General features: G+C 38.0%; 6 protein-coding genes and 1 long non-coding RNA gene across 11 annotated transcripts; 2 read left to right on the forward strand and 5 right to left on the reverse strand.

Annotated features, from left to right (window-relative positions):
• Nucleotides 1–13788: 13788 nt before the first annotated feature.
• Nucleotides 13789–20900, reverse strand: CLEC12B (C-type lectin domain family 12 member B). Of its 2 annotated transcripts, none has more exons than XM_044385387.2 (6): nt 20810–20900; nt 19164–19262; nt 17415–17633; nt 16746–16900; nt 16453–16568; nt 13789–13852 (listed from the first exon to the last, which is right to left on the reverse strand). In XM_044385387.2, the coding sequence occupies exons 1-6, from the start codon at nt 20898–20900 to the stop codon at nt 13789–13791; spliced, it is 744 nt and encodes a 247-aa protein (XP_044241322.2). The 2 variants fall into 2 exon arrangements, with proteins under 2 accessions (XP_044241322.2, XP_026357373.2); XM_026501588.3 differs by having other exon boundaries at nt 13789–13939.
• Nucleotides 20901–31257: 10357 nt separating this feature from the next.
• Nucleotides 31258–39894, forward strand: CLEC1B (C-type lectin domain family 1 member B). Its single transcript, XM_026502468.4, has 6 exons — nt 31258–31445; nt 32054–32152; nt 33174–33293; nt 33448–33599; nt 36218–36324; nt 37910–39894. Exons 1-6 carry the CDS (start codon nt 31259–31261, stop codon nt 38052–38054), a joined length of 810 nt encoding a protein of 269 aa, XP_026358253.2. The 5' UTR covers nt 31258; the 3' UTR covers nt 38055–39894.
• Nucleotides 39895–39977: 83 nt separating this feature from the next.
• CLEC9A (C-type lectin domain containing 9A) lies at nt 39978–57445 on the forward strand. The gene is given in 7 exon segments (XM_026502470.4): nt 39978–42183; nt 44059–44139; nt 51602–51748; nt 54735–54886; nt 56084–56135; nt 56138–56198; nt 56892–57445. Coding segments are annotated over 7 exon segments (717 nt in total). The 5' UTR covers nt 39978–42092; the 3' UTR covers nt 57025–57445.
• A 2130-nt stretch (nt 57446–59575) lies between these two features.
• CLEC1A (C-type lectin domain family 1 member A) lies at nt 59576–82619 on the reverse strand. The gene is made up of 6 exons (XM_026502466.4): nt 82291–82619; nt 71130–71228; nt 69361–69537; nt 67330–67481; nt 65100–65218; nt 59576–63875 (listed from the first exon to the last, which is right to left on the reverse strand). Exons 1-6 carry the CDS (start codon nt 82403–82405, stop codon nt 63725–63727), a joined length of 813 nt encoding a protein of 270 aa, XP_026358251.1. The 5' UTR covers nt 82406–82619; the 3' UTR covers nt 59576–63724.
• LOC130544887 (uncharacterized) lies at nt 73310–81208 on the reverse strand. The gene is made up of 2 exons (XR_008961595.1): nt 79880–81208; nt 73310–75491 (listed from the first exon to the last, which is right to left on the reverse strand). It is a non-coding gene; the product is annotated as an uncharacterized LOC130544887 (long non-coding RNA).
• Nucleotides 82620–92537: 9918 nt separating the features above from the next.
• On the reverse strand, nt 92538–107309 carry CLEC7A (C-type lectin domain containing 7A). 4 transcript variants are annotated; one of them, XM_026502461.4, is made up of 6 exons: nt 107143–107309; nt 105317–105415; nt 103958–104095; nt 102459–102610; nt 100504–100622; nt 92538–94205 (listed from the first exon to the last, which is right to left on the reverse strand). In XM_026502461.4, the coding sequence occupies exons 1-6, from the start codon at nt 107243–107245 to the stop codon at nt 94070–94072; spliced, it is 747 nt and encodes a 248-aa protein (XP_026358246.1). In that variant the 5' UTR covers nt 107246–107309; the 3' UTR covers nt 92538–94069. The 4 variants fall into 4 exon arrangements, with proteins under 4 accessions (XP_026358246.1, XP_026358247.1, XP_026358249.1 ...); XM_026502462.4 differs by lacking the exon at nt 103958–104095; XM_026502464.4 differs by lacking the exon at nt 100504–100622.
• Nucleotides 107310–131578: 24269 nt separating this feature from the next.
• OLR1 (oxidized low density lipoprotein receptor 1) lies at nt 131579–142455 on the reverse strand. The gene is made up of 6 exons (XM_026502456.4): nt 142317–142455; nt 140324–140425; nt 138406–138651; nt 135059–135198; nt 134635–134750; nt 131579–134145 (listed from the first exon to the last, which is right to left on the reverse strand). The coding sequence occupies exons 1-6, from the start codon at nt 142402–142404 to the stop codon at nt 134001–134003; spliced, it is 837 nt and encodes a 278-aa protein (XP_026358241.1). The 5' UTR covers nt 142405–142455; the 3' UTR covers nt 131579–134000.
• Between the last annotated feature and the right edge of the window lie 1724 nt (nt 142456–144179).

Below are 144179 nucleotides of genomic sequence, written 5' to 3' on the forward strand. Positions count from 1 at the left end.
GTGCGTCATTTCTTATTTCCATGCTTCCCCCGGTTGCTATAATCTCTCACCTGGATTCTATAACTCTTGTGAAGGTGTTTTTATATGTGGATGGTTGTCAATTTAGTGTTTCTGTGAAGGGACAAAAAAAGCCTCCTATTCTGCCATCCTGCTGATGTCTCTTCCTCAATTAAATTCTTTTCTTTTAGATTTACTTATTTATTTGAAAGAGAGAGAAAGGGAGGAGGGGCAGAGAGAGAAAATCTTCAAGCAGGCTCCTCCATGCCGAGCATGGAGTCCAACACAAGACTTGATCCCACGACCCATGAAAGTGTGACCTGAGCCGAAACCAAGAGTTGGACGCTCAACCTACTGAGCCACCCAGGTGCCCCCTCAGTTAAATTCTTAAGGAAAGATTTTTTTCTAAAATATTTTAAGCTCACAAATCTTGTAGTTTGGGCACCTGTCATAGATTAACTAGTACTAACATGAAGCTGAAACTAAAAATTGCTTGCTGTGTTGTTTTTCTTTCGTTCCTTATCTCAAATAAGGGTGTTTTGGTTATGTGTCATGTCTGCTAGGTGCCAAATGGTTTAAAATGAAATATTCATGAGTTCTAAGAACATCTTTTTTTTTTCTTTTTTTGGAAATACAAGGATATAGTGAAATTAGGGATTAAATCACAAGTTGCTGTAGTAATGTTTTATAAATGTACTGGTATTCTCTTGTGGGGGATGCATTTTGTCAGTATCCTGTTTCTTTTCCTAGTAGAAGACCCACTTCTCAGCTGTTGAAGATTGATCCTATGTTCTAGATACCAACCCTTCCCTCCACCTGGATCAGGATATAGTCAAAACACAAATGAAGATATTTTTGTAGCTTTTTGGATACTTCAGTGTTTTCATAGGTCTGCAGGCTTGTTTTGATAGAGAAAGGAATTTCATACTAAATTTCAGTGTGTCATCATTTTTTTGGAACCATTTCTAATGGTGTCTTATTTGGGCCATGAAATTACTTGAGCAACTTCATTAACTCTGTTGATTTTGAATGGCCTAAGCACAGTGTTGCCTTGAAGTAAATAAATAAATAAATAAATAAATAAATAAATAAATAAAGTAATGACATGATTAATTTCAGAGGCTTCAGCACATGCATAAGTAGCATCGCACCTTAGGGGAAACTGTTTACAGAATCAGTCATGAAAAGTTTTGTGAAGGGCACCTGGGTGGCTCAGTCAGTTAAGCATCTACCTTCAGCTCAGGTCATGATCCCAGGGTCCTTGGATCAAGCCCTGCATCAGGCTCTCTGCTCAGCGGGGAGCTTACTTCTCCCTCTCCCTCTGCTGCTCTGCCTGCTTGTGCTCTCTCTCTCTCTTTCTGTCAAATAAATAAATAAATAATCTTAAAAAAAGAGAAGTTTTGTGATACTCATTAGAGGGCTATCTAATAAAATCTCAATTGGATTTTAAATGAATTATAAACAGCCTATGTTTTAATTTTTTTATTTTACTTTTTTTAAAAAACAGAAGACTCAAGGATGCATAGCTCTCTCTCTCTTTTTTTTTTTAAGATTTATTTATTCATTTGAAAGAGAGAGAGGGAAAGCACTCACGAGTGGGGGAGTGGCAGAGCTGAGCATGGAGCCACAGGTAGGGCTTGATCCCACAACCCTGAGATCATGACCTGAGCTAAATTCAAGAGTTAGAAGCTTAACCAAATGAGCCACCCAGGTGCCCCAAGAGCATAAGTTTTTAAATGAGCCTTCTTAGATTTTATTTCCAGCCCTGACACATATTATCAGTTTAGGCAAGTTAATTAATTTCTCTCTGCCTCATTTCTATCCTTATAAAATTGGGATACCAATAACTCCTGATTTGTTATTGTGAGAAAAAAATAAATCAATAAGTGTAAAGTTACTAAAATATTTTGTTGGAACAAAGTGAGTGAAAAATTAATGTTAGCTGTTACCAGGAAGAGCCATAATCTTTGTTGACTACACATATGACTTTAAAGTGACTTGAATTAACAAGACAAGGAAAGAATAGGGGGCAACTGTGGCTGTCTAGTATGATACCATATTTTTCTCCATCCCACTAAAGATGAGCTAATATATGTTGTTAACTCAAGTCCAAACCTCAACATGGTTTTAGGTGGAGAAGTGGTTGTTTTTGTTTTTGCTTCTTTTATTTCGACATGATGTGGTAATGGTTCCAGAAGTTTTCATTCACAGGTAAGTTCCCACTGTGGATTCTATATACAAAAGACAATATAAATTATTTAACTTAAAACATTTGAAAGTGTATGCTGTCTATAACAACCACATGAAAATTGAAGACTACTTTCCATGTGAGTGATTTTGTCATGTTTCACAAATTAAGTTGTAAGCTGAGGGGAAGAACCACTGACATTGTCAACATTTGGTGCTTGGCTCAGAACTAAGCCCAGAGTCTACCTGAATAAGTCATTACTAAAGTGAGTGGAATCAAAATCTCTTCCCAACCATAATCTGAATTGCTCTTTGCGAATAAGTGAATTTCTCCATTCCGGTAACTTTGAGAGGAAGTCAGAAAGGGGCAGATAATTTTGAAGGAGTGTGTGTGTGTGAATTCTAAGGGGAATAGAAATTTTCTGTTTTTATAGCTAATCTGTGGTGAAGCCGAAATGCTGTTCTGCTAAATAGGCAGTGTTTTGACCTTGTTTGAATGATTTGCAAGCATGTATAATGCATATATGCCCTGCTCTCTTGGGCCCACATGATGATAAAACCCAGAACATTCTGCTGTAGCAGTACTGTTCTGTTGCTTAACAATATCTGGGAATGTGGTCTACACAACACTGAAGTTCCCTAAATCAGTCAAGTTCTAAACTATGCAAAAGGTTGACACTGCCTGCAAAAGAAGTAAGAACAATTGGTAGCGGAAGAGAGGATATGGAAACAAAGAAGATTTTGATGCAACAGGTGATTTGGGTCTAACTCCTAAGAGCATGACTAGAGGCGAGAATGGGGAAAAGAATCCTTGAACAGGGGAGATGCTGAGCAAATTGAGAGTGATAGGGAAGTGCAAGATGACACAGGCAACGAGGAGTGATCTGGGGGGTGTAGGATGTGCAGAGAGACGGGGCAGGGAGGAGCAAGTGGAGATGAGGACAGGAGATCCTGGGATGCAGGGAAGATAAGCAAAGTGAAAGACATGAAATTATTCTAAGGCTGGTTAATGGGCCAGTGGACAGCCTCTGTAAATCATGCCAACATTCTTACTCTTGTCCATGCTGGCCTCTCAGTCCATAATGTCCTTCTTCATGTTCTCTCCATGGGTGGAGAAAGGGAAATGGAGCCAAAGGATAATCTTCAGGAGGCCCTCATGGCCATTTCTTATTCCTCTGCTCATTTCCTGTCCCCTCTGCAATGTCCTCCACCTCATGGTGAGAAAGGGACAGGTGGGGCCAGGCACGGAGAGAGAGATAGGGGGTTCCATGATCGGGTTCACAGAAATCCCCAAAAATATGGAGGTGTAAGGAAACTGGAGATAAGGGAACATCCTGCCCTAGGAGTCCACGGATGAAGTCTTATTTATGACAGTCTCCAGTGGTCAACAGAAAATAACCAGACCCTAAAAAGAAGTAAGCCATTAAAGATGTTATCACTAGTCCTACTTGCACAAAGGTGCTGCCAAGTAGAGAAGACAAAAAGACTTAAGTTCCCTGGTTAGTTTTCTATAAAAGACCAATCCTAACAGCCCTCAGTGGCAACCCTGTCAGGACCATTTCACTCATGAAAGCTTTTTCTATATCCTTGCTTAATAAACTTCTATTGCTTTACTCATTCTCCTTTGCCCGCAAGATTCATTCTTCAACTCCGTTAGACGAGAACCTAGCTCTCCTGCTTCAATAGGTTGTGACTGCCTTCTCTGCTGACCCTGCCTGGCACTGCTCATTGTGTGCATTGCTCTGGATTAACCTATACAATTAAAACTTCCCTAAGGGGCGCCTGGGTGGCTCAGGAGGTTAAGTGTCTGCCTTGGGCTCAGGTCATGATCTCAGGGTCCCTGCCTCAGGCTCCCGACTCAGTGGGGAGTGTGCCTCTCCCTTTCCCTCTACCTCCCCACCCCACCCTGGTGTGTGCTCTCTCTCTCTCTCAAATAAATAAAATCTTTAAAAAACTAAATAAAACTTCCCTAAGAAATAAAGTATTGCAATTTTTTTTTTTTAAAGTTTATTATTGCTGGCTGCTAACAGCCCTGGCCCAAGGAAATTGAAGACAGGAGATGTATCTTGTATTTTGAAATGAAGATTTCCAGTAATCAGAAATTTACCCACAAAACAAATTTTACCCCAACTTCTATAAACTTTTTAATGCATGCCCAAGAACTTATCCCAGCAGTTAGACATCAATAGATACATTCATCGGAATTGGAAATTTAATATAAAGGATACCCCAGGCAGGACCCCAGCCCTTTCCTGGCCAGGCAGTCCAGCATTCTCCAGCACTGCCCTCATGGGGAATATGCACATTTTTGTAGGTTATGGCTTAGAATTAGGTAGATGCCTTCTTCCCAAGCCTCTTGTGACCAGGCTTCTCCTGACCTTTGCCCTGTTACAGGTCCCTGGCTAAGCTAAAGTGTGCAGCATGGGCACGTGCATTAAGCACCCTTTTTGTAGCCCTTGGGCAGCTAGCTGTTGTAGGCCTATGGAGCTAAACCCTGCCCCAAACAACTGCAGACCCTTCAGGGTGCATGAGACTCCATCCCACGTGCGCCCACTTGAATATCACTCTAGGCAGCAGCTGCAAATTGGTGACAGACTCAATTTGGACTTACTGCCTGATGGGGTTCCTGGGCTTCTCCAGCAACCAGGGCTCCCAGATACCTCCTTTTCTTGTTTTCTTGTTTTCTCATTTCCTTGTTTTCTTTTTTTCTTTCTTTCTTTCTTTCTTTCTTTCTTTCTTTCTTTCTTTCTTTCTTTCTTTCTTTCTTTTTCTTTTTCTTTCTTTCTTTCTTTCTTTTTCTTTCTTCTTTCTTTCTCTCTCTCTCTCTCTCTTTTTTTTTTTTTTTTTTTTGGAAAGGTGAAATAAAATGGAGTCATTTACGTCAAGGGGTTTAAAACTGAAGCAGGAGACGGTGAAGGAGGTGGGCCTTACGCATGTCCTCACAGTTCTCTTCAAATAGAACCATGAACTTTTGAACTGGGCCAAGCTGCAAATACTTCAAGGACTCTGCACACACGTCTGCAACTTGCTACGATAATGGACTTTTGCTCAGTGGAAACCTTAGCTACCAATCATGTTCAGTCAGGGTTAGTTTTCTGCTGCCAACACCGATCAAAACTCTTTATGAACCGTGTATACAAGCATTCCTTTTTTGCCCTTAAAAACCCCAGACTTTTGCTTCCTAGTGGACACTATTTGGGTTGCTACCCAAACCTGTGTACCTTGAATTGCAATTCTTTGATACCAAATAAATACTTTTGTTTACTTATTGCCTTCTGCCAATTTTAGGTTGACAGGTGGTTATAACAGCCATCCCACCTGGCCCCTCCTTGGCAAAAGAGTTGGGTCAACTGGTGCTCTGCCTTCAGGGGGAACATTTCCCACTGGGTAGGTGAGGGCTTGGACTAGTATGCACCTCATCCCTCGAGAGCCCTCTCCTATGACCTAGTCTCCCCTGACCATTGTCTTATTCCAGGTCCCTGGCTGCACTGAATGGCACTGCACAGTAGGCGTAGGAAAGCATTGGTACCCCTTCAGTAGGCTTTGGGTAGCAGGGCCCCACCAGACTTGCAGAACTAGAGCCCAGCCACAACCAAATGCGTGGCCTCCAGGGTAAAGGGAGCCTATCCCCTGACTATTATTCTCAGCAGGCAGCTGCAAACTGGCAACGATCCATCCCCATCTGGACTTGCCCCCTGGTGGAATCTTGTGCTTCTCCAGCAATCAGGGCTCCAAGGTGCTCCTTAATTGGAGAATAATACCCCAGGCCACCCCAACCTCTACTCTGGCAGGCATCCAGCATCGCCGGCTCTGCCTTCAGGGGTGTATGTCCATCTGTGTAGGATGGGGCTTGGAATAAAGCAGATGCCTTGCTCTCCCAAGATCCTGCCTTTCCTGACCCTTGCTCTGTTCAGGGTCCGGAGAAAGAAGAGGAGAAGGAGGAGGAGGAGAGGAGGCACAGAGAGAGAGAGATAGAGAGAGAAATAAGGCCCTTTTTAAAACTGAAATACTTTAAAGGGACACAAACTTCTTGGGAACTTCCAGCCTCACAAAATATTTGTCTCTAGGTGACAAAAATAATTTATATAAATAATTCTGGGGAAAAGCTAAGTACATAAGTACTATTTGCAACTATTCATATGTGTGTGAGTGTGTGAATGGTAATTTGAGCCAATTGTGTGTGTGTGTGTATATATATATACAAATTATATATATATATATATAATATATATATATAATATATATATATATATATAATTTGTCTTGCTTGGGTCACATGTCTACCCATCAAACCAACCACTTTTTACCAAAACATAAAGTTCAGATCTGGATCTGTGGTCGTCTGTGTTGCTATGAGGGAAGGGATTCAGGGTGCCTGGAAAATAGATAAATAGAGTCCCTCAAAGACAAGAGGACATAATTTCCAAGTAAAAATAGATCAAACCCAGATGCTGAAAGGATATAATCAATACTTGTCTGTTAGGTTGTTTCTCTAATCAAACACAAACTAAACTAGAAGATGAAAAAATAATGCAGCAAAGCACATTTATATGTAAAATTTAGGTATTTTTTTAAGGCTGAGGTAAAATCCATATTTAAACAGCCAAAATTCTGAGGTACTGATGTCAAAAATTGTCTACAATTTTTCTTCAATAAAAAGAATTTTTAAAAATTTCTTTTATTTCTAAGAAAAATCTTTTATTTTAACATACTTTTTAGTTATTGCTACAGTCGTTGCAGGGTTACCTGGTTCCTGTCTCACGGAGTTGAAGAATCTCTGGGACGTAAAAGGGTGAGGTGAAGTGAAAGTTTGTTAAGCGAAGGTGAGAGCAGAAAGGAAAGAGAAAAGCTCTCTAGAGAGGGGTCCCGAATGGGTTGCCACCGTGTGTCGCGGGCAGTCTTTTATTGAGAACTGACTGGGAAGATTGTGGCCTTGAAATTCTTGTGCCGTCTTGGTTTGATCAAGGACTACTGACAACATCCTTAATGGCTCACTTCTCTGAGGTCTGGTCATTGTCTATGATTACAACCTAGCTGTCAAAACAAAACAAAACAAAACAAAACAAAACAAAACAAAACATAAAACACCAAAACAAAACAAAAAAACCTCCCTAACATCTAGCGCCAACCTTATCTCTGGTTTTGTCCACCTCAGCATTTCTCCACATTTGGAATTTGTGTGAACCTGGTCCAGTAGCCCTCTGTGTGAGTCTAGTCAGGGGAGTCAAGGGCCTCCTCTCTCCTCCTGCCTATACATTAACCCTTTCCTTACTCACAGTTATTACTTAGAAAGGAACAAAATGAAACTTTGTGACATTTGCAAATGATCAACCAGGTTTGTACATTGAGTTCATGAATTAAAATATTTTTAAATTCTATTTTTCTGAATTAAAATTGCAAAATATCATGCAAGAATTGAGTCAAAGACATGTGTTTATGTTTTCAAAGGAGTTATTGGCCTCCTTTAAAGTACCTACATTTTTTTGTATTTATGGAGAGTTATCTGATTTAGGGAGGGTAGGTTTTTTGATTATTCCACTCTAAATTACCCGATTGAATGATGAAGCCAATTGCTTAGGGAAAAATCAAACTTAGAATATTACTCCTCCAATAAAAACAATTATAAAAGACTTGAGAATCTAGGAAATAGATCAGAAACTCATGACTTGTCATCATTACCAAATGAACCCAGCAAGAATTTAGAAGTTCTTTGTATCATACCAATATAAATTGCCTTTACTCAGTACCATGAAAGTTCGAGGGTTGAGATTAAAAGCAGTGCCTAGTGTCTACAAGTTTTTCACTTGGTTGTTAGTATAATAGTCCAGAGGTGGCTGATTTTGCTATAACCTTGGTTTATGCTCTCTCTGATTATGAGGTAATTCATTCAATGTAGAGCAAACATCCAGAATGTTGAACAAAACTTTCCAAGTCCTTATTTGGCGCACACCTGCTGGTCTTACTGGTAGTCTACCGCCTCCTGCTGGTGCAGCCTAGAAGCTTCCTCGGGTCTTTCATGACTTGCATTTCTCCACCTACAAACCAAGCACCAGCACCTGCAATGCATAATCATAGAGGCTCTGGATGGGAAACGACCAAGACATCTGTCTCCCCAAGCTAGAAATAGAAGACATTCTCTCCCGGTGTGGCTTTTTAAAAATAGATGTTTGGTCTTCCAGAAACTACTTACTTTGACCCTTAAAATAGAGATTTACCTTGTCAGCTCGCTGATCTATTAAGGGACAATTTCCCATTCCAGGGGCTGGGCAGAGAAACTGGGAGATTAGGTCCACCTGTGCTGTGGACTGTTCTACCATCCATCTCTGTGCCAAAACTGGAACATTAGCCTTAATCTTCCTGTCCTCTCTCAGACTGTGTCCCCTGATTTTACAGATGGACTTTTCCTCAGAGTATTTGAATTTTTAAGTTTATTATCATTATTATTATTATATCACAATTGGTTTCACAATCATCTACACAATTCTTTTAGGAATTTTAAGAAAATGTTCGCAGTCCAAACAGATCTGGGAAGCATGATGATTAGCTACAGACTATAGTTTATTACTTGTACAGATTTGACTTATACCCATAAATGAAGTTACATCTGAGTATACAAATAGAAAATGCATCCCAACCTGAAGAAGTAATTAGAACATGAAGAAAACACAGAGCATCTTCTGGGTGAATACACCCAAAGCTGCATTATCAATCCTTCTTCAGTATTTCCACATATAGCACTCACCAGATACCTCTACTATTACACCTATGACAGTGTCTTATGGACAGCTAAGCAACTGAAAGGTCACACACCACTCTCACCTCAAACGTTGAACCTGAATGTTGAGAAAATAATTTCTCTCTATATATATATATTTATTATAGACAGTGGTTAGAGGAAAATCCCCTAGAGAAATACCAAGTTCTTCTGGTCCTCAAAATAGTCACAAATATCCTTTCATGTCAAATTTTCTCCTGAGTCTTTGGGTAGCCACAAAACAAGCAGTAATTTAGAGGTGGCCATTTAATTAGTCCAATTGCTTCAAGATCACTAGGCCCCATGACTATGAAAGCTGAAAGAAGATCATAGGTTGTTTATACAGAATAAAATTAGAAATGAACTGCTGGGCCATGGAAAATGGCTTAATGTGTGAACCAGTGTGTTTCGACCTCAGTGGGTTCTACGTTTAATCCTAGTCTTTGTAGATTATTGAAAATCATGCTAAGATTTTAAGAGTACTGAGGGGAGATGCACTTTATTACATTTATATTTTATACATCTTGAAGGAGAGAGAAAAAAACATGTTATTACTTCGTTACTTGTTCAGCAAGACTAACATACCCGAGGAATGAAGCGTTGCATTTGCTTTGGGATCGCCTTGCTAAATTTGACCATCTCTTCAATTCTCTGCTTCACATTGAATTTTCAATTTTAAAAGTTAATTGTGTCTTCTTCCTGTCCTGTTTTACTATCATTATACCTGCCCTGAGGAAAAGAGCATTAATAACATGTCCTTCACATCTTTCTCCACATATAAACAAACGTATACAGGCATGATTACACATGAACTGCTCAGGATCCAGCCTCGATTATACCATCAACCCTAGCTTCAGATCACAGTCACAATGCCCACTGTCCCAAAGCCATGAAATCATCACCAATGGGACTAGCTCACTTGCTCTTTTAATATATGATGGAGGATTGGCTATTTTACCAACACAGTAGCCCTGCACCAACATAACGGTCATTAGAATGGTCTCAGTCCAGTGGTTTTCAACCTTAGCTGAAAATTAGAATCATAATGCTAGCTTAAAATTTTTTCAATAACCTAACCACACCCTCGATCAATTAAATCAGATTCTTAAGAGGTGGGATAATCTCAGGCATCAGCGTTTCCTCAAGGCTCCTCAGTATAATTTCAGTGTACAGCTGATTTGAAAACTATTTCCACAAAGTCAGATGGATTGAATTGCAAATCACCTCTCTACCCTGACCACCCCAACCAACCTCCTCATTAAGGAGTTGTTGGACAAGGTTACAAAAATGAAATAGCTGAGGTTTATAATTACTTTTGTCCCAATTTGACCTTCTCTGAGTTAATTTGGTCTACACAAACCAAACTAATTTTGCTAACGTTGCAGAAAGAGCCATCGACTGAGATGACGGATGTGTTAACTAAACTTATTGTGGGCATCGTTTCACAATAAATACATGCATCAAATCATTGTGTTTATGACTTAAACTTATACAACGTTGTATGTCAATTATAACTCAATGAAGCTGGAAAAAAATAAAATAAAATAAAAATAAATAATTTTTTTAAGGGCAAAAAGAAAGAGCCTTCAACTTGAGGATGGTTCCACCACCTTTGCCTCTGAACATACTTGCTCAAGGAAGCTAATATTGAGGTCATTTATCCAAATATTGTCAAATACCCAGGCCAACGGACTTTGTGAAACTTGGAGTTTCTGCGGTCCTGCCGTCCAGTCACTGAGTCTACAGATCTGAGATGTGGCCCAGGAATCTGTCCTTTTAAGGGGGACTACCTGTATAAATCTTACGTGAAGACAAGTTTGGAAACCACATAACTCTTCAATGAGGGAAGGACGGTTATCCAAAATAAATACAAAACACGGCCTTTCCCCAGGAATTTTGACAGTACATTTGTTCTGTGCACGTGTGTGTGTGTGCACGTGTGTATGTAAGTGTGTGTGTGATATCTCCTAGAAATTTTGTGTAAGAGGGAGAGAGGGAGAGAAAGAACTTCCTGTCACATGCCATGTCTTATAAGCCAAGGTACCAGAAAGCAATGAGGGATAAATTATTCCAGCAAAGAGGTTAGTGAGTCCTCAAGACCTTTGGGTTTACTCAGCCACTGTAAAGGCTGCCAGGGATGACATCACGATGGCAGGAAGGCAGGGAGACGTCTATGAGCAATCAGATCTGATCAAATTCCAGAGCCACTCAGGTCAGAAACAGAAATGTTCTCTTTTACTGAGTGTGAAAGTCAGAGTGTGCATGAGAGAAGAATGAAAAGATACAAGATACCAGGGGAAAAAATGTAACCTCTTTATAGGAACAAAATAACCAACGGAGATATTTTAACTATTAATAGCAGATCTTTCTATGGTTAGAAATAGAAGAACAAAAGAAGAAATGATCTTTCCCATGGGAATAAAGAAAACCCAAATGTGTGGGGTCAGGTGCAGAATTATTGACCTTTAATGAATAATTTTATCTTTGTTGAAAATGACAATGACAGTAAGCTACTAAAGAAATGAAGGAATACAGTTGCTTTTTTAATCTGTGTATATGTAACTTGTATTTCGGTCCTGTATGATAATTAGTAAAGGCTGTTTACTTGAACTATGATGAAATTATTGTCTATGTTTTAAAATTTGTGTTTAAATATGTTTTGCTTATAATTTTCACCAAATTTTCACATTCCTTTGTTCTAGACTTTTAGTTAGTGCATATATAAAATGTCATTAGCTCACAATTTTACTTCTTTAGAGAGTAACAGGCTACTGGATGTCCATATGGTGATGCTCTTTTAAAGAACTGTCAAAATATTCTGAAATGCACCTAGCTGAGAACTTGGATCATATCAGTTTGCCCAGTAAATTCTACATCTCTGATTTAGACAAATCAGTATTACAGGTGGGTTTACTGTTTTCTTTAACCTATACATAGCTATACAATTATATGAAGAGCAAATAAAAACGATCTCCTTCATCAATATTTTTTTTTAAAGATTTTATTTATTTATTTGACAGAGAGAGAGACAGCCAGCGAGAGAGGGAACACAAGCAGGGGGAGTGGGAGAGGAAGAAGCAGGCTCCCAGCGGAGGAGCCTGATGTGGGGCTTGATCCCAGAACGCTGGGATCACGCCCTGAGCCGAAGGCAGATGCTTAACAACTGCGCCACCCAGGTGCCCCACCTTCACCAATCTTCTTAAACCAGTGATTTTGTCCCAGAAAAACTCTCAAGCTCTAGATGTACAAGGTTTGGCATCCAAAGCTCAGGGACACTGACTTACTATGTTAAAGGAAAGTTCTTAAAAATAAAATATAATGGTTCTACTATAGTCAAGAAATTTTTTAGGATTTTTCTAAAGGAAATAACATTTATGGAAAGATTATAAACTTCTATTAATAATGTCCAGATTACCCAAACAATAATCTCAAGATTGCTTAGTCTAAATAAATGAGATGTAAATATTAAATGATGTGTTATTTCTTTTTTTTTTAAAGATTTTATTTATTTATTCGACAGAGATAGAGACTGCCAGCGAGAGAGGGAACACAAGCAGGGGGAGTGGGAGAGGAAGAAGCAGGCTCCTAGCGGAGGAACCTGATGTGGGTTCGATCCCATAACGCCGGGATCATGCCCTGAGTCGAAGGCAGATGCTTAACTGCTGTGCCACCCAGGCGCCCCAATTGATGTGCTATTTCACCTGTATTACAAAGCTGGTACACGGGTACAACAAACCATTGCTAAGATACTAAGGTATTTCCAAATCACTTGGCACAGTGCTGCTGCTCTAGTCCCCAGGACGCCCAGTCCAGAATCCCCCAGACCGCTATCACAGCAGGGTCTCCTGATTATCTTTCCAGTGCTGTGTCTTGTGTCATTTCTGGGTGTTAAATATTTACATATCCCCCCTGTGGACTTGTGCATATGTAATAACAAAGCAGGAAAAGAATCTTTTATCTGAGAGAGGGAATTCAGTGAACTGATGCTCAGATAGAATAATAGGGCCATGGCAGCCATTGCACTACTGGGTGTTTACCCCAGAGATACAGACGTAGTGGAGAGAAGGGCCATATGCACCCCAATGTTCATAGCAGCAATGTCCACAATAGCTAAATCGTGGAAGGAGCCAAGACGCCCTTCAACAGATGACTGGATTAAGAAGTTGTGGTCCATATATACAATGGAATATTACTCAGCTGTCAGAAAGAACGAATTCTCAACATTTGCTGCAACATGGACGGGACTGGAGGAGATAATGCTAAGTGAAATAAGTCAAGCAGAGAAAGACAACTATCATATGATTTCTCTCATCTATGGAACATAAGAACTAGGATGATCGGTAGGGGAAGAAAGAGATAAAGAAAGGGGGGGGTAATCAGAAGGGGGAATGAAACATGAGAGACTATGGACTATGAGAAACAAACTGAGGGCCTCAGAGGGGAGGGGGGTGGGGGAATGGGATAGGCCGGTGATGGGTAGTAGGGAGGGCACGTATTGCATGGTGCACTGGGTGTTATATGCAACTAATGAATCATCGAGCCTTACATCGGAAACCAGGGATGTACTGTATGGTGACTAACATAATATAATAAAAAATCATTAAAAAAAAAAAAAGAACAATAGGGCCATAGAAGAGATATTCCCCAGGGTCCCAAGCAATAACCAGAACATCAGATCAAAAGGCATCGGACGATGAAGTGGAGAACATTCTGTGAAGTTTATTTGCCTGATAGTTTAAATACACAGTCATTTTTTCATCTGTTTTTGGCTCTAGTAGGGTAGCTTTCTCTTTCTTCACATGAATTTAACCACAAGTCCCCTAAATCTTGGTGAATTTGGAAGAAGCATATTAATCCAAATCTTCAATCTTCACCAACGCAGCTGTCTTCTCACAAATCCAAGAAATTTCAGCACTGCAGCGGGAAATATAAATATTTCCTTTTTGAAAATAAGCACATCCTTTGGATCCATTGAGCTGGGCATACTCTTTAGCGCTGAATCTGAAAATTAATCCACTTAAAATTAATTACAAATTTCATATTTGAAATTTAATCTCAATTCAGTGTTCTCAGTTAACAAAGGCTATCTATCTGAACTTTGAGAGACTTCTGTTTCCATGACATATCAAAGTTCTTAAAGCTGGCAAATCTGAGTGTTTCATTTCAAGTTAGTCATAATCCTGGGTAGAATTATTTAAGAAGGATACTTAAATTCTGGCTGAGAATTTGTATGCTCTCCATTATCACAATAGAAACTCCCCAGTGCAGATTATATTAGAAGCACTAGAATTTCTTTATTTGGAACTTCATGAAGACAAACAGACAAATAAAATCATATTCTGGCTAAAAAGTTATTACATTTCATTACGTACAAATATCATTTTGTGTTTTATATATGTATACACACATATGTGGAAGGTGAACAGAGAATAAGATAGGGGCTAGAGAGAAAATGAACGATTATATAGATGTGGTTCTGATATCGGTCTCTAGTTCCTCTGCTAAGGAATTGGTGATAACTCTTCAATAATATCATTACAGGGGTGCCTGGGTGGCTTTAGTCTGTTAAGCCACCAACTCCTGATTTCAGGTCAGGTCATGATCTCAGGGTGGTGGGATCAAGCCCTGCCTCTGGCTCAGGCTCAGCTGGAAGTCTGCTTGAGGTTCTCTCTCTTCTGTCCCTCTGCCCCTTTCCATGCTTGCCATGCACTTTCTCTCTCTCAAATAAATCTTTTTTTAAAAATGTCATTACAAAATTATGCTCATCAGATCTAAATCCCCGTGTGCCTTTTTACTCAAATGGTCTGCAATGCACTGCAGTATTCTTTTCTTGCTTCAGAGCTGGGCTTACTAAATCTTCCCCTTGGCGTATGCCCTTGCCGAGAGCAGCCTTACTCAGTAGGGAGGGTGATTCCGAACTCAGTTCCACCACCCCGAGTGTGACAGCCACAGCCTCAGGGCATCAGTGTCCACAGACTCCGAACCTTGCCATGGGGAGCCACCTCCTCTGTATTTTCACTAGGAGTGAGTGAAGGTGCCCAGGATGATGACAACTCCTTTGGGAGAGGGGACCCATCTTCTTAAAGTCCAAAGTGGAAACAGCAGCACTTACAGGGTGTCCTGGTCCTGTTCTGTAAACCCTCAGCGTAGCGGCAATACCTCAGATTAGTTTGTAATCATTTCATGCCCAGTATGGCTCCATTGAGAAGTAACTGTCATTTTTGTTTGGATGTTTATTACTTTGCACGTGCTTGTCGCCATGATTATTTTGGTGAAACCAGACTCACTGATTTAATATGACCAGTAGTGGACATTAGAAAGCGGGAAATTGGTGTGAGTAGAAAAAACCATGACAGCATTGTGGGAAATGGGTGAAGATAAAGTATATCTAGGGAGAAAAGTATAGACGTGTCCTTGCTTGTTATTCACGGAATTGGGGGAGTCATAGCTGAAGCCCAGTATCCTTGATGGAAATGAGTGATGATAACTCAGCTTCAGGAAAATTTGACAACATGTATTAAGGACTAAGACAGGAGGGAGCTGAATAGGTGAATAACTTGATGAGAAGGGAGGTGGAGAAAAGCCTACCACACCCAGAAAGGAGCCAATATATTATATTAAAAATACAAATACAACTGTGTCATTTTAATATAATTGTGATGAGCCATGTTCCTCAAAATATTGGGTTTGTAGTTGCTAAGAAAATTGTACAAGACTGTGTTTCTTTCCATATTTTTAAGATAACACCTGTTTTTCATAACTTTAAATAGTTGCAAAAACTGTAATTTTCAAAGTATCATATATCCTGTATATACTTTAAATATTCTTCAAAATCTTGAAGTGGCAGATTTAGCTCATTTTAAGTCATGGAAAACATTTGCCATATAATCTAATTGGTAAATCCCCATCACAAAACTCTAATTGTTAAGCTAATCTATCAATTCACTTACTTGCTGCTAGAAAATGGCTGACAATTATTGAATTTAAATAAATGTGTTAATGTATGTTCTTCTGATAAACACCACCCTCGGGACTGTCAGTGTGGGAGAGCCAGGGGAGTTGAGAGATCGCGCTCATGGTCACAGAAGCCCTCAGTCCTGATCTTACCCTTCAGGAGGCAGTGACTTTGGGCAGGTTATTTAATTTCTCTATGACAATTGTTTCGTCCATAAAATAGGAATACAACAGCGCTTTTATCACAGAGCTAATATTTATATACCGCTTCAAACAAAATTAAGTGTAAGTATTATTTGTTTGTTAAATTAAAAAAAATAAATTTAAACTAATAGATAAGCTTCAGTTTCTTGCCATGAGTTTGTCACATACACGAAATTAAGTACTCTTGCTTTCATTATTTCTTACTGAAGCTCTCTTTTCTTTGTATGTTGTACTCTTTTTTTGTATCTAGATTTATAATTCTTATGATTAGCGATGCTTTTCTTAGTATTCCATTTTTTAGTATTCTTAGCTTACTGCCCGCCCCCCTCCACCACGCCCAACAGTTAGAGACTTACAAGGATGGAGAGGGACCAGAACCATCCTCCCAGAGCCAGCTCCTTCCAGATGGGTCCCATGATAAGCCCAACCAGAAGAAAGAGAATGTGGGTAATGGCTGTGACTTCAGAAAATCCTGAGAGGGAGAACGGGAACAACGTCATGTGTGAACCACGTTCTGGAGTGCAGAAGTAAGATGTTAATTCCCATTCAAAATGCAGTGAATTCCTACTATGTAAGTCACACATTCCACTTGTTTTACTTTCTATGACAAGAATAATTTCTCTAAACAGGGAAGGAGAGTCAACCAGACCTTTTCCTCCAAGCTATCTATCTTCACCAAGGTGGAGTTCCTGTCCATGCAGTTTTTCCTACTGTTAGTCCAGGTCTTCTCCTCATCGGTTGCAAAATAATAGCAGCTGTTTTGGTACCATTGCCACATCTTAGGACAAGGATTACATCTGTGGTCTGAAAAAGAAATTACACCCATTAGTACAAATTAAATAATGCTGGAGTGACTGGGGAAGGTTTTAGAAACTAAATAATTGAACTTGACGAGCGGGTCTGAGACCCAGCGTTCTGGAACCCTACCGCTTTAAGAGCCTGTGAAAACGAAGTCACTCCCAATTATGGGCTGGAGCAACAGTGATTGAAATTCTCACTTCAGGGCCCAGTCTCCTGGCCTCAGAATTACAAGCTATACTGTTAGCTTCTTAAAACATCAGGATCACCCAAAAATAGTTCACAAAAGGAGAAGCTGAAGTATCCGGGTTGGTATCGTTTCAAGAAGCTTCCCAAATTCACCTCTGTGTTTTCAAAAATATTAAAAAGATTGATATCTTTCCTTGCCTTCTATAAATTTAGTGTGATATCATTAGAAGTCATTGGAGAACACAACTTTCTCACGCAATGAGGTGGTGCACGTGATCAATGCAAATTGGGGCAAAGGATTGGACCTGACTGGCCAGTAGGCCCCAGTTACCTGAAGTGTGAATGATTAGCTCCTGGCAGAGTTTGATGGCCATTTGTCCCTGCCTCTTCAATAGACCGGCGATCTGTGATTTGAGAAACTCCTCCTCGGTGGGAAAGTTTCTGTAGATGCTCAGCTGCTCAGATAAATTATCCTGCTGGTGGTGGATGATTTTTTGAAGTTGACTTAATTTCTCTGAATCTGAGTTAATTTCATTAGATGTCTGCAAAACTCCAAGACATAACAGGAGACAAGTTCATATATCCTCCCATTCTCAACCTAGCCATAGATAATTCTTAACACAGAAATATTTCTCAAGTTGTTTAATATTTATCGGTAGCTCCCAATAATTGAGGTATCATGGAAGAAACACACCAGATGCCTTTTTATTACAAATTGCTTGGAGATCATCCTCATAATTTTATGGAGATTTTAAATATGATTATTCTTGTATTAAAATAATGAATTAATAATTATATATCTTTGACATTTAATCTAAGGCAGTGCTGGGCGTTTTGCCATTCATTTACTGGAAATACTTTTTTCATGGAATGAAAGTTGGTTCATGGAATTGTTGTTTTAATAGGAACATAATCCTTTAAGGCATCTCTCATCTTCATTTTTAAAATATACATCATTGTAGAAGATCAACTGCTAATCTTCATAATGATTGGCTATTGAACATCTGTTACTGTTGCTAGAACATCATATTTCTTTCTAAAAGAACAAGCTACAGGATGCCTGGGTGGCTCAGTCAGTTAAGCGTCTGCCTTCAGCTCAGGTCATGATCCCAGGGTCCTGAGATCGAGTCCCCGCATCAGGCTCCCTGCTCAACGGGAAGTCTGCTTCTCCCTCTCTCCCTCCCCCCACTTGTGCTCTTTCTCTGACAAATAAATAAATAAATAAAATCTTTAAAATAAAATAAAACAGCAAGCTACATCATTAGGCCCTATTTATATGTCCAAATCGGTAGGTCTAAATTCTAATTATCGAAGAAATCTTACATATGTAAAAATAAATGAAAGTAGCATGGAAGATGCTAGTATCATTCAGAAAATAAACTTTGATGACTGGTAGTCTCCGAAAGGGAATACTACACCAACTCACTACTCTGCCCATCATATCCTTAACAATATCCTACAGAGTACAGATTCTCAGGATATTCTGCCACTTATTATAAGCTCAGGACTCCCTATCCTGATGGCTCAATGATGGGTCAGAACCAAGGGAATAGTCTTTTTTTGGCTATTGTGTTTGGGAGTGGAGCTTCCATTGTTACGTGGAGGTTCAACTTTCTGTTTAGAGAGTAAGGTATCTCAAGCAACTATTCCTCCGTATTTGTATCTCCTTTTCCTTTATAGCAGGCAAACTATTTCTAGACTAGAACAGTCTTGAGTGAGTAGGTTAAGCCAGTCTCGTACTAAGTCTTCAGGGTGAATGAAACAGCATGTTCTTCCTTCCCTTGGCTCCCTATTTCTTACCATTGGGATAATAAGTGGATATGTTTCTATGCAGAAAAGAACCTCCTTCTTCCAACCAATGAAGAGAAATATAAAAGTTATCTTCATAATCCAGTCTAGCTTATCAAGAGAAAACAATGGATTTAGGGCAAGATCCTCATCATAATTCCGTCCCCTGCTTATCTTAGAGACTTGGAGAATGAAGGATCTATGATCACTTAATATAATCAAACCGGAATTTACATAGTTTACACATGTGTTTCCTAATTACTTTTCTTGGGTTTGATGAAAATATACTTACACATAATCCCCAAGGTCACCAGCCCAATCAACAGCATCAGACAAAGAGTTAACAGACTCAGGGCAGCCTGACGCCAGGTGGGGGAAGATGCTGGATACCCTGAAGAAAGCCAACAGAGGAATTGTGGCTACGAATGAGTTGTTTATTTCTCCCTTACCTCTTCAATGTTCCATCTGGAAAATACCTAAAATGATGGGTGGTAGGGGCTCACCATCAGTTCTCCTCCACTTCTCTTCCCCACCATTCTCCTTTCCCTTAAGAGTGTCTCCTAATTTTCAGGTTTTTGTTTTACATCATCACACACCCTTCTTCTTTAAGTTTACTAAATACATGTATGAGATGTGGAAACTGATTTTCTGGATGATCCTGACAGTAGGAGAGACCTCAAGTTTCTGAGATTACAAACCGCCACAAGGCAAGTGTTATTGTGGATTTTATTTTTATCTATTATCCAGTCTATTTATCATCTCATAGATAACAAATGAGTATGGAATGAAAGACAAAATGAATGTGCAGTCTAACCTACAATATTTCTTAACTCAGAATCTCACGGCATCTAGCCCCGTATTTCAGACAGATGGATTGCAAATTTCCAGGTGTGCTAGCACATACATCACACCCACAACTCCTTTTCTCTCAAGGATTACGGCTATAATTGAAACAAACAAACAAAAATGCATAACAGCTGTTACTAGTCTCAAAACAAGCCTATTCCAATTCTCTTGGTATATCACCCCAAACCACCACACATGTGCATACGTACGCACACACTTAAAGTAAAAATAAATCTAAGAGAAGAAGAAAGTACTTCCCATATTTTAGATGATTTGGGGAAACAGCCTGAACTGTCAACAGATTCTTGAAAATAAGGGATATAGTCTGATATACTAAACTGGATTCCTGACCACAGAGATTAATATTTCTTCCAACAGGGGATAAGGGAATGAGCTAAAGACTAGCCCTGAGTTTGGGCTTTTACCAGTTGTAGGAACTTGGTTAAATCATTTAATTTTTTTTTCAGACTCAGTTTTGCTAATGTTATTCCATTTACTTCACAATTATATTTTGATAGAAATATGATATAATGCACATAAAATACTAGATGGATATTGTTATTATTGATTCAACACTACTAATTATACTAGAAATTTCCACTCCCTAAAAAAAAATGTTAACCTACTTACAAAACAGAAACTATCTCTTGTCTATTTCTGACTCTCCTGTCCTCCTATTTCTCTCTTCAGTTATTTATACCTTTGAAAAGAAAAATTTCCTCTGCTTTCTCTATTTTAGTGACCTCCAATCTGGTCACTAAAAGAATATTTGCCTGGCATCTCTCACAAAGTATAAATACCAAGGATTTCATTTGTAAAAAGAATTCTAGTAGCCCCCAAACTCAATTTCCGTCACGTCCAATGTTTCGCTATAACACAGAGCTTCGAGATGCCTCGTGATACCACACAATTTAAAGAGGTCTTGGAAGCCACATGTTTTCTGGCCAAAATTGGGGACACTCATTCTACGAGTGTATTCCACAGCTCTTCTCCATTTTAAAGATTCCACACCACACCTCTCTTTAGCATCGAACCAAAGCATTTATCACCTGCGCATTCCCCAAGGTCACGTCGTGCTGTCTGAACTCCTACCTCTTTTCCTTAGGTCATTTCTTTCGCGGTTATTTCTCTCTCCAACAGAATCCTGAAACATGAGTGTCGCGTAAGTCGCTTCTTCAGACATTGTAGAAGAAAACACTACTATAAATTATGTAATTAATGTTTCAATATCTTCAGGCCCAGGAACAGGATGTTCTTCTCAAGGCTGGGAATTTTTATAAACACACTCAACTGACCCAAGACACACCCCACTGCCCCTCTGTAAAGATAGTATGACAATCAGGGTTTTTTTTTTTGCGGAGAAAGTGAGAGAAGTCAAATATTCTCTTTAGAAATCAGAATATCATAGATCTCAATGTGTCTGCTCTTCCGACATTGTTTCTTGTGAAGCAAAAGGGGTCCTTGGAAGCAGAGAGGGAACGGTGGTTTCATGGGGAGTCCCCATGATCTTCAGGGTAGAGGCTGTTCTGAATTATTCAATAAAGGGTCCGGTTGTCATTTTTACGTGTGTCAAAGGCCAGCTAATCCTGTATGAAGACATTGGATCTGGTTTATACTCACTCATATCAGAGAGATACGCATACAACAGAAAGAAACTGTGTAAAGACCACCCACACCTGGCCGCTGTTTTAAGAAATACAAGCGTGTGTGTGTGAGACAGACAGAGACAGAGAGAGGCAGGGAGGGAGGGAGAGAGACTGTGTTGGTAATGGGGCATAGAGAAGAAATTGATACCTGTTAAAACTGGGCATGAATGGGAGCTCCCTCTGGCAGGGTTAAATCCCTAAAAGAATAATTGCCCTGCAAATAACAACTAGCACGTGGTATGGTGCATTTGCTTTTTTTTTTTTTTTTTAATTTGTTTGTTGAGTTGGTGTTTAACCTGAGGGCAGCCAACAGTCATTGTTATGCAGCTAAAATTCCTATAGAAAACATGCAATCTTTCAGGTTCTAAAAATCGGAAGATGGAGTTTGGGGCAACCGCAAGAACAAACAGTGCTGGATATTCACATGGACCCCTGGATGTGGGGAATCCCTAGAGCATCCTTAAGCCTTGAAGCCTCTTTGAGCTAGAGGTTATATACATTTCATTTTTAAAATAATCTTATGGGGCGGGGGCGCCTGGGTGGCTCAGTGTTAAGCATCGGCCTTTGCTCAGGTCAGGATCCTGGAGTCCTGCTTGGTGGTGGTGGGGGGGGGGGGTTGGTCCCTGCTCAGCAGGGAGTCTGCTTCTCCCTCTGACCCTCATCCTGCTTGTGCACTCTCTTTCTCAAACAAATAAATAAATAAAAATCTTTTTAAAAAAAAAGTCTTATAGGGGCACCTGGGTGGCTCAGTCCATTAAGCATCGGACACTCGGTTTCAGCTCAGGTCATGATCTCAATGTCCTGGGATTGAGCCCCTTGGCGAGCTCCCTGCCTAGCGGGGAGTCTTCTTGTCCTTCTCCCTCTGCTCCTCCCCATGCTCTCACGCGTGCTCTCTCTCTCTAAAATGAATAAATCTTACAAAAATTTTCAAAATATAAAATATTTTTATTTTATAAAATATTATAAAATAATCAATCTCTATTTTTCCTTTCTTGGACCAAAAAAATGCCCTGAAAAGGTGTTTCCAATGAAACTGAAGCAAACTTGCTGCAGAAGGATTTAACTGTGATACTTTGTTTCAACAACATCAGCGTCACATGAGCAGTAAAAAGCAGACAATTTACATAGAAAGCATTCTGGCTATTATTTGGAAGAACACAAGGGAAAAACAGCACATCACACATGTGGTTGGTCATTTAGTCAGTTGGTGTCAGACTCTCCAAGGACTCATTTACTTCTAATCCCAGCATCACTTCTTGTAAAATTTACTAATTTCTATAAGAAAATTCATTGCTGTTGAGAACCCGTGAAAGGCAGAGTAACAGTCCCCCAACGGTGTGCATGGTCTAATCCCCAGGACCTCTCCATCTGGTAGTTTACATGGCAAAAGGGATTGCAGATGGGAAGAAGGTGGTGGACCTTGAGATGAAGAAATTATCCTGCATTATCTGGCGGACCCAATTTAATCATGAGTCCTTAAATGTGGAGAAACTTTCCTAGATTTGGTCAGAGAGACAGAACATTGCTGGCTGAAGGTGAAAGAAGAGGGCCTGGAACCAAAGAATGTGTGCTGGAAGCCGCAAAGGCAGGGATGGGGGCTCCCACAGAGCACTCAGAAAGGAACACCCCCCCCCCACAGCCTTGGTTTACCCCTGTGATTTACTTCTCACCCACAGAACTCTGGGACCATAAATGTGTGTGGTTTAAGCTGCTATATTTGTGGGATTTGCTAAAGGAGCAATAGAAAACTAACACAGAACTCAAAAAAATATTTGGGGACCATATGTGAGCAAGAGAACTAAGGAATCTTTTCTAAAGTTTCCTTTAGGGTAAGAAGGAGATTGCATAACTACCCTGGGGGAAGATTTGGTGTAGGTTTTTGTTTTCAGACAGCAAAATGACTGATCTGAAACCACCCAAACTCCACCTCTGGGTAAAGATTATTTTAGTCAAAGTTCCCCAGAATAAATTGCACCTGTCTCAGAGGTGTGAATGAATATCCAATAGATTGCAGAAAGACAATGTAAAAATAATAGTTCTTCAATAATATTTATGTACGATTGCTAAACACATAAATGTACATGTATTTCTCGTTCCTTTTTTTTTTTCAAACTGAGGCATGTTCAATCAAAAAAAAAGAAAAATGTTTGGAGGCTCTGAGTCATAATCAGTTAAACTCCCTGCCAAAGATGTGGAAGTAATTAATAAATCTATGTTCATGTTTACTATTCTACATAACTTAGGTAAAGGCAGAGACCATCAATATGAGGAAAAGTTAAATTGAATACGTGATTACGAAAATGAGAACTCAGGACGTTTTTCTGTCTCGTCGCTCACTTTCACCAAATTTTGCAAGGACTGAGTTTTCATTTTCATTGCCCTGATTCTTTCACACCTTCAAGTTCCCTAAGAAAGCCTTTAACCTCTTACAATCTTGTACAAAAGCATACTTGGGCAAAACCGTGATGAGGAATCTCACCTGGTTGCTAACAATTGCTATAAGAAAAAGGACTGGTCATACTTTCTACACACTTTCTGTTGTTATGATTCTTTTTTTTTTTTAAAGATTTTATTTTTATTTATGTGACAGAGAGACAGCCAGCGAGAGAGGGAACACAAGCAGGGGGAGTGGGAGAGGAAGAAGCAGGCTCCCAGCGGAGGAGCCCGATGTGGGACTCGATTCCGGAACACCGGGATCACGCCCTGAGCCGAAGGCAGACACTTAACGACTGCGCTACCCAGGCGCCCCTGTTGTTATGATTCTGAAAGTGTTTTTATCTATTACTAGCTTATAATTTTATCAATTTAGAAATCGCTGCTTATACTGTCTCCCTTAAAAATTCCCAGCATCTCCATAGCTCATTTTACCAGATTACACTATGAAATATCACACCATGTTGTAATCGTCTACCAAATTCTAGCACATTTCTCCTAAGTCACTGTTAATCTCCACATTAACGCATCCAATGGCTCTTTCTCCAGATTCATTTTACTCAGCCTATAAGCAGCATGTAATATAATTGATTATTTCCTTTAACTTAAAATTCTTCTCCAAAATACTCTATTCTACAGGACACCGTTATCTTGTTTTTCTTTCTACTTCACTACCTAATCCTCCCTCAGATTTGCTGGTTCCTCTCTATCTGACTTCAAAATGCTGTTGTGGCCCTGAGTTGAGTTCCTGGACCTTGCCCTGTTCGTGCCCATCCCTGGATGAGCTCTTCCAGATCTATGGCTTGGAGGGATGGCCCTGCACAGGTGATCTCCAAACGTCTATCTTCATGCCCAGGATTTGATCACCAGGTCCAGATATCTGACCGGAGACTTGGCATATTTATTTACATGTGCTATAGGATTTTTTAATGTAACACATCAAAATAAATAAATAAATAAACAAACAACTCTTTCCCTGTGGTTTCACTCTATGCTTCTTCATTCCAGTAAATGAAAACTTACACAGTTCCTAAACCCAAAACTCAAATCAGCTTTGACTTTTCATACTGGTCTCGCATGAATTAAATCCACCAGAAAATACGGTTCATTGTGGAAAATAAGGGAATGTAGGTATTAAATATGGAGGTTTCATTGGTCTGGGATACATTAAAAGAAATACTGGGTTTACACAATAAGAAGTTATCCTCTCTCTCCGCTCTTCCATGATTGTTCCATTCCCACATAGTATATGCCTATTTCAGAGAACACTTTTAAAGAGGGGTCTCTATTGGATAGTACCTAGCGACTGGGCAGAATGGAAATTAATTCAAAACTATTTACAGAAAGGAACGGACGAGATGAAGATTAGATCCAGAGGGATCGAAGACCTAAAGATAAAAGCAGGAAAAAAAATGAACACAAGGTGGAGCTAGAGGATAAATACAGGATAGAATTTATTTTGGGTATTTCTTGTTTTTTGGGGTTTTTTTCAGAATTTATTTTGAAATGTATATTCATCCAATCAGGATAATCAAATACCCTGATTAAAATAAAGGGCTATGCAGTTAGATTGATTACCTTAAAGCTCAGATCAACATTTACTTGTCCAGAGAAATGAACACAACCAGGGCCTGCCCAGAGCTTCGCCAGTAAAGCTCTATTATTCAATTTTTTTCATAGTCCTTATCATGATCTGAAATTATTTTGCTTTTTTCTTTCTTTGCTTCTTTGCTCTCTATGTTCACCGCCCTCCACTAAAACATAAGCTCAACAAGAGCACAACTTGATATGTTTGGTTCACCATGTTATCCCAGAAAATAGAATAGTGCTTGAGACACATACAGCGATCAAAAAATGTTTGCTCAGGGGCGCCTGGGTAGCACAGTCGTTAAAGCGTCTGCCTTCGGCTCAGGGCGTGATCCTGGCATTATGGGATCGAGTCCCACATCGGGCTCCTCCACTGTGGGCCTGCTTCTTTCTCTCCCACTCCCCCTGCTTGTGTTCCCTCTCTCGCTGGCTGTCTCTCTGTCACATAAATAAATAAAATCTTTAAAAAAAAATGTTTGCTCAAATAATGGATTAATTAATGGTCCCTACAATGTACGTCTCATAGTGATTTTAACAGGATATTTTATATCCCAATATATTGTGACATGAATCCTCAGTTCAAACGTGCTTGCTCACTTTGTTTTCCTTGATCACCCCATACTCATTCCTGCGTCCATAGCTTTGTTTAAATGTATGCCCTGCCTGATAAAAAAGTATTCCTTTCCTCTCTGTTCTGTAATCTTTGCCTTTCCTTCAAATCTTAACTCAAGGCTTATACATTCTGTTTGATTATATTTACCTTTACAGATATTTTGTAAGCATGTGCATGATAAAGTTCTCAGTGTGGCAGATGCTGCCTGACACATTTTCCCCTTAATTTTCTCTACTCTGTAACAAAATGCTCTGCCACAGCTGTTGTCTGATAGTCATTCAGTGTTTAGCTCATTACCATTTAATAAAACATGCCACTTTTCAGTCCACATGTTTAAACTTTCTGGAAATGAAAGAGAAAATATTAATTATGCTTTTTTCATGACAGGAAATTCTAGCTTTTTTCAAAGATAAACGGTATTTGGTATGTGTGTAGAAGGCTAGTAAGTCAGAGGTGAACCAACAATATTAACGCAGGGGACTGAGAGGGAACAGAGTAACACCGATAAATGCCCCTAAGTGTTAGCATAAAGGTAATATGTCTTAAAAAGTCTGAGACTCTTAACTGTAGGAAACAAAAGGAGGGTTTTGGTCGGGAAGTGGGTGGAGGGATGGGGTAACTGGGGGATGGGCATTAAGGAGGGCACTTGACGTAATGAGCACCGAGTGTTATATGCAACTGATGAATCACTGAATCCTAGCTCTGAAACAAACAAACAAAAACGTTTGTAAAAAAAAATATCACCAGCTACAAAATTTTCTCTTCCTTTATATATATATTTTTCAGTTTAGAGACATTATTACAGCTTTCATAGTAGTCAACATCATTTTCCTTTGGTCTTTCTCTTTTACACATCCACTAGCCCTCAGTATATATTGAACAGTCTTATCCACAATGTTATGAATTCCACTGGTTTCTTATTGAATCCATACCTTGTCATTGTGAGTCTAGTGTCTTTTACTCATCATTCAGCTATAAACATAGATAATGGGGTCCGGACAATCCTCAAATTTGAGACTTTATAATGTAGTGGAAAGAACTTGGAAACTAGGTAGATGGTACTGCTTTTTACAAGTAGTATGATCATAGAAACATCTCCACATTCCTTAACCTTCCCTTTCTACATGTGTAATACAAGGAAGATGATGCCCTTTGTATATATATATTCATTCATTCATGAAATATCTACTGGATGGTAATTGTATGTCGGTCACTATTTTAGACCATGGAATATATTCTTTGGGGCTACATGACAAAAATACCCGTGTGTAGTGTGTGATCGGTAAGTGTAATGGGAAAAGAGTGAAACAAGAAAGAGGGACAGGAGGGGCGCATGGGTGGCTCAGTTGGTTAAGCCTCGGACTCTTGATTTTGACTCAGGTCATGATCTCAGGGTCCTGAGATCAAGCCCCAGGTAGGGCTCTGTGCTCAGTGCAGAGTCTTCTGGGATTCTCTCTCCTTCTCCCTCCCCCTATGCCCCTCTCCCTGCTCCTATGCAAGGGCTCTCTATTTCTCATAAATAAATAAATAGGGACAGGAATGTGGGCTGGCATATGGTGGGATTTGGGAAGTTGTTCTAAACAAGAACAAATAAAGATTGGAGAGCTAAAATCTAAGACTGCTCCATAAAGCCTAGTACCATGACTTTTTGCATGAATACTCACTGCTAATTTCAGCGTCTGAAATAGTTAAATTAATATGTATTTGCTTTAAAATTAAAGAGACAGCTTATGTAAAAGTGTCTCTTAATCTCTAAAATATTAAACAAAGATTTTTATTCCAAATTCAAACTCGTCAGAATATTTGCAATAAAGTACTTTTTCTGTTATACTTTACTAAGCCAAGAAAAGAGGGACAATAAAATATACAAGCATACCGATGACAGACCTTGTAGGGTGATTAAGAGATACCTGACAAAGGGGCACCTGGCTGGGTCAGCTGGTAGAGCATGTAACTCTTGATCTTGAGATTGTGAGTTTGAGCCCCACGTTGTGGGTAGAACTTTCTTTAAAAAAAAAAAAAAGTGATATCTAGCAAAGCCTCTGGATTTTGGAAAAGGAAAAAGGAAAGTTTGTAATCTCTATCTCTTTTTCCTGCAGTTCTCTGCTTAATTTTTGCTGAGTAACTCAGCTTGTATTTATAGCGTATGTAGAGGAAGAAAACAGAATGAAGACTAACGTTATCAGGGGCTCCTTTGACCCTGAGAGACCCTGTACTCACCCAGCATATTTCCTAACACCTCCAAGCCATGCCGGGGGGGGGGGGGGTGTTACAAATAAAAGCAAATATATTTTTATGGAACATAGATCTGCACAGCCTGAAGCTAGCTCTATCAAAGATCAAAACCTAGTGATGCATTGCAATCACTGGAAAAAAACAAAAGTCCAGAAGCTGAGCTCTAGGTAGGAAAGGAACATCATCTGAGGCTTAGGTTTCAGCTTTACCTACATCTGGTGTCTAACATTCAGTTTTAAGCTTTCACGAATCAAGTAAGTCCAGTATTTTCTTGGCGATTTGCAAGAAGAATAAATGCGGGGGGGCGCCTGGGTGGCACAGTGGTTAAGCGGTTAAGTGTCTGCCTTCGGCTCAGGGCGTGATCCCGGCGTTATGGGATCGAGCCCCACATCAGGCTCCTCCGCTATGAGCCTGCTTCTTCCTCTCCCACTCCCCCTGCTTGTGTTCCCTCTCTCGCTGGCTGTCTCTCTCTCTGTCAAATAAATAAATAAAATCTTTAAAAAAAAAAAAAAAGAAGAAATGTGATATTTTTATAACTCAACCAATTGTCCCAAACCTAGAAAATGTGGAAACCACAACAAAGCAAGCTAACTATGTTTCATACCTCCTGAAAGTTTCTGCTGACTGAACACGAAAATGTTTACAATAATTATGAAGGCTTCCGAATGTCCATGGAACTTGCACTTACATATTTGATTTAATATAATTACAATATATTTATAATATTTATATTATATTATATATAAATATATATTTATAATACATAATATATAAACATTTATAGTATATATAATTATATTATATAAACATTTATATTATATGTAATTATAATATGTTTATATATTATATATTTATATATTATATTTATATGAATATATATAACATAATTACATAATGTCTTATATCTTATATTATAATATATATTTTATAATATAATTAATAAATTTTCAGAAGTTACATATTTGGTTACTAAGAGAAAAAGGTTGATTAAAAAAGTGTCACTTGAACTAAACCCTCCACATTCTTATCTGTCACTAAGTCACAATTGTTTTTTCAGGATTTCTGTATATTTTAAGGGGAAAAAAGCTGATGTAAGACAGTGACGGAAAGAACATGGAACAGAGGACTAAAGGTGGAAGAAAAGCCTCAGGACTTGGTGTATGAATGAAGGTGGCCAGAAAGGGAGGGTTGCGGTAATTCGCAGGCTGTGCTGGGAGATGGGGGTCAGCATGCTCTGCTAGGAAGAGCGAACAGTCCACTTTGATTGAATCAGAAATTACGCAGACGGAAGCAGAGGTAGATTAATGGTAGAAAAACGATCTGAATTTACCCTGCTTATGACTGGGAACCTCAGACTATTTTACCTGAGATACAAAGCCCAGTGACAAAAATGGGTGTGGGGTTTAAGAAATTTGATTATTCGATTTTTAGTACTTTTATTAGATTTGACATTTATTAAAAGTGGGGTTTTTGAGCAATGATTGGTTTTTGGTGAAAATATTTAAATCACGCTAAGTTTGGGTTCTTTAAATCAGGCAAGGCCTTCCTCCAGGCAAGGTTTGTTTGTTTATTCTTTACTTCATTTTAAAAATTATTTGAGGTGTGTAGGGCAAGAAATTTTAAGATGAAAGATTATTTTAAGTGAATCGACAAAGAATTCAGAGTGAAGGAGATAACGGAAAGGAAGAACAAATATGTACAAGATGTACCAAAGGGAAAATTAATAAACAAAATACCTGCCATGAGATCTTATGTAATTACTATATTGAGAAGTAAAGTCTAACACACTACTAACTAAAGAAAAAAATAAAAATAAGATTATTTATAAGATGAATGCCTAGAAGTTACTTAGAAGAAGGGAAGCTTTTCTGGCAGTGAAGGTTTAACACTAAATAAAAAACATATATCTGCTATAAAACTATATAAAAGCTACCCTAACGACGGAACAGATAGCACCTTCCCTAATATCCTACATCAGTACAGCGGCTAGCCTTCTCTAGCTATTATTCTAACTCCTTTCAACGTGAGCCACAATAACAATTCGAAAACACGTTTTATAATTTAACAGTGGAATACAAATTACACTCTGATGTGAAGGGTGCTAGGACCCTGTTCCTTCCAGAAACAGTCTTCATTCAAGCACCACTATACTTGAAATTACACAATTTCACTTAATTAAGATTTTTCCCTTCCTGGTAGTTCACTTTGAAATGAAAACGTTATTGAGAGACAGTAATCACTAACTCTGTATTATTTCCCTTTATTTGATTGTTTTTTCTTTAATGCCTAACCCTAAGCAATATGAAGCCTGCCTCCTGCAGAGTCCTCAAAGTTTTGAAAAGTGTGATTTGTGAAAGATGCCAGAATTTGGACGAATTCTAGGTCATAAGTAGGAATGGCGCCTTCTAACACAAGACGCTGAAGGATCTAGTCTAGCCCATATTAGATCAAATTATATTAGACTCTCTTCTCACAATGGAATAGACTATCTATCTGCTAGTGTTTTATCCACGAATTTTCATCAGAAAGCATTTCATTTAAACAAAACGATTTAGACTCCACTACGGTTAAGATGACGCATAAACTTTTGGGTGCCTGGGTGGCTCAGTCGTTAAGCGTCTGCCTTCGGCTCAGGTCATGATCCCAGTGTTCTGGGATCGAGCCCCACATAGGGCTCCCTGCTCAGCGGGAAGCCTGCTTCTCTCTCTCCCCCTGCTTGTGTTCCCTCTCTCTCTGCCTCTCTTTCTGTCAAATAAATAAATAAAATCTTTAAAAAAAAAAAAAAGATGAAGCATGAACTTTTGTTCTTTGAAAGGATATAATAATGAGACTTTTCCTTCATTCAGTGTTGAAGATAAGAAAACAGGAAACAAATGCCATATCTACTCCTTTACTGCAAGTTATTATTTTTATATTTTTATGTCCAAGGTCCATGTATCTCTGAACAGCTATGAAAGGGCTTCCTGGAAGAAAAAAAAAATCCAAAATCAAAAACAAACAAAACAAAAAACATGTGCCCCCATTCATATGGCTCCTCCTTACCAGAGAGAGGGGGGTCACGGACGGGCAGACATTGAAATCTATAAGAGTGGACGCTACAATTTTGCGAAGTCATTGAACCCTGAGCTCACTTGCAGTCCAAGGGGAGCCATGCTGGACGAAGATGGATATATCACCTTAAATGTTAAAAATCGAAAGCCAGCTCTCACCTCAGGTAAGGATACCCAGAGCCAGGGGTTTGGAAGTTAATTATTGAAACAGGTCAACCCTACTTTCCTTTCTCTACTAGTGATAGCACGTGTAGTTTTGTTTTATTTTCCTGATGACCTTCCTGCTCTACAGAATTTGAGCAATATCTACTTAGGCTCAGACAGACTTATTTAGAATATAAGCAACAAAAGATAAAAGCAGGGAACATTACATTAAGCCTTCTACAGTTCAATGCTGGACAGAATAGAAACCAAGAGAATAAGAAGAAAGAATGTTTTACCACCTCATTTTCTAAGCTGTCAGCAAATGGGTATGATTCTTCAGTTGTTGCTTATCAAAGCAATTATTTATGGGGGTGGGCACGAAACAAGACACATAGAACCTTAGCAGTTATATTTTGACTCAGAGAAAAGTCCATTGGAAAAGGACGGATGTGTGGAACGGGAATGGGTTGTACTTGCTATTGATGATAACCAAAGGAACACCAGCGAGATCTGACAATGAAGCTGTTGTATCGCTCAGAAAGCCTTGAGAGGGCAGGGGGAGGGGTGATGCTGCCCCACAGCTATGCCATACTGCCTGCCCCCTAACATCTGTATTCTATGTCTGCAGTTGACCCTGCTTCCTCGCCTCTGTGGCGTGTGACGGCTTTGATTCTGCTGATCTTGTGCACGGGCTTAGTTGTTGGGCTGGTGGCTCTGGGGGTCATGTGTAAGTATTGACTCACTGCAAAAGATTTGTCCTGAGAGAGCAATACCTAAAGGTCCTGGTGTATGTCCTAGGCTTGACTGTCACTGTGTGTTTCTTTATTGCTACGTCCATCATTTTACATATGGCTGCCAAGACATTCTCAATACAGGAGAACTCTGACTTTTCTCTTCTGTTTCAAATCACTTTAACTAAATTATTTTCAAGAATTTTAAACCGGTCTTTAAGATCCCTCTTAGTCTAAAGCCACACTATCTTTTCAATTTTTTTCTGCGTAGCCTGCATATCTTCAGTTTCAGCCAACATGGACTTTTCTCAGTTTCACAAATAAATTCTCTTTCCCTGCCGGAAATTTCTCTCCATTGTATTCCCTCTTCCTAAAATGCCCTCCTTCCCACTTTGTTTAATGAATGTGTTTACTTTCACTCAGAAGAAATTCATATCCCACCTAATTTATATATTTTTTCTTTTTATAAACCGAAAAGCCCTCCAATGTGACATTACCCTCCGTGTAGCTGTTGCCTGTTTGTGTGCTTGTTTATTTGGTCACAAGATATTTTAGAATCTTTCGTTCTCCATCACCTGAATATCCTAATATTTTGAACACAACAAGGAATCAATATATATATTTTTTTAAATAAATGGCTATTTTGATATTACATGAAAAAACAAAGTTACAGAGGTCTTTCACCTCTGAAATCTGCTTAGAAGTCTGTATTCAAAGAAATACCAAAACATTCACTCTGGGGACGCAATTTGATCATGGCATTTTCTTATTTGTGATTGTCTCCTTCATATAGTTCACTTCTTCTTTTGCATAACCATCAGGAGTCAGTTTTGCATAGTTCTTAATTTGTTCTTTTTACCCCCCCTTGCCCAGACCCCTTTGCAGTACCCATTTACACATGTGTAGCTAGCAAACACTTCACAGACTGACAGTTCTACTGAAATAAAACTCATCGAGAGGTCTCTGCGTCACCCTTATGATCCTGATTACAAATTATTATCTAATTTTTACATCTAGCCGTCACAGAGCAAAACTACCAACAAGTAGAGAATAAAAATGCCTCAGGAACTCTGCACCAATTGGCAAAGAAGTTCTGCCAATATTTAATAAAACAGTTGGAACAAAAGAACATTGTCAGTAAGTATGGTTTTGTAACCTCTTCATCTCCCCTCCCCCTGGAGTATTTCTGTGATGTTATCTGTAGGGAATCTGGAGTTCTACAGAAAACACCGAATCTGGGGAAAAAGTGAAAGTAAAAAGTACGGATTCCTATGCTTGGTTTCACCTTAAGGCCATAAATGCAGCCCATGTGACAGAAATTGGAGATATTATGGCGATAGTTGCTATGGATTCTTCAGGCGCAACTTGACGTGGGAAGAGAGCAAGCAGTTCTGTATTAGCATGAACTCTACTTTGCTGAAGATCGCCAGCCAGAGCGTTCTGGTAAGGAGATTCTTACGTCAAATATTTTGGGGTCAAAAGAAGAATCTTAAGTGAAACATTTGACTTAAAAAAAGATATATACGTATTTTCTCATGTCTTCCAGTCTGTGCTAATCTGAGAACCTTATCAAGCCCAGTAGAAACGACCACATTTAAGAGTAGAAAGGGGTAAAAGGAACTGATGAGACTGAGAGTTCTGGTGTTACCTCTGTGACAAGTCATTTCACTTCTCTCAGCTTCCTTGATTGCATTTACTAATCCATAAAAGAATCTGAAAGTATAAAGAAACTTAATATCATTGTAAAATATAAATAGAAGTGTCATCCCCATATTACATGAGTCCTTCGTTTCTGCTAAATTGTTGAACGATTGAACTTGAACAAACCATGATGCAGACTTCACCCTCTCATAGGCTCTTCTGTAGTTTTGGGAACAATCTCATTTGTGAAACACGCAGGATTTCAGTTGAAATTTTTCTTCTAAACATGTCTCCTCTTTCACATTTTCCTCTGACAGCTTCTAACAAAAGCCCTATTTTGAAGCAAAATATGTTCACATCCACTCATACACTCTCCCTTTGTTATTTAATGTAGATTTCTCTTTTTTTGTGAATTCTGGGAGCGAACCAGAAACCAAGTCTTGGGCATCTCCCTTTTGCCAAATGATAGATTTATTAAAGCATTTTTCGAAAGGCAGAAATTCTCTATGGTGTGTAACCTACAACTTCCAATATGATAATTATTCACATTCTGTATATTAAAAACAAAAGCAAGTAGAAGATCTGGATTTGGGCTGTATGCAGAGATTAAACCAAACTCAAATAGTTAAGCTAGTCATATTCTACAGAACTGCTATAATTGATCAGCAAAATTGACTTATATTTTCCTGAGCTGAAGTCCATAGTAATGGACCAGACATGAGCAGATCATTCCAGTGAAACTCATGATCATTTGTGTGCCTTGTTATTCTAACTGCTGTACCATCCACTAACTCTTTTTGTGGATTCAAACTCACAGAGATGATATTCAGGTAAGTAAATTAACTTTCTTTCCAATTGGGCAAAATAAGACAGCGCTCCCAAAATCTCAACTTCAATAACAAGAGATGAATTGGAGACGTACAAACATGTCTTGAATCTTGCTACTCTAAACTGATGCCACGTTGGAGATTTATAAATGAAAGAGGAAGCAATGTCATTTTTGAGAAACAAAAAATAGTTGAATTTCAGGCAGAGTATACTTCGTATGGTGAAGTATATAACGTGGATGTATTTTAAAGAATAGAACAGGAGTTGACAGAAAGGTGAGGGACAGCTCAAGTTTTACAAAATAAGCAGTCAGGATGCTTGGGGGGCTCAGTCAGTTAGGCACCTGACTCTTGGTTTTGGCTCAGGTTGTGGTCTCAGGGTCCTGGGATCGAGCCCCATGTTGGGCTCCGTGCTCAGTGGGGAGTCTGCTTGAGATTCTTTCCCTCTGCCCCACCCCCCACTCACACTCTCTCTCTTAATCTAAAATAGATACATCTTTAAAAAAATAAATAACTAAGGGGCACCTGGGTGGCTCAGTCAGTTAAGTGTCTGCGTTTAGCCCAGGTCATGACCCCAGGGTCCTGAAATAAAGCCCCATGTCAGGCTCCCTGCTCAGTGGGGAGTCTGCTTCTCCCTCTGCCCCTCTCCCCTGCATGTGCTCTCTCTTACTATCTCTCTCTCTCTCAAATAAATAAATTAAATCTTTAAAAAATAACGATAAATAAATAAGCAGTCAAAAGTGACTATCACACAGCATTTCTTATGGAATGCCATTCTGTGTCTCACTTCTGTTAAGAAGCTTGAGTCATTTTTTATTTGCTAAGAATGCATTCTCACCTACCTGTTTTTCTGGGAGGTATGAGAGTATTTGAATATTTGACTCTTTTTAACTTGGTTACCCATGGATTGATTGATTGACTGGCTGATTTATCCGTTAATTTTGCAAATATGCACTGGAACTATTGCAGAATCTGAACCCATGCAGGTAATAAAACATACAGAAGTCCCTAACCTCAGGGAGCCACTGTGTTTCAGTTGGAGCAAGAGGCAATAAACAAAACAAATAAGTATAGTGTATCATACAGTAAATAGTGATAATTCCTCGGTAGATAAAGGTAAATTACAAAGAGCAAATGCTGTTTGTGATCCCTTTGAGAAAGACATCGCATAATTCCTTTTACTCAATCAACTAAAACAAATTAATGCTTCCAATGTAAATATTGTAGGCTAATACGAAACTAAGCTAGCAATGAAACCAAAGCAAGTAGAAGTCAAATGTAGGGAATAATGAAAATTCACCAACAATATATTTCTTTTTTTATTTTCCTTCTCTAGTTGTGTACCATTATCTTATTTAATAGCCATATTTGGTACTCTATTTGAAACTCTCGTCTTCAATCACCAGAAGATAAACATGTAGAAAGGTTAGAATATCTGCCTTCTGTGAAAATTTTTTTCCTATATTCTACAAGCAATTTTTTATTCTAAAACAAATGAAGTTGGCACAATTCTAAATATCAAATATAATTAATTAACACTAACATAGACATACAATCTAACTCGGCCATTATATTTATCTGTGTTTGCAATAGGAATACATGAAGTCCAGGACTGGATTAATTCGTTGGGTTGGATTGTCACGCAAGAACCCTAATGAGATCTGGATGTGGGAAGATGGCTCCGTGCCCTCCAAAAATGTGTAAGTCAATGGACTTACAGAATACAAGGCACAAAGAGCAAATTTTATTCTTGAGATCCTCCATCTTCTAGGAGGCACGTGACTTAAAAGTTGACAGGTGACTCTCGGACCTACTGTGTGCTGCTATGGAAGCACCAGCACACTCACTGACACCCTACTCCTAATAAGTGAACACTGCTAATAGGACAATTCTGCTTTACTTACTTTCCCATTCCTGTGCTCTTTATCTAAGTCACAATCCACCTTACTCCTGATATTTTTCCCTATTCATTTCTACCCTCAAATTTACCATTGGAATGTGTGTGTGTGTGTGTGTGTGTGTGTGTGTGTGTGTGTTTCCAATCTCCAATCTCAAGACCTTTGCTCATCTTGCATATCAAAACTGTAAGGTCTCTCCAGTTAAAGTTAAAACTGATAACCACAACTTGTACAATCTGATCATTACTTATATTTTCAATTCATTTATTCAACAAATACTAAGTATTTATTATGGGTAGAAGCAAAGGACACTGCAAGTACAAGTAAACTTCTTCATAGATCTTGAGCTTTATCTCCTATCATTTGCTGCCTCATTCACAATATCGCAGGGAAACTGGTGAAAACTCTGTGCTTTCAACAAATAAAACTTGTTTTGCTGTCTTAGGGCTTTTGTACTTACTGTTTTCTTCTAGAATGCTCTACCTCCAGATATCCATGATGGGCTCCCTTTTGTGACTAACATGTCTGATAAAACATCACTTCCTCAATGAGGTCAATCTTAATTACCCAAACTAAATTACCCTCCTCCCACCCACATCTACTCAAGTCCATTATCACACGATTTCATTTTTTCCTAACTCTTACCACTCTCTGAAATTTTCTATTTGCTGCCTTCTTACCAATATCCTCTAACTATAGTATAAATTCTCCAGTAGAAGGGACCCTGTCCCTGTTTACTCTATCAATATCAGAACACAAAACAACTTTGGCACATAGTTAGGTATCCCATAGATATTTGGCAAATAAATTCGATCTATACATTCTTTGTTCTCTTGTTACAAGCAGCCCGGAAAGGAATACAGACAAGTTAACAGGCAATTACAATACTGTGTGCTGCCTTATTTCTACTACCCTACAACATAAATCCTCATTTCAAAAATATTTAATCGACTTGCTTTTCCTTGAGCTCATTCCCACTCTGTGCAGCTACTTGCCCTACAGGACTCTCCCCTCTCCTCTGTGTTTATCTAAATCCTACCCTTCTTTCAAGACATAACTAAAGTGTGACCTTCTATGAAAAGATGAAAAGATAAAGCCTTTCCTATCATTTCAGATCCCATCCATCTCTTTTTCTGTCACTATCGTGCCTACTGTTCATTTGGGGCTTAGTCAATGCTGTACTAAATTGCTGTTGACTTACCCAGATGTACGTAGTCTATACTTCCAAGCAAATTGAAAAGTTCTCAATGATCTGAGTGTTGTTTTTTACTTTTATCCCCATACTTTTTGTTTTCATTTTGTGAGACAGAATACTTTCATGCGGAGTTTAATTGTTGACTACTTATATAATTTTCGAAGGAACTCATTCTACCTTTTCCATTCACAGGTTTGAGCTTTCTGGAAATGAAAGAGAAAATATGAATTGTGCTTATTTTTATGATGGGAAAATTTACCCTACTTTCTGTAAGAACAAGCATCATTTGACCTGTGAGAGGAAGGCAGGCATGGTAAATGTGGACACACTACTTTAATGCCAAGAGATGGGCAGGATGTCACAGACAAGTGCTTGATTATACAATGAAAGATGTGGATGAAGGACTCACTAGCCACAGAATTGCTTATTTTTCCCTTTATGCCCCTTGGAGGCATCTTTGCATTATCTTTTCTACCAATACCACCTCGTCCTTTCTTTATATATCCCCTTATACTAAGGGGTGACTTCGTGCCTTCTTTATACATCTAGAATCCTGTCTGTGAGTTGATCCTTTGTTCTCAATTGTTATGTTTCCATGAATTTTCTTTCTTCTTGTCTTCCATTCCTAATTATCTCAACATGGTATGATTCACCACATCTTCATACATAAACATATACACTTTAAATTGAAATAAGAAAGGTTGGGATTTTATTGACTTAAGCTGTACAAAATATCTAAGTCTGAAAGACAGCTTAAGGTAGTGGAAAGCATACTAACCTTGGAATCAGTAGAACAATCTAGATGGTGTGATTACTTAATTTAAGTACCACCGTGGACCAACTAGTCATATAGCCTCTTTACTATTCATTTTCTCATATTTCAAATAGAATAACACCCATTACTTCACAGCTGTACAACCTAATAAAGCATCAGAGTACTACCTATACCGGAAATTCCATAAAGGCCAACACCATGACCTTCCCATTTGTTGTTGTATGCCTGGGACCAAGCACAGTTCCTGGCTCACTGGAAAGAGAAAAATAATTGCTTCTCATCGTGTGAGAGGCACCACAATCTGTAAAACACGACACAATTATAATCTGGATTCCAAGTCCACTTTTGGTCAGATTCAACAGCAAGGAAATTAAAGCTTCCTTCTACGCAAGGAAAATAAAATTTCTGTGCAGGGAACTTGATGGCGTTTGAAAATAAAAACATACTTCCTAATAAGGCCTATAGGCAAGTAGACAAAACAGCAAGTACAAATGTTTTATCTTTTCCTGACAGTTCTATGCTTGGTTTTTGCTGAGTAACTCATGAAGTATTTATAGAATTGTGGAGAGGCACCCTTTCACAGGATAATAGGCAAATTGCATTTCTTTCCCGCAGCGTCCCTGAAGCTACTTTTTCTTCTTACATTGGTAGTAATAAAATTTAAATATGATTCTCAAACATCTCAGCTGAGATGTTTGTTAAGACCTGCAGATGTTCAAACACAAGTACTTCAGGTTCTCAGTTGGAAGGCTGAGGAAACACTGAAGTCTGTACTTTCAATAAGCTCTCCTACTTGATCCTGATATGAGTAGTTTTTAACACATTTTGAGAAAAATTACATTAGAACTTACTCCCTGTGTGGCTTTTGCTAAGTTACTCTGTTTCCTCATTTATGAAATGGGCTTAATATTATTACTTTACTCACAGGTAATAGGGAGGATCACTTAATATGATATATAAAGCATTGAAGAGAGTATCAAGCATGCAATAAATACTCAATAAATATGTATTATTTTATACCTTTGAGCACTAACACTCAAAGACACTTGAATCTGTGTGTTGTTTTAGACTATCGAGAAGCAAGCAGATTTGGGAGTCACTGAGGAAATAGAATACAAATACCTCAGATTCTGTTTCTACTTTAAATGTCTTGAGATCTTGGCTTTGAGGGGACAGTATCATTATTATACTATTTTTTATTTGTAGATTTAGAGAAGTGGAATAGGAACTAATAATTCAGAAAATCATCCAAAAAACAACCAACCATGTCTCTGGACTTGAGTGTTTTATTAGACACAAATGGAAAAACATATATTTATATATTACTATGGAACAAGAAAATTTCAAGGAATAGTATCTTGATTCATGGCAAAAATGCAATTAAAAATATAAACCAATCAAACTGTGCTTACAAAGATTCTTTTTTCTGGTACTCATATCAAAATCATCTTACACGTGAAATCAGAATATCACAGATTTTAATAACACAGGCTCCATGATCAGACCACCTAGTTTCAAATACTAACTCTTCCACTTATCACCCGAGTGAACTTCGGTAAATAATTTGACTTCTCAGTGCTTCAATGTGCAATTAAGTTGCAATGTATTCATAATAGTGCTTATTTCACAGAGCTATTTGGAGAATCAAAGTAATTCGTGTAAAAACCCTTTGAAACAGTACTGGGAATGCAATGAATAATAAGTAACAGGTAGTATGATTTAAAACATAAGCAAAACAAGTAACAGTCCTTTATTGGGAGAGCCCAGTGTTTCCCCCAAAGAAATTTGTCAGAGAATATACCGTATTAGAGAAAACTAGACCTTTCTGAGCTTGCTATTTAGCACTGATAAAATTCGAGAGCACCTGGAAATTAATGACAACTTATTGATTGCTCCGACATTAGTCTTAATGCATACTTGGTATGCTTATGGTTTCTTCCTCTTTTTTCTCCTCAAGATAGAAATCATTACATTATGAAGGCTACAGAGAGTTAAGTCACATTATTTTTCAGGTCAGAATCTCAGACCATATGAAAATCATTTGAAATATTTGGAGAATTTGCTGGATATTCTCCATTTACCTCTTGAGATCCTCTCAGCCCCACCCCATGCCTTGGGAGGAAGACCTCAAACGAACAGGACTATTGGGGGCAGCTTTCCCCTGGCTTCCAGTTAATTTAGCTATTGAGAAGTACTTGCAGTAATCAAAGGGTGAAAGGAGAGAGTGGTCAGGGTACTACTATTTCCCTTGGCCCCCTCCCTACCATGCCACGTTTGGCGAAGGCTTCACGCTCTTTCGTGTATCTTAGGCCATGGCCCCTATCAGACACCTTCCCCTTAACTCCTTGGGCCTAGGGGGTGAAAACATTGTCTCAGTGCATAATTCACCACCTCTTTTTGTTCCCATTAATCTTTCCCTAAACTTCACGTGTCTTTATTCAATGCCCTGAGATTCCTCCTTGAGTATGTTGTTTGTTTTCCTTTGTTATAGAGATCAATGATTGATCCAGGGAAATACTGAAACAAAAGAGAACATTGCGATTTTGCAGATTGTTGAGATTTGCAAACTATAAATTACCAAGACACGACCTTTGGCCATAAGAACAAATGGCCAATATGTGAATGATGATTGAAATATCAAGTTTCGTCTTACCAATGCTATAGTCACAGGATGTGGCAGAAATGGCCATCTATGCACTAAATAATTCATGCTTCCCATTTAGAGTAAAGCTGTTCTCAAAAGTTCGCTAGCCAGGCAAAAACTACATGTACCAGGCCCAGCCTTTTAGCTCCAAACACGGGCATTACATTAGTGGATGTGGACGTGATACATGCTGCTTCTAGGTGATGGCTTTCAAGAAGCAGGTGTGGATTTGGCATCTTCTCTTGTCCTTCCTAAGGGACTCCAGTGTCTCACAAGATAGAAGGAGCTTGCATCCCATTTGGACGAAATCTCTCCACTAACCAGGATTACTGGAGCTAATTGTTATGTGAACAAGAAATGATCTTTATTGTGTTAAACAACTGATTTTTTTTTTGAGACTTACTTGTCCCAGAAACTACATTACCATAACAAATACAGTGGGTAAATTTATTTTAGGGATGAAATCCCTTCCTAGAAGCTTTTTTGTTTAAGGGTACACAGTGATCTACAGCTTCTTCACCCTGTCTCGTCCGATGTGAGCTAACCGCAGGTCTTTGCTATCTAGGTCGTCCACATGCTTCATGTCCTGTACCAAAATATAAGTGCATTGTTGGCACATCTATTCTTTTCATCTTGATAATAACCCAGTGTTGTCACTTTCAGCATCTGCCGCACTCCAGAACCCAGAGCAATAACCTAGTCTACTTGAGGCCATTTCAAGTTCAGTTTCTTTTCTCATTTCCTTCTTTAACAAGTTGTACATTGGCCTAAACTTCATAAACTTCTACTTTCTAGATGAAGATGCATCTATTGTATCCCTTAAACCCAAACGTAGTTTCCCACTGTTGGGAGAAGTAGCTGATTTCAGTTCTTTCACGAACCTGTTCCCACCACAAGAGGAGTGATTTGTCTTAGCTACTCGTGTGGACTGCCTTACCTCTCACAGCATCTCAGACATGCAGGAGGAAGAAACATACGCCTCTCTTCAGTGGGATAATCCAACACCAAGCCCTTACCAGAAATATCTGTCTTCCACCAAGTTTTCAGGTAACCAGTTCTGATTATTTAGTCCAAGACTTTGCAGTTTATGCTTTGTTTCCTGTTCTGTGATGAGCCCAAGGTGATTTTTCTAATGAGATAACCCACATATGCATCTGATAACGTGCATGATACACTAACATTAAAAGATGAAGTGATGTGGAAGAGTAAGTACAGGTGCAAAAGGAAAAGAGTGATGGATTTGACAAATATATAGTACCTTTTCCCTCTCTCTTGCTGGAAAGACAAAGAATTCCGGGATTTGGAAGATAAATGAAAGAAATCACATATTTTTTATTATTTTAGTTCCTGCATAAAACGCCCTGAAAATTACCTGACAAAGACTAGGAAATAAAGAGAAAACATAGGCTGAAAAACTGGCAAAACTCGCCAGCCTGGAGCTGTGTGCTATGGTGACCGGTTCTGGTGATCTTAACATTTGTATTAGCTTCCTGTTATTTTGATAATAAATTACCACAGACCAAAGGGGTTAATAATACAATGCAAATTTATCGTCTTGCAGTTCTAAAGATCAGAAGTCCGAAACAGGTTTCACTGGGCAAGCTGTTGTCAGGGCTGCTCTCCTTCAAGAGGCTCTAGCTAGGGGAGAATCTATTCGTTTGTGTTTTCCAGTTTCTAGAGCTGCACTTCTTGCTTCACTTGGCTCATGGCCCCTTCTTCCATCTTCAAAGCCAGCAGCGCTGTGCCTTCAAATTTCTTTCTGCTTCCATCATCATATAGCACCCCGACCACTGACCTCTCACTTATAAAGGCCCAGATAAAACAGGATAATGTCTCCATCCCAAGATCCTTAACTTAATTACATTTTAAAGTCTCCTTTGCCATACAAGGTAATATTCACAGGTTCCAGGGAGTAGGACATGGGCATTTGGGGCAGGGGCATTATTCAGCCTACCACATAATCCAAAGATAACTTTTATTTTATTCTCTGATTATCGTTAAGAATATAACAAATCACACATTCTTCATTTTTCTTTCCGGAATAGATGCAAAATTACTTGGAAAAAAAGTGTTCCTCATCCAAAATTGTATGTTCAAAAGAAATATCTCTAAACCAATCATTTAAGTAGTACTGAAAAGAGATGAGGAAATGCATCACAGCATTTCTGCTTTCAAAAAATGAAAGCCTGGGGCGCCTGGGTGGCACAGCGGTTAAGCGTCTGCCTTCGGCTTAGGGCGTGATCCCGGCGTTATGGGATCGAGCCCCACATCAGGCTCCTCCACTATGAGCCTGCTTCTTCCTCTCCCACTCCCCCTGCTTGTGTTCCCTCTCTCGTTGGCTGTCTCTATCTCTGTCGAATAAATAAATAAAATCTTAAAAAAAAAAATGAAAGCCTGCTATCTGGTTTGCTATAGTGTCTAAAAGATTGTTGGAAAAGAATACATGTAACTAGTTGGTAAGGTTGGGGCATCATATAAGGATAAGAGGAGTATGTTACTTAACCTATTGAATTTGATATCTTTCAAAATCCAGAGTGTTCTGGGGTGCCTGGGTGGCTCAGTCAGTTAAGCATCTGCCTTCGCCTCAGGTCATGATTCTCAGGTCATGATCCCATGATAGAGCCCACTCAGCAGGGAGTCTGCTTCTCCTTCTGCACTTTTCCCTCCCCCTGCTTGTGCACTCTCTCTCTTTCTCTCAAATAAATAAAATCTTAAAAAAAAAAAAAAAAAAAGGTGTTCCAAGTTACAACTTGCATTTCAAAAAGTTGGAGTTCTTTTTTCCTGTTATCACAGTTCCCATGGCCTCAAGGATTCTCTAGTAAGAATGCTTATTTTATCTCTCACTTAGTCTATTCTCGCCCTGGCCCATCTCTTTCATCTACTTTTTCTAACTCAGTGTCATTGCCCCTATGCCTTGTTCAGGATCATGGTGTCTGGTGATGGTGATTTCATGTATTCTCTGCGTGGGCTCAGTAACAACCTCCATTTTCTTGGGGATCAAGTGTAAGTACAAAAGGATATCTTCGAAATAACCTATATACATATATCTCATATACTTTATACACAATTATACATTACAAACATACATATACACTGCATGTAGCTTTATATACAATTCTGTATGTGTATATCATTATAAATAAAATGTCATCATTTATAAATAGATAAATCAATCAGAAACATGTAAATGCATATAACTGATACAAAATAATGGCTTCCTTTTTTTTTTTTTTTATTTGACAGGGGTGGGGAGAATGAGTAGGGGGAGAGATAGAGAGAAAGGGAGAAGGAGAAGCAGACTCCCCACTTAGCAGGGAACCCCACTCCGGGCTCCATCCCAGGACCCTGAGATCATGACCTGAGCCAAAGGCAGACGCTTAACTGACTGAGCTACCCAGGCATCCCTTTAGTCACATTTCTTTATTTCCTTTAGTCTAAATTTAAGACATGTTTTCATATCCGGCAAGTGAAATTTTTATAAAATATAATTACAGGGCTGTGATTCCAAAAATCAAACAAACAAAAACTAATAACCTGCATTATCATTCATGCTAATACTAAGAAATGTGCTTAGAAAGACAGAGATGGGGGTGCCTGGGTGGCACAGCGGTTAAGCATCTGCCTTCGGCTCAGGGCGTGATCCTGGCGTTATGGGATCGAGCCCCATGTCAGGCTCCTCCGCTATGAGCCTGCTTCTTCCTCTCCCACTCCCCCTGCTTGTGTTCCCTCTCTCGCTGGCTGTCTCTATCTCTGTCGAATGAATAAATAAATAAAATCTTAAAAAAAAAAAAAAGAAAGAAAGAAAGAGATAAAGGTTATTGTCCAGATAATTCTTCCTTTTTATATGCTCTGGCAAATCATTTCTTTATGTAGGAGACTTTAGCTGTTGAGGGAGAATTATGAGTTCTACAATGAGGAAGTGTTCAGATTTGTTTCCACAAAGTACAAGAAACTTAATCTTGTTCATGTTAGCTATGAGCTTATTTTCCTGATTGTTCTTAGAAAATTGTGTTAAAGATGACTGGATTAAGAAGTTGTGGTCCATATATACAATGGAATATTACTCAGCTATCAGAAAGAACGAGTTCTCAACATTTGCTACAACATGGACAGCACTGGAGGAGATAATGCTAAGTGAAATAAGTCAAGCAGAGAAAGACAACTATCATATGATTTCTGTCATCTATGGAACATAAGAACTAGGATGATCGGTAGGGGAAGAAAGGGATAAAGAAAGGGGGGGTAATCAGAAGGGGGAATGAAACATGAGAGACTATGGACTATGAGAAACAAACTGAGGGCCTCAGAGGGGAGGGGGGTGGGGGAATGGGATAGACCGGTGATGGGTAGTAAGGAGGGCACGTATTGCATGGTGCACTGGGTGTTATACGCAACTAATGAATCATCGAGCCTTACATCGGAAACCGGGGATGTACTGTATGGTGACTAACATAATATAACAAAAAATCATTAAAAAAAAAAAAAAAGAAAATTGTGTTAAGAATTACTAGAAACTCAATAAATAATTTTTACATTGTCTATCACCTGAAAAGAAATATCACCACTCACAGCAAATGTTAGCACTTCCAGAAAGTTTTCCTTATCTCACCCTCTGTGCTTCATATGAAAATGCATTATTTAAACCAAATGCAAGTCCATTTTTTTAAAAGAAACTCATGTTTAAATATCTATTTATCAAACAGACACACTGGAAATAGATTGCAGAGTTGAAAGACAACTAACAGATAAGTAATTAACATCCAATAATTCAGTTTTTTTCTCTAAAACTTGGGCACTTTGAAAGAAATATTGCTGGGCTCCATTCTAATGACAGTACAAGAATTCATATTTAATTGGCATTGCAAGTATCAAAAGATGTGGTTTAAATATCACACCTATATGATAAATCTCAATGTTGCTTTGTAAATAGGTACTGTCTGGGGTAAGAAGATTAAACAAATGAAGTATAAAGAACACTTTCAATTAAAAACAAGAGAACTGAAGATGCAATACTTAAAGCAATATTATTAAGTGATTGGGATATAGAGTTTGTCTATATATAAAAATGAACTTGTGGTCTCCAGTCACCAACTATTACAAAGCCAAAAGCACACAGTACATACTAAGGATGTTCGTAAAAACATACTCCACATTTTTTCCACACCCTCAAAAAACTTGCTGTCCGATATACATTCACTTTCATCTTTCTCTCTCTGTAGTTCATGAAATCTGTTTAGATAAATTATGATAATCATGTTCCTAACAAACTCTGGGTCATGTAAAATTGTACTAACTTTGACCCACAAATCCCACTTTTGGAAACTTTTTCTATAGATAAACTTGCATGGATAGCAATGGGATAAAAGAAAAAAAAAAAAGATTGGGAAAACTCAAATGCCCATCATTAAGGGATCATTTACATTAACAATAGTACACCCCCACCATGGAATGCCATGAAACAAGGAAGAGAAAGAGAAGGAGAAGGAGAAACAGAAGGAGGAAAAGAAAAAGGAGAAGGAAGGGCAGGAGGAAGAAGAAGAAGTAGAAATGGAGACGAGGGGGAGGGGAGGCAGGGGGAGAACAACAGCAGTAAGAGCAGCTGCTCTCTACGGACTGATGTAAATGTCTTCATGACACATCCTCAAGTGAAAAAAGCAACTTTTAAAGTAATGTATACACTACCCCACCATTTGATTGACAACAGATATTTTCATCATATGCCAAGTGACACTGGAAGGATATATAAGAAGTAACTAAAAATGGGGTCAGGAGAGGAGGATAGATGGTGACAATGTCAGTGTTTATTTATTTATTTTTTTGTTATTTTTTTTAATGTTGCAATTCCATGGTTGTAGTCTGTATTAAACAATTTTTTTTTAACTCCCAAAACAAAAATCGGGTGAACAAAAGGTTCTGATGAGGATAAAGGAAAGCTAACCAGAAAATAAAGTATTTAAAACTTTCAGTGATTTCTGGAAAATGCTCATAAGTAAAAGTTTTGGCTTTCTTTTGTGTTAATAGTTATAAATACTTTTAAAAGTTTTAAATATTACCACGCAAATGTGAAATGTTTTTACCATTGGCTTTTGTTCAAGTATAGTGACTTTCGCTTTTTTGCTACCAATACGGTCATTTGCAAAGGTGATCTTACACATTCTCGAAACAGTCTTAGGGCTGTTGAATGTTTTCTCCATGAAAATGTTCAATGCAAGAGAAAGGTCAATACTAATATTTAAATTATAAATATAAGCAAATATGATGTATGTAATTTAACATACATAGTAAAAACAAGGACATGTTTCTGACAAAGAGAAATGGATGAAATCTATATCCTGTTTAAAGTATCATGATATTAATCAATGGTCAGTTACAAATTATTCTTATATACCATCAAAAGTGCATCCATAGATGTCTGCCAATAAAATAACGGGTAAAAATTAGTCATGCTACATTGATATTAAAGAATACTCTGCAGTAATTTAAAGAAGTCTTCTAGAACTATTGTTACTAACATGGAGATGTGGTTATGCAATATTTTCCCATGAAATAACAGATAAAAAATTCAGTTATGGAAAAATATAGTTTTATAAAAATTTTATGTAAAATAGATGTATTTTTTACGTACAAATATGGAAAAAAGTTTCAATAGATATAAACTAAATGTTAACAACTGTTATTTGAATGGTAGGTTTAAATGTAAGAAGTAATGTCTTGCTTTCTTCCTACTATTTTGTATGTTCTGTTTTTTCCAACCATATGACTTAAGCTAATTACTTACTATTTAAAAAACTCTGTAGGGCAAAATATTTTCTAAAAAATCAGATTTTTCCATTTGTTTTTACTATTCTTTTTCATTTTCTTAATTCATCAATTAGATATATCATATAACACCATATAATAAACACTTTTATTTGGGAGGGCTTTAAAAACATTTGTCTTACATTCCCTTAAGTAAATATATTGTTTAATCTTTATTCCTCACTTGTTGCAAATTGATTACAAGCCCAACACCAATAAAGGTACAGTACATTGCTTCCCAGATAGGGAGAAACTAAAGAGAAGTCTCGTTTCCCTTTCTCCAGTTTTGTTACAGTTTTATGTAGTACGACCTTTTCAGATAGTAATAAACAAAACAGCAATAACCTCGAGAATATAGTTAATCTAGAAAAAGTTCATCAAAATTCAAAATTTGGGAATAATACTTCAAATTCCTAAAAGGAAATCTCCAAACATGCCAAGTTATAAATAGAATAAAATATAGAACATCACTCTCTTTCTTACTCCCCACTCTGGTTACACCCAACCTTTTGTTAAGAAGAAGGAACATAGTCCACTAGCTAGCGGGATTACTTGAACCATCCACAGATGGATAAGGCATAGCCACCCATTGTCCATAGCTCTTGAGCAAAACATAGAAAAGAAGGTGAGTCCTAGAGCATATTGAGAAAGATTAGTATATGTGTAATAGTAGACCCAAAGTACAAGACAGAGAGAGTTAGACAAAAGTAATATTATTTTAAGACTTACTGGATGAAGATTTTCCAAAACTGATTAAAAACATGAACCCATAGGTTCAAGGGATTCTATAAAAACAAGCAGCGTAAAGAAAATTAATATCCATGCTCAAAAACTATTCAGTAAAATAGGAATGGATACTCTATAAAATGGTTTTTAAAAAGAACTGACTTGGGGCCCCTGGGTGGCTCAGCCAGTTAAGCATCTGCCTTCTGCTCAGGTCCTGATCCCAGGGTCCTGGGATAGAGCCCTACATCGGGCTCCCTACTCAGCGGGAAGCCTTCTTCTTCCTCTCCCTCTGCTTGTACTCTCTCTCTCTGTCAAAGAAATTAATTTTTCTAAAAATCTTTAAAAAAGAACTGACTTAAAAGCTAGGAAAGAACTACAAAAAATACAAAAATAATATGAAAATGGGAGGACTGGCCCTGCCAAATACTGAAATAAATTATAAATCTACAATAATGAAGGCTGTGTGGTACTGACCTATGAGTAGATAAGCAGGTGGATTGAATATCATTAAAACAATAGAAATATATCAAAGTGGTTTATTGGAAATTACAGTAAGCTAAAGATTAAAAGAGGGTAAGGAGGGGGTTAGTCAACAAATGATATGAGACCACAAAGTTGCCATCTGGGGGAAAAAATTTGGAAATCATACCTCATAAATTTCAACCAAATAAATTCCAGCTACATGAAAATATGAAAGTGAAATATACTTGTAAAAAATATAATCTCAGGTGTAAGACTTCTACTCAAAATGACTCAAAAAGCATCTGATGTATGTAGGGTGAACTACCACAAGCAAAGTCAAGAGATACACTGGGAAACTCGTGGCTCATATCGTGCACAAGCTGAGTTTACCCAAATGTAAGTGCAGTAACACAATCAGCTAAACAGGATTGGTTGCTAAAGGAGAGTCACAGGACCTAAAATGACAATGGTTACAAATCTATAGTTTATTACGAGAGAAGAATGCAGTTTAAGAACAGCATTCAGGGGCGCCTGGGTAGCGCAGTTGTTAAGCGTCTGCCTTCGGCTCAGGGCGTGATCCCGGCGTTATGGGATCGAGCCCCACATCAGGCTCCTCCGCTGGAAGCCTGCTTCTTCCTCTCCCACTCCCCCTGCTTGTGTTCCCTCTCTCGCTGGCTGTCTCTGTTGAGTAAATAAATAAAATCTTTAAAAAAAAAAAAAGAACCGCATTCAAGTCAGGATATGGTCTGGAGAGGCCAGGTACAGACAAGTACGTTGTCCTCCCTCTATAACTATCTTCTCAGGACACAATTTCTCCCTTGAGTCAGGAACCACTGATGTGTGTGTCCACAAAACACTTGGGTAGCAGGGAGCACAAAATGGAGTCTTGCCTGGTAATTTTTATATTATGCTGATCACATAGGCATATTTCTTTCTTTCTTTTTTTTTTTTTTTTTAAAGATTTTACTTATTGGTCAGAGAGAGAAAGAGCACAAGCAGGGGGGAATGGCAGGCAGGCAGAGGGAGAAGCAGGCTCTCTGCTGAGCAAGGAGCCTGATGTGGACCTGATCCCAGGACTTTGGGATCATGATCTGAGCCGAGGGCAGATACGTAACCGACTGAGCCACCCAGGTGTCCCCACATAGGCAATTCCTTCCAGGTAACCGGCTTCGACAGCAAAGTCTGCTCAGGGTCTCATTGTAACCAGGGGCAAATCATCAGTCATATGGCATCAGTAAACAATGCTGACGAGCTAGTATCATCTGACCAAAAAATCCTCAGACTGATGGTTACAAAGCTACACTATTAATGAGTATGTCTCATACCTTGTCCAAAGGTCAGGGCCAGGCAGGAACTTTAAAACACAGTTCAGGCTGATCCCAGGCCTGTTTGAATGAATTCTCACAACGCAGTAAAGACCTCATGTAAAACAATAAGGAAAAGACTAGAAACCCAATGAAAAAAAATTTAATATATAATTATATAATTACACTCTCCATAGAAAAGGAAATGCAACTGACATTTATATGTACGAGAAAAACTTTCAACACCAAGCATAAAAAGGGAAATGTAAATTCAAATGGTAATGAAATACTATTTGCAACAGCTTGTGTGAGGGTAATTTGGAAATATCTAGTACAATTTACATGCACATAAACTTTGACCTAGCAATTTTTCTCAAAAATACACTTGCATATGTGTGAACTTATGTATGACTAGGGTTCTTTATTATGGTATATATTTCTGGAATACCAAAATATTACAAATAGTCTAAAAGTCAGTAGGGAAAGACTAACATAAATCATGATATATTCATACGATGGAATTTTGATACAGTTATAATGAAAGAATGAGAAAGCTCTTTAAATACTGATAGGGAATTATGTCCAAAATATATTTTAAGTGGTAAAATATGAAATATGAAAAACCATATAAATAGATCATTACTGTTTGTATAAAAAGGGGGTATTTTATATTCATTTACTTGTCAAATTCAAAATACGTGTGGAAGAATAAAAAAGAAATTTGTAAACTAATTCCTCTGGGGGAGTGGAGTTGGGTGCATCTGGGTGGCAAAGGGGTTTTTTGCTCTGTATCCTTTGAAGGTTTTGATTCTTTTTAAAAATTTTTTTAAAGATTTTATTTATTTATTTGAGAGAGAGAGAGCATAAGCAGGGAGGAGGGGCAGAGGAAAAAGGAGAAGCAAGCTCCCTGCTGAGCAGGGAACCAGCCACAAGGCTGCATCCCAAGTCCCAGGATCACAACCTGAGCAGAAGGCAGACACTTAATACACTGAGCCACCCAGGCTCCTCAAAGTTTTTGATTCTTGAACAGTGTAAATTTTAAGCAAAACCTTAATGCAAATTAAAGTCACAAAAATAATCAGTAATTTGTAGTTGTCCTTAGTCTGTATGGAGAATTACTTTGTTCTAATTTGTCAATATTTTTAATTAAGAATGATTGTTATTTATTGTTTAAGTGTTCCAGGTGTCCACTATTGCAATAAAGCAGCAAGAAAAACTCATCCATCAGGACAGAGCACTATCGAATTTCACACGATGGAAGAAAAACCATAACCTTCAGATGAAATATTGCCAAACCTTGATGCAAAACTCTTTCAGTTCAGGTAATTGATGTAAAATCAGTTTCCACTGTGCAGATACAAATACAGGCACCAATTCCTCAAAAGAAACAGTGACATTCATTTTACTGTCTGCAAAATTGCAGACAGAATTTTAAAATTAGGAGGGACTTAATTTTGATCCACACTCCAGTTCAATGTTTTTTATATATTTATATATTTCAATAGTATGTGGAAAATACTGAGGTCTCAAGAAATGCAGATTTAAAAAACACACAGTCAAATTTCAAAGGGAAATGGGTAGGATTAGCAGATCGGATTTTTTTTTTCAGAAACTATTTATTTTATTTTATTTTATTTTTTTAAATTTTTTTATTATATTATGTTAGTCACCATACAGTACATCCCTGGTTTCTGACGCAAAGTTTGATGATTCATTAGTAGCGTATAACACCCAGTGCACCATGCAATATGTGCCCTTCTTACTACCCATCACCAGTCTATCCCATTCCCCCACCCCTTTCCGCTCTGAAGCCCTCAGACACATGAAAAATGTTCAAAATCATTAGCCATCAGGGAAATTCAAATCAAAACCACACTAAGATACCACCTTATGCCAGTTAAAATGGCAAAAATTAACAAGGTAGGAAACACCAATTGCTGGAGAGGATGTGGAGAAAGGGGATCCCTCCTACATTGTTGGTGGGAATGCAGGTTGGTGCAGTCACTCTGGAAAACAATGTGGAGGTCCCTTAAAAAGTTAAAAATTGAGCTACCCTATGACCCAGCCATTGCACTACTGGGTATTTACCCACAGATACAGATGTAGTGAAGAGAAGGGCCATATGCACCCCAATATTCATAGCAGCATTGTCCACAATAGCTAAATCATGGAAGGAACGAGATGCCCTTCAACAGATGACTGGATTAAGAAGTTGTGGTCCATATATACAATGGAATATTACTCAGCTATCAGAAAGAACGAGTTCTCAACATTTGCTGCAACATGGATGGCACTGGAGGAGATAATGCTAAGTGAAATAAGTCAAGCAGAGAAAGACAATTATCATATGATTTCTCTCATCTATGGAACATAAGAACTAGGAAGATCGGTAGGAGAAGAAAGGGATAAAGAAAGGGGGGGTAATCAGAAGGGGGAATTAATCATGAGAGACTATGGACTCTGAGATCGGATTTTTTTTTAAAGCAGCATTTTATGTTTTATCCAATCACTCAAATTAATAGGTGTATCTTTAATTATAGTTCTAAATTCTTCAATATACTTAGTTTAAATAAACACTGCTTTAGATTTAAATTTAGATATCTCTTTGAGCAGAAAAATCATTTTAAAAATCAGAGTATTTATCATAAAATTATAACAATGCAGGGTTCAACTCTTTTTAAAAATTCAATGAAGTTACTTCCGTTTTATTTTTTACATCTCCTAGTAGAATCTTGAACTTAAAACAGCCTTATTTCTATGTGTGGTATAGTTTGTCAAGTATTCTATGGCTACTTAATTGACATTAATTTTTTTAATTGACATTAATTATCCCTGTAGTGGATATCATTTAAATAATCACCAATGAGAGAGGTCAAAACCCTACCTTCTGGTTGAAATTTAGTCAAATAATGTTTACAGAATCACTGGGTGCCCAACAGTGTTTATAAATATAACAAGCTTTTGCAAACATGAATTAGCCCTACCTCTGAGCCATTAACCTTGAGACAATAGCGATATCCATTTTGGAGACTTACAAATCTGATATGTCCTCCAACCTTTCAGCTGCCTTTGTCAATACCAGTCTTGCCGTAACAATAGTTAAGACACTGATTAGCAGAGATTCCAAACAAAAGATATTGAAAAGCTTTAAATAACTCAACATCCAGGCCCTGGACACTGATAATGAACTATTTGTGACCCTAAATAGAAGGCCTCTCTCTAGAAACCAGAGTTCTGGAAATTTCAGTGTCTTTCCCTCTGTGCAAGAAACATGTGGTCAAGTTCTTGCTTTTTGGTCCATCTTTTACAGTCTTGAGCACAATTCTTTTGTGAATATATTCTTTCTTAAGATGGGTTTCATAAAACTGATTAAATAATATGGCTTACTTCTAAGTCCTGAAATAAGCTAATTGGTAACTTATGTTTTCCTTTTTTTTTTTTTTATAATTTTTATTTTGTTGCATTAGTCACCATACAGTACATCCCCAGTTTTTGATGCAATGTTCCATGATTCATTATTTGCGTATAACACCCAGTGCACCATGCAATATGTGCCCTCCTTAATACCCATCACAGGCCTATCCCAATCCCCCACCCCCTCCCCTCTGAAGCCCTCAGTTTGTTTCCCTGAGTCCATAATCTGTCATGGTTCATTCCCCGTTCTGTTTACCCCCCGTTCATTCTTCCCTTCCTTCTTCTACCAATCTTCCTATTTCTTATGTTCCATAAATGAGTGAAACCATATGATAATTGTCTTTCTCTGCTTGACTTATTTTACTTACTTATGTTTTTCTTCAATTTTCCTCACCCACATATTTTCAACTCAGTCTTCAAAGTGCCCTGTTTATTCTGTCCATGCTCTAGGAAACATTTCATGTTTAACTCTCAGAATTTGCACATCAACTTGAAACTTACTATCAGCTTGCGTAATGGTCCAGTATGTATTCCAACTAAATCGGGCCAGTGAGATTAATAGACATGAAACAATAAGCAAACAATAAAGACTATACATGATGTAAGCTTAAAGATGGTAAAGATTTATAAAAATAGAATAATCAGCTCAATTGTTATTAGGAGAGGAACAATTTGGAAAAAGATATTCTGAAATTAATTTTATCTTAAACTAATTCTTCTAGACCTATTGCAGTTGGAAATTTATAAATCTTTCTGTGGTAAGGACCAGCTCATCTGAACCATTTGGTTACAATGTTCTGCTTCACCGGGGGTGAGACAAAGATTTCTTTTGAGGAGATGTGCCACTAATATTTTTATAATAACTTTAACAAAGTAAAATGTTTCTATTCAAAGTCCATAACTGCAACCCTTGTCCAGACAACTGGATTCAGAACGGAGGAAGTTGTTATCGTGTCTTTGAAAACTGGAAATTTTGGAACACCAGTAAAGAGGACTGTTTGAAGGAGGGTTCTAATCTTCTACAAATAGACAGCAAAGAAGAAATGGTAAACACCTTCTCATGGTTTTGTATCACTCTGAAAATACTCTGATACACGTGAACGGAAAGGACTGATTCTAATTAGGATTTCTTAATATTCTATAACACAAGTATATTTATTATATTTAATAAGGATTCAAAAGAGACAAAGTAGGAATTACCAAGGTTTGTTTTCCTATTAATGGGACAAAAAACCAAACAGGAAGCTATCCAGAAATCAAGAGGAATATGTTAGTGGTATGTCCTTTGTTAATCAAAAAGCAGAGGAGGTAAGGGAAATACCGTTTTGTCACTTGTTAATCCACTCCAAGATATACATATATTATAATTTTGAATATGTTTCAAATCTGTTATTTTCAAAGCTGTAGGGAAGTGTAACAACCAATAAAAATTTTATAATTAAAAGAAAAAGCCAAAGTATAAAAAGGGAAGTGATGTCACGAAATGGCGAGGTCTATAAAAATAAGCATTTGCTAAATGAAATGTTTAATTGACGTTAAGTCTACTTTACTAACATCTTAACAAGCAGTGTTTCTCTGAAATCATTTTACCCATAAATGTGTGTGAAGTAGAATACACAGTTACACATTTCTGATCTTATTAAAAATGTTTGTTTGCTATAGTCAATAATTAGTTAAAGTTCATTTTTCCAAGAACAATTAAAGAACAATTTAAGGATATGTTAAGGATATGCAGTAAACTGAGGCAACTTGGACTTAACAATTATAGGTTTACACCTTTTTTTTCTGTGCAAATTTGGTTATCTAAGTCAATAATGTTTTTTCTAACAAATATGCCTACAGTTAATTTGCCTCTGGAATCTCCTAAACTATTTCTCATATTGAAGTATACTGGGAAAGAATGCTCTATGTGGTCTATGATGTCAAGGATGTTTTTACTTTTTCTGATACTGAAGGTTCAGTATGACACCTTGTTTTGACATATAGTATCTGGCAAACTCTGAATCTGTTAAGATTATTTTAATACCAGATGCCTATTTTCCCCATAGTCCTTAACACCCCATCTATCACATGGCAATAAAAAAAATCTATAAAATGTATCCCTTCTTTAAAACCCTCTGTCTTGTTCTCTAACTCTCAAGTTCCCATTAACGTCTGTCTAGGCAAAATGCCACACTTTATATTTCATGATAGTTTGTTGTTGTTTTCCCCTCAGTTCACTGTTCGGGTCTTGTTTCTTCTAGGAATTTATCACTGGCATCCTGAGGAAGGTCCGAAGAGGCTATGATTACTGGGTGGACAGGATGGACTCAGCAGACCTTGGCTTTGGGAAGATGGCTCCTCTCCTTCCCCTGACCTGTAAGTGTCTGAGAGAACTGTTACAAGAAAAAGTAGAAACATGAGGGAATTCCAAAGTTCATTTTATTTTAGACCTCAGATTTTCTCCAGAAGACATAGCCAGCTTGATAATTTCACAGGCTTTTGACTGGACTCAAAGCTGAGGTAATTTAAGAGCAGCTTCGTGGCTTCCAAGTCTTCCTACTTTTCAGCCCCGTTGCCATTACACTCTAGCACATTCGCATCAATTTGAGAATCTGAATGAACAATATAATTAGTACGGATGTTCCCTGTGTATCATTTAATGGCTAGTGAGTGCTAAGGGAAAGAAATTATAGTACTATTAAGAGAATTCCCTATTAAGCTTTTTACTTTTATTTATTTTTCCCTGTTATACTCTTTAGATAGAACTAGGGAGATTGGTGAACAGGATTAAGTGCTTTAGTATTTTGAGAATGAAGAGTCAGGAAAGAGATCCTAAGTTAGGGCCTATTTTTGTGTACCTATTTCCTTTAATATGAGGTTTTTTGATGTTATGTTAACATATTTTTATTGAGAGAAAACACCTCTATTACGGAAGAAGGAGGGTGCCACAGGAGGGCACCATATTAAAACAAAACAAAACAAAAAGCTACCCACCTCTCATCAGTGACCCACAAGAACATCTCTGTAAGCCCCACACCTAATGTCAGATTCACTGACTTCCTTCTCCAGATTGCCAATACAGACATTCCAATCAACCGACCAGCTCTGTGGATATCTCAACGACAAGCTCCTTTCTTCTGCTAACTGCAACATTTGGAAATATTTTATCTGTGAGAAGTATGCATTAAAATCCTCTATCTGATAGCAATTGTACCGGAAGAGATCTATTATGATAGTATGTTGAACAGGACATTGGAAACCCTGCCACAAATTTCCAAAGAGCAAGAGCAGAAGTAAACCTATGTGTGGCCTATGAAACTACCTACCAGGGACTCAAAACCTATCTCTACATTTGCACTTGGCAATCTTCTTCAATACTTTCCAGACCTTCATTTGACATTGTTTAAATTGCCAAGAATAGAAATGATTTATGGATACAGTGGACGAAAGCTGAAAGGTTGAGAACAAACAATAAGAATCCTTTCTTTGTGCTTTTTTTTTTTTCTCCTAGTCTAGAGTGACTATAAACTCTGTGCAAAAATCTATAAGCCACTGGGGGGAGATGATGCATTTCTAGCTGACTGATTTTTTAAAAATAAATAAATAAATGTGGCCTTTTAAAATCTCTACTTGCCGGATTTTTCTATGCATTTTCTGCTATCGAACCAGTAGGACGGTCAGACAGAGATATGGATTTTCAAATTAGAAGGAAGACAGGGAGCTATCTGCCGCCAGTAAGACAATAGCCTTTTAGGAAATTCTAGTGGACACGTTCACTTCATATAAGCAGAAGGAAGAGTCAGGCTGCCAATACCAGTGCATCTCCAGTAAAGGACAGTTGTGAACTTCCTTCCTCCCTCTCACCGCTTCTCCCCACCACTCACAAATCAAAGGGCTCAGGTGGGGACTCTCAAGGTTAACACTCCAGCCCTTTTTTTTTTCTTTTTTTTTTTATTTTAATTCCAGGTAGTTAACATACAATGTAATATTAGTTTCAGGTGTACAATATCGTGATTCAACAATTCCATGCATCACCCAGTGCTCATCACAAAAGTGCACTCCTTAATTCCCATCACCTATTTTACCCGCCCCCCCCAATTCACCTCCCCTCTGGTAACCATCAGTTTGTTCTCTATGGTTAAGTCTGTTTCTTGGCTTGTCTCTCTTTTTGTTTTTTCCTTTGCTCATTTGTTTTGTTCCTGAAATTCCACATATGAGTGAGATCATATGGTATTTTTCTTTCTCTGACTTATTTCACTTAGCTTTATACTCTTTAGCTCCATCCATGTCATTACAAATGGCAAGATTTCATTCTTTTTTATGGCTGAATAATATTCCAGAGTGTGTGTGTGTATCACTTCTACATCCATTCATCACTGACGGACACTTGGGCTGCTTCAATATCTTGGCTAGAGTAAATAATGCCGCAGTAAATAGGGGTGCATGTAACCCTTTGAATTAGTGTTTTAGTATTTTAGGGGTAAATATCCAGTACTGTGATTCCTGGGTTCATAGGGTAGTTCCATTTTTAACTTTCTGAGGAACCTCCATACTGTTGTCCACAGTGGCTGCTCCAGTTTGCATTCTCACCAACGGCACGCAAGGGTTCCTTTTTCTCCACATCCTCACTAATGCTTGTTGTTTCTTGAGTCTTTGATTTTAGCCATTCCGACAGGTGTGAGGTGACATCTCATTGTGGTTTGGTTTGCATTTCCCTGATGAGGAGTGATGGTGAGCATCTATCTTTCCATGTGTCTGTTGGCCGTCTGGATGGCTTTTTTAGAGCAGTAAGTCTCCAGCACTTTCAACTGCATCTGTGCCTCAATTTCTTCATTGTAAAATAATAATAGAATTTATTTCAAAATACCATTTGAAGATTAAAGTATGAATATATGTTAATTGCTAAAAATAGTGCCTTTCTGGGGCACAGGGGTGGTTCAGATGGTTAAGTATCTGCCCTCAGCTCAGGTCATGATCCCAGGGCTTTGAGATCAAGCCCCGAGTCGGGCTCCCTGCTCCACGGGATCCTGCTTCTCCCTCTCCCCTGCTGTTCCCCCTGCTTGTGCTCTCTCGCTCTCTCTGCCAAATAAATAACAAAATCTTTTTTAAAAAAATAGTGCCTTTCTTAGAGCTTGACACTATACCGATGCTTGCTACTGTTATCTGGAGTAAATCATCAGTCATCTTTAGGCATCTAGAGATGTAGACCACATAAAAATGACCTTTTTTCCTGCTCATGTTACAGGAATATTGAGAAGATAAGGTTTCTATGTAAAATGTCAGCAACTGTCTAGACAGAATATCTGTTGTAAAGTTAATGAATCTCCTCAAATAAATCTATAGACAATCTGTATCCTAGGTCTGGAGGCTCCTTGGACATAGATTAGTTTGTTCCCAAGAGACAGGAGATATGAAAGTATCTTACAATCTATAGGAAGGAAAAATTCACCAATTATTATTATATTACTTTTCTACCACTTATCATCCTTAGAATAACTTACTACACAATAAATTCTCATCAAATACCCACTAAATTCAATATAATTTTATTTAATCTTTCATTTTTCACAAAGAGTAGTTGAGCCACATTAGATTCTCATCTTTCCTTATAATAAAGGCCCCTCTAAAATAAAGTAAAATAAAGCCCAATTCACTGAGGCAGTGGAAATCATTTAAATGAACCTAGAAGCCGATTATAAAAGGTGACCTCTGAAGGATAAGGTCTTTTAGGACGGGAAGGGCATGTTTTCATGTTTTTTGTTCTGTTTCGTTTTAATTTACCCTTGACCTGGAGTTTAAATGGTGGGCTTTTCAGTAAAATGGATTTTTCTAATTTTCTGCTGAACCGAGAGAAAGAAAATAGCACGGAAAACACAGTATAAGTTGAGTCCTGTGTTTGGTTTTCACAGCTGACAGCTGGCAGCTGGCAGCTGAATATAATAACTTGGAATGAAGGGGAAACAATAACAATTTTTAGTAGTAAAGACTGTTTGTCTTCAAGATTTTTCAGAGTATTGTCAGGGGACTATGTTTAGAGAAAGGATAGGAAGCATTTAATAACTCTTTTAAAAAAAAAGTACCATGAAACAAAAGGCAAACATCCTTCGGCTGATGTCATCCCATCAATGTGTGATGTGGTCTTTGCAAGTCAGAATCTTATCGACAGTGCAGCTGGCATAAGCTTCTACAAATTTCCTCAGTGGCAATACTGCTTTTCAGATAGATATTATGGGTGGAAGATTTTTTCCTACAGGTTGCTTTTGGTCCAAAATATCAAGATCTGTTTCCAGGCACCGGTAAGAGATTGGGCCTTGGCACTGGGATAACAAGTTTTAGATCTTGGTCTCACCAGTAGTAAATTGGATATCTTTGATCGATCTCATTGAGATCCAAGTTAGATTTAAAAAGGGGAATGGGGGGAAAGGAAACAGAAAACTCTGTCCTACAAACGTAAAGAAGCTTTGTTTACACTATGGGTAAAATGCATTAAGTGTGTAAAAAAGAAAAACATTAGAATAGTGATACAGATAGAATAATAATATTATTAGATCCTAAAAATCTATTCATCCAATGAACCTTGTAAAAAAGTTATATACAATTTAAATCATTATGAGGTTTTTTTGTATTCTTCGAGAATGACAAGAATCTCTTTACAAAGTATTTGACCCTCCAAATATTAAGGCCGAAACTGAGGCAATCTACTAGACTCTTCTACTTATTTGATAATTGCTTCTGTCCCCAAAGTAAAATCTCCCCTTATACTTCTCACTCTTCCTGCTATTGCAGGACTCATGACCTGTTTCCTGTTGATAAGTTTTAAGAGCTGGTTCAATATCCTCAGGAAAAGAAATAGCTCATTGTGTACTCTAGGGAACTCAGATCTACCAGGAAAGGCTATGTTCCTCATTTGACTTTTCCTGAAATTTCTCCAGAATTACCTAAACACACAAGATCCTGGAAGAGAAAAATTCTTCTCAAGTCAAAAATTAATTCACGGAATACTACTCTTTCTGATTCTCCATGGAAAAATGTTCTCAGAAAATTATGTCATGATTATTTCCTACTCTTAAATTTTAAAAAAGTTTGTGGAGAAACCTTTGTGCCATACTATTCTTCTGTTCTTTGAAATATTTGCTCATATTGTGATTAGTGTTGTGAGTTTTGTTATACAGATGATGGGACTGAGGACAACAATGGAGAGAAATATGGTCATGAATAGTAAAAATGTCAGATAGATGCTATTTTTTCCCTCTTCACTATCTAAAGTGACACTTTCCAGGTTACAGATTTGAAGGGACTACTTCAAATACTATTCAACACCCACTCCCCAGGCAGCTAGACTCTTTAAAGCAATGGCATTTTAAGCGATACTTGTCATGCAACCCTGCACTAGACTCCAGTTATGTGGATGCCAGGGGTCAACACAATGTGTATCATGTCCCTATTTACAACTTAGTCCACAAAGTCATTTCTCTCTCCTCAGGTTAACCACATTTTCTTCCTGTAGTAATAAGACTTAAATTACATGTAACTGCTTAGCTGAAGTCCTCATCCACATTTCTTATTACATGCTTATCCTATTAACTTGCATCCATTAAATATCTGCACTCAGCACAGAAAATATTTGGTATTATCCACAGCTTCCCAATGTAAGTGTCTCTCTACAATTTACTAAAGAATACAGGTCTCCAAAAAGGGTTGTTTATGGTTGTGTGTGTTCCCCTATTTAAAAAAAATTACTAATTTTTTTTTACATATTTTTAATACTGTTTACATTTTATATTGCAATTTGGATTATAAAACTAATTTCACATTTACTTCATTTCAGCTAACAACAGCACCATGAGAAAATTATAAACATTTGCACTTTTTACTTACTGAAATAAGCTTAGTGAAGTAGTGATTCGCCCAATAATCGATCAGAATAAGAGATCTGAAACTCTCATTTTATGACCACAAATACTGTTCTTTTTACATGACACAATAAATCAACCAAAAATTTGTTCAACACTGAAGAAATTTCACAATCAACAGGAAAGTGAAAGGAAAACTCATAAGGAAGAAATCCATAAGCAGTGATTGCTAAGTAAAACAGTCTCATGAAAATGAATACACAAATGTTCTCCTTATCATATGTTGGCTAATTTGATGTCATTTCATCATGCGATAGATGTTTACTGAAAATAAAACTGAAGCACTCTAGTTTTCACTGCTGAAAAATAAAGATTTGTAATAGATTATCTTCATGAGCATTAAACCCCTAAAATTAATTTCTCTATAAATCAACAAAGTCACTGGTTGTGATGATGTTCTTTGCAGTGGCCCCTGTTACGATTGTGCATCTTGGCATCCTGAGAAAGGGGACACCTACACAAGAAGCCAGTGACGTGTGCAGACGTCACAATCTCTCTTCCGCTTTCCATGACCTGATTGGATAATTCGCCCTATTAAGATTTTATTTACTCATCTTTAGCCATGTGTGGATGAAAAGCTTGCCTCAAAGGATTTCACCTCAGGAAAGTGTTAAAATCATCTTCTTGAAGACAGCATGCTTCTCAAAGACTTATCTTCCTCAAATAATCAAATAATACTCTTAAAGTCCCTACAAACTCTCTGTAAGGCACCAACAGTCAAAACACAGATTGCTAACATATTTTGAAGAGCATCTCCACACTAAAATTTTCCCCAAGTCACAAATCTGTTCTCCAATCACACATATTTCACATTATTTATGTTTATTATTATTAAATTTTCAGTACCAGAAAGGCATAAACATGAATCAAATGGAAGAAAATAGGAGCTGAAACTAAACTATTATAGACCCATGTAAAGAGAATGACTTTGGCTCTGGTCGTCAATCCTTCTGAAGGGAGCATCAATTTGGATATGGAACTGAGCTGAGAATATTTATTTAATGAAAGAAATTCCTAGGGAAAGGACACAATCATTGGAGTTGTTATTATTGTTGTTGTTGTTTTTAGAGAGAAGGAGAGAGAGATCGTGAGTTGGGAGGGGAAGAAGGAAAGGGAGAGAAAGAATCTTAAGCAGGTTCCACTCAGCACAGGACCCTCAGATCATGACCTGAGCTGAAATCAAGAGTCAGATGCCTAGCTGACTGAGCCACCCAGGTGCCCCAATTGTTGGGAGTCTTCAATGGATATGGGGAGATAGGTTCTTAAGAAGTTAAGATTCTAATAAAGAGAAGTATCCCAGTGGGAAGCAGGCCATAGACATGGCAGACAGGGGCTTTATTGAGAGACTAGGAAGGGAAAAGTATGGGGTGAAGCAAACAGAAAGAATTACTTATGTATTTAGGAGCACAGTATAGGAAATGATTGCTATTTCTCATAGACTACTTGACCTTTAGGGCAAAGAATGTCATGCACATTTATTTCGTCTACTTCATTAAGTTTCTCACTTCTCCAAATATGAAGGAAGACATGGAAACAAGGAGATGATACTAGATGCTGAGAAGGAAGAACACTAGAAAGTGATCTCTAAGTCAAGAAGATGGATTACAACTTTATGAGATTCTGGGACTGTTTGTTGGTACATGTGATTTCTTTGCAACTGGTAAATATATGCATGAACCTAAGCTCAGAAGTGCTGCGGATCTTGAACAGGAAACATGAAAATCCTTCTTGCACCAGTCAGAAAAATTGCCTTTCCTAATTTTTTTTCCATATTCCAATGTCTCAAATATCTTTTGCATTGACTTTACCTGGCTCAAAGTTTTTGCTGAATTGTTGTATAAATATAGATCACATGGGAGAAAAAAGGAACTGAAACCAAACTCTTACAGCTGCACATGAAGAGACTGACTTCTGTTCTGCTCTTCAATCTCCCTGAAGGGAGCTTGATGGTGGGAGAGTCCATCACCTGCGTGTAATGGCTCAGAGAAGCTAATGGAGGCTCTCAGGCTTCACTGTGGCCGCCCTTCTTTCACATGCACACCGCCTCAACTCTTTACAGTCCTTCGAGAAAGCCTTTCCATTGAGGATGGTCACACAGTCCCTGCTTCGTAGGCTGGTAAAATCTATTACAATCTCAAACCTTAAAGAAAAAAAAAAGTTTATTGAATCATAGTTTACTTTAAAATGAAATGTTAAATAACCAAAAAGTACATAGGGAATACTCCTAGCTCAATAAAATTATAGATAGATATGCAGAATGAATTTACTGGAGAGATGGGGTTACCAAGCTCTTTCTTTTCAGTCCCTCAATATCCATACTTGTTCCTAGAAGCATTAGTTCATCTAAAACAACAAAAACTGTTTGTAACTCAAACTAAGAGGCATGTTATAATCCAAGTTCACCATATTTTGCCCTCATCTGAAAAATCATCTACCTTCTCTGTGATTCATTTTAATTAACTATAAAAATGGTTACATGGAGTAGGTCTTACCTCCTGGGAGAATAAATCCCATATGATACACAGAGAAGAAAGGTGTCTGTCCAAACATGGCTTCAAATCGTAATATATTTTAGTATAGATCCTATTTCAAAAGATAGCATGTGCAATCTTATCTAAATGCTCACATAAGTAAAACCAATTTTTAATAATATTGTTCCTGATAACATCAGTAAATCTATTCTCAGAGACTGTACTTTTTAAAGATTTTCTTTATTCATTTATTTGAGAGACAGAGAGGGAGCATAAGTGGGGGGAGGAGCAGAGGGAGAGCGACAAGGAGACTCCGCACTGAGCACAGGACCCTGAGATCATAACCTGAGCCAAAACCAAGAGTCAGATGCTTAACCAACTGCGCCACTCAGATGCCCCTCAGAAACTGTACTTCTAAAGATATGCACCCTATTACACTGCACAGAAAGCCAAGAAATCTGAGTTCTTACGTTATCTCTGCGTATTGATAAGTTGTGAAGTTGTGTGGTCTTAGACAAGCTACCATCACGATCTGGGTTTCAGTTTATTCACCCATAAAAGATCTCTTCCTTTCCTCCTCCTCTTCCTCCTCTTCCTTCTTTTCTCTCTCTCTCTCTGTCTCTGTCTCCCCCACTCAGCAAATTCCAAATACTTAATAATGCTCCAAGGGACTTCAGACCCTGAAATAAAAACTCCGAGAGCATCCAGAGAACCGTCCCTACTAAAGGAAGCACTATGCTTTACTTTTACACATCTGTGTGCAGCCTCCTACAAACATAGTATTCAAGACAAAGTGAAGGTTTGATGCTTATCGAAGCAAGTTGCTGAACTCAGTCACCCAAGCACAAGCTCCCTACTAAATGCCTTTCCCACAGAATGTTCTGAAGGCTTACAGTTCAGAGGAGTAAGGGGCTCCGTCGGTCCACAGCCAGGCTTTGCCACTGCCGTTGCGAGATAGCCCTGTCCAATAAGAGTAGAAAAACTCAGAGTAGCTCTGAGGCATGGCAAACTCCTGTGAAAGGCACACAAGAAGATCTTTAGCTTTAGAGATGTTATACTCTGTGTACACAGAGATGCGTAGGGCCAGCCGCACTTTTAACACGAAAACAGCACGTGAGTCCTGCCCCACACAGGTGATAGTACATTTGAGAGAAAAAGTGTCCGTGCTGCGGTCAGTTTGTCCAAGTTAAAGAACTTATCTTGTCTTAATAAGTTTGAATATATACTGATATTCCAAAACCAAGAATCACATCAACCAAGATTTATAAATGACCCATTATTTTCAAGTCACAGAGTAAACACTAAGATTTATATAAAAAATAGGGGGGGGGCGATTTACAAAGAAAGTAATCTTTATAAATACATACAAAGGGACTGACCAGGAAGGAGAAGAGAATAATGAGTATACTTTAATGCAAAAAGAGGTAAGAGAAAATTTGGAAGGATGATTTACATCTCAGGCAAAGAAGAGGAGAAAGAGAAATTTTTCATATATATGTGTGCATGTGTGTTTATATTTTTGTATGGTATTTATATACACATATATAATTCCTTCTCTAATATCTATATTGAATTTTTAAAGATTTTATTTATTTATTTATTTATTTATTTCTCTATTTATTTGAAGTGGGTGGAAGAGCAGAGGGACAGGGTCAAGCAGACTCCATGCTGAGCAGGGAGCCTGACTTGGGGCTTGAACTCACAACCCTGAGATCATGACCTGAGCTTAAATAAAAAATGAGACAACCGACTGAGTGAACCAGGAGCCCCTCTGTATTGAAATTTTTTAAAGTTACCTACTTCCTTCTATCTTGTCTTACTCTTTAACATAAATTATTTAAATTTATTATAATTATCAATTTTTATGTCCTTCCTTTCCACTGTACTATGAGTTCCTTAAGGATACATACTTTGTTTTATAACCTCAACCCTTCTTATAATTAATGCCATACATTGGTTCAATGAAAGATTATTGGAAATAGATATGTAATTATCACTAAGCAATAGTCACCTAATAGGCATATCAAAGGAAGTGTAGTTGAAAATACTTCCAATTTATGGTAGACACCTCAAATTAAAAGTTCTAAGAATAAGTCATATGAAAATGACTTAAACATATACAAATCTTTGAAGTGCATGAGATAAAATCACTATATAACTTTAACAATATTTCCTACCATTATATATAATACAATTCAATTATAATATACCTGAGTCAATATGTGCTAGAGGTGGAGGAAACAAAGAGAATAAGAAAAATTAGGTGGGCTTATGGTAGAACATATTGTCTCAGTCAAATAAATTACCTCCCTTTCTGCCTAAATTGAGCCATTGAGAAAGGTTAAAAAATATTATTTTAGTAGATGAGAGACATTGCAGAGTAGCATTCATCACAGATTTCAGAAAAGTGGGTAGGAATTATGATGTAACTAGAAGGATGTTAAGAGTTTGCATAGCGAGCTGGGCATTTATTTCAATTAAATAATCCTTTGTTGATAAACTACTCTGTACCAAGACTTCTGCTAAAACAAGGATCAATAAATAATGGTCACACTGCTTAAGGGATTAAATCCAAAAGTAATAATAAATATTTTTTAAAAGTGTGGGAACAATTACACAATTCTAAAAGTTTATCTTAATTGCATACACTTAAAATATGTCAATTTATAGTTTTATATTTGTGTCGACTGCCTATGTTAGGTCATAAACTTCTGGAGGACAAGATATTTATCTGGAGGTTATACTAATGATTTGATTAAATATTTTTCAATTAAAAGCTTTGTCCTTTTATAATGGAAGAACAGGAAATACTATTTTCATCTTTCTGACATTGCCTGAATATATGCCCTTCCTGCCCAAATCAAAAGAGGTATGAAATTAAGGAATTTTTTATTTGATTCCTGACTGATGGGGATTTTGAAGAGCTTCCTCTTTTTTTTTTTTTTTTTTGGTGGAGAGCAGAACAGCTTTTCCATACTCAGGGAATCACTCAAAATAATAGGAGTAAGACCTTGATTGTGGTAAGTGCGAAAGTCTGGGGACATTGACTCCTTAGACTCTTCTTATCTAGCTCTTTTAAGGACCTCTTTTTGAGAATAATTCAAACACTGACCAGGATCTTACCAGCACTTCTTGTGTGTTTATCTTCAGCATGGTCGCATTCTCAGCAATGCAGAAATACTCACAGCCCTGCCAACTCTTGCTCTCTTTACAGAATCGGTAGCATTTGTCCCCATGCCACTTCCATTCTTCTGGACAAGGGCTGCATCTGTGCTCTTGGAGAGAAACCAAACTTAATGCTATTTTCTATACAGGTCTCCCATCTTTCCTTTCCTGAAATTATAAAGTACTTGATGACTTAAGTACTCTTAGTATTTAAAGTACTTTCTTTTCGATATTTAATTGCACAGGAATGATAACTATGAAAGTTTACCAAACACTCTCTATATGTCAGAAATTGTAATTGATACTGAGTATACAGTAAAAATCAAAACAGACACTGCCTGCTTTCATGGAGTTTGGAATCTAGCAATGAATGATTAGAACTTCCTTGCTTCTTGCCCTGTATAATTCAGCACACAGAGGATATTTAATGTCATAAAGAACTTTTCATATGTTCAAAAACTCATTATGCCTTGTATTTAAGAAACAACTGAAGCTTCCACAATTTTCTTCCTCAAAATCCTCTTATATAATTATAAAAGGATTTTTAATGCACTGTATACCAATAAGAGATGGACTCTCTTCTTATTCTAAACACAAGTAAATAAAATTTTAGAAAAAAAGACATAAATACTAAGCAAGGTATGATTTAGAATGGTAAGTCTCCATGTGTCAGAAACTTGGATTACCTTTTGATGACATGGCACCCAACAAAGAAAATATACAGTGGGTTGTCAGAAACACAAGAAGAAAAAACAAAACTATATGAAGTGGTAGATGTATTAATTATCTTGACCTTGATAATCATTGTATAATGTATGTGTATATCAAATCATCACATTGTACACTTTAAACATATACAATTCCATGTATCAATTATTCCTCAATAAAGTAAAAAAAAAAAAAAAAGAAAGAAAGAAAGAAAATTGTGACCAGTGAGATCATTCATCATGTGGGGAAGAATCACTTAGAGAAGTGGAAATGTGCCTGTGGGTGTTATTTTACTGGGTAACCACACAATCTGGCCTTCTGGTTAGTGTGGGAAGTGGAAGAGGAAGATTCATCCTAATTTTAAGTCCCTGAAAGAAAAAATGTGGCAACTTAGAATGTATGTTGCTTCCTATGCATGCAAGATGAGCAGAACAGAAGGGAGGGCTAACATGAATAGAGTTAGGCACTAAGAAACGCAAAAACGACAGGAGGAAAAGGCACAGAAATGCAGTGATGCTTCTGGTCTTGTCCAGCCATGGTTATCAAAGCATGGTTCATCTCCCACTGGCATTGCCATCATTATTGAAATGCTGATTTACGGTACCCAGACAAGGCACAGTGGATTTAAAAACCTGTAATTTGATTTCGTTCATCAGCATTTTTAACCTGATCCCATATGATTCTTAAAATGTGAGAACTTTTATGAGCTCATTAACTTCTTAAGGAGAAAAAAATTTATGAACGCCTTGGAAAAATATATACTACTGTTAGGTTTTTATGTGCCGAGGTAAATTGAGAAATAACCCTGTTTTTTATTTATTTGCAGTATTATTTTGGTTATTCGAAGTTAATTGCTTTTATTATTTAAAATGTCTGAATTTGGGGGTGCCTGGGTGGCACAGCAGTTAAGCATCTGCCTTCGGCTCAGGGCGTGATCCCGGCGTTATGGGATCGAGCCCCACATCAGGCTCCTCTGCTGTGAGCCTGCTTCTTCCTCTCCCACTCCCCCTGCTTGTGTTCCCTCTCTCGCTGGCTGTCTCTATCCTGTCGAATAAATACATAAAATCTTTAAAAAAAAATGTCTGAATTTGAAGAATCCCTTTATATATTACAACACAGACGTATCCGAACTAAATGACCTCAATAACTGGGGATGACCTGGGTGCCCAAATTCTTCGTGAAGTTTGCCTGACAACTAACTCACTAACTTGTGACTCCCAGGCACCCGGATGGGAAAGCCAGCTCTATACTGACAGCTAGCCTGAGGGCAGAGGGACTCACCTCCACTTTTGTTATAGAGTTCACGACACAGGTTTTCAGCCACGCGCTGCAGGGTTTCCGCAAGCTTCCTGTGCTTGGTTTGGAGAGATTGCAGCTGTCGGGAGAGATTCCCCAATCTTTCTTCCTTGTGAGAAATGCTGTCTTGCTGAGTATTGGAAAGCTGGTAGAACTGAAAAACTAACCCAGGTTACCAAGTCAGACTGGCCAGCTGATTTCTTCATTTCTATTTCTACTTTTTACATATGGGGAAGACAAAACATTGTATTGTTTAAGATCTCATCCTCTGAGATTTCAAATTGCCTGTGTTCAAATTTGAACTGAAGCACATAATAAATTGCATTGTCTCGGGCAAATTAATGTCACTAAGTCTGTCTTTTTATCTGAAAATGTAGAATCGTAGTCACAGCTTCTAATTTCAGGACTAAATTCCTTAACCATATTTACTGCTCAATAACGATTTTGTGTATACTCCTAAACCACTGCTTAACCTAAAACCACAAATCCATTTATCTATTGATTATTATATTGAGTATTGACGATGTACCATATATTGTTATCTCATTCATTCATTAAAATAGTTATATTATCATTTCCATAGTTTTATAACTTCTAATTGGGCTCAGTGAAAACAAGCAAATTCCTTAGTATCACTTGGCTAGAAAATGTCAACAATTAGGTTTAAGCTCCAGATTTCTAAGTCTAAGTAGAGAAATCTTTCATGAATCATGAAAGTTGCTTTATATCCCTAAAAAGAATGGTGGTTGTGAAACAAATTATATCAAAATGAAGTAAAAATTGGGGGGGCCATGGTGGAAACACTAAGAAATCTATCTTTTTAATTTTAAAAAGTTACAATAACAAAGGAAAGTTCTAACATTTCCTAGAAAAACCAAATGTTTGACCTGCTCTTCAATGCAACCTTTTACCTTGAGCCACCTTCTTCAACTGCTCAGGAAACATTACTGCAGGGTCTCAATCTCATGAAGCAAATTCACCCACTTCCTTTTTTTTTAGTTTTTGAATATGTCTACTGGTTTGAAGTTTAAAGACTTTTCCACAGGCATTTTTTCTTGTTTGGTTTTCACAAGATTCTGCAAAATGATTCTATAATTTCCTGTACTCTTTGAAACATACTGTAGAAATTAAGGACCTAGTCCATTCTCCTTATATTGACGGAGTAGATATAAATGAAATCTCTTCACTCTGTATTAGCTGCTGAGCCATGCATACTAAGAGCAAAAGCCATAGCCTGTACTCTTTTGTAAAATGAAAGAGGGCTAAATCATGCATTCATTAAAAATTGCTAATTTTAGGGGCTCAGTTGGTTGAGCATTGGACTCTTGATTTCAGCTCAGGTCATGATCTCAGGGTCTTCAGATGGAGACCCTAGTGCTGCTCTATACTCAGCGTGGATCCTGCTTAAGATTCTCTCTCTCCGGCTCCCTCTGCCCCTCCCCCTCCACAAACCCTCTGGCTGCCCTCCTCAAAAAAAAAATTTTTTTTAATTGCTGATTTTAAATATTGACATGTAAACAAACAAAACCTGCTTATCTCAAACAGAATGTAAAAGTCTAGCTGGCAAGTGATTGCTGTATTTTAATGCTTCTTTCACTGCTCGTCATTTCAATGAGTACTTTAGAGTAAGGAACACTGAATTATCCACAGGCTCCAGAATTAAAGTAAAAAAAAAAAAAATCTATAGCAAGTATTTCTCATCCTAGATAAACCTTAGAACCAGTGTCCTCCCCCAAGTCAGAGCGCGGACTTACACACAAGCCCCAGGGCTAACAGGCCAATCAGCAGCACCAAACACAAAGTCAGCAGGGTCAGGGCCACTGGACGCCAAACTGAAGAGGGAGGCCGGCGCCCTGCAGGGAACAAAGAGAAAAAGGCAAGATTTCCCTTTTTCTTTCTCATGGATCCATTCCACCAGCAAGTCAGAAGAGCTGGTTCTGGGAAAGAACAACAAACAGTAAGCAGGGGCTAGAGAGCACTCCCTCTGTCCTCACAGACGCTGTCAAAAGGCTCAATGCCAAGCCTCCCTTCCACAGCGGGATTCCCTCGCAAGCCCCGCCCATTTCCATAGCCCTGACCCTCAGTTCTATTTAGCACCTAATCAAGTTATGCATTGCCCTTATATTTATAAGATTGTTTGCATAACCTCCTTTCTGTCAAAATTCAGGTTATGAAAGACATGGAAATGCCCGAACGGGGAACAATTTTTCACATCATCAGGGAAGAGATGAAATTAATTTGTTGTTAACTTTTGCAAAACACCTCCCCACCGCGTTCCGTATGTGCTTCTTCTGAAAAGAAAATTGCGTATCAGTAATGAGGAATGATCGTTTCACTGTTTCCTTGTTGGGATTTCTTTGTTGAAAGTCCCTCTTTTATAAGGATTTTGCCCATTCATTTGTTTTCAATCTCTGCAAAAATGGATTATAAAGAGACATGATCATCGATTTCTGGAGGATGGATCTAAGCTATCTCAATTTTGAACAGTTAAATAAATGCCACACCCCCACGAGTTTGCCTTGTGCTAATTGCAGAGGCTCTATGGAGTCAACAGTGAACCCATCACCTAGTGAAGTTAGCTGTCAACCTAAAAGACCTGTGACATTAGACTAGGAAGACCCTCCCTCCCCCCCCCCCAACCCCTCAGGTGCATGTAGCATGTAGCATTGTGATCAAAATGAAACAAAGGGAGAGCAACACCCTCAAAAAAACTGAAGTCTCCAAGACCTGTGTTTCACTTCATTGGGAATTGAAGTCATGTTCTAACACAAAATGATTAAAGATAATATAAATTCATTTCCTCTTTAGCAAAGTCCTCTCTATAATGTAGTCTAGGTATAGAAATTTGTGTTACGCATTATTTCCAAGTGAGGAATGATAAGTGGGAAAGACAGTATAGAAATGGAAAATGTGATTGCTCTCCTTTGTAATTTATAATCTAGTAGGAAAATAAGGAAAAATCATGGAGCAGACATTGACAACAATATATTTTAAAATGTGAATCTTGGGGCGCCTGGGTGGCTCAGTCGTTAAGTGTCTGCCTTTGGCTCGGGGCGTGATCCCCGCGTTCTGGGATCAAGCCCCACATCGGGCTCCTCTGCTGGGAGCCTGCTTCTTCCTCTCCCACTCCCCCTGCTTGTGTTCCCTCTCTCGCTGGCTGTCTCTCTCTCTGTCAAATAAATAAATAAAATCTTTTTTAAAAAATTTAAAAAAAAATAAAATGTGAATTTTATTTTCTCTTAATAATCATCTCTGTTAAAAACTTTCAATGGATTGCATTACAGTTAGAATAAAATCCAAATCACTCTTTGTGAAGATTGAAGTTTCTCTTTTTAACAAATTTGAAATTTGGTTATGTTATTTCCCAACTTAAAAACTTCCAATAGCTTTTTTGCACTTAAAATTCTACAAGAGTCTTTTTCCTCTAGACCCAACCTAGTTCTTTCACGCTTTTCTGAACTACTTCCCCCCACACACACACACTCAAATGTTCCACGCACAGTGGCTGGCCTCTGTTTATCCTTGAAACAAACAAGCTTGTCTCAATCCTAGTAACTGTTAGTTCTGCCTCTGCCCTGCGTTAATTAATTAATCCTCAGAGCAGTTGTTGGTAGGCTACTCCCTGTTACTCAGCTTTCCGTTTAAATATGCATCCTTGGGAGAGTTCCATGAGTTCATTTCTAATACATAACCCCATTTTCATGGCTTTCATTTGTTTGTTTTCATCTATTGCAAGTACATTCCATGAAAACAGCGATCTTGTCTACCTTGTTCACCAGTGTATTTCCAGTATTGAAAGTAGTGCCCTGCACATAAGGGCTGAATACATATTTGAATGAGTAAATGAATGAAGAATGAAATTGTGAAAACTTAATATGACTTAAACTATGTCATTTTTACAGAGGATTATCTAAAGTTAAACTTTGTTGATTGGTTTTTGTTTTTTTTTTTTAATCTATTGAACTTTCAGCAGTATTTCTGAGAGCAGAAGGTGGACTCGGCTAAATTCATCTTCTAGCCATAATGGTCTCTAGTCACTGACTTGTATGACATTCTGAATCATGAACAGATATTGGAGAGATTTGCTCTCTCCGCTGTTTCCTTCAGTGAGCTGGCCTATGAGGTTTGGTCTAAATTTTCCTGGAAATTGTTGGCTTCTCAAGTCATTGACCTTAAGAGTATCTCAAATCAGCAGAACATAAAATAACAAGATCAGAGGGCAGAATACAGCTTAAGCTAAACACTCGCTCCAAACCCTGAGTCTCTTGAAAGTTCTATGTAGCCCAAGAAACTTAAATAGGTGGATGGTTCTAGATTCCAGAAGTACAAATGCATATGTGGACCCATATGTGGCTTTATTTTTCTCCATATGTCTTATTATGATCAAATATATTATATGTCTTGCTCATTTCTTTTGGTTTATAGCTGTCTTACCCCAGTAGAAAGTAAGCTCCTTTTAAAGAAGGTTATTATAGTCTGTTCGGTCACTAGAAAAACATCAATTCTAGCACCTAGAACATCGGATGGAAGAAGCTCAATTAACGTTGAATGAATATGTCAACCATATGTAAATATCTGTATGACTATCTACCCCTGCTCAAAACTATTTATACTAGTATACATCCGAAAGGCATAAACTATTTTTTTAAATATTTTATTTATTTATTTGAGAGAGAGAGAGAGCAAGCACAAGCAGGAGGGACAAAGGGAGAGAGAGAGAGAGAATCTTGAGCAGACTCTGTGCTGAGCAGAGCCAGATGCTGGGCTCGATCTCATGACCTTGAGATCATGACCTGAGCCGAAACCAGGAGTCGGATGCTTAATCAACTGAGCCACGTGGGTACCAGGCAAAACTATTTTTAAAATGTTGTTCCTTTTTATAATTGATATTTCCCTGGTCAAAATTATAAATAATAAGACGGTAGAGGAAAAGAACAACCATGGAAATCAACCAAATTATCCCTTAAGAAATCTGCTTTTCCTCATGTAATACTGGGGCAAGAGAGGTGCTGATCTTCTGCGCAAAGGATCAAAAAAAATAATCTTAAATTCTTACTGTAGAATGAAGACACGGACTTAAGGAATTAGAATATTACTTAATAATAATTATATCCATGTAAACAATAAATACATCATCCTTCCTAAAGTTGTCTCTAGGACAGAAGATGAAAGAAGTACAAGATATTTTCTGCTAAGGAACACAGTTTTAAAAATTCCCTTCTATGGAATCATCTTTCCTTGGTCATTTGGAAATTTTTCTACTCTGACTCTCTTCTCTCTGTCTCCTTCTCTTCCCTCCTCCCTCCTTCCCATTCTCCCTCCCTGACTCCCTCTCTCAATATTCACAATCTTTCTGTTTTATCTCAGGACCCAGAAAAACACAACCCTAGAGTTTCCATAGTAGATATGGTCATTTCCTAGGAACCCTGGCTTCCATGATGGAAAGACCATAGACATGAAAGTTTCACTTAAAAAAAAAAAAAAAAACTATAGAAAAAAACTGAGGCTTGTTGGAGGGGAGAAGATTGGGGGGGGTAAGTGGGTGATGGGAATTAAGGAGGGCACTTGTGATGAGCAGTGGGTGGTGTATGGAAGTGATGCATCAGTAAATTCTATACTTGAAACAAGAAAAAAGAAAAAGTGAAACTTTTTTTTTTTGATGCTGTTTTTCTAACTATAGGTTTAGTATCCCTAAGTTTTACTCCAAGTGCCTTGATCATAATGAGGTCTCTCTCTAGGGACCACCCCCACCCTAAAATAAGAAAAATAAGCTGCCTGGGAGGTGTTTCAGTTTGGCTTGGCTTTATTGTGGTTTTATTTTTTGGAAGAGAACTCCTTTTCTGTCTCCTGAGGCATGTTCAGAAAAAGGTGTGGACAGGGCAAGGAATGACATAAACATCCTTAGGAATAATAAGATACATATAGAAAAAAAAAAACATTCCTGTATCCTTTTACTATAACTATATTATAAAAGGCTCCAGCGCTAAGGTCAAGTTTTGAACACAAATTCCTTTGTAGGTATAAGAAACTTTGCAGATGAAGAGTTGTCGTAGTTGACCAGTTACTCTTCATCAGGCATCAGAGACGGGAAATTTGTACACCTCTATTTCCAGAGCCTAGGAGAAATGAAACATATTTTACCAGATGTAGTCTATTAATATGACTCTGAAATAGAAAGCATAATAGAAGCTGGAAAAGACACAGAGACTTCATTTTTTTTTTTAAGATTTTATTTATTTATTTGAGAGAGAGAGAGAGCCCGAGCAGGGGGAGGGAGCAGAGGGAGAGCGAGAGAAGAAGACTCCAGCTGAGCAGGGAGCTCCCTGCAGGACTTAATCCCAACACCCCAGGATCATGACCTGAGCCACTCAGGTGCCCCGAAAAGGACACAGAGACTTTAAATAATTTGCACAAAGCCACGTCACAAACTAGGGGCAGAGCCAGGATTAAATTGTCATGTTTAACCCCACACTTTGTATACTTCCTCTTGACTAGGACTCACAGACAAATGGGGACTAAACTGTGACAAAGTGCATAATATTTCAGAAATTACTTTTAGTATTTTTTAATCATGAGATATTGCTGATTGGATATCTGACTTTGGGTATATTTTAAAATTTTAAATGTTGTCTTTTTAGCAACTTCTCTTTGTTTCCTTAATCCTCACATAAGGCACATAATAAATCTTCTCCTAGGAGAATATTCAAGGTTCCATGAGTTGAGAGTATTTTTCAGTGTTTGTGAAAATGCAGGTTTTCTTTATCTTATGAGTGTATTTTAAATATTTGATATTTTCATTCTCTCTAAAAGTAAATGGGTGTTATTCTTCCTATAATTACAAAGGAATATACATCCAAAAATGTATAAGCTATTTCCAGACTATCATCAAGTTTTCAATTCACAGCACTTAGAAAGTCAAATATAGGGGTGCCTGGGTGGCTCAGTCATTAAGCGTCTGCCTTCGGCTCAGGGCGTGATCCCGGCGTTCTGGGACCAAGCCCCACATCAGGCTCCTCCGCTGGGAGCCTGCTTCTTCCTCTCCCACTCCCCCTGCTTGTGTTCCCTCTCTCGCTGGCTGGCTCTCTGTCAAATAAATAAATAAAATATTTTTTAAAAAGTTAAATATATATATATATATAATTTTTTATATTTAAAAGTCAAATATATATATATGTATGTATGTATATAAATTTAGCTGAGTCCCAATTAAGGAGTTTCATTTACATCCCAGTTAAGGAGTTTCATTTATGAAATATAATTTAAAAATAGCATCACTATTAATAATGATTGCTAACACTCCTTGAGTTATTAAGATAAATGCCTTATCTGCATTATCTCATATTGTACCACACCTTAGTTGCTTCTGTGGTCTCCTACATATACCCAATAGCACTACATAACATTTTCTTATAATTGATTCAAATTATTCCTTCCACCTCTTTAAGCACCTAAAAATAGGGTCTCCCCATAAATACAGAAAACAAATGGATGGTTACAAGAAAGGAGGCAGGTGGGAGGATGGACAAAATGAGTGAAGGGGAGTGGGAGGCACAGGCTTCTAGTTATGGAATGAGTAAGTCAAGGGATAGAAGGAACAGTGTAGGGGGCGCCTGGGTGGTAGAGCGGTTAAGTGTCTGCCTTCGGCTCAGGGCGTGATCCCGGCGTTATGGGATCGAGCCCCACATCAGGCTCCTCCACTAGGAGCCTGCTTCTTCCTCTCCCACTCCCCCTGCTTGTGTTCTCTCTCTCGCTGGCTATATCTCTGTCGAATAAATAAATAAAATCTTAAATAAAAAAAAAGAAATTTATAAATATAAAAAAAAAGAAGGAACAGCGTAGGAAATATAATGGATGGTATTGTAAGAGTGTTGTAGGGTGGTAGATGGTAGCTACACTTGTGAGCACAGTATAATGTATAGACTTGTCAAGTCACTATGTTGCATAACTGAAACTAATGTAACATTTTGTGTCAACTATACTTCAACAAAAAAAAGGGTCTCCTATGCCTACCATGCCACTTGATATTAAGTAGGTATGCACTAAAGATTTGTTGAATCAATTTATGCTATGACACTTCAATGAAGGGTTTATGCTTTAGCTGAGGAAATGAAACTAAAAAGCTAGAAAAATTTGAGAATATTGTAATTAATGTAAATAGGGGGAAAGTAGAACTTGAATTTATCATCAAAGGGCTTTTCTTTTTTTTCTTAAATCCAAATAGATTTTCATATTCTTTTGATAGGTTTATATTTAGATTTTGGTAGGAATTTTAGCTTATGAGTGATTTTATTCTTTCTCTCCCTGGTATATTATTATTGGGATGTGTTTTTGTTGCACTTCTTTTCAAGCTATAATTAAGTTAGAATCTCACATCTTAAAAAAATAATTTTAAAATGTATTCATGGAAACTCATAATACCTCAGATGTAACACTTTATCTTTTCTTTTTATAGCTGGCTTCTCAAAAAGAGAGAAATTAAAAAAAAAAAAGAAAGTGACAAAGTATTTATTTTCCTATATAACTATGGGCCTCTCAAATCCCTGCTATTAAAAATTACCAGTAATCTATTTTTCTCCTTATTGCTAAAGCAATAAATTGTTTTAACCTTCCTGTTACTTGAACTTTCTGCAGTATTTATTGGTTATTATTTTAAAAATTCACTATTTATTACCACTGACTTTTCCGTCTCACATGAAGTTATTGTTTCTTGGGTTCCTTAATGACTCTCTCTCCTGGTCCACTTCTACCACTGTCTACCATTCATTCTTAGTAGCTTTTATTGAAATCTCTCAGTCATCCCTCCCTTCAGTTGGTATATTGCCTAAGATTCTCTCCTTGGGACTCTATTCCTTTGGGCTTTTTGTCTTTTCATTTTATGTTCTCATCTTCAGTGATCTTGCTCATTCTCAGAAAATTTAATTCCTACCAAAATGTCAACAATCCTCACATACAAATGTAGCTCAGAATCCTTACTTGCTCCCCACATGCAGCACATACAAGTGTCTTTGGGCAACTCCAACTGCACCTTCCTTCTCTCCCAGGCATCTCAAACTCAAACTGGACTCATGCTCATTCCTATCCCTCCTGTAGCCCCTATATCAGTTATCGGCAGCACCATCTACATAACACCCGATGGAACCTTGTCAACCTATGTTCTTTCTTTCCGTGTTTTCCCACTTGTAACCAGCCACCAGTTCTTTAATCTACCTCCTCAGCATCTGATTCCTCCTCCTCATTCCCATACTACTTCAGTTCAGATTCCTCTAAGCTCATGCTTAGATTAGGGCAAAATAACTAGCTATTAGCTCATCCAGTTTCCTACTTCTTCAACTCATCCTCCTCATTGAAGCCAAGATGGTCTTCCAAAAACACAAAATTCATTATGTTACTCCCTGTTTAAATTCTTCTGTGAGGGGCGCCTGGGTGGCACAGCGGTTAAGCGTCTGCCTTCGGCTCAGGGCGTGATCCCGGCATTATGGGATCGAGCCCCACATCAGGCTCTTCTGTTATGAGCCTGCTTCTTCCTCTCCCACTCCCCCTGCTTGTGTTCCCTCTCTCGCTGGCTGTCTCTATCTCTGTTGAATAAATAAATAAAATCTTAAAAAAAAAATAAATTCTTCTGTGAGCTCATTTTACAGACTTAGAATCAAAATACCTGAGTATGATATAATAGGCCCTTTAAAACTTTCCATACTTCTCGTCAGCTTCCTCCCTCTCCAACTCCACACATCAGCCAGAACACATTGCTTATTGTTCTCCAAAAACACAAAGTTACTTAAGACCTCCATGGCTTTTCTCTCATGTATCTATCTGACTCTGCCAGGCCAGCCCCTTAAACCCTCCCATTTTTGCTTTCATATAATGTGGAACATCTTCAAGTCAACTCAACTCCATGGCCTCCCTCAAACCTTTCCTGATCTCCTCCACCCCTACCAGATAGAAGTGACCAAGCTCTCCATTGTATCATGTATATACTTTCCATCGTGGCACCTTATCATACTTACTGCATAGCTAAGAGTTGTATGAGACTTTAAAGTTTCCTTATAAACAGGAATCATATTATATTTGGCATTAGACCCTTGGTTTACAACGCACCTGGCATAACATGAACCTGAGCATAACATGAACATGAATATTTCTTTGGAAAGAAGGTATGAGGACGTTGTCTTTCACTTTTCCTTTTTATCTTCTGAATTGTTTAACATTTTTAAAGATGAATGTAACTTTTATATTGAAAAATGAAAATCTAGAAAATAAATGAGCGTACGTAATTTATTTCTATTAATTCTAAAGAAAAAAATTAACTTTCCAGTCATAATGGTGCCACAATATTACGTAGAATTTAAATCTTCTGCATTGCCAAAATATTCGTGCAGTGAGTCTTGCTCTGTTATTCTTAATAGCAAAATTATATCAAATCATTTTTCTAAGAAATGACTAAACTTCTGTACTGACATCCCTCTACATATTTGTGTTATCACAAGATGAAAAGAAGGTATCATACCTGTAGGGTAAAATAACTATTTTCAGAGGTTTGCCTTCAAGACACTTCTTTGTAACCTCTACTCCTGCTGTTCCAGTTTCCACTTCTTACGGAAAGATTGCCAGATGTTTTGGTAAGTATTTTATCCTGCCCCGCCTACCTCTCTGCCCTTGAGCTCAGTAAAACTTATTTGTACACTCTGTCCCTGATTACGTTGACCACCAAACCTTGTGAGAGTTCCTGGCTCTAGTCAAAGGTGAAAAATGAAGTTATACACAAGCCACTTAAAACCACAGCCCTGAGAGCTGATTCTTCAAAGGATTTGTTGGAGGAAAACATAACGTATCTTATTACACATATCCGGTGACTACAGAAACTGACGTCCCAAAGTTGACATTTGCTTCACACGAAGGAGACTGGAAGTCCCCAGTATCTTTTTACAGCTTAATAGTTTGGTAAAAAGAAAAAACAAAATAAAATAAAGTCACATCAGTGAGTCTCAGGTGGTGATCACTCAGTGAATAGAAAGGGAATGGAAAGGTTTAACAGGGGAAAAGGAACAAAACCTAAAAGCTATATGATAAAGAAGAAGTGGAAGAGAACCGTGAAAAGGTATGTGCCCAGATTTATAGAGGTGAAGAAAACCTGTGCGTGGTCAAAAGAGAAAGGGCATAATAAGATATAGTCGAATGAGAATCTCTCTGATGCTGACTGACACAAAAACAGAACACTTAGGAATTCTCGAAGAGTGGAATATTGAAAGAAAATGCACATTTCTGGTATGTCTGCAATACGCCAAGGACTTTACAAACTTATACGCCAACCACCTTATAAGAGAGGTGTTTGAATTGAATTATAAAAATATTTAATTTGTTACGTTTAGCTTCCACTCATACTTTCATTTCCAATAATTCACCTTCTGACACAGTAATAAAATTTTTTTTTTCAGTCCCTACAAGAGAGAATTCACATCCATAGAGAAGTATCTTATTTCCTGGGCACCTCAGCCAATGTAGGGCAGAAATGTGCCTTGAGTTCTAGTGGAAAGACCTCGCAGTAGAACACAAACAGGACTAGGTTCTAACCCCAGGTGTGCTGCTTACACACTGTGATACTGGGGACGGCTGGGTGGCTCAGTCTGTTAAGCAACTGCCTTCAGCTCAGTTCATGATCCCAGGGCCCTGGGATCGAGTCCCTCATCAAGGCTCCCTGCTCAGTGGGGAGCCTGCTTCTGCTTCTGCCTGCTGCTCCCCCTACTTGTGCTCTCTCTCTCTCTGACAAATAAATAAAATCTTAAAAAAAAAAAAACTGTGATATTGGACAAGTTACTTAAATATTCTGGGGCCTCAGTGTCTTCATTTATAAAATGTTACTGATAATAAACATGTATATAGTAAGTATTATGTGCCTAGAATTATTTTAAGCCCTTGTATATATAAAGTGCCTCTCATAAGATAGAGTGTAAGGTTAATAAGTTATGTTTTTTTTTAAGATTTTATTTATTTATTCGACAGAGATAGAGACAGCCAGCGAGAGAGGGAACACAAGCAGGGGGAGTGGGAGAGGAAGAAGCAGGCTCATAGCGGAGGAGCCTGATGTGGGGCTCGATCCCATAATGCTGGGATCACACCCTGAGCTGAAGGCAGACGCTTAACCGCTGTGCCACCAAGATGCCCCAATAAGTTGTTTTATATATATATGCTGAGTTGCCCAGGAAATAAGATCCTTCTCTATGTATGTGAATTCTCTCTTCTGTGGACTGAAAAATAATAAAAGGGAATGGGATGGGATATAATTGCATCTGAGACCACTATTTAGATCATCAAATCACAGAATTTTAGAGTTAAAGGACCTACGAAAGCATGTCCTTTAATCCCGCCCCCCATTTCACAGATGATAAAACCCAACACGACTCTCTTAAAGCATCACAACTTCAAGATGCATGATCATGACCGCAAAATACCAGGGTTGGTGTATCTGCTTGGAAACCTCCCTCTAAAACATGAGTTCAAAACTAGCAAAAAGATAGCCTTTATAAATCCAAGTTTCCAGATCAGATCACAGCTGATAAATAAAAGAGCATTGGATCTGGCCTTCACAGGAAGCCAGGAAGAAGCAGGAACACTGCTTTAATTCTATATACAGTCTCACTTTAGTATACTATACCGACTTGGTAAAACAACACACCCTCGACTGCAAACCACTGTGCCAACAACAAAATCTTAGAAAAACAAACATCTGTGTATATACTGAGCTTAATTTTTCAGATGTTCCTATACATGGCACACGAGTTGTGGAAAATGCAGTTACACATAAGTGTAAGTCATGAAAACACTTTCTCTTTCCCTCACTTTGCACATTCCTCAGAGAGAGAATTCATCTCAGATATTGCTCAAGAGACTGACCAACTTAGACTGCCAGAGACAGAGTACCTGTGTGCCCAGCCTCTGGCCGCTGGGTTGTAGAGGAGGTTCGAGACTGCACACTCCTGAGGGTGTCCCCATCGAAGTCCAGCATGTCCCTTGTGCTGCTGTACTTGGCCTGCATCCGGACTCCTGCAGGGGTGCGGTTGAGCTGCAGTTTGATTGCCCCCAAGCTGCGTAGCTACTGTGAGACAGCGTAGGAACCGCGGCGCTGAAAGTCATTCCTAATGTTCTTCTCTCCCAGCGAGTAACGGGGGAAGCCTCTGACTCCAGTTCCTGCTTGGAGAGGCCCAGCCCCTCTCCTGGGAACTTGTGCTCTGAAGGCCAAATCGGTGAGGCAGAGGGGAAATAGCATGTGTTTTCTATTTGGGCGGTCTCTGTCTGAACAATTACTGAAGGGTTGTCCTTCTCAGATCTCTTTTGTTCATTCGTTTGTGATTCCTGTGCAAGTACAATGTAAAAAAGGCAAGACCCTATAATCATACAGAGATTCCTTCAGACTCTGCGAAGCAATAATAAAGCAAAGGGATACATATCACCTAGGCTCTTATATACCAGACACTCATTGGTCACTTGGGTGAGGTTAAACTTCTGAAAAGAGAAGAGATCATAGGACGAGCCTCTTCCTTTCTCCAAGGGCACAGTATAAAGCATCATATACATGGAAGTCAGCACAGAGTCTTTTTGAGAATATCTATTAATTCTACTTTTTCATTTTACAAAAAGGAGATTGAAGCCCAGTTAGATGAAGTTTTTTGTTTTTTTTTAAGTCACATAGCTGCTTAGTGACAGTGTTAGCTTCAAAAGTGTTCTTCTGTTGGACTTCTCCAGGAACAAAGGAGCTGTCAGGTGCCATTTCCCTCCCCTGACCCTCAGCGTAAACAACCACCCCCTGCAGGAACCAGTGTGGTGCCTAATTTGCTAACATACACACCCCTAACTCCCCACCCCCCACCCCCCACACACTGCATCAGAAGATTGCCCCTTTCTAGTTATGCTTGCCTCAGTCTCAGCACTGCAGGTGCCCTTCCCCAGAAGACCAGCACAAACCTGGCCAACACCCAGTCTCCTGGCCCCACACACTTTGCAGGGCCCTGGGCCAGCTTTTGTAGTGACGGTGGTAGCAGTGGGTCCCACAGAAGACAAATTGCTAAAACCATGTGCCCTGCCCATGCATTCTTTACGGATCTGCCCTAGTCAAGGCAATGGTGGTGGCTGGTCTCACTTTGCAAGCAGACCAGGATGCATCGTGTTAAAACTGTGGACCCGGCTCTGGCCAGTGCCAGAGGCAGTGGTATATCTGCTCCAATACACTCTTGCGCAGAACCAATTCAAACTAGAGCCACAAGGCTGGCAGTGTGTAAGCAGCCCGAGCAGGGGCCAGCATCACTCCAAAGTGACACCTGCCCTGCCATGGGCTGGGGCAGGCAGTGGGTTTGATTGTAGGCCCCACTCACCAAGAAAACTTCTCAGGGTACAAGACAGAGAAGTACCCCGCAATTTGCTGCTACTGCATTTCTGACAAATGTCTGGTCTGACTCAGCTCAAGCCCAAAGCAGCCCCAGACTGGTCCACCAACACCGCAGGGACCAAACACTGCCCACAACAGGGAAAGAGAGCCCGATGACTGGACTGAAGGAAAAGCAGTCAAGACTCAAAAGCAAGGCCCACACAACACACACAGGAGACACCCCCAAAACACCAGGCCATACTTTCAAGAGCGGGAGGTGTAGTTGACTTAAGGACTTAATAGACTTAAGGAACTCAGTAACTCTATCAAGTGTAATAATATTACACTATAATTCACATTATAGGGAGCCCAGAACAAGAAGAGAGAAAAGGAGACAGAAAACTTATTTGAAGACATAATAGCTGAAAACTTCCTAAACCTGTGGAAGGAAACAGCTACCCAAATCCAAGAGGCAGAGAGAACCTCCAACAAAATCAACCCAAGGAGGTCCAAGACACATAGTAATTAAAATGGTAAAAAGTAGTGGAAGAGAGAATTTTAAGTGCAGAAAGAGAAAAGAAGACACATAAAAGGGAAACCCCATAAGACTATCACTGGAATCTTCATCAGAAAATTTGCAGGCCATGGGGGCGCCTGGGTGGCACAGCGGTTAAGCATCTGCCTTCAGCTCAGGGCGTGATCCCGGCGTTGTAGGATCGAGCCCCACATCAGGCTCCTCTGCTATGAGCCTGCTTCTTCCTCTCCCACTCCCCCTGCTTGTGTTCCCTCTCTCGCTGGCTGTCTCTATCTCTGTCGAATAAATAAATAAATAAAATCTTTAAAAAAAAAAAAAAAAGAAGAAAATTTGCAGGCCAGGGTCGCCTGGGTGGCTCAGTCATTAAGTGTCTGCCTTTGGCTCGGGTCATGATCCCAGGGGTCTGGAATCAAGCCCCACATCAGCTCCCTGCTCAACAGGAAGCCTGCTTCTCTCTCTCCCGCTCCCCCTGCTTGTTTTCCCTCTCTTGCTGCCTCTCTCTGTCTGTCAAATAAATAAATTAAAAAAAAGAAAAAAGAAAAAGAAATTTGCAGGCCAGAAGGGAGCGGGATGATATATTCAAAGTGCTGAAAGGGGGAAAAAAATTAGCCAAGAATCTTCCATCCAAAAAGGCTATTATTCAGAATAGAAGGAGAGGGTTACTTGGGTGGCTCAGTTGGTTAAGCATCTGCCTTCGGCTCAGGTCATGATCCCAGGGATCTGGGACTGAGTCCTGCGTAGAGCTCCTTGCTCAGCAAGGAACCTGCTTCTTCCTCTGCCTGTCACTGCCCCTGCTTGTGCTTTCTCTCTATCTCTCTGACAAATAAATAAATAAAACCAATAAAGAAAAAAAAGAAAGAAAGAAAGAAAAGAAAAGAAATAGAAGGAGAGGTAGAGTTTCCCAGACAAGCAAAAGCTAAAGGAGTTCATGACCACTAAACCAGCCATACAGGAAATTTTGAAGGGGACTCTTTGAGTGGATAGGAAAGACCACAAGTAAGAGCAAGAAAAGTAGGAAGCACAGAGGCAGTAAAAATAAGTATATCTGTAAAATGCAGTTGAATGACTCACAAAATAAAAGGACATAAGGTACGACACTATATACCTAAAATGTGGAAAGGAGATGAGTAAAGAATGGGTTCAAACTTAAATGACCATCAACTTAATACAGACTGCTATATGCCGAAGATGTTATTTACAAACCTAATGGTAACCACAAATAAAAAACCGGTAATAGCTATGCAAAAAACAAAGAGAAAGGAATCTGAGTATATCACTAAAGAAAATGAACAAACTGTGAGAAGAGAGCAAGAGAATTAAAAATTAGAGAAGCACTACAAAAACAACCACAAAACAAGTAACAAAATGGCAATAAATGCATATTGATCAATAATTACTTTGAATGTAAATGGACTAAATGCTCCAATCAAAAGACATACGGTGATGGAATGGATAAAAACACAAGACCGACCTATTCATATGCTGCCTGTAAGAGATAGATTTCAGATGTAAAGACTACCTGCAGATTGAAAGTGCAGGGATGGAGAAACATTGATCACGGAAATGGATGTGTAAAGAAAGCTAGAAATACGTTTATCAGATAAAATGCTTTAAAACAGAGACTGTTGGGGCGCCTGGGTGGCACAGCGGTTAAGCGTCTGCCTTCGGCTCAGGGCGTGATCCCGGCGTTATGGGATCGAGCCCCAATCAGGCTCTTCCGCTGGGAGCCTGCTTCTTCCTCTCCCACTCCCCCTGCTTGTGTTCCCTCTCTCGCTGGCTGTCTCTATCCTGTCGAATAAATAAATAAAATCTTAAAAACAAAACAAAACAAAACAAAAACAAAAAAAAATAATAAAACAGAGACTGTAACAAGAGACAAAGAAGAACATTATATAACCATTAAGGGGACAATCCAACAAGAAGATAAAACAGTTGTAAATATTTATGCATCCACCATGGGAGCACCCAAATACATAAAACAGTTAATAACAAACATAAAGGAACTAATTTATAGAAATATAATAATAGTAGGGGACTTTAAGGCCCCACTTACATCAATGGACAGATAATCTAAACAGAAAATCCACAAGAAAACATTGGCTTTGAATGACACGCTGGACCAGAAGGATTTACCAGATATATTCAAAATATTTCATCTGAAACAAAATTGATAAACCTCTAGCCAGACTCCAAAAAATAAATAAATAAATAAATAAATAAATAAATAAATAAGGAGGGAGAGAGAGGTTTCAAATAACCAAAATCAGAAATGAAAGAAGAGAAATAACAAGTGACACCACAGAAATACAAAGGATTGTAAAAGTAAAAGAACACTTTGATAAATTATATACCAACAAATTTGACAACTTAGAAGAAATGGATAAATTTCTAGAAACATATAACCTTCCAAAAATGAAGCAGGAAGAAATAGAAAATTGGAACAGACCACTCACTAGCAATAAAATTGAATCGGTAATAAAAAAAAAAGCACCCAACAAACAAAAGTTCAGGACCACTTGGCTTCGCAGGTGAATTCTACTGAACATTTAAATAGTTAATACCTATTCTTCTCAAACTTTTCCTAGAAATAGAAGAGGAAGGAAAACTCCCATATTCATTCTATGAGGCCAACATTACCCTGATACCAAAACCTGATAAGGACACCACTAAAAAAGAGAACTACAGGTCAATATCTCTGATGAACGTAGATTCAAAAATCTACAACACAATATTAGCAAACTAAATCCAACAATGCATTAAAAAAATTATTCACCATGATAAAGCGGGATTTTTTTTTCCTGGGATGCAAGGGTGGTTCAATATTTGCAAATTAATTAGCATGATACATCACATCAATAAGAGAAAGGATAAAAAGCATCTGATTATTTTGATAGATGTAGAAAAAACATTTGACAAAGTACAGCATCCATTCATGATAAAAACCCTCAACAAAGGCACCTGAGTGGCTCAGTAGGTTAAGGGTCTGACTCTTGGTTTCAGCTCAGGTCATCATCTCATGGCTCATGGGATTGAGCCCTGCGTCCAGCTCCATGCTCAGTGGGGAGTCTGCTTGAAAGATTCCTGCTCTCCTCTCTCTCTCTCTCTCAAAATGAATAAATAAATCTTAAAAAAAAATAAATAAATAAACCTCAACAAAGTGGGTTTAAAGGGAACACACCCCAACATAAAAAAGGCCTTATATGAAAAACCCATAGCAAACATCGTACTCAATGGTGAAAAACAGAACTTTTCTCCCAGGGTCAGGACCAGACAAGGATGTTGGCTTTTATTACTTTTACTCATCATAGTACTGGAAGTCCTAGCCACAGCAATCAAACAGAAAAAAATACAAGGCATTCAAACTGGTGAGGAAGAAGTAACACTTTCACTATTTAGAGATGACATGATACTACATATAGAAAACCCTAAAGACTCCACCAAAAAACTACTAGGACTGATAAATGAATTCAGTAGTTGCCGGATACAAAATCAACATACAGATATCTGCTGCATTTCTACACATTAAATGAAGTAGCAGAAAGATAAATTTAAATTCTCATTTTCAATTGCACCAAAAATAATAAAACACCTAGGAATAAACTAACCAAAGAGGTGAAAGCCCTGTGCTCTGAAAACTATAAAACACTGATGAAAACAATTGAAGACAACAAAAATAAATGGAAAGATATTCCGTGCTCATACATTGGAAGAACAAACATTGTTAAAATGTGTATACTGCCCAAAGCAATCTACAGATTTAATACAATCCCTATCAAAATGCCAACAGCATTTTTCACAGAACTAGAACAAAAAATTCTAAAATTTATATGGAGCCACAAAAGACACCAAATACTCAAAGCAAACTTGAAAAAGAACAACAAAACTGTGGGTATCAAAATCCCAGACTTCGAGTTATACTATAAAGCTGTGATCAAAACAGTATGGTACTGACACAAAAATAGACACATAGATCAATAGATTAGAAAAGAAAGCCCAGAAATGAACTGATACTTATATGGTCAATGAATCTTTGACAGAGGCAAGAATACACAATGGGAAAAAGTCTCTTCAACAAACGGTGTTGGGAAAACTGGACAGCAACATGCAAAAGAATGAAACTAGACCACTTTCTTACACCATACACAAAAATAAACTAAAAACGGATTAAGGACCTAAATGTGAAATCTGAAACCGTAAAAATCCTAGAAGAAATCACAGGCAGTAATTTCTCTGACATTGGCCATAACAACGTCTTTCTAAATATGTCTCTTAAAAAGGAGGAAACAAAAATAAATTACTGGGACTATATCAAATAAAAAACTTCTGCACTGAAAAGGAAACAACCAATAAAACTGAAAAACAACATACTGAATGGGAGAAGATATTTGCAAATGGCATATCCAACAAAAGGTTAGTATCCAAAATATAGAAAGAAATTATACAACTCAACAAAAAACCCACAAAAATTCCAATTAAAAATCGGGCAGAAGACATTGAATAGACATTTCTCCAAAGAAGACATCCAGACGGGCAACAGACACATGAAAAGATGTTCAACATCACTCATCATCAGGAAAATGCAAATCAAAACCACAGTGAGATATCACCTCACGCCTGTCAGAATGGCTAAAATAAAAAACTCAAACAAGTGTTGGCAAGGATGTGGAGAAAAAGGAACCTTCTTACACTGTTGGTGGGAATGCAATCAGTGCAACCACTGTGTAAGATAATATGGAGGTTCCTCAAAAAATTAAAAAATAGAACATATGATCCAGTGAATTCACTACTAAGTATTTACCTAAAGAATACAAAACAGTAATTCAAAGGGATACATGCTCCCCTATGTTCATTGCAGCTTTATTTACAATAGCCAAGATACGGTAACAGCCCAAGTGCCCACCGATAGATGAATAGATGAAGAAGATGTGATGTGATGTGTGTGTGTGTGTGTGTGTGTATAAAATATAGGAATATTATTCAGCCATTAAAAAAGAATGAAATCTCACTAGTTGCAATGACAGGGATAGAGCTAGAGAGTGTAATGCTAAGTGAAATAAACCAGTCAGAGAAAGACAAATACTATATGATTTCATTCATATGTGGAATTTAAGGTAGAAAACAATGAACAAAGGAAAAAAGAGACAAACCAGATATAGACTCTTAACTACAGAGAACAAACAGTTATCAGACGGGAGGTGGGTGGGGGATGGGTGATAAGTGAATGGGATTAAGAGTTCACTTATCTGATGAACACTGAGTAATACATGGAAGTGTACAATCATTGTATTGTACATCTGAAACTGATGTAACAGTGTATGTTAACTATACACTAAATTATTTTTAGAAGTGTCCTCTTGTCAATTCAATGATCTTTCTTCTTACGGTATATGAACTCAATAACATTTTATAGCACATTTGGTAGACCATGATCATGAACAATTACACATTTAACTGCAAGTCAGGACTTTTAGAATTATTGCTAACTACATGTGACTTTACATGTGACTCCAGGAAGCCAGGTAATAATTATTACTTAAATTTCCTAAGCTGAGAAGAAAATGAAAAGACTATTTAAGATAATGTCCAAAAATTCTTTTTTTTTTTAAATTGATTTATTTATTTTGACAGAGAGACAGCCAGCGAGAGAGGGAACACAGCAGGGGAGTGGGAGAGGAAGAAGCAGGCTTCCAGCGGAGGAGCCTGATGTGGGGCTCAATCCCAGAATGCCGGGATCACGCCCTGAGCCAAAGGCAGACGCTTAATGACTGAGCCACCCAGGCGCCCCCTGTCCAAAAATCCTTCTTGAATCAATAAAATATAACTATTATTTTACCAATACTTTTCTATGTTTTGGTTATTAGCTAAACCAAGCATACCAAATATAAAGAAATGGAGAGGATGCTTGGGTGGGGACAGGCAGGCCCTATGAGGGGTAGATTGGGAAGCACATATTGTAGATTTATTATGTGTCTCAAACTATGTATTGTTCATCAGGTTATTCTAAATAAAACAAACATGAAGAAACCTCTCTTTTGCATCATGCCTTGTAAAAAGTAGTATGTAAAAATTATTTGGTTATTTAGATTGGATTAATGTATTAGAAAATGTTACAGGAGATAAGGCAGTAAAAAAACTTGAAGGAAGAAGTAAGTGAAACACATAGGAGAAAGGAGCAGGAAGATCAAATATTAGAAATTGGAATAGCTGGGGCCTGAAAGAATACATTTAGAAGGTGCTAATAATTACGATTCTCATGAAAAGCAATTAAAACTATTCTCCAAACTTCATTGATTCAAGTAGATCCTTGATACTTTTCACCAAACAACCTGTATTAATATTTTTCCTACTTGTCCTCACTTATTTTCTCAACAATGACAAAAATATTTTTTGAACACCTACTTTATTTCAGGTGCTATTCTCAGATTTAGTGCTAGGACTCATCAGTGTAAAACAAAACTCTCTGTCCTTTGGAGCCCGTGTTTTATGGAAGAAGGCAGATAACATAAGAGAAAGATAGTAAGTAAATAATAGAGTATGTTAGACTATAATAAGATGTATGAAAATATGTGGAAGGTAAGGGAGATAAGAATATACAAAGAGGACAGGTGTCTGGGTGGCTCAGTTGGTTGGGTGACTGACTCTTGATTTCAGCTCGGGTCACGATCTCATGGTTGTGAGATTGAGCCCTGCATCAGGCTCCATGCTTAGCAGGAAGTCTGCTTGAGATTCTCTCTTTCCCCCTCTGCCCCCATCCTCTCTGTCTCTAAAATAAATAAATAAATAAATAAATAAATAAATAAATAAATAAATAAATGTAAATCTTAAAAAAAAGAGAGAATATGCAAAAAGGAGTGTTGATAATTTTAAGTATGGCAGTCAGAGTCAGCCTCATTAAGAAAGTGATATTTGTGGGGCGCCTGGGTGGCACAGCAGTTAAGCGTCTGCCTTCGGTTCAGGGCGTGATCCCAGCATTATGGGATCGAGGCCCACATCAGGCTCCTCCGCTGGGAGCCTGCTTCTTCCTCTCCCACTCCCCCTGCTTGTGTTCCCTCTCTCGCTGGCTGTCTCTATCTCTGTCGAATAAATACATAAAATCTTAAAAAAAAAAAAAAAAAAGAAAGTGATATTTGTGCAGAGACTTTAAAGAAGTACGAGAGTAGGTCCTGCAATATCTAGGGTAAGAAACATTCAGGTAAAGAGAACAGAAAGCTCAAAGGCCCTGAGGTGGAAGCATGCCAGTTATTATGAAACAAGAGAGAAACCAGTGTCCTAAATGGAATGAGTGAAGAGGAAAGCAGATTAGGTCAAAGGAGGAGAGTGGCTCAGACAATTGAAAAGGTCTTTTCTTTTTCATTTCAACTTATCTATATTTATTTTTACTCTGAGGTACATAGGAAGTCAAGGGGATTGTGAGTAGAGGTCTGACATGATTTGTTTTAAAATTAAAAGAATCACTATGTTTGAAAAAGGAGCTTAGATGGACAAATGCAGACACTGGGAGATTACTTTGAAAATTACTGCAATAATTCAGGCCAGAGAAGATGGTGGTCCTCTAGCAGGTAAGTGTTTCCTCTAGCATGATCATTACTCTTCTTGAATTTACTCTTTAGACAGAAGTTCAGCTAGTAGTTATTTACCCTTTTCCGTCTCTTGGAAAAAATGTGTTTCCTGTTCATTCCCACGTACATGTCCGTGTAAACTGGTATAAACGTGTATTAACAAGTTAGGTATGGTATGCTTGGACAACCTAGAGCATCTTACTTTTTACCATCATTTTGTTATCGTCACACTTTATCTTTAAATCATAAACTACCCATTTACATAATAAATATTGTTGTTTGCTCTAAGTACAGCTGGACATTCCACATCCGGAATTATTTTTGATGATTATGACTCCTCAAATCATCCACTCCATCCTCAGGACCCAGGAGGAACTGATCAAACCAAAACCAAAGTTAAGACATTGTATCTCTTCAAAATCTCATCTTGTGCCTTAATTTAACTCTCAAATTATCTTTGCCCTTTCCAAATTTCTTTTCATTCCGTGACAATACAAGTTTGTATACTAAAAGGCATTAGGAAACTTCACCAAAAATTTCTATATCTTCTTCTTTTCAATTTTTAAACACTGAAGATCCCAAATTATATTCTTTACCATAGAACTACTACTATATACTACCTCTGCCGAAGTGCCAAATTCATGATCATTTTCTGATAGGGAGAGGGCATATTGTGATAATGTTTACTACACACGGCATTTGGAGGCCAAAGTTCTTTGATTATAATTTTTTTATTACAATGAAATTCACATAACATAAAATTAATCATTTTAAAGCGAAAAATCCAATGAACTTGACGCAATTTCTCTTCACATGTTAATAACCATGGGAAGGCTATAACACCCTCTCCAATAATATGGAAGTCCCCTTTGGAAATAAAAACAGCACTGGGGGAAAATGTAAGAGAAAATAAGAGACAAATCATCCTATGAGGAAATGTTCCAATAATACCTTTTAACGGTAATTATTGAAAAATTGCTAAAAACTGCAAAACAGTAAGCATAAAAAATAGTAAGACATGTTTTGCCTTCCAGAATGTTAATACCTCAGTGACAGGATTGTTTTTTGGTTTTTGTTTAAGATTTTATTTATTTATTTATTTAGAGAACATGCATGCACAGGGGGAGGGGCAGTGGGTGGGGGAGAGGAAGAACCCCAGCAGACTCCACGCTGAGCATGGAGCCTGACATGGGGCTCAATCTCAGGATCCTGAGATCATCACCCCAACCAAAATTAAGAATTGGATACTCAGGGCGCCTGGGTAGCGCAGTCATTAAGCGTCTGCCTTCGGCTCAGGGCATGATCCTGGCATTATGGGATTGAGTCCCACATCGGGCTCCTCCGCTGGGAGCCTGCCTCTTCCTCTCCCACTCCCCCTGCTCGTGTTCCCTCTCTCGCTAGCTGTCTCTCTCTCTGTGTCAAATAAATAAATAAAATCTTTAAAAAAAAAAAAAAAAAGAATTGGATACTCAACCAACTTCGCCACCCAGGCCCCCTGGATTGTTTTGCTTTGTTGTTGGTTTTTTTTTTTTTTTCTATATTCATTACCAGATCTTTTTTGATTAATAGTATTTAAAAAGGAGAACACTTTCTTATAAGAGCAGTTACGATACTATTCCACATTATACAAGATCTTATTTGTCACAGATGTGGCAGACATATTCTCTGGGCTATTTAACTGAGGGGGGGGGAAGAAAGAGATGGAGTTGCTGCTTTTTCATTATTTTTTTTTTATCATAACCATATTGGTGAACAAAATACTAAAATAGCTCTGATCGTAGTGAAGATATTTTTTTCATTTCCTCATTTTGCCTTCCACCTGTGTCTGATACACTATTAGATATGGAGCAACACATCATGGAAACACATCATGTGTACTCCGGGAGCATTTTTTAAGGACAAAAAGCAATTCTAGTAGACCCAAAAATAAAGATCTTCTTGAAACACCAAGGTTTTATGGCTAATTCCATGTTAATATTAAGTCAGTGGTAGAATGAAAATTTAAGTTCAGCTGACCTGAGTCCATTTTTAGGGCTCTATTAACTAGAACCTAATACTGGCCTGCCCATTCAGTTGGTAAGTGCAGAATCATAGCTTCTCCATTTTCAAATAAGATTAAAGTTGGCTGAGCTCTCTTGATATTTTCAACAGTTATTTTGACCTCAAAGAGCTCTCTTTTCTGTTTTGTTTTCTGCCCTTCTTACTTTACGTACTTCCCTCTGCTCTTCCACACCAACATCTCCATCATTTTATTGACAATTTCTTCTCACAAATACTGTATGAGGGCACACTACAAAGTTGGTCATAAATTATTGACAGGTGAATCCACACACAATTGTGAGATGAGTTTTCTTGGGCTTCTGTGCTTCTGATTTGAAACCTGTTAAAATATAATGAGGCAATTAAAACAAATGTAAGAAATACTGTCCACTGTCTACATAATGCTAAAATAAATTGGCAAAGATATTGGTAAGGGTTTGGTGAGAAGAGTTTCTAAGTGGTTATGTTATTGGAAAAGGAAATTTGAATTTAGATTGCGTTAGTTCTCAAATGGTAACAAAAGGGCCTTCATAATTAAGGCATAAAAATGACTCAAAAATTTTTAAAGAAAAATACTACTAGTCACATAAAATTAAATAAAGTTCCTAACAAATAAGAAAAATCATATAGTATTCTATAGACAGTTCTTTACTTATCTTTCAACCTCTTACCTAGAAGTATATTTATCAATAAAACAACAGGCTAGTGAAATTATCTTTGTGTATATTTAGTGAGTAGACCAAGCAGATGAGTTATTATTGAAAAGTATCTAGAACTAACTAAAGAATCATAGGGGCACCTGGGTGTCTCAGTCAGTTAAGCATCTGCCTTTGGCTCAGGTCATGATCCCAGGGTCTTGGCATTGAGTCCTGCATCAGTTCCCCTCCTCAGCAGGGAGTTTGCTTCTCCCTCTCACTCTCCCTCAGTGCTCTCCCTCTCTTTCTCTCTCTCTCAAATAAATAAATAAATAAATAAATAAATAAATAAATAAAATCTTTTAAAAAAATAAATGAAGAATCATAGATATCAAGGCCATTTAAAGGCAGGGAAAATAGCATTATATATTTTGATGCATTCTGAAGACAGAATTTATTACAATACAGTGATAGACAATTATGATAATTATAATGGGTAAGTGGGAGTAGGGCTCTGTTCTATTTGCTCTTCAGCATCCTGAAGGAGCAGTGTTAATTAGTCAAGCTTAAAAGGCAACACTGATCTTCACTGTAAAGGCTATGGACTGGTACTCTTCATCTTGTGTGACTAGGCTAAAAGCATAAAACAACTTTGATTCAGGCCTCAGGGAGAATTCTGACAGATGTTCTCTAAAAGTTTTCCTTGATGTTCAAGAGTTTTTTTGGGTATGGACAGAGCCACATTAAATTACTGCCACCCAGGAAACCAAGGCCTACTAACATCAAAATGTCAATTTGGGCCCACTTTTGTGATTTTAGAAAGAGTCCACTAGTCATATATTTGTTTAAATAGCGAAAGAAAACTCAAGATAAACAAGTGCTATAAAAAAGTAGGACATATATTTTGTCAAAATTGTTAACAAATTCACTATGCTTGGGCTGGTGGAAGTGAAATAAGTGGTGTTTTAAATCAAAATGTGATCTTGCTCAGAAGTTTATATTATTCACACCCAAATAATGCCTATCAGAAGCAAATAAAAATCCACTCTGTAAATTTCAAATTAATTCTACAAACATTTAACATAATAATGTTAAGCACACTATCAAAAATAATCAGGCATAAAAAACAAATTATCTGATTAAAAATTGGGCACGGAGACATGAACGGACATTTCTCCAACGAAGACATCCAGATGGCCAACAGACACATGAAAAGATGTTCAATAACACTCATCATCAGGGAAATGCAAATCAAAACCACAGTGAGATATCACCTCACACCTATCAGAGTGGCTAAAATCAAAAATTCAAGAAACAAGTGTTGAAGATGTGGGGGGAAAAAGGAAACTTCTTACACTATTGGTGGGAATGTAACTGGTGCAGCCACATGGAAAACGGTATGGAGTTCCTCAAAAAATAAGAAATAGAACTACCCTAGTATCTAGTAATCACACTACTGGGTATTTAACTAAAGAATATGAAAGCACTAACTTAAAGAGATATATGCACCCCTATGTTTATTGCAGTTTTATTTACAGTAGCCAAATTATGGAAGCAGCCTAAGTGACCAACGATAGATGAATGGATAACGAAGAGGGGGTATATATATATACAATGGAATATTATTCAGCTTTAAAAAAAAGAATGAAATCTTACCATTTGCAATAACATGGAGCTAGAGAGTATAATGTCAAGTGAAATGAGTGAATCAGAGAAAGACAAATACGATATGATTTCACTCATGTGAAATTTAAGGGGAAAAAAAACAAATGAACAAAGGAAAAAAGAGACAAACCAAAAAACAGACTCTTAAGTATAGAGCACAAACAAATGGTTACCAAAGAGAAGGTGGGTGGGGAAATGGGTGAAATAGGTGATGGGGATTAAAGAGTATATTTATCATGAGGAACATTGAGTAAGATAGAATTAATGAATCACAACATTGCACACCTGAAACGAATAAAATGCTGTATGTTAATTATACTGGAAGTAAAATGTTAAAAAATAATAACAAAATAATCAGACATATAAGAAAATCAACATGAATGAGTAATAGGAGAAAAACATAATAGAAACAGACATACATGAGTATAAGACATTGGAATTATCAAACAAATGTTATAACAACTATATTCAGCATAATCTAGAAATTAAAAGATAAATTTGAAAATGTTGGAAGAAAGCTAACAATTATAAATAGTGACAGAGTAGATTTGACAAAGAACCAAATTGAAATTATAGAACTGAAAAATTCACTAAACAAAATTAAAAACTTAATGGAGGCTTTTAACACCACATTAGCCACAGATGAGAAAAAAAAACAACAACAACAGTGAAATGGAAGATAGATGAGAAGTAAACATATAAAGAAAAAAGGATAAAGGATTAAAAAAACAAAACATATAGAGTGCTGTGAATGGGTCTATAATGTATATAACTGGAATCCCAGAAGAAGGGAAGAAAGATAGGGTGGAAACAACATTTGAAGCAAGTTAGCTGAGAATTTTCCGAAGCTGAAAAAAGGCACCAGATTTAAAACATATATTACCTTCAAACAGCTGACCTTTCAAAAACAGTAATAAAAATATGAAAACATTGTAACAATATCTTTGAGTGGCTGAGAGAAACAAACTACACATTTCTAATTTTATACTCAAAGAAAATATTCTTTTAGAAAAGTTGAAATAAAAACAGTTTTAGACACAGAGAATTAAACTCTAAACTTTCCACTCTAAAGCAAATAGTAGAGTATTGTTCAGGTTTAAGGAAAATGGTTGAAGTGGAAGGTAGGAGAGGCAGAAATAAATCAGAAGCAACGCAAACCATAAACACTTGGAAAAGTCTAAATGAATTCTATATAAATCTACACATCTACTGTTTTCTAGGGCTAGATTTTTTACTGAATCTGAGATGCCAACAATTGTTGAGAGACTATTTATTTAACTAACACTGTGAAATAAATTCATCTAAGATGGGAATTTAGTAGAAAACCCTGCAGAAGCTGGAGAACAAAGGACTCTTCTGGTGTAGGAATAAATGAAAACTAAAACTACACCCAGAAAGAGTAACAGTGAGAAGTGCATGTCTCAATCTTGCCACCAAGTGGAAGATGACAGGAAAAAATTACATCCCCTGAGAAGTTGAACCACGGGCTGGGAGTTACACAGTTCTTCCATCTGAATCTATAATATCAGGGTATTTAAAAAAACAAAACAAAACAAAAAAACAAGCGGAGTGTTTTAGTAATCTCAGGTTTGTGGTGCCTCTCTTTGACTGGCAGAAGCAAACACTAATCCTTCGTGACAGGGCTCAACTTCAGTTCAGACCTACAGTGATTATAAAAGGCCAGCAGTTGTAAGACAGGTGCCAATTGTAGAGATTTAAAATGTGGGAAAAGATGTGAGAGCATTAAAGTGCACAAAAATAATAGCATGCATATTGGAGAGGGAGTACACAGAGTAAAGAAATATTCTAGGGGCGCCTGGGTGGCACAGCGGTTGAGCGTCTGCCTTCGGCTCAGGGCGTGATCCCGGCGTTATGGGATCGAGCCCCGCATCAGGCTCCTCCGCTATGAGCCTGCTTCTTCCTCTCCCACTTCCTCTGCTTGTGTTCCCTCTCTCACTGGCTATCTCTATCTCTGTCGAATAAATAAATTTAAAAAATCTTAAAAAAAAAAAAGAAATATTCTAATATATTTTTATATTGCCCAGGAAGAACATTATAAAACAATTAATACTAGACTTTGATGAGTGAAGAATACGTGTTGTAATCTTTAGAGCAACTACAAAAAAATTAGTAAGAGTAAATTCTAAATTAAAATAAGAAAAAATGGAATCATAGAATTATTAAACAGTTCAAAAAGAGGAAAGACAAAAAAGAAAAAGTAATTTGAATGGGCTGTGCACCTGTACAGTATAAAAATTCTAAATCTATATATGCCTAGTAATACGGCATCAGCACATCAAAATAGTTACAGAATTGTAAGTAGAATCACAGTGGGAGATTTTAGTATACTTTTCTCAGTAGGGGAAGAAGAAACAGATAAAAGTCAAAGAACTGCAATCACATGGAATATGTTCTCTGACCACAATGAAATTAAGCTGAAACCTAAAGCAAAGGTATAATTATAAATACAGAGATATTTATAAATTAAGAAATGAAATGCATTTCTAAGTAACTCATAGGTCAAAGAACAACTCAAAATGGAAATTAGAATATATTTTGAACTGAATGACAATAAAAATAGTTTAAAATTATAGTCTTTTTCTTTTTTAAGATTTTATTTATTTATTTGACAGAGAGAGAGACAGCCGGCGAGAGAGGGAACACAAGCAGGGGGAGTGGGAGAGAAAGAAGCAGGCTCATAGCGGAGGAGCCTGATGTGGGGCTCGATCCCAGAACGCCGGGATCACGCCCTGAGCCGAAGGCAGACGCTTAACGACTGAGCCACCCAGGCGGCCCCTAAAATTATAGTCTTAAATGAACATATTTGATGAAAAGAAAGGGGAATTTCAGGAGTCAAATGTTCATACAAGAAATCAGAGAGAGAATAGCAAAGTCAACACAAAGAAATTAAATGGAAAAAAGTAATAAAGATGAGAACTGAAATAAATAAAAAATTAAAAAAAAAAAAAAGGACACAGAGGAAAGAGAGAGAGAATCCACAATGCCTAAAAGTTCTTTCTTTGAAGAGAGAAATTGAATCGGAAAACACACCTACTGAGAATAATGGGAAAACAAACAAACAAACAAAAAAACAGACACTTGCACATATGTACACACAGTAATAATAGAAACTTAGGAGAATATAATTTCATATTTTTCAGATATGAAAAAGAAAATAAATGACAATTACAATGAGGAAGACTTCAACACTTTGTGATGGTTCATTTTATGTGTTGACTTGACCAGCCACACCCAGATTCAACATTATTTTTAATTATATCTTGAGGGTGTTTCTGGGTAAAATTAGCATTTGTATCAGTAGACACAGGAAAGTAGATTGCCCACCCCAATGGGGGTGGGCGTCATCCAATCCACTGAAGGCTTAAATAGAACAAAAAGACCTCAGAAGGAGGACTTTGCCTTTTCCTGCCTCACTTTGTGAGCTGAGACATCTCAGTGTAGTTCATCTTCTTCTACCTGAACCCTGGCTTTTATACCATTAGCTCCCCTGTTTCCCAGCCCTTCGTACTTGAAGGGAATTTAGAACCCCAGGTGGGGACCGCAGGCCTCCATAATCATGTGAGCCAATTCCTCACAATAAGTCTCCATGTATCAATTATTCCTCATTGTGTGTGATCAGTCAGGGTTCTTCAGAACCAATAGGAGATCTATACAGATCTTCTTCCCTAAAGAACCCTAGCTGCTGATCCACACACAATAAGGGAACATTTATAATTATGCAAATAAGAAATATGTTTAAAAGTACTTTATAAAGTGTGAAATGTGGTTGCTTTCAAAATTAACAATAGCATGTGTCACACATTTACTAAGTGCAGGAGACTATGCTAAGTGATTTTGGCTTTTATCTCCTTTCTCTTAAAATCCCAACAGATAGATATTATTTTTATTTTCATTTACAGATGAGGAAAGAGGTGCTCAGGTAGGTTGAACAACTTATCCAATTTCACACAGGGAGTGGGCCAATCATTGTCTCAAGCTGAGAACTGACTCCAAAGCCCATGCTCTTCACCACAGTTTTACAGTAACAGGGATGACTCCTAACTGGACTGCTTCCAACAGGTGCCAGGTGTTCTCCTGGTAAGAAAGCTGAGGAACATTTGTGTTGACAGCACTAGATGACCACTCAGCTCCTTTTGACCGTAAAGTTCTTCTCTACCCTCTTTTCTTTTTTTCCTGATTCACTCTTTTTCTCTTTCCTTCACCATTTCTCTTTCTCTCATTCTCATAAATGGCCCACAAATCAGATTCTTAACGGCTTGGCACGCTCTTATCTTTCTGAGAAAGGGTGTGAAGTTTTTTGTCTTTCCAGATACTTACAAGTTAGAGGAGAACACTGAGCCATCCTCCCAGAGCCATGGTCCTTCAGTCTGCTGGCGAGAAAGTCCTATCCAGAATGAATTATCAGGTCGAGAAGACATTTGCCTTACTATAAAGTCCTGTAGAAAAGCATAAAAACAAATGCATGTCAAAGAGTCACAGAGAGTGAGGCAGAGATGATAGAGATAAAAAGATGGAGAGAGTCTTACAGACATTGAGAAAGGGACAACATATTGAATCACCTTGGTGAAGAACGCATGCGTATACTGGCATCAACCTAGAGACGAGTGCCAATTACTGAATGCCATTGAGCGTCTCAAAAAGGATATTTCATTTCTTCAGAGTCTTTATTGTTTAATTTTCCAATAAAGAATAGATCCATAATGTCAAAATTATAATGCCTCCATGCAACTGGCCTGACAAGATCCAAGAATGACAGAGCCCCAGGGCAATTTTCATGGACAACAGGCCACTATCTTCTCAAATTGAATATATGAATTTATAACACTTTTGTCAAGAAATGCTTTGCAGAGTTAGATAAAAATATAAAAATAACTTAGTTCCACTTCATGTTTAATGAATAAGTAATTTGAGGTTTAATGACGACATTTGACAAATGACAGGAACATCAGAAAGCCAGACAGACTTCCATTGTCATTCCCTTTCTTTGCCACAATCTACTTCCCGTTCATTTTCATGCAAACTACAACTGTAGGGTAAGGCAGGACAGAAACACAAAAGTTGAAAGGAAGTGAAAGTAAATGTAGGAGTTACAGATTGTTTAGATTTATAGTGTAAAGTGTTTCCTGACTATTAATCCCTTCTTATAGACCAACTGAGTTCTACCCTTCATTCATGATGCATTATAACTCCCACTTTTTCTGTAAAACTTTATATATGTTTCCTGACTATTAATCCCTTCTTATAGACCAACTGAGTTCTACCCTTCATTCATGATGCATTATAACTCCCACTTTTTCTGTAAAACTTTATATATCCAGGGATCTCTCTTTAAATTCGTATGTCATTGATTGCCAATACCAGATATTTAACTTTTAGCAGCCGTTTCTTTCTTCTTACAAACTATATAAGCATTGAAATAGCAAGGTTACTTTTTAAACCTCTTTGCCTTTCCCAGTATCTTGCAAGGAGTAGATGATTTATAAATGTATATTATTACTGCTATTTTCCTTGATGATAATGATGACAAGGTGGAGAATTTTCTATTTTACTCTATCAGATTTAAGAATTGAAATCCAAACCCACAAAAATGAGTAGTGGCCTGATTGTTATAGTCATGCAAACTTAGAGTGTATTTGAATAGATTTGCTTTAAAGTAAAACACACCGGGTGGTGCAGATGGTTAAGCATCTGACTCTTGGTTTTGGCTCAGGTCCAGATCTCAAGGTCATGAGATTGAGACCTGCATCAGGCTCTGCACTCAGTGCAGAGTCTTCCTGAGATTCGATCTATCCCTCTGTCCCCCTCCCCGCCTCATGTACACACTCTCTCTATATATAAAATAAAATAAATAAAATCTTTAAAAAAATAAACTGAAAATATTTATTTTTTGAATTAATTAAAAGCATATTTTACTCAATACAAGCTGTTATTATAATTATGGAGACTACTAAATATGACTTTCTCTTAGGGAAAATTTTTTATAAGATTTTATTTATCTATTTGAGAGAGACAGAGGGAGAGTGTGTTAGAGAGAGAGAGAGAGAGCACGAACAGGGGGATGGGCAGTGGGAAGAGGATAACTCCTCTCTGAGTAGGGAGCCCGATGGGGGGCCCCATCCCAGGACCGTGGGATCATGAGCCTAAGGCAGACACTTAACCGACTGAGCCACCCAGGTGCCCTCTCTTAGAGAAAATTGTCATTACCTGGAATCTACCTCTATGTTTCTGCTCAATATAGACCACAGGTAATTATAACTGGAGTCTACACTTACCAGTTCTTCTGCACTGTCTATCTTCAGGAGGTTAGAGTGCAGTTGAGAGCATTGTCTTTTACTTCTATTCCAGGAAGCTAATGATGTGCTAAATAGATAACAGTTGTTCTTATGTATGATCCAATTAGGAGGACAAGAGCTGGAAAAAGCTCCTGGAAATGAAAGGTAAATACAATGAGGTTCATAACATACCGATTTGCTCTTTCAGTGCAAACACCATTCATCCCAATAATACTTAATAATCAATGAACTGCAAGTAATATATTCCATTTTCTGTTCAAATAATAGGGAATGATTTTTATAGAAGAGACCACTTTGAAATCCCTTCATTCATTTAAAATTTAAGAATGAATTAGCTATAAACAGTGTTTTAGATAGTCAACCTCTTTTACTTCTTAACCTGTCTTCTATGCTTTCACCTTTAGTCCAGAACTCCCTTTCTTCATGATAATTCTTAAAATAAATGAACTCAAAATCAATCTTCAAGATATACAGTAATTTCATGTTAACTTATTTTAAAATTTGAGATCCATTTAAGAATGCAACTTTCCTAATGAGAAACATATAAGAGCAATTATTCACATTATAGAGTATTGCTGCTTTGTGTCTTTAGCTACTTGATACAAATAGTGAGAAGATATGGGTCCAGAGATGGAAAATTGAAGTCAAAATATTATCATAGTCAATTATGATACAATGAAAAATAAAGGTCAAGTGTATATAAAATTGTAATAAAAGTAATGATATTGTATGATTAAAGAAAAACAAATAAAACCAGAGTTTTCAGGAATGTATCTATTAGGTCTATGTCTTTTGTATATATTTAGTTCACATGCAATTCTTAATTCTTAGCACATTTTCCCTTCCTTTTCTCTCCCTTTCTTCCTTTCTGACACCCAGTTTCCTATTCTATCTATGGTACTTTAAAATGTCAATTCTCAAAGGTGGGAGAACACATTTCTTTGCTCTGCATCAAATTATACAATCTCCTACAGAGGTAGGAGAGTAGTGATCAATCCCGTAGAAAGTGATCTATTCGGGGGCACCTGGGTGGCTCAGCCATTAAGCTTCTGCCTTTGGCTCAGGTCATGATCCCAGGGTCCTGGAATCGAGCCCCGCATCAGGCTCTCTGATCTGCGGAAAGCATGCTTCTCCCTCTCCCACTCCCCTTGCTTGTGTTCCCTCTCTCGCTCTCTCTCTCTGTCAAGTAAATAAATAAAATCTTTAAAAAAAAAGAGAAAGTGACCAATTCATTAGTGATTTGAAGAAAAAAAATCTAACTTAGAAATGGTTGCCCAAATGCATGGGATGTTTATATCACTTTATTGTATATATGACAGGGGCATATTTTACTGAGATAATACTGATGTGTTCATTCCTTGAATGCATAATCCTTGTATGTAAAAGTACTATCTTTACCCACCCTACTCCAGGCCTTAGCCCCAGTAATTAACTTTCCTGGGTAAAGGGTTCCATTCATCTTTTAATCCTGCCCTTGCCTGTGGTTGTGGGAGCCTTGGTAGGAGCCACATGGTCTTCTAAAGATGATTGTGTGGGTTGACTGTGGTTCTCTTTATTTCTTGATGGAAAGTTGTCATTCTTCAATGGGTTGCTCCCTGAATTGGATCTCCAAATGGCTTCATATACCAACAACAATTATAGTGACAGAAAAAAAAGTCATTCTACTATATTTAAAATTATAATTCCAAAATCCATATTTTTGTTGGAATACAAAGGGATATATTTTTCATTAATGATAAATAGATAACACATTGCTAATTGAGAGGTAGAAATAGATGAGAGATAGATAGATGATATATGATAGAATAGATGATAGATAAATAGATGGAAAGAAATTATTACTTCCATGAAGGTGTAGTAAAAAGGAGAAAAACAAAGCAGATAGAGAACAAAGAGTATGGAAGAGAAAGCAAGAGGCACATGTAATACCATCAATTGGAGCCATGATAGATTTGAAATAGTAATAAATATTCTATCTTTCTTCTGTTATTTAAAAATGAGAGCTCCTTGAGAAGACTCTGAAGGCAAATAATACCTTATTGACAATAGAACGTGTGAGATACAAAATCTAAAGGAATTCATTCACCCAACACAAAATGTCTACTTAGTAAGTACCTCAGTTAATCCCTGATATTATTCAGAAGAGTTTAGATTAAAGATCAATTTCCTTAAATCATGAGATTCATAACAATAGTTCATAGTCTTTTTAGAGAATTTATTTCATTAGGAAGATAAACACCATATTATACTTTCTTCTTCACCTCCACTGGTTTCCTTCCTTTAATGTATCTTGGGAATTTCACAGCTTTAAAATCAGCTATTCAAGGAAGATAGAGCAATATAGTTAAGAGTATGCATTTTTTAGAAGCGCCTGAGTGACTTAGTCAGTTAAGCCTCTGACTCCTGATTTCAGCTCAGGTCATGATCTACGGGTCATGAGATGGAGCCCCATGTCCGGCTGTGTGCTAAGTGTGGAGCCTGCTTAAGAATCTCTCCCTCTGCCTCTCCCCCACTTTCACGGGCTCTCTCTCCCTCTCTAAAAAAAAAGAGAGAGAGAGAGTATGCATTTTTTCAGTAAGATTGCCTAAATTTCTAATCATGGCCTTACCACTAACTAGTTTATGGCCCTAGAAAATCAAATACACCTCCCCACCTCTCACTTCTCTTACAAGTAAAATGAGTATTAATAGCACTGATTCAATGGGGTTAATATACCGATTCAATTAGATTATGCATGTCAAGCTCTTTAAAGAGTGCTTGGCACATAAGAAATGCTTATCAAATGCCTGTTGTTGTTGTTGTTGTTGTTGTTGTTGATCTCCTCCACCAATACTCACCCATGGTACCCAGGACCACAGCTATCACCAGTATTAACAAGCATAGGATTCCCAAAGTCACAGCAATGGGACGCCAACGAGGAGATGTAGCCCAAGTTACTAGGAAGCCAGAGGGAACAGAAATTAAAATGAAGAAATATGATAAATCACAGAGCACTTCAGTTATACAGTTCATCAAAAGCTGGAAAATTCTAAAGTGAACCATTAATCACTGATATGCAGATAATCTAGTCATCTAGGATTATCTGAATTTTCCCTCACATTTAGCATACCTCTTTAAGGTTCTGGAACTATAATTTCAGCACAGTGCCCTGATATCTGTACACTCCTAATTTCAGTTTCACACTGATGGTCCTGACATTACCAGAGTTTCTGAAATCCCACTCATTTTTATAGAAGACAGCTCACTTTAGGGGAAATAGCCCCGGTTACTGAGGACAACCTTCTCTTTTCACTTATTTGTTGCATAGCCTTGGGTGAATTACTCCCTCTGTTTATTCATTTCTCTTTGTGGAAAATTGGGGTAATAATACCTCAGAGGATCATTGTGGGAACTAAATGAGCTAACACATAAAAGCATCTACTCTAGAGGCTACTAGCACGATATACGTAACTCACTGTTTGTCAACAAATACGTAGAAACATACACCTGCCTCCCTACATCTTGCATCATCCAATTTTTCTAGACCTCCTCAACTGGTTGAGCAAGAAAAGAATTGCATAAGTGTTAAAGGGAAAATAGTTGTGCAATATGAGTTTCCATAAAGCAGAAGAGACCAAATTCTCATGTCAAAACTTATGAATAATCTTTCTCTTGATAACAAGAAACTCATTTTATGTTAATACCACTGCACCAAGGATATAGTTCTGTCTTTGAGGAAACGCATTACAGAGAATTGCCAAATAGGAGAAGCATAGAGGAAACTACATGACTCATTCTATTAAGGGAGAGAGCTTGCAATGCCTTTCTCTAGATTTTACTCCTTTTCTATTATATTTAAGACTCCTGTTCCGCAAATGGAATCTTTTCATCTAGCACATATTTTTTTCTTTCACTAGTATACAAAAGAGTCCCATTTGATTAAAAAAAAATCCAAATCAATGTCTTACCCCAAAAAACACATTAGATTCATGATTCCAAACCCCATGACTTTGGAAGTCCCTTTGGCCTCTACCACAAAAATCACAAATTTGTTTTTTCCCTCACCTATCTTCTCTCTTTTCATTCTTCTCTTTCTTATCTCCAACATCCTGATGTTGTTCGTATATATTTAAGTTTCCATGACTTCCATTCTATGATTTACTCTTTTCTACTAAGCAAGCAAGTCACTCCTACTGAAATTCTTACATCTTTGCATTTCATCACACTTATTTACAGTTTCTTACTGCTGGAGTGTCTATTTCTACAGAACAGAGAAATTGTATTTTCTTTTTTTTTTTAAAGATTTTATTTATTCATGAGAGACAGAGAGAGAAAGAGGCAGAGGCAGAGGGAGAAGCAGGCTCCCCACTGAGCAGGGAGCCCAATGCAGGACTCGATCCCAGGACCCTAGGATCATGACCTGAGCCAAAGGCAGAAACTTAACTGACTGAGCCACCCAGGTGCCCAAGAAATTGTATTTTCTGCCATTATAATAATTAAATTAAATACTAATAATTAGTCACCAAATGCTTGCAATGAGGAAAGATATTTCAAAATATCTTCAGTGACTTCTGAAAATCTTTTAAAAGGTTTTCAGCTTACAAATCATAAATCTCTCAAATTTTCTCCAAAGAAGTGTTTTAGTTGATGAGAACAAGAACATTGAAGCAGAAAGAAAAGATACCTTTCTTTACGATCACAGGTCTCCCAGTGATGCCTTGAGAGTGGAAGTCTAATTGAGTATAACCATCTTCATCCAAATTTTCTACCTCAGAACGGGATTCCATTGTTCTACTGAGTTCCTGACTGACACAGCATTTGAGAGCTCTTCCCTCTCTTTTCTTAAGACAACTGCCTGTGGACAAAAGAGGATGTATGAGTCAAATCATGTGGGGTAGTCATTTACTGAGTTTTAACAAGTCGAGCTTAAGTAACTAGTCCAACCAGATATAGCCAAAGGCAGGAAATGAAAACCATGCTGTGGTAAGTTCCCATTTGTACCTTTAGATCCTGTTTCTAAGACTGATGAGTTTTAAGAAAAGCATAAGGCAGCACAATAGAGAGATCTTTGTTTCAGACCAAATATAAGAAAATATAAGAAAGAATTCATGAAACGTGAATTCATACATGCATTCATTTATTCGTGTACTTGCTCATTCACTGAACATGTATCAAATGCTCATCTTTTCAAATGGCAGGAACTGAGGATATAGGGATAAAAGATACCTGTGAAGAAGCTCATTACCTAATAGAGGAAAACTACAGACAGGTATGTGAAGGATGCCATAAGGAGGTGTTGTAACAACAGAGAGGAGAAACAAATCTCTTTAGGATTTGTCAGGGATTGATAATTCAAAGTAGTAATTATTTATTGAACAATTACTCTGAGCTAGGTACCAGCTATTGCACATGTTTTCTCATTCAATCTCAATGTTCCAACAAGTCCATATGGTATATATTTATTTTATTTTTTTAAAGATTTTATTTATTTCTATTTTGAGAGAGAGTGAGAGAGATCACAGAGGGAGAGGGAGAAGTAGATTCACCACTGAGCCTGATGCGGGGCTCAATCCCAGGACCTCAAGATCATGACCTGAGCCAAAGGCAGAAGCTTAACTGACTGAGCCACCCAGTCAGTTTATTTATTCAATTTTCAAAAAAATGAGATATAGAAATTTTAGTCCCTTAGCCAGTTTTAAGAAGCTAATAAAAATATTGAAGCAAAGAATCAAACCAAAGTGTACTTTTGCTGCAAAATGCATGATCTTTTCATATACTTATACTATAAGTACGTAGTCCCCCCTATATTTGTGGTTTTGCTTTCCATGGTTTCAGTTACCCCCAGGTAACTGTGGTCAGGAAGCAGATGATTCTCCTGATGTATCATCAGAAAGTCAATAGTAGCCTAACCCTACTTCACAAGGCCTATCTCATAGGTATGCATGCATAGGAAGAAGAAAAAAACAGTGTGTGTGTGTGTGTGTGTGTGTGTGTGTATGGTTCAGCACTATCCTTGGGGCAAGCATCCACTGGGCATCTTGGAACATATCCCCGAGATGAGAAGAAACTAGTGTGACAACTTATGGAGAATTCTGGGACTGAAATATTATGCAAAATGCCCAAATTAATGAGATATGGAAAACACTTATCATTACTGGAAACCAGAAAGGTACCCAACCCACTTACAAGACTATGAAGCAAGCAGAATGAACGAGACATCTGAAAGAAAGCCAGACACTCATTAAAGCAGTGAGGACAGATTTCTTTCAGTAATACTATTATAGTGGAAAAGAGGGACCAGCATGAAGGAACTCAGTGTCCCCAAAACAAAATACTAAAGACTTTTTAAAGGTATGCTAAGGGAAAGACACTGAGTGGTATTAAGGGGTGTTAATCCACGTGAAGATTTGTTTGTTGGTGCTTATCGAGGAGAGAAATAAAATTCTCCTGTCTTTATGATGGTGGCAGCCATACATGTTAAAGCAAGATTGTGCCCCCGCTGAAGTTAGACTCTTACCCTCCCTCAGGGACTGGGAGAGTGAGCGTTATCTCTCTTAATTCCCTGAATGTTTGCCCTTTGGAGAGATGGCTCTCAGGTACTTGAAGAAATACTTTCAAGTGGTAGGTTTACTTTTCAAAGGTCAGAGAAAGGAATTATAATTGCAAGCTTTCTAAGGTAACTGCTATCACCAAGTTTTGACCGGAACAACAATAAATTTTCCTGGAAGCACTAAGCTTTCTCAGGCAGGCATTTCCAGAGGGGGTGGGTGAGTTCAATATCATCCCAGGGACATTAAAGTGCCAGATGATGTCAAGTCTCTTAGTGCAGAAGTTTGGATGGAGATAGTGTAGCCAAGAGCTCTGCGGTTCTTACTAACACATATCAAAATGGAAGAGTCAACAGAGAGTAAATAAGAGAGTTTCTCCCTCTCACTTAGCCTGCCATGGAAGTTCTGCTAACTTTCTGTAGACACGTTGCAAAGTAGTCACGTGGATCTTAATCTCAAAGTCCATCAGCATCCCAGTTCTATAACTCGGTCTTTGGAAAACGGGATTTTTTCACAGATTGTGTATCTGGTTCAAGGAAGAAAGGTCAGCCTGCTAACAGAACAGTAATGAGGCGAGCACCTCCCAGGCAATAATAAAATGCTGGTTTTTTCCTGTCAATCCAGGCCCCCCTATGGGAGAATTTTGTGTAATAACTTTTATTTTCTAGGAATCTCTTCCTCTAATCACAATCCTAGAAAAACAATTGGCTCTCTAAGCTGTCAAAGAGATTTTCAATAAATGTAAACTTTAGTCTTTTCTTTTTGTCTAGAATTAAAACAATTGAACAGTAATTATACAAATCACTGACAAAGTGGAAAAAAAATCTCTCAGTATTTCAAGGGGCAGGAGGGGATCGGGGGAACAATCCATGTATTCAGAGAAAAATACCCCTGGTTAAACATTAATGTAAGAAACAGGCGAAAAACAAACCAATCGATTCAAAACAAACAACAACAAACACAGCAAACAACAATTATCTAATTCATATTCTCAGGGAAATTAAATTTGATGAAAAATTGCATTCATACAAGTTTGTCTTAAAAGAAAACTGAAGGGGCGCCTGGGTGGCACAGCAGTTAAGCGTCTGCCTTCGGCTCAGGGCGTGATCCCGGCGATCTGGGATCGAGCCCCACATCAGGCTCTTCTGCTGTGAGCCTGCTTCTTCCTCTCCCACTCCCCCTGCTTGTGTTCCCTCTCTCACTGGCTGTCTCTATCTCTGTCAAATAAATAAATAAAATCTTTAAAAAAAAAAAAAAACTGAAGAATCTGAGAAGAGTTCTTAAAAATGAAAAACACATTTTATAAACTAAAAATACAATTAATTGTATCAAGAGTCGGATTAAATGTTACATCAATAAGGCAGCACATTCAGAATAGCTGAATCAGTCCAGTCATGTTTTCATTTCTATATATATTTAGCTGCTGTCAACAGTAGCATTTGCTCCCGGAATTAAAGCTCAAAAAATAATATCTTTCCTACACAAATATCTGTTTCATTAGGTTTACTAGAATAAGGGTTAAACCAGCAAAAGAAAACACAAGAGAGCCTGAGGCATGTTCAGGGTGATTTTTTGGAAAACTTACGTAAATAAGTGAATAAAAATAAATAAATAGATACAAATAAATGAATAAATGAATTAAATAGAAAGTAAGATTATTAAAAAACAAATTAGCATTCACTTAAAACTGTAGGAAAAAAATATTGCGTCTTCAGGAGATAGCAACCTTCCAAAGTATCTTCCCCATTAATGTTCACAAATCTCCAAAAAAGTCCTCAAATTTCATCTCTAATTTGAAGGCTAACTTGGATCTCCTTCATCCCTTCTTCTCTCCCTCCCTCCCTTTCTCTCCCCCCTTCTATCCATTAAGCAATTAAACATCTATTAAACACTTACCGTATTCTCAGAAGACTGGATACAAAGAAGAATGAGACCCAATCCCCATCCTAATTGGTTTCACATTACATCTGGAGGAGAAAAACAAAACAAAAACAAAAACAAAAAAACCTTAAACTGTTTAAGTACCTCCGGTTTGGACAGACCACAAAAATTACTTAGCTTTGTTCACAACACTCTTTCCAGTTTTAATTTAATGCTTATAACAAATGAGGTAATTGACATGGAATTCTTTCTTAAGGTTTACGATTTTTTAAATAAACCAAAGGCTGTCTTTATAATCAATAAATCCTTCATAGTTAAAATGTGCCTTCATGGGGCGCCTGGGTGGTGCAGTCGTTAAGCGTCTGCCTTGGGCTCAGGGCGTGATCCCGGCATTCTGGGATGGAGCCCCACATCAGGCTCCTCTGCTAGGAGCCTGCTTCCTCTTCCACTCCCCCTGCTTGTGTTCCCTCTCTCGCGGACTATCTCTCTCTGTCAAATAAATAAATAAAATCTTTAAAAAACTAAAATAAAATAAAATGTGCCTTCAACCATCTTTTCCCAATCCACTTTCTCTTTTCTGAATCTGTTTATGCTCCTGCTACCCTTTTGGTCCAGTAGCTTCATGGTTTCAGTTTGCCACATTGTTCACATTTCACATATAACTTCTACTACCCCTTCCACCTTGTGCCTCTTTTCTTCCATTTTAATGGGGGAGAAGTATATATAGGGTATACATCACTCTCTTACGGCACTTGTATTTGACATTTCCCAATCTCCCCTAAGAAGAGATGAATTTATGTGTCATTTTCTTTTTTTTTTTTTTTTTGAGATTTTTAAAATTTATTTATTTGACAGAGAGAGACAGCCAGCTAGAGAGGGAACACAAGCAGGGGGAGCAGGAGAGGAAGAAGCAGGCTCATAGCGGAGGAGCCTGACGTGGGGCTCGATCCCATAACGCCGGGATCACACCCTGAGCTGAAGGCAGACGCTTATCCGCTGTGCCACCCAGGCGCCCCTATGTGTCATTTTCTTATTGATAGATGCTTATAACTGTTTTCCTCACTAATCCTTGAGTTCTTTTTTTAATAATTTTTATTTTGTTATATTAGTTAATCCTTGAGTTCTTAAGCAGCGATGTACCTAGCATATTTAACACCCTGACTATTATTTTTGTTTTGTTTTATTTTTGATTTTTACTTTCCTCTCCTTTACACAACGAAATAGTTTTCAGTAATGCTCATGAAATGGAATGAATGAATAATAATGGTCAAAAAACACATGTAGGTAGTGAATTTTTTTTGTTGAAAGTTGTATATTAGATAGGGGTGTCTGGTGGCTTTTTCAGTTAGGTGACCAACTCTTGGTTTCGGCTCAGGTCATGATCTCTAGATCATGGGATCAAGCGCCATGTGGCGTTCTGCACTTGCAGGAGTCTTCTTGGGATTCTCTGCCTCTCCCTCTCCCTTCGCCCCTCCCCCAGCTCGCGCATGCACTCTCTCCCTCAAATAAATAAATAAAATATTTTTTAAGGTCGTATATAAAATAATGCCGATAAAAATTAAAATGTGTGAATAAACATGTATATTAAAATAAAAATAAACATTGTACAAAATACTCCTAATTAAATGGATAAAATCTTTTCATTTACATTAATGCCCTTATTTTTTTGGAAAGGGAGAGGAATTTATACTTATATATAGGTATGTCACCGTAATCAATAATATTACAATTTCTGTTTGTGTCCCTTACCTTCTCCAAATTTGTCAATGATATTGTCAAAATTAATCATTTTTACATGTTCGCGTTTAGACTGTGTATCTAGACACATCAATTCATCTTTGCTCAAAATTGACTTACAACCATTTTTTTGTTCATATTCATTTTGAAAAAATTTCTTTCACTGAAGCAACAGATATATAAATAGGAAGAAGACTTATACATAGAATATGTGTGGAAAAATTTATAAAAATCCTATTTCACAGTGATTCCAGAAATTGCAATATTGTTCACGTCTTTGTTTTCTTAGGATACGTTTTAGAAACTTTCAAATTTCTCTGCAGGTTGAAAAACTGTATAAAGACAAACGATAATTGCAAATTGTCACATAGAATGAATAGAAGTAGCTCAAACTCGGTCTTTTGGACTTTATAATCACTGGGCAATGCTGGCTGTTGATTTTTCAAATCTACACTTTCAACACAAAAATATTCCTTAATGAGTAATTGCAAGCAATGTGAACCAAGTAGTACTCTGAGTGAACTTGAGCAATTCCAAACCATCCCAAATTGTTCCGCAACCACAACTAGTTCTGTGAATTAACTTTCATGTAGAACACAATATATACTAAAGGAAAAGACATAAAACTGCTAATTTGAAGCCTATGTAGATATAAATATAGATCTATATACACAGATAAGTTGATCCTTGTTGTTCATGGATTCCAGAATTACAAATTTGCCTACTTGCTAAAATTTCATTGTAATCCCAAATCAGTAATCAGGGCTCTTTCATGATCATTCACAGGCACGCACAGAATAGTGGAAAGTTTGATCCTCGCTGTCGGGGAGGAAGACCTTCCTCTGCCCTGTGGTCCTTCTAGTTGGACTTACAATCAAACTACAGGAGACAAAGTAACAGGAGAAAATCAAACGTAATAGGCGTAGGGAGCGGACAGAGATTCCAAAGACGAGGAGACAAGAGGAAGCTTATACGAGCTAAGGAGATGGGGAGGATCTGAGGACACAAAAGGGAGGAAGGCCATTAGCAGGAAGGTGAAAAGAGATGTTTGGAAAAACAAGGTTGTCCTATTTTTTTTAAAAAAGACTTTATTTATTTATTTATTTATTTATTTATTTATTTATTTATTTGACAGCCAGCCAGCAAGAGTGTGGGACTCAATTCCGGAACGCAGGGATCACGCCCTAAGCCAAAGGCAGACGCTTAACGACTGCGCTACCCAGGCGCCCCAACAAGGTTGTCCTATTATGCAGGTAAGTTCCTTCAGTAAAGAGGAGTCTCTGTTCACAGCCCTTTGCCAGTTTCAGGCTTGCCTTTCCAACGTAAATTCAGGCAGCTGTAGGGGAAGCAGAGAGGTTTCCTGCATCTGCTGGGTTTCGATTTACTTTTTTTTTTTTAATCTTTTTCTTTTTCTTTAAAGTTTTTATTTATTCATGAGAGAGAGAGTGCAAGCAGGAGGAGCAGCAGGCAGCGGGAGAAGTGGGCTCCCTGCTCAGCTCAGCAGGGAGCCCCATGTGGGACTGATCCCAGCACCCCGGGATCATGACCTGAGCTGAAGGCAGACCACCAACTAACTGAGCCACCCAGGCGTCCCTTAGATTTACTTTTAACTGAAAATACTCGCTATGCCAAAGTGGCCCATCTTGGGGCAGCCTGCCCTGGGCCCCTACAATGCAACATGCCTGATTCCAGATGAGTTTGAACAAAACAACACCGCCTTCTAGTTCCAACTATCATACTATGAAAGAGTGTCCTTTTCACGGTCTATTTAGTGCCTTTTTTTTTTTCATTCTTTGTAGGTAACTGCACTGCTTAAAATGCTCTCAAACATCGTGCTGAAATGCAGTGTGGCGTTCTAAGCTCAAGAAGGCTGTGATGCGCCTTACAGAGAAAATATGTGTGTGAGGTAAGCTTTATGCAGTCCTGAGTTACAGTGCTGTTGGCTACGAGTTCAATGTTAATGAAACAACATTGTATATTTGCTAAGGTGTCTTTAAAAAGAAACAGATCTAAAACAAGCGTATGTATTAATCTGTTGACAGAAACTGTTGTGACCAGATGTTACAGAAATGTAACCCTGTTATTTCGCCCAGAAGCAATAGTTATTCAGTGTTCGCTGTCACGTCATAGATCATAACTACCGTGAATAACGAGAACTGAGTGTGGAGATGAATAAACAGAGTTTTAAAACTAAACAATAGCTACAAAAATTGTTCAAAACTTTGGGCAGCAAAATACATTTTCAGCGAGTATTTTATCATTGGCATTTTAAGTATTGTTGGTGATGAAAAGCGGACTGAATTTTAATAAATTTTGTTATGTTTTAAATTCTCTGCAGATAGTTCACTACCCTCACATCGCCTGCTTGACTATACCTCTCAGCCCCACTGGCCGCCTTTTTATCACACAAACACACCGATTTGCTCCTGTCTGAGAGACTTCGCACTTATACTTTGGCTACACGCTTTGCCTTCAGAACTTTGCATGCAGGATTTTTCCGGATAATCAGTTCTCAGTGCAAACATCACTCTTTCTGGGCAGTCCCCCCTGATTCCTCAGTCTGAAGCAGAACACATCAAGCGTGCTTTCCCATCATTCTGAATCACACCATTCTTTATTTTTTTCTTCAAAGCACTTCGTATTATTTGAAAATCACTCATCTGTTTATAATTAGACTCCCCCTGTTCACAGGTTTGTAAGCTCCATCAGTTAAGAATTTTGCTTGTCTTGGGGTGCCTGGGTGGCACAGCGGTTAAAGCGTCTGCCTTCGGCTCAGGGCGTGATCCCGGCGTTATGGGATCGAGCCCCACATCAGGCTCTTCTGCTGTGAGCCTGCTTCTTCCTCTCCCACTCCCCCTGCTTGTGTTCCCTCTCTCGCTGGCTGTCTCTATCTCTGTCGAATAAATAAATAAAATCTTAAAAAAAAAAAAAAAGAAAGAAATCCTACTGCCTCAAAGGGGCTTTAAAAAAAAAAAAAGAATTTCGTTTGTCTTATTCAGTGAAATATCCCAAGAACCTATGCTAGCTTCTGATTCATGTCACATTTGCAATAAATACACGTTGGATCAATGTATAAATGAGTTAAAAAACCTTTAAAAGTAATAATATATGTGTAAAATATATACATTTGCCTTCCTATATTAAAGCCTAAAATTATCCAATTCTACTCTCTGATCCAGTTTAAAAACTCCAAAAAGACAAGAATTCTGTCTCTATGGGTATTCTATGTCCAATGTCTAGTACAGTGTCTCCAGAACTGTGTTTAATTGGGGGTGCAGGGGGAAGAAAACAAGCAATTATACACCTTACGAAAGAACCGAACTATTGGCAATTCGAATTGATCACAATTAGATCACAATCTAATTAATCAAGTGATCTAACTGATTAATCACAACCAAGTTGTCCTTAAATTTCCTTTGGGGAGCAAAGGAAAACAAAGGGCAGTGGGTATCATTTTCAAGTGGGAAGTGTTTTTTGTGCATTTATTCGTGTAAAGTTACCTGTGGCATTGTCCCTCTCTCTTCCACCGACGGTGGCTCTTCTTTCTCCATCGTGTTTACTTTTGTGGCTACATTGGGCATTCACATTTTAGTCAAACATGACTGCATCGACTGTATTTTCATTTTCTCCTGTACCTTTGAACTCAGAATCATCTTTAATGGGAAGAAAGATACAACAAAATGTGATACAGGACAGAACAAACAGGGAAATCTCTAGACTGCCCTGGCAGTGATACAACTAGAGCATCTCTGATTTTGCTTGTGGTTTTTGTTGTTGTTGTTGAAGTAGGGGCCATGGGGCTTGAACTCGGGACCCTAAGCTCAAGAGTCACATGGTCTACTGCCTGAGCCAGCCAGGCACCCTGGATTTTGCTTGTTTTATATGTAGGAATTTCACATATAATTTCACTTAGAAGAAAAGCAATTGAACCCACAAAATAGTTGGAAGCTATTCACCTGGTATATCCCATTCTTTTTTTTTTTTTTTTTTTTTGATAGAGAAAGCAACCCAAGATGAGGGACTTAAATTGCACAGGGGGAAAAATACCTCTCAGAACTTCTTATTGGCAGAACTTCTATATTCAAGGTCCATGTTCTATTAAATGCATCATGTTGCCTGGCTGCTCCTGATTCTGTCACTGATTGACTTTATATATGTTGTTTAATTTTTTTTTTTTTTATCTGCTTGTTTCTTCACCAGTAAAATGGGGATGATGGGTCTCAAATCTCTATTGGGAAACTTGGATGGAGAATATGAGAGGTACAGGATAACTAAAAAACTGAAAACAGATTCCATAGAGTGTGTGATCTGAGTGAAGTCAGGAAAAATTAACCAAAAACAGTTAGCAAAATTTGGCTGGTGTGAACGAGGTGATGGTGCCATCTGCTGCTTTGTATTAGGAATTTCAAGACAAATTAGAGGAAATGAAATCTATTTTATTCATTTGTGAGTAAAACTGAAGAATTTCTGCAGGCTGGACCTGATTCATGATAAAAAATGTGACTTCCACTCTGCTTAAAGGCATCTATATTATTGCCATGTATGTTTATTTAATTTTTATTTTTTTTAAGATTTTATTTATTTATTGTTTAGAGAGAGAGAGAGCACACAAAAGCATGGAAGGTGGGGGTGAGCAGAGGGAGAGAATCTTCAAGCAGCCTCCCAGCTGAGCAAGGAGCCCAACTCTCATGACCCATGAGCTCATGACCTGAGCTGAAACCAATAGTGGGATGCTTAACTGACTGAGCTACCCAGGCACCCCTAATTTTTAAATAAATGAATAAAATTGTATACATGTAGCTATTTTTAATTCAATTGTTGTCTTTCTTCCCCCCACACTACATTGTAAGCAGCATGAGAATAGGCTCTATATATATTCATTACTCTCTGCCCTGTTAGTATCAAAGAAAGAAGGCCCTCAAAAGACCTGTTAAATGAATGAATAACCAAAACAAAAAAAAAAAAAAGTAAATGACAAAAACATTTAATCCACATCTCTCTGTGAATTAGAATAACTTGGAGAAAACAAAACATTCTGATACTATTATTTTGGTATTTAAGTTACTGAAATATATAATCAGCTATTTTAAAGTTATATAGTAGGTATCTTACATTCTTTCCAAAATGAAACACATGTGCTTAATTTGATGGTTATAATATTTGGAAAAATTGCTCCTTTAAATGTTTTTGTTAATGTTTGAGATTTGTTGCAAACAAACAAAAGGCTTGGTCCTATACAAGCATATCTCAGAAAACGAACTAATAGCATAAATAGCTAACATTTCTTGAACTCTTGACAAATCTTAGGCACTACGTGAGCTATTATATAAATATGATCCCATTAAATTCTCTATCTATGAGCTACTAGATGTGATATGAGGATCTATGAGCTACTAACATGACTTGTATCTTTCAATTAAGGAAATCAAGGTAGTAAGACATCCATTAAAGACTTCACTTAAGGAAATCAAGGTAATAAGATACCAAGTAACTTACCTTAGACAACAGAGATAGTAATAGACTAGGATTTGAACTCATGTAGTCCAAATTCAGGGTCTCTGTGCACATCTTTAATGAGAAATAAACACGGCATAAACATTAAGTTATTTATATCAGGAATTAGCAAACTTTTATATACAAAGAATGAGAGTAAATATTTTAGACTTTGTGGACCACTTACAGTCTCTGCTGCATATTTTTTTAAAATAATGCTTTAAAAATGTAAAACTCAGCCTTTGCTTTCAGGGTATACGTAAATAGGGTACAGACCAAAAGCAGTAGTGGCTTAACAATAACTTCATTGTTTAAAGCGATTTAAACCAATCAATAAACAGTCACCTAAGCTAAGAAAGAGAGGGAGAGAGATCCCAAAATTGATCAAATTAGGTCCATTGCCTCTGAATCTAAGGTTTAGGAAGACGAGCCACCAATGTCTGTAAGAACTAGAGACAGAAATAGGAAGTGTGACGACTGGACAGTGACTCACAGGCACTGTCAGCTTGGCTTACAAAGACAGCTTTGTCATCAGCTTTGAAATAGAAACTATTCTAGACACAGAGGCAAGAAATTCATGTTCTAGTCTTGGACAAGAATTTTTTTTTTCCGGGATTCTTTCAGCCCAACCTATCTTTGTTCAGAGACATCAGTAGCTCCAACAGAAAGAAAAGTGTAAGTACTGAATTATGAAATCCTTCTCTTGGACTTTTGCTTAAAGCCAAGATGGATTTACCTTTTAACTTGAAACAAACAAAAGCAAGCAAATCATAAAGCAGCAGTTTTCAAAACATTGATTATCAGACAACAAGGGGCCATGATTCATGGGAGATGGAAAACAAACAAGGTGAGCTCTAGGATTGCCCCAGCCTGTCATGTTTACAGTTCGCAGGCCACACACAGGGAAGGGGAACTGAGGAAGTTACTAGAAAACACCTGAATTGAGAAAGACAAAGGCAGCAGGAATTTGGAGAAAAATGCAAGAGAAACAGCTACTCAGAGAGAGAAGGCATTTGCAGAGGGTCCACCATGAGCAATCAGCAGGGGACAGATCAGAGCATGAGTGTGAGGAAACTGCCAGAAAACCAGGAAAAAGAACTCTCCAAGAAGAACAGGGGAAATACCATGCAGTGTTCACTCAGGGCAGGCAATACTGCCCTTTTCTCAACAGCAAGGATGGAAAAGAGCACAATTCATAGACCACTGAGAAGAATCCTCAGAAAATCTTCCCTTGGTTACAGAGAACGGTTAACCCTGGGGTGAGAACTTCCTTGGTACTGCCCAACAATCACAAAAGGAATAACCAGGAACACTGCACTGTTTCTATATAATTCAAATGCATCTCACAATAAAATGTAGGAATATTTAAAGGAACATAAAAATATCTAGCATTGACTTAGGTAAAATTAACTATGCCTGGCTTTCAATTGAAGATTAACAGTCATGCCAAGAATCAGAAAAACATGACCCTTATGGGAGATGAGGTCATGAGGAGAAAAAAAAACAGCTCAGAGGTTAGAATTAAAAGGTACGGGGGCGCCTGGGTGGCACAGCAGTTAAGCGTCTGCCTTCGGCTCAGGGTGTGATTCCGGCGTTATGGGATCGAGCCCCACATCAGGCTCCTCTGCTATGAGCCTGCTTCTTCCTCTCCCACTCCCCCTGCTTGTGTTCCCTCTCTCGCTGGCTGTCTCTCTCCCTGTCGAATAAATAAATAAAATCTTAAAAAAAATAATAATAAATAAAAAAATAAAAAATAAATAAAAGGTACAGAAATTAAAATAGTTAGAATTAAAAGGTGCAGACATTAAAATACTTCATAAGTTCTTAATATGAACATATGCATAAACTGCATAAAGACATGGAAGATATTTTTAAAAACAGTAGGGGGCCTGGTGGGCTCAGTGGATAGAGCATGCGGCTCTTGATCTCTGGGTTGTGAGTTTGAGCCTCATATTGGGTGTGGAGATGACTTAAAAATAAAATCTTTAAAAACAACAACAACAACAAACAGCAATAAATCACACGTCTAGAAATGAAAACTATGAAGAGTAAGTTGAAAACCACAGGAAGATATTAATGACAGACACTCAGCAAAAGAGATCAATGAACTTGAAGATATAACAATAGAAACTATCAATCGTGAAACATGAGAGAAATAACTTTAAAAGGGAAATAAGGAAGGGAGGGGAGAGAGGGGAGGGAAAAGGAAAGAAAAAAGCTTAGGGTACTGTGGAATAACTTCTGGCTACCTAATATGCATGTGATTGGCATCCCTGAAGAGTGTGTGTGGCAGGGGAGAGGGGTTCAGAATAAATATTTGAATAGATAATAGCTTAGTAGCTTAAATTTTGCCAAACTTGGTCAAAAAGCAGAATTCTTCACAAACAGACCTTCTCAACAGGAAATGATAAAGGAAGTCCTTTAAGACAAGTGAAAATATCACATGATGATAATGCAGATCTAGGGGGAAAAAATGAAGAGCATCAGAAATCGTAACTACATGGGTAAATACATAGGTTTCTTAAATTATTATTTAAATGTCTTTAAAAGATGATTTATTCTTGGGGCACCTGGGTGGCTCAGTCAGTTGAGCAGCCAACTCTTGATTTTGGCTCAGATCATGATCTCAGAGTTGTGGGATCAAGCCCTGCCTCTGCTGGGGATTCTCTCTCCTTCTCCCCTCCCTTCCCCAGAGCATGTGCTCTCTCTCTCATAAATAAATAAAATCTTAAAAAAAAAAAGAGGATTTACTCTTTAAGCAAAAATAATAACTATGTGTTTTGGTGTTTATAATATATATAAAAATGAAATGTATGGTACCATTAGTATGACAGCTGGGAGAAGAGAAATGGAAGTATCCTGCTGTAAGGTTCTCTTCCTATACTTGAAGTTGCATATCACTTCAATAAGTTATGATGTATATTATAAATCCTGAAATAAGTATAAAAAAAACCATAATGAAGAGAAATAGCTGATAAGTCAACAGGGAGATAAAATGGGATAGTTAATTAATACAAAAGTGGGCAGGAAGGGACACCTGGATGGCTCATCAGTTAAGCATTTGACCTCGATTCAGGTCATGATCTCAGGATCCTGGGATCGAGCCCCACATTGCGCTCCTCACTCTGAGTTCAACAGGGAATCTGCTTCTTGCCCCCCCTTCTGCCCCTTCCCCTACTCATGTCAATGCACACTCTCTCTCTCTCAAATAAATGAATAAAATCTTTTTTGAAAAAAGGAGGCAGGAAAAGGAAAAAGGAACAAAGGTAAGTTGAGACAGATGGAAAATAAATATCAGAAAGATTCTAAATCTAATTATATAAAAATCAGATTAAATGTAAATGGTGTAAACACCCAAAGGACAGAAATTGTCGAATTATATAAAATAGCAAGACTCAACTATATGTCACCTAAAAGAAACACATTCGAAGTGTAAAGAGAAAAAAATATGTTAAAGGTGAAAGGACTAGGGCGCCTTAGTTGCTTAGTCGGTTAAGCGTCTCTGCCTTAGGCTCAGGTCATGATCCCCGGGTCCTGGCACCAAGTCCTGCATCAGGCTCTCTGTTCAGCAGAGAGTCTGCTTCTCCCTCTCCCTCTGTGCTCTCTCTCTCACTCTTGCTCACTCTCAAGTAAATAAATAAAATCTTAAAAAAAAAAAAAGGTAAAAGGACTGAAAAGAATATACCATGTTAACATTACTTAGAGAAAACCAGGAGTGGCTATATGGGTACATTAGTTTTAGACAGATAGATACATAGCAAACATTATTAACAGAGATGAAGAAGTTCATTTCATGATGATACCCCTGTATTCCTCAAGAGAGAATAACAATCCACAATATTTATGCCTCTATTGACAGAGCTTTAAAATATATGAAGCAAAAACTGATAGAACTACAAGAGAAACAGATAAAACTATAACTATAGTCAGAGGTTTAGATATTTCTCTTTCAATAATTGATAGGGTAATAGACTCCAAAAAATCATCAAGGATATAGTAGACTTGAACTAATTCATCAACCACTTTCATCTGATGTACATTTTTAGAACACTCCACTTAACAGCAGCAGAATACACATTCTCCTTAAGGATACAAGAAAAATTTAACAACAGGTCTCACTAAATTTAAAAGATAAAGTCATAGAAAGTTTGTTCTCTGCCTAGAACAGAATTAAATTGAAAACCTATAGCACAATGATATCTGGAAAATCCCCAAATATTTGGAAACGGAATAACACATTTCTAAATAACCAATTGATCAAAGAAGTTGTTGGAGAAGGTTATTGAAAAAAAAAAAATGTAATTGCTAATTGGCCTATGAGCTAACCCCTGGGAGGTTCCTCACCTCCTCCTCTGCTTTTGGATATGATTCCTCTTGCTTTTCCCACTCCCAGGGGCTGCTTCTAGGACATAGGCTTGAGAGAGTGATGAGTGGTGCTGAGAACACCCGCATAGTGTAAGTGATTGGACCTAATTAAGGTCTCTACGTAAACTTTTAAATTGATGGGTGTGGGGATTCACTGTCTCATGACTGCCCAAGACAAGCTTTGTATGTAAGTTTCCTTTGCTTATTAAACCTGCCACCTACCAATCTGGAAAGGCCTGCCTCTTTCCTTCATCTCTCTCTGCCCTTGGTGAATACGGGGCTAGTTTCAGACTACGTGGAGGGAACTCCCAACAGGGTTACGAACCAGCAAGTGGTGAGCCAGCCAGGACACTGGAAAGAGGGATCTTCAGGGGATCCATTGACTTTTATGTGGGGAGGGGTGGTCCATATGTCAAATGCTTGTGGACCACTGCATGACTCCAGGGACACCCCGAAAGCACTGGCTGCTGTAATGTGCTTATTGGAGAAACTGAGGACAGCACAATGTGGCAGAGAAGGGAAGCGTATGGTTGCTGCATCAGCTGGCCACCGATGCCCAACTAGAGGCTGAAGGTTGGGTTAGAAAGCTAGAAGAGCCCTCCTTAATACACTGGGTGTTATACGCAAATAATGAATCATGGAACACTGTATCAAAAACTGGGGATGTACTGTATGGTGACTAATACAACAAAATAAAAATTATTTAAAAAAAAAAAAAAAAAGAAAGAAAGTTAGAAGAGCTTACCTTAGAGCCGGATGTGTGGGTCCTGTAGTCCTGTAGCTTTGGGACTGACTGCCCTGGTGGGAGAGCAGGATAATCAGCTGGAGTGCTTAGCGTGCTGTTTTGCAAAGCTAGGAGGATGCAAGTTGCCACTGATTAAGACCCAGGCGTTGGTGACAAAGCCCAATTAAGAAGTGGAATTTCTGGGAAAGATGAAAATGAAGAGGAGGCTATTATGGTGATTGATGAGGGAACAGACAAAATACCCCATGACTTGGGATATTTTATACAAAGAAAATTTTAAACAGCAATTACCCCAAAACTCCCAAGAGAAAACTTACATTCTTTCTGTGTCCTTTTGAGTTATAAATTTCACCATGTCTTTGAAATGTAAACACCCTATAGATAACCTTTGCCCGCAGGGACTGAAGGAAAAAAAAGGGGGAGAAAGTCTTTTTAAAATACACAGTGCTGTAGAAGTCCCCTTGCCCCAAAACTAGTCTACAGCCGCCAAAAGATCACAAATATCAGTGAAAAGCTTAAGCCATGGGAGTGGGTACCCGATTCACGGCCGGAATTTTGGGATGTCAGATGAATGGGTTTAGAAGTTGCGGGAGGTTTGTCGAAAAGGAATACTGAGAAAAGAATTTTACCTGTAGTCAAGCTAAGATTAGAATTGATTTATGTAGGGTTTTTGGTTGTTTGTTTTAGAGAAGAGTTTTAATTTCAATGTATACCATAGCAAAATGAAAATTTGGTTTTCTCTCTGTTAGGGCGACAAAGTTTTGTAGATTATGGGTCTACTCTTAATAAGAAATTATAAACAAAGGTTTTCCTTTACTTTTAATGTAATCTGCCTAGAAAATATTCATGTTTTGTCTTTACCAGGTTTTTTATTAGTTAGGAAACCAATTCTTGTCTATTAAAAGAGCTAAGGTTTGGGGCACCTGGGTGGCACAGCGGTTAAGTGTCTGCCTTCGGCTCAGGGCGTGATCCCAGCGTTATGGGATCGAGCCCCACATCAGGCTCCTCTGCTAGGAGCCTGCTTCTTCCTCTCCCACTCCCCCTGCTTGTGTTCCCTCTCTCGCTGGCTGTCTCTATCTCTATCAAATAAATAAATAAAATATTAAATAAATAAATAAATAAATAAATAAATAAAAGCGCTAAGGTTTTGTTGTTTTTGTTGTTTTTCACAACTATGCAATTTTTTTGTCTATGTTAAATTTCATGAGAAGCATTGCCAAATCAGAAGTGATGCTGAACTTTCTTTAGGGTGTATTTGTATAAAATTTCTAATATCTGATATGTCCTGGTATAATGTTACTGATGAAGTTGGGGAACATCAGTGAGGTTCAGTGGGGTGGAGTCCGGAGCCGACGACCAAGAAAGAATTCTTGAGGCGTCTTTGGTGCAAAATGGTGGTTTATTAGAGCACGGGGACAGGACCCGTGGGCAGAAAGGGCTGCTGCACCGGGGTTGTGAGGAATGGCCCATTATATACCCTCAAGTTGGGAAGGGGTTAGGGATAGCGTAAGTCTCTAAGGAATTTTGGAAGCAAGGTTTCCAGGATCTTGAGGGGACTAGCTGCTGTTGGGAAAAGGTCATTTATTACCGTCTAATAAAACCTTAGTCATGAGACCCTTCAGATATATATTGGTGGGCCAGATGCTTGGGGGATGATAGCCAACACGTATCTTGGGGGGTTAGAGATAAAGGAAGTTTCCAAAGGAATTTTTATACGTTAAAGTAGACTTACAGGATCGTGGTGGAGGGGAGGGGGTCAGGCTAGGACTGCCTTTTGCCCTTAGCAAAGTGTTAACATCGAGGCAGCTGAGTTCCTAGAGGAATGTCACCATGCCTATTTCAAGGACTTGTCAATGGGCTGTAGGTAGTAAGGACTGTTTCTTTGTCCTTTAGGGCAGCCAGGAGTGCCTGAGGAATGTTGCATACATCCCATGGGGGGGAGGGGGCTGCAGGGTGTCAGCTTCTGCTTTGTCTTCAGCTTGCCTTCCGCTCCCTCATCATTACCAATCGCAATTTTTTAAAGATTTTATTTATTTATTTGAGAGAAAGAGAGAGAGGGGGAGAGCACTGAGGGAGAGTGAGAGGGAGAAGCACACTCCCTGCTGAGCAGAGCCTGATGTGGCACTGGATCCCAGGATCCTGAGATCATGACCTGATCCAAAGGCAGACGCAACCAACTGAGCCACCCAGATGCCCACCAATCACAATTTTAAAAAGTATGTCATAGAAATAACCAAATTCCCTTGTCAATTTCATCATGATGAATTCTCATCAAGTCTTTAAGCATGGCCATTTTTAAGTTTTTTGTCATTTGCAGTTATTGTTTTACTCTGATGCTTTGGTTTTTAAAAAATCTTGTAAAAGTGCTTCATCTTAAAGGAGATTCATGGAAAAGACTTGGACAAGCACAGGTTTCTGATAACTAAAATCTATTTGCCTTCATGTGGGAGGGACAATGATGAACCTTTCCGTGCTCCCGCAAGGCTACCTGCACAGCCCTACCATGTATGGGATGGTAGCTGGGACCTGTTCCTGTTGTCCTTTCCCACGTCAGTAAAATGGGCTTCTTACACTGATGATCCAATGTTAACATGGGAAGACTGGCCTGTGCTACAGGACACTCTGCAGCCTTTGCTAGAGTATCCGTAAGGGAGAAGGTAATGGACCTACCGAAAATCCAAAGCCCAATCACTGTTATAATGTTTTGGATGTTGTCTGATCTGATAAAACCCAGTTTGCCCCCAAAACTATAATTAAGAATCTTTAAGCCTTTGTAGGGATTATGGGGTTCTGGAAGACTTTCATTCTCCACCTGGCCCAGTGCCTCCACTCCTTTTACTGGCTGCTAAAGAAAGGGTGCATATGGGGCAGGGGATCAGAGCAGCAATGAAAAGCAAAAGTTAGAGTTAAGTAGATTAAAGCTCTGGGCATCTCTCAATCAGCGCTACCATTTGGGTTACATGTGTGTATGACTCCAGAAGGGAGGAGTTGAGCACTGTGGCAGAAACAGCCGAACGGGGAGTGCCCCTAGGATTTTGGTCCTGGCTCTGTAAGGGGACAGAAACGCATTAGACCCCTACAGAGCAACAGCTCTTAGTGGTATACACAGTGTTCCTCCAGGTAGAGCCTCTCACGCAGCTGCTCGTGCAGCAGCCGGTGAGCTGAGCTCAAAGCCATCTGTCTGGTGATCACTCATGAGTCCTGGTCATTAACCCTTTGCACTGACAGTTGGGCTGTTTTCAGAGGGATTAATCCCATGGCTTGGACAATGGGAAGGCAAGGGATGGATGATCATATATAAGCCTTTTGGGGGGCAGGATATGTGAAAAGACTTTTAGGTCCATCTGCAAGAGGCTGAGGCACTTTTCACTGTCCTGTATGTCCCAGCTTATAAGGCACTGACAGCCCCGGGCAGTCAGAAAGCTATGCTCCAGCTCAGTTACGAACCCTATCTACTAACCCTTCAATGGATTCATCAGATTGGGTGCATAGAAGGAGTGACCACCACAGTGCCTGGCTGGATGGTATATTGCCAAGGATGCTGGACTGCCCTTGAAGTACAGTGACTTGGTTAATGAAATAACAGCATGTCCTGTGTATTCTAAACAATGCCCACGACAACTGCCGAAAGAATCTGGGACCACCCACTGAAGTTCCCAGCCAGTAAGGGATTGACAAATTAATTATATTGGCCCCCTTTCTCTGAGTGAGGGTTCTAAGCATGCCTTGGTTTGTGTGGACAATGAATCTGACTTAACCCAAGCTTTCCCCCCTCACTGGGAAACCAGGCTGCCACCATTAGGGGATGAGAGAACTAAGTATTATGGATAGACTGTAGTGAGGGGTCACATTTCAAAGGTCATGATGTACAAGACTGGGAAAAAGATTTGACATTGGATGTTCCATCATCTCCAGAAATGGCAAGCATCAGTGTTGGTAGAAAGGAAAAATGAAATATTAAAACAGCAGATTAAATTATTAACAGGTAAAACCACCTTGACTGGATGGGCTAAAGTACTATCCCAGGCTTTAATACATTTGAATGATCAACCAGTAGGGCCTGTTGCCCCATATGCCAGACTGGGGACTCTGGCTGAGGCACAAATACCATAAGAAGTCTTGGGAAACAGCCATCGACCTGATTCTCACTGAGGATCAATGTTCTGTGGTGTCGAGAGCACAAAGCCCCATTATGACTGGGGGGGAAATTATCTACTCGAATTTGCAATAGGACCTCCCCCCAAAATGGGTGAGTTACTTTGCACCCTCTGGGTGAGGGGAAACTATTCAATCTCCACTGAAATTCTGTTGTCCAGATGCAAGATGGACCTGTTGAAATATATACATGGAATGCAACACGCATCATTGAAAGAGAGGAGAAGATAGGGGTCCTGGTCTGACATATCTTGTCCCCAGTCCATTTCCTCATGCCTGACGGTGCTGCCTCCCTCAGAGGTATGCACAACCAGGTCAGGCTCCTAAAACTGCCAACCTCCCTCTCCTCAAGGCCAAGTAGGCACATTCTGTTTTCTACTAGTTCATTGTTTGACTGCTATGTTTGCTTCCTGTTGGTTTAGAGGATGTTATGGCACACATAGAAGCCCTAACTAAGTTCATCCAACAAGTCTTAAATGACAGTCAACACAACCTGTCCTTACTGAATGCTGAAATGACTCTAATGAGAGTCTTCAGAAATAGAATGGCCTTAGACATTATCACTACCTCTCAAGGAGGCACCGGTGCCATTATCCAAACAGAATGTTACATGATCATACCTAATACATCTGCTAATGTATTATCTTTATTAAGTCACAGAATGACAAAGTAAATGCCCTAAATGTTCCAACCCCCAGCCCAGGGGACTTAATAAATCAATGGCTGGGATCATCGGTCTCTCGGTAGAAAAAATGTGTCACTGATTTTAGAACCATTGTTTTCTCTTACATGTACCTATATTATTGCTGTGGCTTATCCCTCCAGTGCAGCCAGATAGCCACCAAAGGAGCCACCTCCATGCTGGTGAAACCCCTTGCTGACTGCTCAGGGCACCTTGTGGAAGAGGGGGATACATGAGATTATAAAAGCCAGTCATGAAGGGTGAAGTTTTGGGGAAGGTCATCCAAAAGACTTGACCTCCAATTGACCTGTGAGCTGGACCAGCAGTCAGAGTTCCCTCATTCCCTCCCCTGTGTTTCAAATGTGGTTTCTGCTTGCCTTTCCTGCTCCCAGGAGCTGCTCCAAGGTTATAGCCTTGAGACCATGATGTGGTGATGAGAACACATGCCTGAGGGGCATGGCTGAGCCTAGTTAAGCCCTCTGTATAAATTTTTAATATTTGGAGAATAGGTGGGGGATTAACTAGTCTTGCTGCCACCTGAGACAAGCCTCGTATGTAAGTTCCCTTTGCTTATTAAACCTGCCACCTCCCAACCTGGAGTAGCCTGCCTCTCTTTGGTCTTCCCTTGCCCTCCCAATAAGGAAGATGAGGCAGTTTCAGATTTTACCCAGGAACAGGAAGCTCCCGAGGGCTTCCTGTTGAGACAACAGAAATTAAAGGGAAATTAGGAAGTATTTTGAACTGAATGAATATGAAAAAAAAAAAAAAAAGGTATTTGTTGCATACCACTACAATTAGTGCTTAAGGGGAAACATATAGCACAACATGGCTATATTTAAAAAGAAAGAAAAGATCTGAAATCAATGAACTGAGCTTTCATCTTAAGAAACTAGAAAAAGAAGAGCAAATTAAAACATAATTAAGTAGAAGAAAGAAAAAATATAAATTGAAGCAGAAATTAATAAAATAGAAAACAAATAGACTTTACTTTTTTTAAAAAAAGAAAGAAAAAATATAAATTGAAGCAGAAATTAATAAAATAGAAAACAAATAGACTACTTTTTTTAAAAAAAGTAAATTTAATGAAAAAAGATTCATCAAGAAGAAAACTTTTTCTTCTAAACCAAACTAAGTAAAAAAAGAAGACAAAAATTAACAAGTCAGGAATGAGAGAAGTTGCATTAACACAAATTCTAGAGATATTAAAATGATAATAAGAAAATACAAAGAAAAATGTTAGGTCGAGAAGTTAAATATTTAGGTAAAGTGGACAAATTCTTTGAAAGACACTAATGCCCAACAAACCAATTCAAGAAAAAATTATTTGAATGTTATTACATCCATTAAACTGAATCTGTTGTTTAAAAATCTTACAAAAAAAAAAGAAAACCCCTGTCCAGATGACTTCAGTGGAAAACTATATCAAACACTTAATGAACAAATAGTACCAATTCCACACAAAACCTTCCAGAAAATTGACATAGAGGAGTACTTCTCTAAAACATAAACCAGACAAAGCCATTACACAAAAAGCAAAGTGCATATCAATAGCCTTCATAAACATACTTGCAAAAATCCTAAACCAAAATTTAGCAGAACTAATCCACCAAAATATTAAAATGATAATAAATCCCAAGAACCCAAGGTTGGTTTAACCTTTTATAATTATTCAATGTAATTCATCATGTTAAAAAATTAAAAAGAAAAAAATTAAAATATGTGATCATCTCAATAGATGTAGAAAAAATAGATGTAGACAAATCAATACCCATTCCTGATAAAATCTCTCAGCATTCCAGGCATAAAAGGGAACTTCTTCAAATGAATAAAGAACATCTATGAAAAATATACGATTAACACCATACTTAATGGTATTAACACTAATTTCTTCCAAGATCAAGAACAAAATAAGGACTTTCACTCTCACCACTTTCTTTCAATGTTTTCTAGAGGGTCTGTCTAGTCTATGAAATCTATCAAGGAAAAGAAATAAAAATGATCCTTGGGATGCCTGGGTGGCACAGTCGTTAAGCGTCTGCCTTCGGCTCAGGGCGTGATCCTGACGTTATGGGATCGAGCCCCACATCAGGCTCCTCCGCTATGAGCCTGCTTCTTCCTCTCCCACTACCCCTGCTTGTGTTCCCTCTCTCGCTGGCTGTCTTTCTCTGTCAAATAAATAAATAAAATCTTTAAAAAAAATTAAAAATAAAAAATAAATAAATAAATAAATAAATAAAATATTTTTTAAAAAAAGAAATAAAAATCATCCAGAAAGGAAGAAATAAAAGTGTCTTTATGTGCAGATGAAATGATTATCTATGTAAAAATCCAATGGAATACACTCACACACAAGTTACTAGAAAAAATAAGTGCTTCAGGATAGCAGATTAGTATAAAAAAAGTTTATTATGATTCTATGTACTATCAAGAAACATCTGGAGATTAAAATTACAAATGAGAGGGGAGCCTGGGTGGCTTAGCCGTTAAGCGGCTGCCTTTGGCTCAGGTCATGATCCCAGCGTTCTGGGATCCAGCTCCACATTGCATCGGGCTCCCTGCTCAGCGGGAAGCCTGCTTCTCCCTCTCCCACTCCCCCTGCTTGTGTTCCCTTTCTCACTGCCTCTCTCTCTGTCAAACAAATAAATAAAATCTTTAAAAAAATAAAATTACAAATGAGAACAATAGCATCTCTAGTAGTATCAAAAATACGAAATATATGATGATAATCTAAGAAAATATGTGAAACATCTATACAGAGAAAATAACAAAACATTGCTTAAAGAAATTAAAGACACAAGTAAATGAAGAGATACACCTTGTTTATGAGATGAACAAATCAGTACTTTTAAAATTTCAATTTTCCCCACATTTTTCTATTTTTTTTTTTTTAAGATTTTATTTATTTATACGACAGAGATAGAGACAGCCAGCGAGGAGGGAACACAAGCAGGGGGAGTGGGAGAGGAAGAAGCAGGCTCATAGCAGAGGAGCCTGACGTGGGGCTCGATCCCATAACGCCGGGATCACGCCCTGAGCCGAAGGCAGATGCTTAACCGCTGTGCCACCCAGGCGCCCCTCCCCACATTTTTCTAATAGATTCAATGCAATCACATTCAAAATTTCAACAGGGTTGGTTTGTTTGTTAGGTTTTAGAAATTGACAAGCCAATTCAAAAGTTAACATGGAAATACAAAGACATAGATTAATCAAAACAACTTGTAAAAGAACAACAATGAGGGATTGCCACTACGTGATTTTGAGAAACTGCGATATTCATGGTGGTGTTGTAAAATATATAAGTAGATAGATGGAACAGAATAGAGAGACAGGAATAGACCCATGAACATATGGGTAACTGTTGACAAAAGTGCAAAGGCAATGTAGTGAAGAAAGAATAGCCTTTTCAACAAATGTTGCTAAATCAATTGAATATTCATATGCAAAAATAATAATAATAATGAGAGAGAGAGAGCACTTTATTTATTTATTTTTTAAGATTTTATTTATTTATTTGACAGAGAGAGACAGCCAGCGAGAGAGGGAACACAAGCAGGGGTAGTGGGAGAGGAAGAAGCAGGCTCCCAGTGGAGAAGCCTGATGTGGGGCTCGATCCCAGAACACTGGGATCACGCCCTGAGCCGAGGGCAGACGCTTAAGGACTGCGCCACCTAGGCGCCCCAAGAGAGAGAGCACTTTAATACATGACTCACAAACTAACCCAAAACAAGTTATAGACTTCCATGTAAAACCTGAAACTATAAAATGCCTAGAAGAAAATACGGGAGAAAATTTTGTGACCTTGAGTTTGGCAACATGTTCTTAGGAACACCAGTAAAAACATGAAAATGGACTTCATCAAAATTTAAAACTGTTTTTACAGAGAATTAAGTCAAGCCATAAGCTAAAAAAGCAAAACAAAACAAAATGATCAAAATGACATCTGATAAAGGACTTTTACACAGCATATACAAAGGGCTCTCAAAATGTAACAATAAAAAAAAACCTCAAAACTTCTCAGAAGATTTGTACATTATCAAACAAAATATGTAGATAGGAAATAAGTGGTCTAAGTAAACAAAAAGACCTCAAGATGATTTAACCACTGCGAATTAAACCACAGTAATATACCAGCATACACCTATTAGAATGGTTACAATGACAACACTGAACCATACCAAGTGTTCGCAAGGATAGGTGGAATTGGAACATCCATACATTGCTGGTAGGAATATCAAACGGTACAACTTTGGTAAATAGTGTGGCAATTTCTCAAATAATTGCACGTAGACCTACTGAGTGATCCTGACCTTAAACTCCTAAGCATTTACCCAAGAGAAGAGAAACACTGTGTACACACAAAGACTTGTACACAAATGTTTATAGCACCTTTATTTGCAATAGACAAATACTGAAAATACCCCAAATGGTCATCAACAGGTCATTTATCAACAAACTGGGGTATATTCACATGGGAATAATACTCAACATTTGAAAAGAATGAAAAAATTGATGCAGGCAACAAGGTGATTGAATCTCAAAATGATTATGCTCAGTGAAAGAAGCTGGACCCAAAACAAACAAAAAGGCATACTGTTTGACTCCATTCACATGAAATACTACCAAATGCAAAATGAAAGCAGGTTGATGGTTGTCTGAGGAGAAGGCCTGGGGGAGGGGACGACAAAAGTTGGAGGGATGATGGAAATGCTCACTATCTTAATTGTGGCGATGATCTCAAGCGAACATGTTCACGTATATGAAAATTATTGTGTACTCCAAATATATTCAGTTTGTTATATGCCAATTAAACATCAATAAATGTGCTAACAAAAGAAAATATCTCTTGTCTTCCAAGGAATGATACAGCTTTTTCTTTTTTTCTAAAGTTGGTGCTAGATTATGGGCAACTAAATGGAAAGACTTTCTCTAAAAAGTGGAATAACCTGTGAAGGGAGGTAGCAAGGGAGAAGAAACACTGAAAATTGAAGGAATACTTCTCATTCCATCAGTTTCTATTCAGCTATATTTCCATACCTGGCTCAGTTGGTTCTTTAATTGAATATCTTCCTACTTTCATCCTGTGTGTTTCCACATTAGCACAGGACAACAGAGTTGAGAAGAACTCATTTAGAAAGGGTGTGTACTTTAGGGGGAAAAAAAATCTACTATTTTTGCCTCAGGCCCCATGATTTTAGCAGATACTATCTGAAGGATTAAAGAGATTAGGCTGTCCTTTGATAAAGGATGTAGAAATAATTACAGATTTCAAAACCAATAATGAATTGTGATTAGTTGACTGAAAAGATCATTCAATTCGTAATTACTTCCTGGGAACGTCCCAATTGCCCCAAAATGTGATGATGTGGGGTGTGTGTGTGTGTTGTGTGTGTGCGCGCGTGTGTACGTGGTGGAATCTGGAGAAAGATCACAATTTAAAAGACCAACAAGTGATAGCTTTCCACGTTGAGAACCCAAGTTTCTGGATTCCAGCATGGCCTTTCCCCTTTTCTGTTTCTTCATGGGCTGTGTTCGCTTGCATTTTTCCATGCATACACCAGTTGGGCAAGTTCTCCACGTTCCTCTTCTCTGTGGTTTAGGAGGGGGAAGGGAAGATGGTACTGAGGTAGAGGACTAAGTTCAGAGGGCTCCCAAAACTTGAAGAGGAATACAACTTTAAAATATAAAAAGGCAAGGGGGATTGAAGGGCTGGCAGGGAGACTTGGGACAAGCTAGGTGAAAAACAGAGAGACAGACAAAATCAAAATTTCTGATATCAAGGTGTCAGGCAGGCGGGAAGCCCAGTCTCTGCCAAGGAGTTCTGTGATCAGCTAATGACAAGCAGTTCTCCGGGCTCTCATGGTTTGCATCGGTGGTGAAGAACAGCTTAAATTCCAGAAGAGAATTCTCCTTCTCCTCTTCTTCCAGAGCTTTCAAATTCACTGTGCTCTCAATAGATTCGCCTTCTTCTGACATATGCTGAATGCAGTTAAAATGCAGTTGTCAGCAAAAACAGCTCCCCTTTGTATATACGCACAACTGCCCGAAGGATAGACGTGGGAAACTGGACCCTGGAGTCTAAACCTGCAGATGGGGAAGGGGGGGAAAAGGTAGATGTATTGCCACCTTGTGTCAGAAACTTAGGGGCGCCTGGGTGGCACAGCGGTTAAGCGTCTGCCTTCGGCTCAGGGCGTGATCCCGGCGTTATGGGATCGAGCCCCACATCAGGCTCCTCCGTTATGAGCCTGCTTCTTCCTCTCCCACTCCCCCTGCTTGTGTTCCCTTCACTCGCTGGCTGTCTCTATCTCTGTCGAATAAATAAATAAAATCTTTAAAAAAAAAAAAAAAGAAAAAAGAAACTTAAACTTGTCTTAAAGCTTCAAATCAGTAATAAATGTGGGAAGGAAAACTCCAGAGAAGGTCTGAATGGCTAAATGGGCAAGTCCCTGTCTGACAGAGGTGGAGAAGCAGATGTTCAGAAATTCCCCAAGTTTCTCCCTGACAAGAAGAGGACATTATGTGGAATGTGGAAGCAACTTCACTAGCACGTCCCGCAAAGAATAGGAAACTTACAAGTGGGGCATCAAAGGAGAGCCGTCCTCCCAGAGCCATGAGCTGCTGGGTTTCCTCAGAGACAACCCCATCCAGAACGGGAAATTGGAATGGGCACTTGCTTGCTGGATGAATTCCTGTGGGGAGTAATGTTTATCTAAAGTGAGGATAAAGTCAGTGTGGTCGTTTTAGATTAAATTCACAAAACTAAAGAACCAAGAGAGGTCTTTGACATCCTTTCCATGCTTTTACAGAAATGTTTACTGAAGCCTAGAGATACCATGTAACATCTCGACCCAAGGTCACGCACATCATTAGCGGCCAGATGCGGCTAGAAAATACGCATTCCGATTCTCAAAAACGTGCTCCTCTGTCAAGGGCGTAAACCTGATTGATTTCCCTACAAGGCGCTACTCCAGCCCAATGTACAACCATAAAAACTCACCAGATCATCTGTGCTATTAATTTTCAGCATCTGGGCATCCAAAGACAAGCAGTTCTCCTGGCTTCTTTCCCAATTAAATGGGCCAGAGGAAAATAGGTAACAGGTTTCTTCATGCCAGAGCCAGTCTTGGGGACAAGGACCTAGGAAGTGTAGCATATCTAATCAGTGAATGATGCCTGAGCAAAAATATTTCTGCAATTCTGGGGGCGCCTGGGTGGCACAGCGGTTGGGCGTCTGACTTCGGCTCAGGGCGAGACCCCGGCGTTCTGGGATCGAGCCCCACATCAGGCTCTTCCACTATGAGCCTGCTTCTTCCTCTCCCACTCCCCCTGCTTGTGTTCCCTCTCTCGCTGGCTCTCTCTCTCTCTGTCGAATAAATAAATAAATCTTAAAAAAAATATTTCTGCAATTCTTAAATCAATTCTCCCCTCAGGACTGTCACATGCATATCATCTCTGTTTAATTGGAATTATATCCAGAGTCTTCAAAGACTCAATAGACCCATAGTCTTTATTTCTCTTAAAGCGTTCTGATTTTAGAAATCCAAAACAAGGCTGTTCAAAAGCAAAACTTGAGCTGAGATGTAACTTTAGAATCTGACCTATTTTTTATAATTATGTTTGGAATAATGGAAGTAAGAGCTGGGGGAATGGTATGTTAATAGCCACACTGCTGTTAAAACGATATGCTTAGGGTACCTGACCGGCTCACTCAATGGAGCATGCAACTCTTAATCTGGGGGTGGGTTTGAGGCCCACACTGGGTGTAGAAATTACTTAGAAACAAAATCTGGGGTGCCTGGATGACTCTGTTAAGTGACCAACTCTTGATTTTGGCTCAGGTCATGATCTCAGGGTGGTGGGATGGAGCCCTTTGGGCTCTGTGCTCAGCAGGGAGTCTGCTCCGGGATTCTCTCTCCCTCTTTCCCTCTCCGCCTCACTAGTGTATGCACTTTCTCTCTCTAAAATCAATCAATCAATCAATCAATCAATCAATCTAAAAAAATAAAATAAAATCTTTTTAAAAAGATACATTTATGTATTTTAAAACTTCAGGTTTTCAAATAATGAATTTAGGCTTAAATATTGGGCTTCCTGTTTCTAGACATATGTTGTCCAATACATAGCCATATGTGGTATTACAACTACCTGTGTTTCTTTTAATAATAATTTTAAAAAATTAAATAAACTTTACACCCAAGCCCCCAGGGCGGAGCTTGAACTCATGACGCGGAGAACAAGAATCTCGTGCTCCATTGACTCAGCCAGCCCGAGGTCCTCTTTAAAGGTTGTTGTGTTTTTTTTTAAATGAACACAATATCACTATGTTGGCAGTACTTTACACACATTAACTCATTTAATCTTCATAACAGCACGATGAAATAAGTGCCCTTCTTTTTCTTCAGCTGGCGGATAGAGGAAATGGGAATGCGAACCTCGGCAGGCTTGCTCTCGCATCCGTGTGTTTAACCACGACAGGCACTACCTCTCCAACTTCCGAGTTTGAATCAGTCGAGGAAATATTTCTTGGTGCCCTTCGAGATATTTTGATACAGAATATCGGGGTAAACCTGGAGACTGCCATTTTTAAAAAGCTACTGGAGTGACAATGTTGTACACCAAAGTTGACAACCGCCACTAATTTCAGTACTAAATATTAAGTCCGTTACTGCGAAGAGCCTGCACCTTTCTAGCGGACGACCTCCTGCAAACCACGTTCCATGACTTCTCAGAGTCTCTCTCTCTCTTCAGATCTACACTGTGGACCACAGACTTGTTAGTAAGAAGGATAAAACATGCCTCAAACTTAAGGAAACTGGTTTTTTTTTTCATGTGGTATTTTATTATTAATGTTTTTGAGAAGCTTCTCAAAGTTTCTTGATGAAAAGCGGTACTTTATTTGCTATCTCTACTAATTGGCCTTTATCTGACACTGTCAAGGAATGGAACCTGTTACGTGGGATATCTACCAGTGAAAAACATATTACTTAATATTTTTGATTGGTTGCCCATGCCTGGAATCTCTGGGAGACGGTACTGGATGGTCCTGACGTAGATTTAATCTCATACAACTGATTTTAAAAAAACAAAACAAAACTGTTTTACAGCCCCATCTGGGAAATAAATCATTGGTTGGTATGTAGCTATGTCTGCTTATATAAACATTTCTATCTTTGATAGATTAGTCTCCTTCCTTTACACCTTCTTAGAGACAGTGTATTCTTTCATTTCCTCGGTAGCTCCCTCCTTAACAAAAACAATACAGATTTGATCCTTGCCAAAGATCAATTTGTCTAAAAATCTCTGCTTCTTTTGGAAATTTAAATAACCCTGTAAATATTGAAGGGATTTATTAACTCTAAAACTTTATTTTTAAAAAACTACTTATCTTTATTATCATCACTTAACTTCTCTGGCTATTAATTTTTTCATCTATAAAATAAGAATCTGTGGGTATTTGTGAACTGTTATTATATAATCTGTATTTAAATAAATTGCATGGTTGAGATCAAGTGAGATGTACAACCAAGAAACTGGAGAAATCTCTATTTATTAGTGGCAGTTAGTTACTAATGCTGAGAATAGGGCACTCATTCATCTACTGCCAAGAAAGCAATGCATTTCTGAGAGTAATTCCATCTCATAGCCCTGAAATCTCCATATGATGAAAAGTGTACGCCTGCTTTAATTACATGTCGTACAAAGACTAAATGACACAGATAACTCTGTAATAACATCAGAGTTCACATCATGATCCCCTTCTTACAGATGCTACTGTTTCTACCTGTCTCCTAGATTCTGAGAGCAACTCAATTCTCCTTCTATAAACTGGCTTCCTGGGCCCTTTATATTTTTTTTCTTACTTAGAGCATCTCCCCCACACGTCCAAGTCAGCCTACCTCCATTCATTTAATTTAAATTGATGTTGTATACTTTAAGAAATAGGGTTAGTTATAGAATAAAGTTAATGTAGAGCTTCCCAGGGACAAAGGAGACCCCACAGGGAAAGAAATCAATGATTAAGATACATTGGAACAGAAAGAAGTAAGAATCCGTGGCAACGGATAAGAGTGGGAGAGTTCTTCCAGAAAAATCTCAAAACTAAATTTTAAAAATAAAGAAGAGGTTTCATGAGGAAAGAAAATTTAAATCCACCAAAAACTGTGCTTAATTAAATCAGGTGTCTCAAGAATTTAGCAGAGGGAAGGGTGGGGATGACAAATTAGAGAAATTCTGGTGTCAAACACTATGAATATATAATTTTGAGCCTAGAGACATTTTCAAAACAGAGTTAAGATTAAACAGAGAGGTGTCCACTACTTCTTTTCCCCTCTTCATCCCCCATACCTGAGAAGTTTGCTGCTTTCCTTAGAGCTTCTTGGAGATTCAGGGTCTGCTGATGAAGTTCCATCTGTTTTTTGGAATTTTCATCTAGCTTCTGGGTAAGGGTTTCTATTGTTTCTTTGAGTTCCCTTTCTGACTCCTGGGAAGCTTGTTCTGCCTGCTGCTGTGCTGAGATCTGTCCCTCCAGTATAATTTCCTGGTTAGTAAGGTTTGCTTGCTGTCGCTTTAGGAGATCAGACACCTGTGATACTAAATCATAGCTGAAATAAGAACTCGATTACCAAAGCTGAATAAAAATCCCTCCACTGAATTTTGAGGAAATTAAAGAATTGAATCAAATAACGTATTTTGACAACAAACTGCTGGAAAGTTACTCAGAAATTATGAATTTAAAAGTTATTTGATATTCCTGTAGTATTTTCTTTTACATGTTAGGAATTGTCACAGACACTTTTGATTAAAAACAACAACAACAACAGGATTTTACTTGTTACTGATGGTTACAAACAAGTTTAAAAGCAATCATAAGATAAAGGGTATATCAATGGCATAACTAAAATACAGACAATCTGAAATAGATGCCAGCCAAACTCATTGATTATTAATTGTTGTCATTAATGAGTTACTCTGTGTCTTTATTCCTTTGCTAACTCTTTACCTTTCCAGACTTCCTAATTTTATTTAAAAACGGTGACACCCCTTTTTTGAGACACCCTCCCACAGAATTATTTTAAGTTGCTATGTCATAACAATTTCAAGCATTTTTTGTTTTTTGGGTTCTTTTCTCTTTTTTTTTCTTTTTTTTTTTAGTCACAGTACATTTTAGGAAGGGTGGGATGAAATAAAGTTTGTAAAATCTGGCAGGCAGCTAATGTTAAGGGTCAAATGTCTCAGTTCTAGAAGCTTGATGGTTCAGTACAAAACAGACCCTTTGGCCTAAGGCTGGATCTGAGACTGGTGTAAAGTGTTTCCTCTTACAGGAAGACTCATCCAGTCACCACCACTAGTCATTAGGGAAGGCCCCAAGTGCTAACAGATTGAAAAAATGAATGATTGGTGACTTTAACCAACAACTGAGAAACAAATAGCACTTCAAAGGCTTTAATCATCTAGATTCTAAATAGACAAAATAACTCAGATCTACAACCTCAATACACAGACAATTAGATGGGTGATCGATACCATTTTCATTCCTTCTTGGCCACTCTCATCCTTCTTATCACTTCTTTTGCTCTCAACATCCTCTCTTCTAAGTGGCCATGTTATAAATTTGAATTACAGTTGTTTTAAATGTTTCATTTATTAAGATGGTGTTTTTGATTCTTAACTGTAAATTGGTATTTAATCATCTCTATTAAAACTCAATGTAGGGGCACCTAGGTGGCTCAGTAGGTTAAGTATCTGACTCTTGATTTCAGCTCAGGTCATGATCTCAGGGTCATCAGATCAAACCCTATGTCAGGCTCTGTGCTCAGTATGGAGCCTGCTTGAGATTTTCTCTCTCCCTCTCCCTCTGCTCCTCCACTCACTTGCAATCTCTCTCTAAGACAAAAAACAAAACAAAACAACCTCAATGTGAACTATATGACTTTTCTTTTCCTTTAGGGTCTCTCAGGGGATCTTGTGGCTTAGTAGCTTCAAATTATTTTCTTTTCCATCATTCCAGGATTTAAACAGACTTTATCCATGACGTTATAACAACAAAGCAAAACAAAAACCTACCATTTATAATCTTAATTCCATATCCCAGTCAATTTTAGGGACAAGCACAATGTACTTATTCATGTTCCCACTCATTCCAAAAAGTTTGCCTAAAATGTATCTAAATCAAGACTGTTTATAGTTGTTATAAAACCAATTAATAAGCCATGTTTGTAAGTTCTCACTTTTTCCTCCATCATTTCCCTGTTCCAGTACTTACATTGCATTGTCAGCATTATAAGAATTACCAGTAATCCCAAGCAAAGGATCCCTAGGGTCACAGCAGTAGGGCACCACCACCGAGAAGAAAGAAGACGAAGACCTAGATTGACAGATGATAGAATCAGAAAGACATAAAAGATGGAACCAAGTCATCAAACAATTATTTGGAAACTGTCTGTATCTTGTACTTTGCATTTCTTACCTCTAATCCTCCCAAGGGCTCTGAAAATAATTCATTGTTCATATTTACAGATGAAAAATACAGACAGAGAATTTAAGTAATTTACTCTTGGTCACGCAACTGACACAATTTGAGAGCCAGGATTCAATACCAGATATGTGATGTTAAGTACATGATTCTAAAGCTTATACTTTATCTACTCTCCCCATAATGACTGTCTAAGAAACTCTCAGTTCAGCTTGGTTGGATCAACTTCACCCACAGAACAGAGAGCCTGATACTTTTAATACAGACCATGTGTATGCACCTCACATGCACCTCATACCCAGCGTGTTTTATAAGTAGTATACCATAAAAGAATGTCAAATACCAAGCAAATAAGCTTTAGTTAGTTAATCAACAGATTGCCTCAAAGAATTATAATTTTGTGCTTTCAATTTTTATTCCACTAAAATTATCTTGGAACTGAGGTTATTGACTAAAGAAAAATAGGGATTAAACTTCAACATTCATTTGACTCATATTAATGTCATGTCCTATACTTACACCAGCTATGGCCCTTGTTGTTATAAAAGTTCACCATTATTATTATAGAAACAAATAAGTCATGTAGCTCACAGGTCCACCACTAAAAAAGCACAGATATTTTGGTCCAATGGGAAAATATATAATCTATGTGGACTCCTCACCCTGTACAATAAACAAATAGGGTACTGGTAGTGTTATCCTCCATATGCATATAAGGAAACCCAAAGTCTCAGTGAATTGTAAAAGATCACACAGATGTTAAAATCCAAACATAGGTCTTTAATTCAACTGTCAGTCACTACGTGGTTGGAGCATTACATCACAAAGTTTCCAGTGCAAATGTGTAATGATCCAAATCAATCAATGGTCAAATATATTCACAGAGTCAAAAGCACTTCTGTTAGACTCTAGAGATGAGACAGACAAAATAGCAATTTTAACAGGAAGAAATACAGTTCATTCACTAATTCAAAAGTCATTAAGCTCCTGGAGTGTGTGTGGCAAGTTGGCAGAGAAGTAGAAGTTGTGTCTCTTGCAAATAATCACTTAAGATTCTAGCTTGGGGATAGATATCTGTGTAAATCTGTCAAAGAATATTTCCCTCTGGTCAGTACTCATTCTATACTATGAATGTATGTCAACCACTCTTGAGAGAAGAAACTCCTGAATTTTTAGAAGAAAATCACAAGATCTACACCTGTGCAGGGAAGACACAAGCTCCTGTTTTCTATAGGTCACCCTTTGTCCCATTTCTTTGGTAGGTAGAGACCATTAATCCAACTTCTGTTTCCATTAGTGATTTTCTGATCAGAAAGCAACTGGATTCCTTTCAGTAGGTGACTGATCTAATCAGGTTCTGAGAGATTTAGCGTCATAATTTTAGTAAAATTCAGGCATTCAATATTTACAACATGAATAATGAATGAATGAATGAATGAATGACTACTGTTAACTTGGATGTCTACCTATAAATGCTGATTCAGAGAAATAGTGCATGTACAGTGAATAGCATAGAACACAACCTATGATAATGTCTAATAAAAGTTATCAGAATCTATACATTGTCATTCATACCAAGTTAGTTCATTCAAAGTATCATCATCATCATCATCATCACCATTATATCTGAATTGTTTTTCTTTTAAGTAAATGTTATTAATTCTACAATATTTTTCCATCCTCTGGTGTTTCAGCTTTCTAATCCTATGTTATTCCAGTTAATTTACATTTTTGAGCTAATCCTTGAATTCTGTTGCTGGGCACATTCATCCACCCCTAGTACCTTTAGCTTTCTTTCCATTTGGCTTCTGATCAGGTTGATCCTTCATAGTCTTGCTCTTGAAGTCATCAGAAGTCATTTCCAAATTCATTCCAAGAATGAGAGAGTGAAACAGTCAAGGACTTCTGCAAAGTAAAAATTTGTGAGCTCCTGCTGGAGTGTTTAAATAGCTACTGCTATCTAATAGAAGAATGACTCAATCGTTGGTAGGAGGAAGAGGCTTTGCTTCATACTGGAAAGTTGGCTGACGCAAATTCTTGTTATGTCTATTGCAGGTGGGGAAAGTGGTGATTCTGCTAGTATTTCAGGATGTTTCAATAGGTAATTAATGAAAGGGAAAAGTATATTTTCTCTGAGCATTAGAAGAAAGGCATTTGTATTCACTCATCAGATAAGGAAACTGAAACTCAAAAGAATAAGTCACATTAAACTTGTAGAAGACTGTGCATTTAAACCAGATTACTCAATTCCGGGGTCCGTATTTGTTTACTTCACTGTAGAAGGCTATCTCTATACTGTGACTTTCATAAGTCTCACATTTTCCTTTTTATTTTTGACTGTTTAAATCAGCAATAGATTAGAAATTTTGTAGTTAATCATGTGTGATCATCTCCAGCCATGGTGACCTGGGTAGTTTTAGAACTTAATTAGGAGTGCTATTTCATACAGTGGCAGTAACATAGCAGCAGTATAACATAGCAACAGAAATTTGGAGCCAGATGGAGCTAGTTTCAAATCTTTCCTTTGCTAGTACCTTAGTCTATAATCTTGGGGAATTACATAATACTGTGAGTTTATGTCTTTGTCTATAAATTGGGACATTGGAATGTCCACTGGATAATGTTGATAAAGTTGCTGTTGGGATTCATATAAAATATTGCATGAAAATGCTAAGTATTCTACTTCAAACATAAGAACTCGATAAATGATAGTTATTAATATCAGTAGTAGTATTATTCAGCACAATTGAATTGCCCATCAAAGGACACATAAATGACTGGAGTCTCAAAGACTCTTCAGTGAGCTCCCCATAAGGATGCCTATATGAATTCATTGATAGAATTCTCACCTATTTTCCCTCCACAATCTCCTAACCTGAGAAGAAATGCCTCATTGCAGTTATACATGCTTTTTTTTTTAAATTATGTATTAGGGATATTTTCTGAAGTGTTTATGGGCTAAATGATATAATAAACCTGGAATTTGCTTTAAACTACGTAAGGAAAAAAATAAAAAGAGGAGATACATAAAAGAACATTGGAGAAAAATAAATAAATAAAATATCTAGGAAACTATTTAGAAAAATCACTGATGTTGACAGCCTACTTAGGATTCCATTTCCCTCCTCCTTCCTGGATTACTTGTATTCCCTTTTTCTGTGCAGGGTATCTGGGACCAAATTGAAAATAGTTCACCTGTCATTTAAAGTTTTACTCTATGGGGCGCCTGGGAAGCTCAGCCTGTTAAGCGTCCAACTCTTGATTTCAGTTCAGGTCATGATCACAGAGGCATAATCTCAGGGTCGTGAGACCAAGCCCCATATCAGGCTCTGCACTGAGTGTGGACCCTGCTCAAGGATTTTCTCCCTTCTTATCCCTCTGCCCCTCCATTTGCTTGCTCCCTCTTTCTCTCTCTAAAAATAAATAAATAAACAAATAAATAAATAATTTTAAAAATTAAAGTTTTACACTATGATACAGTTCACCAAAAAAGCTCAGCCTGTAGCAAATATATACTAGTCAAACCAGCTGTAACAAATCAGTGCTACTTACCTTCACCACTCAAGCCTCACCCCACCTCCCTTGACAGGGAGTGCCAAGAAGCGAGATTGCTTCCTGCATTCACCACCCTGACTTCCACATAAAC

This window comes from Ursus arctos, unplaced genomic scaffold, assembly GCF_023065955.2.
Source record: "Ursus arctos isolate Adak ecotype North America unplaced genomic scaffold, UrsArc2.0 scaffold_26, whole genome shotgun sequence".
In the NCBI taxonomy this organism is placed as follows: Eukaryota; Metazoa; Chordata; class Mammalia; order Carnivora; family Ursidae; genus Ursus; species Ursus arctos.

Coding starts and splice junctions, on each gene's coding strand:
- CLEC12B (XM_026501588.3), bottom strand. CDS start 20,900: ATGTCTGAAGAAGCGACTTACGCGACACTCATGTTTCAGGATTCTGTT. Junction 17,634..19,163: donor GGTGACCTTGGGGATTATGT/GTAAGTATATTT, acceptor TATGTCTTGGAG/TTTTGCAGACATCTAATGAA. Junction 13,940..16,452: donor TCTGGTCCCTCTCCATCCTT/GTAAGTCTCTAA, acceptor ATTAATTTTCAG/ATTCAGCGCTAAAGAGTATG.
- OLR1 (XM_026502456.4), bottom strand. CDS start 142,404: ATGAATTTGGAAATGACTTCTGATGACTTCAAGAGCAAGACTATGAAG. Junction 140,426..142,316: donor AAATGGAAAGAAAGCTAAAG/GTACTAGGGGTG, acceptor CTGTCAATCTAG/GTCTTCGTCTTCTTTCTTCT. Junction 134,146..134,634: donor TCTCCTTTGATGCCCCACTT/GTAAGTTTCCTA, acceptor CCCCATCTGCAG/GTTTAGACTCCAGGGTCCAG.
- CLEC1A (XM_026502466.4), bottom strand. CDS start 82,405: ATGCAGGCCAAGTACAGCAGCACAAGGGACATGCTGGACTTCGATGGG. Junction 71,229..82,290: donor GCCAGAGGCTGGGCACACAG/GTACTCTGTCTC, acceptor TGTTCCCTGCAG/GGCGCCGGCCTCCCTCTTCA. Junction 63,876..65,099: donor GCCCCTTACTCCTCTGAACT/GTAAGCCTTCAG, acceptor TTTTTCTTTAAG/GTTTGAGATTGTAATAGATT.
- CLEC7A (XM_026502461.4), bottom strand. CDS start 107,245: ATGGAATCCCGTTCTGAGGTAGAAAATTTGGATGAAGATGGTTATACT. Junction 104,096..105,316: donor TGTGGTCCTGGGTACCATGG/GTGAGTATTGGT, acceptor TGGTATATGAAG/CCATTTGGAGATCCAATTCA. Junction 102,611..103,957: donor CAAGGCTCCCACAACCACAG/GCAAGGGCAGGA, acceptor TTTCATTTCCAG/GAGCTTTTTCCAGCTCTTGT.
- CLEC1B (XM_026502468.4), top strand. CDS start 31,259: ATGGCTCCTCCTTACCAGAGAGAGGGGGGTCACGGACGGGCAGACATT. Junction 33,294..33,447: donor GGAACAAAAGAACATTGTCA/GTAAGTATGGTT, acceptor TTTCACCTTAAG/GCCATAAATGCAGCCCATGT. Junction 33,600..36,217: donor TCGCCAGCCAGAGCGTTCTG/GTAAGGAGATTC, acceptor TGTTTGCAATAG/GAATACATGAAGTCCAGGAC.